This window comes from Cuculus canorus, chromosome 1 (genome assembly GCF_017976375.1).
Source record: "Cuculus canorus isolate bCucCan1 chromosome 1, bCucCan1.pri, whole genome shotgun sequence".
NCBI classification, from domain to species: Eukaryota; Metazoa; Chordata; class Aves; order Cuculiformes; family Cuculidae; genus Cuculus; species Cuculus canorus.
In genome coordinates, this window is record NC_071401.1 from 167,554,664 (window position 1) to 167,698,842 (window position 144,179).

A 144,179-nucleotide genomic window follows, 5' to 3' on the forward strand; every position below is an offset into this window, starting at 1 on the left:
CCTGAATGTGGGCTTCCCTCAAAATCAGCTGCTGCTGATGCATCTGGACTTTTATGCCAGTGCAACTTACTGGGAGCAGGGAAAGGCCTGACATAATTCAGTGAGAACAGGAAAGGTGCCAAATCGTTACACACCTCTGTACTTCTGCAATAACACAATTATCAAACAAAGGTCCTTGAGACAGACAGCCCATAGGAAGTCAAGTTTACTCTTGATCTTCTGACACCAAGACTGTCTCCCCTGGTGTGGGTGAACCATTTACGTATTAGGAAATAGAAGTGATGACAAACTGTAACTACATCACTGTTGGAACAATGCAAGTAAGCGAATGTGAAGCAGTGGACTATGACAGTGAATGAAGCTGTGCAAGTGAAGATGTGTGTGTGGTATTGGAACTAGAAATGTAGAAGCAGACAAAAGCTGCTGTTGTTCTGCATGTGGACGAACGGAGATAAGATGATGTTTCATGCACAGTATGATACTTACCTGAAAACTACTTCATTATTTTCAGCTGAGCAAGGAAAAATTAACTGTAGACTTCACTGCAAATGAGGCAATAAGCAGGAGCACTCAGCAAAAGATCAACTGGAATAAGGAAAGTATTTTGAATACAGAAAGGGATGTCCTTTAATGCAGGACTGAGGTTTGCTCTGTGGAAAAAGGTACAGCAAGATAAGCAATGGAGCATGAAGTTTGTAAAGAGAATTTTAAGACTCACAGGAAAGACAGTAGTGTTTTCTATGATTAAAGATTTGGTTTGAAGATCAATGTCAATATTATAATAAATTAATACATATTTTGATTTTTCAGTAATAGATGTAGATTTACATTTCCAGTAAAATAGAATTTTACATCGGCTGCAAATACAGGATAGTGCAGGCTTAACATGCTTTTGGCATTGTTATATTTATGCACCAGTTGTTTGTTACATTGATTTTTGTAGGTCCACTGTACACATTTTTTCTCATTCTGTTAACAGAAATAAAAAGCATGCATATCTTCATAACTTGTAAATAAAAGTGATTATATTTTGCTATCAACATGTGCTAAAAGTTTTGGTCATGTAAAGTTCAGGTGAGATTTTTTCATTCATACAGTTCCCATCTTGCTGACTGTTTTCAATTAGCTATATAAATTGCACAGTCAAGATGAAAAAATCAGGTAGAGACTAAGGCCCAGGAAATGGAGGTATGGCTTCTCCTGCAGCAAAAGGTGGGGAAGTTTAGGGGTGTTTTTGTTTGGTAGCTCTCAGAAGTTAGTAAATGTCATATAAACATAGTTTGGCTAATTTCCAAGGAACACGCAAAATAATGTGTAAACTCACCTACAACATTTAAGTTAAAAATAAGTTATGAATATGCTTCATATCTAATAGTGTCAAGGCATGTTGATATTTCCTCTTTACAGAAACAGAGTTCCTATTTAAACCACCTCACTTTATTTTCTTCAAAATTAATTTTCTGTCTTATTCCTTAGTTATTAATTTTTCATTAATAGGAAATGTGATCAAAACCTTTCCTCATCTAGTTTTCTTTCAGTTGTGATGCATGAACAGAAATATCCCTTTTATTTTATTCAAAGCCACCATTCATATTTCTGAGGTTGGAGATGGCCAAGGAGTCTGATACTCTGTAGTGAAAAATCTGAAAACAAAGCTCACTAAATACATCACTTTGCAGTGGGTGGGATCATTGAGTTACAATGCCACTACTTTCTGTCAGCAGTGATGCTCTTTCTACCTTTTGTCTCCTGTAAAACTATCATCCTTATAACTTCTGTGCACTTCTGTATAAATTGAAACTCCTCCCAATGTTTGATTTTAATCCACTTCTCCCCAAAAGACTCAAATTACTAAGACCAAAGAGATAGTATCTAAACCAACTGCTTCCTTTTAGTCTTAAACCTGTGTGAACATCTGGCACACCGGTGTGTACCCTAAGAACTAGGAGATTTAGTAGTATTTATAAGTAGGATATCTAAGCCATAGGAACATACAGCCCCAGAAAAAGTGCTTGTGAATGTTTTCACGTTGCCCTATAAAATGAGTAGGGTGTTTTCGCACTGATCTCTCATAATTTAAATTAAATATTATTCTGAAGTTTAAATGAAGGCTATTTCATTTGAATTTACTACCTGCAGCAGAGGGTAAAGAAATTTCCATTAAGGGAAAAGGCCATTCAAACGGCACCACACACCAAGCCACTTAATTATAAAGAGGCAGCTTATGCATGACATTTTCCATATCTTTAAATAGTGCATATATAGCTTGTTAGCCTATACACAGTGAATAAACAAAAATACAATGATGGCTAAAATCTCCAGTAATAATTAGTTACATATTTTGTGAAGTCCTGCAGCATTTTGAAAATATTAGTTAAGGTTGACTCATATTAAATGAGTTCCACTAAAAACAATTCAGTTCCAGATTCTGAAGGCTGTAGGTGCTTATTATTCTTTCATCTGAAAAATTCCATCCCTCCAAATTGAAATTTTATTTGTTCACTGTACTTACATGTTAAATGGAAAGTGTTAGAGCGCATACTATAAGCATTACAAAATTCGTGGTGATTCAAATCTTTCTTTTCCTTTCTCCTAAAAAGGAAATAGCAGCTTTGGAAATTTACAAAAATGGTAATAGTGGTACAACGTATTAGCAGACCGCAACAGATAATTTAGTTGAGCATGGGTCTTTGTTTCTGTCGTTCTGAAAAATTGCTCACTGTTTCCCTTCAAATTTGACTGTGTCTGTGTACTAGTACTATTAGCCTCCTGTCTTCTTTCAGATCACTGCTGCTTAAGGTCTGCAGGGTTGTTGCATTATGTACCCTGATGTACAACACAAACTGTTAAATTTTGCCCTGTTACTGCTGTACTGAGTTAAACAAACTGCCTGTGTTTACATATGCTCCAGACAACATATAAAAATGATCTAAGACATGAAAAGTTTGGGACTTTTCTAGTTTGATGCAAAAATCTGTCAACTTTTGCCCAGGTCAGTTTCAGGATCTGGCAGGTTAATGACAGGTGCTTAGTGCTTTCCCATCTGTGAGAGGAGGGCTGCGTCTTAGGGTAGCAGACAACATAATTCAGGCTACCATTTGAGTAAGGCTTATTTACCACTGTTTTTGTCCTTACAGCTGGTAATAAATACTTGCAGGCAGCACACAGAAGTAGAAAACTGTTTCCCACGCTGGTAGGAAGGAGAGCCTGCTCAGTTAGCACAGACCCAGGGCTTCCCTGCTCAGTTGAATAGTCTTCTTCCATTTCTCCTTGAAACACAAACACCGGGAGATTTTAGGTTCATGAACTCAACAGGTTTGCCCATTGGTAGAGGAACAATAGCTTCCAGCTTGTGGTGTGTATGGTCAGGTATTTTACTATTCTATGTGGAAAGCAGCTGTCCAGTGTGCAGCCACACAAGCTTGGAACGTGGTGTCCGGACACATAGCACACAGTTGATGCGAATCTAGACTGGAGCATACCCTCTTGGTAATAAATTGCCTTTGCCAATAAGATGGGGCAGTTTGAGAGCCACTTAATGTGCAGGGTTTTTTTTAAGTACCACTCATTGTCATTTTAAAAATGACACATAAAGGCTTGCTAGATAATATCAATTACATCATCACTTATCTGTTAGTACCTATTCTGGCACTATTTGTCACTTAATTCATTACCAACTGAATGCTGCATCAGATAATCATATTATTTTTCCTGCAACTGGCGACAGCTTAATAATCTTGAAGTATGGGGTAACTTCTACTTACTTGTAGCCCATGAAGACTAAGGATGTACTGATGTTCTGGTACTCCTAGGCTCATGAAAATGGACTGTAAATGAGCTAAAGATCTCCTATATGGCTTGCTAAGATAATTAGGAATATTTTTTTATGACAACCTAACTTAAAACTATCACTAAGAAATATTTGGATTTTTCCCACCAGAAAGAACACAATAGTCTTTATATGAAAAAACTATATCAGTCTGATGAAAGTACATCAAATCACTCCTCTCCAAATGCAGAGAAACAATGTTTACTAATTTTTTTTATATATTTAATTTCTATCCACTTTGTTGTGCCTATTTAGTTGTGGTTCTGTAAAATTACTAGAATTTATTTTCATCATCATAAACTTTGGCTGCTTCCAACTCTCTTTAGCCATGCTGTCTGGGGATCTGTTACGGATATCTTCAGTGCAACTCATTTTTCCCTCATTACTAATAAGTAGAGAGACACTATAATATATACTTCATATTTCCTCATCTTCGTGTCTCATTCTTTTTTTCCTACTTCTAAACATGTTTCACTTTTTTACTTTTTTCACGTTTCATTTTTTAATTTTTTTAAATTGGCCTTTTTAGTTTTAAAATCAGCGGAGAAAAGGTATTTGAGGACAATCTCTTAAATTCTTTTTAAATATAGGTATTCTTATTTTTCTTCTAATTTTTTCCTCCCAGACAAATTTGCTCATCCTTTTCCTGTTTTCCTGAGCTCCTCTGAAATATTGGCTGGTTATATGCTTTTGACCATATTAAATGGTCAGCACCAGCAACCACCAGATTCCAATCCAGTGATTAACTTGTTCTTATTCATCATGAGGAGATCCAGAGTGGATTTACCTCATGTTTTGTGCAATACCTTTTGTATTAGAATTATGTAGTGTTGAGAAACTCTACCAATGCTTTATTATGGAATACAAAATACCGCTCACAACATCTCACAAAATAAAATTTATTATAGAAAAGCTATTTATTTCATAAGTTACTCTATCTTATATGTCATTAACACCACTTCTCTGTGAGACGCAGACCACGTTTCTTAAAAGGTCTCAGATGCTCCATTTCACTCTTTAGTATTGAGAGACAGCAAACAGAGCTGTCTACGAGTGCTAGGATTCCAAGCACTCCTCATGATCAATGGGGATCTGGTAAATAGACTTATGGAGTTTAGTGAGAGATTCATCTTTCTAACACAGACACTATAACAGTTTTCAGTTACCTGACAGTAACCTATAACGGTTTTCAGTTACCTAAACGTAGGCATCTAGTATCGTTCAAGATGTTCTGAAGTATCCAGTTCACCTGTATAAGTTATGAAAAAGGACTTAAAGACTTGTTTCCTTTTCAAGTGGCAGTTGATGACAAAGCAGGGTACTCCACAGTGCCTAAATAACAAAGAACCGTCACTTAGGCAATAGCTTATTGTCAAGGGGCTTCAGCCAGCTGGTGATGAAAAGAGACCTACTGCTCTCTGACATGCTCTGGACTGTCTAGCACATCCAAGTGAAGCTGGTTGCTACAACTCATGATCTTGAGAAGACCTATCCTGTCCTGAGGTAGTGGCAGGAGGCCAGACACATCAAAACAATCTAGAATGACATTAGATCACTTATGTTTCGGTACCTTTTACTGGTTTTGGCTAGTTGAGGGACTACATTTTGCGTTTGTGCTGAAAACAGTGTTAATAATACAAGGAAGTCCTAGTTACTGCTAAGCAGTACTTACACAGAGTCAAGGTCTTTTCTGCTTCTCCAACAAAAGGTTAGGAGGGGACACAGCTGGGACAGCTGACCCCAGCTGACCGAAAGGATATCCCATACTATATGATGTCTTGCTCAGCAATATAAATCTGGAGGAAGAAGAAAAGGAGGAACATTCGGAGTGATGGTGTTTATCTTCCCAAGTAAAGGATATGTGTGATGGCACCATGCTTTTGTGGAGATGGCTGAACACCTGTCTGCTGATAGGAAGTAGTAAATATATTCCTGATTTTGCTTCACTTGTGTACATGGCTTTTGCTTTATCTATTAAACTGTCTTTATCTCAACCCTCAAGTTTTCTCACTTTTACTCTTCTGATTCTCTCTTACCTCTCTACTGCAGGAGAGTGAGTGAGTGGCTGTGTGGTGTTTGTTGCTGTGTGGGCTTTAACCACAACAGTGATTTTTGTCACCCAACATCGGGCTCAGAGGGTTCGAGATAACAACAAATTTGATTGGAACTTTCTAGATGAAATTTACAACTATTATTGCTGTTTAGTTGTTAATTAGCAGGGACTGGCTTGTCTTACTGGTTATTAGTCTGGTTTTTATTAGTGGCTGCTTTGTGCCTTCACTGCTTACTGTGCTGCTATCATCTTACCCTTTTGCATCTACGAACATTTTGGTAAAGGCTATGCCGTGTGCCTGGGCTGGCATATGGCCAAGGTGTTACTGTTGTTTCTGTGCTGCTGTACTGGACAGGGTGAAGCTCCAGTGTGAACTTGAGTCAAAGGGATTGTGAGCTGTGGATGAGTCCATATAGGAGCAGGACACCCTGTGGCATTTATGGCCATGAATATATCCACACCTGAGCAAGTACAGCTTGAAGTTTCTGTTCACAGTGGTGTCTATGCCACAGCAGGTATACCTCTGAAAGGATTGTGACCCAAGGATAAGTCCATGCAGGACAAGGCACATATCAAAGCACCTGTGGCTGTGGGTAAGTCCATACTGCAGCAGGTACACCTTGAAATACTTAGTGGTTGCTCATGTGGTTATGCTGGAGCACCTCAATGCATGCGGCCACGGATGAGCCCATGACACAGCAAGAAAACCCCTGAAGGGACCGTAGCCATGGGTAAGGCCATGTTGGAGCAGGTATATCCCTGAAAGCATCATGGTCCATGGATAAGTCTATGCTGAAACAGATGCTCCTCAAAGCACCTATAGTTGTGGATAAGTCTATGCTGCAAGAGGTACACGCCCGAAGAAACTGCAGCTCATAGATAAGGCTGCACTTGAAACAGCTACATCTCTAAGGCACAGCAGTCTGTGGATAAGTCCAAGCCAGAGCAGGGACAAGAGAAATTCATTGTTATGTTAGACCCTATGGTCTGGTCCAAAGGGACTAGGAGTGGAGATCATAATGGGAATACCTCTAAATTGTTGTAAGGCAGGTTCTGGAGGAGACCTGTCCTGAAGTAGTGACAGGAGGCCAGGCATATCTTAGCAATCTGGAATGACATTAGACACTTATGTTTTGGTACCTGAATCATGCCCTTGGAGCTCCAGTCCAGGAGAAAGCCAACCTCCTAAGTGAGGTAAAATCCTCACTTTGTGTAAACTGTCTGAATGGTATTTTTTCTAACAATTTTCTCTGCAGACTTCTCTCAGTTGAGTATTCAGCACCAATGTCTGCAAATAAATGTCACAGAAATAGAGCCAAGCAAAATGAGATGTACAAGTCTGGAGACAGTCATAATCTAGTCCCCCACAGGTATTTTCCATGTTCTCAACGTCTCTAAAAAACATAATAAAAAAGCCAAAATAGGGAATTTTTGAAAGGTCAAATTAAGTTTTAGAAGACAATCCTCTGCTTCCATTAGATCATCACCTGACTAGTGACACAGTTTTCCTTTGTTTAGTCAACAAAACTTTGAATAGATTTCATATATCGTTGCATAAGTTACATCCATTGGAAATGACAGAAACAATTTAAGATATTTTGCATCAAAAGCTTTCATGAGTTTATTTTGAATTGACACAAAAGTACTTAAGGTCAAATTTGCTCTCCATCCAGCCCAAGAAGGGACAAGCTGAACCATTTCCCTCATCCTGTGTGATCAGGATCCTGTGTGATCCTGTGTGAACACTTTCCAAGTATTCTTGTTCACCTCCTACAGATTTTATACCTCTGTCTACTCAGACTGACTTTTTTCTTTACTTCTTTTTATTTCTTGAACTTTAGTGTACATATAACAATCATACTTGGATGTTTATGTATCTGTATATTTATACATGTGTATGTCTGTGTGTTAAATAGCAAACTGGACCAAAACCTGGAATTGATATCTATCCCTTTAGTTTCCCTGTATTCTCTTTCATGTTTTCTTAGTAGTTACATGACTTTTGCTTATGTAGATACATTATACTATAAAATAGAATAAATAGCATTTTCAAAGATGCTGCATATTTTTGCGGTAGCAGTATGTAGCTGATCTAGAGGGAATTTCTTCCCTTCACTCTTCAAATGCTGGGTTGCAATTTCTTTTGGTTCTTAAGTATGGAAAATAAAACATTGCAATCAAATGTTTTAACTCCTCCAAACTCCCATTCAGATCAAAACTTCATGCTATTAACTGTTCAGAAAAATAAAAAGGCAGACAAACTTCACCGTGGGGGACTGAAGAAAGCATTATAACTGACTGAGAAGAAAAAATAGAAAAGCTTTGAGATAGGAAGCAGTTAACAATATTGTCAATATTTGGGTAGATCAATGCAAGATATTAACATTACCACTCTAAAAATTATTCTATATGAGCAAACAGATGACTTACCTCTCCTTTAGGCTCTTCCTATGATAATAAATCATGTAGTGCCCTTCACAATGGCAAGTATATTTTTGTAGTATTAATTTATTAGAATAGGCTTTTCTATTCTTCTAGCCTGAACTCTACAATTCCTAGCTATAGTTTGGTACTTACCACTCTTAAGAGAGAGTTTAAATGAAGCCATCATGTTTTGTAGAGTAAGATCGCCTTACAGCAGAAATGGGTCTAAGTCATGCTAGTTAGTCCAGAGTTGGAAAATGGCATGATTTCATCCAATATAGATGCAGCTTTAGATTCTGGAATATAACTTGGGCCATTAATAAGAGAACAGACAATCGAGTCCTAAGGTCTTTTAACATTAGCTGAATCACAATTTCATTTCTTTCAAGTTATGTTTTCATTATTTTCACTATTTTCTCAAGATTTATGTGTGTTTCCATATGTGTATATGTGTGTGCGCATATGCCACTCTTGTTTTACAGTGACATTTTGAAGAAGATACCAGTATTATTTCTAATTTTCAAGAGTAACAAATATGTTCCAGAAATGAGATCTGACTCCAAGCCTTAGCAGAGTAATAATTTTTAAATTGAAAAGCTGGTTTTGCATAGAACTGCTGACACAAACTTAGCTACAGCTGTACCAGTGGATAACACTATAATTTAGGCAGTGTTCCTATCCCATAGATAACTTCAATAAGAGTACTTTGTGTGAGAAAAAAGTATAAGCAGCGTAATGACATTGGAAAGACTGAAATCTGTAAAAGAGTTTTGGTGACGCTTTCCTGCTTTTTGCCTGTCCTACTGAGGTTTACTCTTTCCTCTTTCTGAAGCTTAGTAAGAGAGTTTTTGGAAGCATGCAAATGTTGATGAATGAGCCAGACTGGTTCTGAGTACACGCATGTACCTCCCTGCTTATGTCCCCTGCACCCAGACCTTTCAGAGATTTGTGTAGTGTAGGATTTGTGACTTTTCTAGGAAACCCACACAAGGGTCATTCTTTCAGGCAAGTGGGGAATAGATATGGAAGTGATAGCCCGTGACATTTTGACTTAACACATGGTAATGGGAAGAAGATGTTTGCTTTACCAATAAGGATGATATCCTTCTCCTGAAAGCCACCACTAATGACTTATTAAATACTGATGTCAAAACATTTTCAGAAGCATGTCTTCCAAGGTTTTGGAAAACAAGATTTGGGTTCCTAATTCACTCAATTGATGTTGAATATTCTGCTCCACACTTGTGTGCTTCTGAGCCTAGTAAAGGTCATGTTGTCTATGTCTGAACAGACTGTTAAGCTTGAAGCCAAGTGTGCCCTTAAGGAAGAACTTATTTCCCACATTTCAAGCCTGTCAACAAGGCTGTTGGTGCGACTGGGGACTTCTGCAAGCTCTGTATGTGACAACATGCTTTGCGTCCAGACCTTAAGCACACCAGCAGCCTTTCTTCATAGGAGAGGTGTCCCAAACCTCTGACCATTCTTGTGGCCCTTCTCTGGATCTGATCTCTTAGGTCTATGTTTTTCTTATGCTGGAGACCCCAGATTTGGATGCACTGCTCTAGGTAGAGGTCTCACAAGAGAGCTGAATAGAAGAAGAGAATCGCATCCCTCAGCCTGCTGGCCATGCTTCTTTCTATGCAGCTTAGGATACAACTGGCTTTCTGGGCTACAAGTACAAATCGCTGGCTCATATCCAGTTTTTCCTTCACCAGTATCCCCAAGTCCTTCTCTGCTGGGCTGCTCTCAACAGGAGCACAGCACAAGCACATTCCTCCCATCTAAAATGTAGAGAACACAACAATCTTGTGGGTCAGAATTCTGACAAGGAAGTTCAAAGGCTATATTACCGTTTCACAGTACTTTCATCCTTTGACAGCAGTAAGGAGCCTATCTACTTCACTTTTCCCATAACAATCCAATTATCTGTATCTTTTGAACAGAAACTCTCGCAATCTTCTCTAACTCTCTGTAACCTACACAAGCCGTGGCTCCTAATATATATAAATCATGATTGGTGTGTCCTTAAAGAACTTAGTGCTGGAAATGAGCAGTAAGGGATAGAAGAGAACAAATATACCCAAAAGGTTAGACTGTTTGATTTTGGTGATGGCATGATGAAATTCAAAATTGCCTGAGGTTTAGGATTTCTCACTCACTCTGTTAGCCAACATTTCAAAGACAACGCTTTGTTTCAAGACTTTATTGCAACAATTCTACTTTCTCCTTCCACATGAGAATGATGTGTATGGACAAACCTCTGAAGGATTATTCTTAGAAGTTAAAAAGCCTTTTGAAGCATTTCAGTTGTCTAGAGTTTCTAATAGAGCTGATAAGTATTTAGAATAAGTCTTTCAGGTCAGGATTATTTTTGCATTTTGAAATTCCTTTTTTTCCCCCTGCAATTTGGAATTTGATTTATTCTCTATAATCTTTTTATTCCTGCAAAGATTCAATACTTTGAAATTCAAAGATGAAAGAAATAATCAGTAGAATAATACATGATTGGCTTAAATTGTTCTGAATTTTCCTGTTGAAAGGGCTTTCTAACACGCCCTTACTAGCAGACACATGGTCCCCATTTTTCTTGGCTTTATATTGGGATTTAAACACGTTCAAAAAATTGCTATGAGGAGAAGCACTAGCCTAATTCATCTCAATTAAAGTCTTCATCTGGAAGCAATAATGTAATTTCTCCAAACCTGAAGTTTGCAAAAATAGTAGCAAAAGCCTTAAGGTGTTTTCATTCAAATAAAATATGCAGTTTAATATATTAGTTGAAAATTAATAAAAGGTGTAAGTAAGCTTTATCACAAACTATATATTTCAGTTCTATTGAGGCAATAACATAAAGAGCCTAGGGGGGAGAACTCTGAAAATTTGCTTATTTTCATGTTACATATGAAAATAGAAAGTTTTGTAAATGTAACCGTTTACACAGGATAAATAAGTATATATTCTGCTGTCCATTCTGGCAAATGTTATTAGCAACAAAAACTATCAATTAATATTTGTGCATATAAGCAAAATATGATGCCATTTATCCCCAGGAATCATCACTTGCATGTATTTGTCTTCTTTCTATTTGAGTGTGAGCCAAAGAGAGTAACTGTGATGATGCTTTGGATGAAACATTTCTGGATGGAGGTAGTTTAGATTGTTTTTTATTTATTTGTTCAAAAACTGCTTTTCGTATTTAGACAGTGGATGCCATCTTTTGTTTAATTTCCCTTCAAAATTTCCATCTGTAGCTTTCAGTTTCTTTGACTGAAAACGCTGGAGCTATTCATGTGATAATATTTGCAGATGCAAAGCGTACAATGTTTGTTACCTTCCAAAAAACTTACTCACTGTTGCTTGCTGCAGCCATACGTGTGGATTCAGAAACATGAAAATTGCTGTTTCTTATCACGCTGCAGATCCTCTGATTTTTTATTAGTTCCCTTTATTTCATTTTTAATATTCTATTACAATCTAAAACATGTGTGCATATATATTTATAATTAAAATAGTACCCTTCTTTTCATAGTTTTCTCCATTCTTTCTCCCACAGATGGAAGTTAATTTTAGTCCTAGTTTAAGCAGGCAGTAACAGAGCATTAACATTCTTCTGGTCTGATGACTTAAGACACCCACATAGAGCTAATCTCCCGAGCTTTCAAGCAGCATAATGTATACACTGGGTAAGAGAACAGCCTGACAAAGCAGTTTTGAAGAAACCATTGCTTTGTATCTCAGAAAAGAAAAGGAAGTATGTTTAACAGGCAAGGTAGACAGCCTTCTGTAGTACCTGCATCCAGATTGAACCTCAGGCACTTGTGGTACATTAACCGACCCAAACTTCCAGAGCAGGAAGCAGGGCAGGAAAAGAGTGTACATGTTGAGTTTAATTTAAGCACTATAACAAGTTTTGTGACTTTTCAGGAGACACACATATACTTTGTTCTATTGCAGCTGGAGCTGCTGGAGCACTTCTAGGGTCATGTTTTATGCTAAACCATTTTGAAGTCGATGCACTTAATATTGAACATCTCACAGCTCATGTTTCCTCTTCCGTATTGTGCAAACTTGTCACTATCATGATCCTTAATTCGTTTTTCTCTGTATTGAATAAACTACCTCCATCTAAATTAGCTTAATCCAATTAAAGCCCTTTGGTGGTTTAGAACTTGGAATGGGAAAGCACCAACCACCTAGCAATAGCTTGGCAATAACCACGGAAAATAACACCACTTCTTTTGAAACAATTTAAAGAGATGTAGGCCAGTTCTTGTAGCAAAACTAACTTTAGAGCCATGCATACTCACAGAGAGCAGGAACAAAAACACATCCATGCGCAAAGCAAGAATATTTGACTGTGGACATTCAAAAAGACTACTGATTTCAGCTATGCGCTCTGACTTAAAAAAGTAAAGGGGAAACAGCAGAGTAAATATGTTAATTTGTGTAACCTCTTGTCATAAAGCCTCATCTTTCCTCCTGGTTTTCACAGTGAAGAGTGACTTTGTCATTGTCCCTCACTGACACTAGATGGCACTTCAGAGTAGTGGTGGGATCACAAAGTCTTTTGTAATCTTTTCTAGTTATTTTGCATATGACACTATAGAGGCATAAAAATAATGTTAGCATCAAACAAAAGACATTTCTTAGCTTTTTGTGAATTTGTATATATTACTCTGAAGTAGACAATATTGTGTCTAAAAGAAGTAACAGACATAAGCAGAAAATTATAACAAAATATTTCACTGCTAGATAAAAAAAAACAGGTTATGGGCCAAAGACCGATCTTCAGAGGACTTGAGAAGCAGTCTGAGAAGGGATTTAAAAAAAAAAAATAGAAAACTATAGACTTGGAAATCAGAGAAACACATTGTTGCCAGAGATTTCCAAGATGATCCTTTCCAGGAAAGAAAATTAGATATGATGCCATTTATACACCACCGATCAAGTATACGATGACTGTCTCTAATCTGGTACCCTTTAAGAGTAAATAGCCAGCTCCCTTCTGACCTTAAATGGGAAGCATATACGAAGTAGTGTTTTGTAGTCAAGTTTTTAAAAGTAATATTCTTCAGCAATATATGAATTTGCTAAGGAAAAAAAGATGAGTATTTACTTTTGGAAAGCCTAAGTCTGAGGGATATAACATTAATTAAAAAAAAAGGAAGGATTTTAAAAGGATAGATTTAGATTAGATATTAGGAAGAAAGTTTTTACTCTGAGGGTGATGAGCCACAGGAAGAAGTTGCCCAGAGAACTTATGAGTGCCCCATCCCTGAAGGTGTTCAAGATCAGGCTGGAGGAGGTTATGAGCAGTCTGATGTAGTGGGAGGTATCCCTGCCCATGGCAGTGAGGTTGGAACTAGATTATCTTTAAGGTCCCTTCCATCCCAAACCATTCTATGATTTGGTGATTCTATGATACTGCAAAATCAAAAAGTAAGTTTACATTATTGCCATCAAACTGCAGTGAAAATTTAAGCATTATTTCTTCGAAACAGCATTTTAATTTCCAACCTATTTTGTCAATTCAGCAGAGGTTAAATAGTTAACACTCCAATAAGATTCATTAGTAGGGGGAAATTGGTACATATAGATGTCAAAAAATAGCAGAAAATATAATTCTGAAAACTCTCTAAATAAGAGAAAGAGTAGGTCAAACAGTTATTCAGGCATACTCCTAACTAACAATGAATCATAGGCATTATTAATTTCAGACAGCAGAAAATACATTGTTATCTCTAATTTTATTGTTCTGTCTTCTTTATGAGAAAAAGATAGATTTTTAAAAATATTATTAGAAAATTGGTTGTAAAGGCAAAGGCAAGCAGGTGCTATTAGTTTGGTTTGGATTTTTTTATAATTTTATATTCAGTGGAAAAAATTAGACTTTGTGTGTCAGTTAAAGTCTTCCATCATTCCTGCAACAGAAGATTTGTCATAACACCTTTTTATTCTGGAATCTCTTGTTCCCACCAGCTGGAATTTTCAGATTATTGGGATATGATTTGTTTCACACTCCCTAGGAGAGTCTATTCTCCCCCACAAGAGACGGTCACACCCTTGCCTGCAGTGACCCCTCTGTGCCACAGGGATGAAGGAAGGGATAAGATGTCTTAGGCAGCACCAGGAAACAAGGTTTTATTCCTTTATGAGTTTGAGCCTTTTAGACCTCCTATTCCTTTCCATGCAATAGTTTATAGTTTGTTTGGGATCCTTCCTTCCTTCCTTCCTTCCTTCCTTCCTTCCTTCCTTCCTTCCTTCCTTCCTTCCTTCCTTCCTTCCTTCTAAATGGGAGCAATATCTGTTCTATATTTACATGAAAAGCAGTTTTAAAAGTACAGGGCTTCATGCAGCTTTGAAGTCTTTGCAGCTCCTATGTGTGGACAAGATTCCATCAGTCAGACATCGTAGGTATGGCTGCACAATTTTTGCTATATCATGATTTGCTTATTCTGCTTTATTGCACAGGACTCGGAAAGAGTCCTCTTATCTTCGCAGCCCTTGATTTTTAGCTGGGAATGTATTTTATGAGGAATAGCTTGTGCTTTAGTACAGAGGGCGGCAAGACTGCTATGGGACATGCAACAGATGTCACAGAGGAGGAGCAGGCTCAGCTGTTTTCTTCTGGAATTAAAGTTGTTGCTAGTTTAAAAGAAAAGCCTTAGTATGGAGCAATTTTAAAGCCATGGAGAGAGAAACTGGAAGTTTGCGTATACGCTTATACAAAGTTTTATGCAAAAAGCAAATGTTGTTATTTATTGTATAAATCTCTTCTGCAAGTTGTATCGGTACCTGCTAATTTGAACCATGTACAAGCAAACGCTGTGGTGTTGTTCAAGCTAAGACAATGCCTTAGTTCTCTATTGAAATGCCAATGCTTAGCTTTCTACATGAAGTCTCTCTCTGAACGAGTGCAGAAACTCAACCAAGAACCAAAAGGTAAAAATCTAACTGCTCATTTTCTGGAGGGTTTTCCCTCCAGTGACTGAAGGGTATTATGTACTGTTAGTTTAATCTAAAAATAATGCTCAGAAAATGTGAAATCCAGAAGAAAAAAACAGATGAAAATGGGAGTAATAGCTGGCTGCTATATAAAGAAGATAACTAATGAGTGGAAACACACTTTTTCTGTGTAATAACTTTAGTGATTCCTAATAATTTTCAGTTATTTACAACCTGAATAAATGGCAACTATAAAGAGAACACATTCATTTCACAGAAAAAATACTTATGAGTGTTAGGCATGAAAAAATTTCTTGAGACAAGTGAATTTCACACAACTTACTCTTATTGTAGCTACTACCACCTCAAAGATGTTCAGTTTTCAATACTGAATTTTCATAATTAAAGTTCTGACACACTGAGTTATTCTATCAAAACAGAAAATAAAGACAAACACCTTGGAGTTTGCCTGTATTACATTATTCTTTAATATAAATGACATAAAAGTTTTACAAATTAGAGAGATTGACCTTGGAGTGTTAAGAGGCTGCAGAAGATTCTTTTAAGGTGAATTTTTAATTGAATATATGTTTAGCTTTGTAGATTGGCAGTAGAAATGTGCAGCCTACTGTTGATGTGCTTGCTACCCACTGGTATGGGTTGAAGAATCCCAATCTGCAGAGGGCTTCAAATCACTCTAAGGTGATACTTCCATGAATGATGTCCCAGCAATGTCCAGCTAGGCCTTGCAGTTATTTCACATCACATTTTGCTATTCTTATGACTTTGCTTATAATCTAAATTCCAGAAATTTAGAGCCTGCATATCCCTACTTGACAAATTAAATACATTATTTAAAAAACAAACCAGTAAAGGATGCTGGCAAATGTACAATGCAGAACAAGTAAACTGTGAACTGCTATTATTGTTGGTTTAGATATACATATGGATTGATACCAATGACTAAGCCCTAATGCCATACTCTGCAAAGCAGTCTCACGGAAGTCATCAAAACTGCTCTTGTGGCTAAGGTGAGAGTGATTTGCCCCAGAGAAATTTAGTCATTGAGCTCCAGGCATAGGTTACATGTTTTGTACTGCAGACTACTCATTAGTTTGTTCAATAGGATTATGTTAGTCTAATCCTGAATAGCGTTACTATAGAAGAATGGCAAACTTAAAAGACCTATTTGTACAATATGAATTTATTTTTCCCAAAATAATGACATTAGCAACAACTTTATTTCCCTCTGCTAAACAGATACATTCAGAATTAGCTTAGTGTTATTAATGGATATTTTTAAACCTCCAGGGCTTGAAATAAATGTAAGGGACCTTCCCAAGTCTCAACGTGATTTGAGAGTTCTTTTTCCCTCTAGTATTCTTTTTTTTTTTAATGTGGCTAAAATAACCTCAATCATTTTTTTTTAATCTTTTTTTTTTTTTTTTTTTTATATCTTAGCTTGACAAATATTTACTCCGAATCTCATATACAGTGGATCTGGAAACCTGTAGCATTCAGCAAACTGAAAAATACCACGGAAAGCATGCTGGAAAAGAAGGTTGAAATAAGTCAGTTTAAAGAACAGCTGGCAATTCTTTTTGATGGTATACTTGATCTTGTACATCTGTAATGATTTATTTACTCTACATTAATGGATCATCTCCATTTAAAAATGAAATGTCTGGTATTTGGCATTAATTGTTAGCAACAATTTTTTGAACAGGCCTATTACAACAGGTACTTTAGCTGAAACACAACCAAACCCCATCTTTAGACATCTATTTATAATTTCCAATCTGTACTGCAGAGCGTTCATGGATACATCGGAAAGCAGAGGGCTGGATTTCCCAGTACTGCACAGGGTTGCTGAAGAGACTCACACCAGAATAACTAGCCTTTTTGGTGTTGTAGCCACGAGGGCAAAAATCGTTGATACCAACTGATGCAATTTTGTTGTTATGAAGATAGACCACCTGAAAGGCATAGAATTAGAGAAGTAAGAAATAGAGTTACTGTGGCAAACAAGATAAATTATTTTATGTCAGATACTTGGTATATATTGCGCAATGTTATACAGAGTAACAATATATCCATTTTTCAAAAAAATACCTCGATCCTTTTTACCTTTTGAAACAGTATACCGAATTAGAAATAATTTTTACAGAAAGAGCAGAAACAGTGCAAGGCAATCTAATAAAATTATTATCATTTAATCATAGTGTAACCAAAAAAGGAGTCGAAGATGTGGACGTGTTAATACAGTGCATGTTCTATATATAAATATAAAATTTGGTACTAACTGGTTTCTCTTGAGCTCCATTGCTTTGACTCTCATGAGTGCAACTGTACATGACTTGGAGCCAAAGTAAACACTAATGATGATTTAAAATAGCTAATGAATATCACTTTGCTCCAGAGTCACCACCTCTGATGAAATTTCCCAAGCTACATGGCAGTGGTGATTTATATTTGGGTGTCTTCATTCTTTCGCGTAAAATCTTAGTCTGAACAAGGAGAGATTTTAATTGATCCCAAGAAGCCATATTTCTAGCTATCAAGCCACATAGTTCTCATCAATACAGCTGATGTGAGATGCATGTTGTGTATCTTTGCCCTCCTGAAGACAGCTTTGCGAGATACCAAAGGGAAGGTTCTTAGGAAAGTCTGCAAAATGTCACTGAGTAGAAGTGAAAAAAAACCAGAAGAAATCTTCTTTGAAAGCATATGTTGAGTAAAGAGGAAATTGAAGTACACAAATAATTCCACATTTGTTGCATCCCCTCAGTCACACATATACATGAAATCATAACTCCATATCTAGACACCTTCCTAGCCACACTCACTTAAACACCAGGAATAAGAGTTTTTGTGCTGTTTGCATATTTTCCATGCCTATTCAAGAGTTTATGAAATGTGCATCATTACCTTTTGCACAAATACTGTTCACGTTTCTGTTCAAGATTGAACAACCACACCAATACCACTCAGAATCTTACTTCCGAGGCAGTATGAAAAACTTTACCTGGATGTATTTGTGTTCACCCAGCCCACCAGGTACTCTGACAAGTTCATTGTTGTTCAAGTGGAGCTCTCTCAGATGAGGTACGTTGTTAAGAGAGCCATTCTCAACTGAAGAAATACTGTTGAAGCTGAGACCCAATCTGAAAAAAAAGCAAAACACCAACCCCAAAATATGTTAAAATTGCTCACATAACTGTCTTCTTTCTGTTGATTATTTCTATACATTATTATCGTAAAATAGACCAGGCCAATTTTCAGAATTATACGTGAGGTACAGTCACCAGGAAGAACTAGTTTAGATAAACATATTTAAATAAATTTGACATCTGATATGAATTATAATAATTATCATAACATTCAACTTGTGCCCATGGTACTGCATACTTTCACAAGCTATATGACTAATCCCACTGTAAATACATGCTCTGCACCTCCATAGATACCGGTATTTCTTTAAAAGCTGTATAAGAGTTTCTTGTACGACTTTATGAACAATAGTAATATTTTGTCAAACTTATCCTTTTAAGGTACTTACATAGAGAGATGTTACAGACTGGAAACAGGAGTCACATATAATAATCTGTTTAGCAGGACACAGAGGTGAGACATACACATTCCTTCTCTTTTCCAGTCCAGAACTTTCACCACCGACTCATCTTTCCTGCTTTAACATCCACATTCTGGGTTTACTAGCACAATTTATGCCTGATTTGGAAAATGTAGTCCTATCTGTATATTTCTGTGTTAATATTATTTCAGTTTGCAATTACCAAACTACAGAATTTTTGTCAAGAGACTCTCATAATTACAGTACCCTATTTTGCAGCAAGGAATTCAGTAGTAAATCTGCAATATTCATCAACATCAGGAGTGTTGTCCTTTGAGAAAAAAATATTTATATAAAGGCTAAGCTTATGTCACTTAGTTTGCTTTATTTTTTTGCTTTATTTTTTTCTTTCAGCAATTTCTTCTTTATTTTTGAGTGAAAGATGTTCTGAGATTTATTAAAAACTGAATCAATTACAGACTTCAATCCAGGTAATCAGAATCCTTGTCATAAAATAATTTGCTATGGATGAGTAATTTTAAAGAAAGTCTGATTCACAGTAATCTACCTGTAATTCTTTGTGACTTGTGCTGGCTTCAAAAGGCATAACCTGGACCTAGTATAAAATCACAGATCTAAAAATTCTTGTTTGATCTTTGTGGCCTAGATGTTTCCAGAAATAATGATGTCCAAGAATGGAAGAACAATTTATAATTTTCCTTTTAAAAATAAAGATCTTGTTAACTAGTATTATATATAACAAGAATAGTTATAATCATACTAATTTAAATATTGCTACGTTGTCAAACAATTAAATGACAAAAGAGAGCTTAATGAGATGTCCCACTGTCATCAACAGAGATTTGTCTCACTCAGACACAGGTTTACAGTGTCCTGTATCTTTGCCAGAATTTATTCGGGAAGAATTTTCATTTAAAAGCTATTAGAACAAAATTCCTTTTAAGTAGAGTATATTTAGATTCAGTGAGGCTTGGGGGATTTGATCCTACAGAGCGACTTGTTCTGAACCTCTGCAGAGTAGACTAAGGACTTTAGTAATGGATGCTTATAGCGAATGTCTTTAAAAGCATTGGGAAAAAAACCTCCACAACATTTTGACAGAAAGCTATAAATTCTTGGTTGATGTATATCTAAATATAGGCTCCTACATAAACAGGACTAGAAGTGAATGTGTCACACTTAGGTAGACAAGGATGAATAAAGCAGGTCTGACACACATATTGATCTTTTAAGGCAAAAGTAACCTCTTTACACATCGTAAGGATAGAAAAGATCCAACTCAAGATTAGCTCATGAAGGGAAACTCTTCTAGGGAAAAAGTAAAATCAGAGGAGTTTGTTGAAAAGTGACTCTAACTCCCATAAGCAGTGAAATTACATGCAATTACATCTCATCTAAAGGTTTTACAAACAAATTCCCTGGCCTGTGTTTACAAATGAAATAAGACAATATTAGTATGCAAAATACAAGGCTATTAAGAGTGTTGGAAAGGATACTATCTTCATCTCTTTTCTTTTTCCCATGGGAACAAAAAGAGAAGAATTTAAAAAATCACCCTTGCCTATTATATTGACATAACATTTCCTTTTTTTATTAGTGAACAGGTAACAAATTTTAGCTGAAATAATCACAGTTTTCTAAATCATTGAAGGGCATCATTAAAAAACATATCTAACACTTAAGAAATTCTCAAATATTTTTCACCTTTTACCTCCAATATCCCTACCTGCCCATTCCCACTTTTTTGTTATATGTATTTGAACAAACCTCATGCTGCTCAACATCATTGTTATTCAGGTCTTCATGCAACTTCCACTGTATGGAAGTAGACTTTTCAGTAAACTTTAATAGGCTCTAGACTTCAGTAACCTCAGCTGTGCAACATATATACCTCCTGTGGACCACATTCCTGCACAAACCCAGCAAAATCTTTGTAGATTTTTCAGTAGTAAGGCTTTTATTTTTTTTCCACTGCCGCGCTATATGAAGACTTTCAGAAGACTTAAGAGCAATTTTACAAGGAAAAGAAATGAAAAGGACAAATACTGACAGTCTGCTAGAACACAAGAATTCAAAAAAGAATGAGCAGTAGATATACACTGAGCTTGTTTACAGTTCGAAGCACCTTAACACAGTCAGAAAAATGCCCCGTTTCTCAGTCTAACTGTGCTTTAGGGCAACTATTGGACTGTTGGGAAGAGAGTGATCCGACCCTATACTGGTGTTCCTGAAGTCTTAGTTTGTAAGTAAAAACTTTTTTCTTTTTTGTAGCTTCTTTCTGTGGCATGCTGCCCCTTTAATTTATCCCATATGCTGTCCTGGAGCTTTCCTGTAGCTTCCTCCTTTCTTCATCTGTCTGCTCCATTATATTCAATGCCCTCTTTTTTTTGCCACATCTGTGTTCTGTCTTACTTTTCAACTTTGCAAAAGAGGACTTCTTTCTATACTTAGGTTGCCTGCTTAAGTGCAGCCCAGAGATCAGTTTAAAAGCTGGTGCCTGCTTTGAGTAGTTCCACATTTCCACACCACGATCAACGTAGTATCTTGTTGCTCTGTACAGTTCAGCCACAATGGAAGCAGACCAAAGTTAGATATTTTTAGTAGTCCATCTGCACTTGCTGCATAAAACTTTACGTCTTAAGAAGGACTTCCAACAATATTGTCCATGTAATGTTGCCTGTATTGTTTTCCAAGTGCAAATGTTAAAAAGCAGAAAAAATGGGTCATCTGCAGGAGAACTGACTCACCCACACCTCCCTCTTCCAGTAAAGTAAATTACTCTCTACCTGAATAGTCATGATCTTATTTTGATGATATTGAAAGCATTCTTTCCCATCTCTCTGGGGGATGTTACATTTTATACTAAGCCTCTATCATTAACAATTATTGCTTCATAGTTCCCTAAGCCTTAATTATGGGATTTATATTTTTTCATTAAAATCCAGGAGACATTTTTCAGCAAGGATGAATCTGTGATCAAATATGAACCTTAAACACAAATTGAAATAACATATATTATAAGCTCTAGAAGGCTGTTCTAAGACTTATCACTTGGAATTACCAGATTTGAATTACATATTAAGTTACTACATAATTCATTGTACTAAACTGCTGTCTAAGATACTCTAAACAGTGGTAGATTTAATTATTGTTATTCAGTAATCTTCCTTTGATTTCTGTTTTCTGTCTGCATTATGACAAGCAGAGTGTTTGTGGTGGTTACAATTTCAACTAATATTTTATGTGAAAAAAAAGAAGTTAAGTCTTACTTTGCCAAGTTGGTAAGTCCAGACAGAGATTCAGCATCAAGTTTGCTGATTTTGTTACCATCAAGGTGAAGTTCAGTGAGGGATGGGGGGAGGCCTGAAAGAGAGGACACCGTGAAATTATCTTTGATTAAACAAATATCTTTTTTCAAAGGATTAATGTTACACCGAGAATCTTTTACAGTAACAAAAATACTTTTACTAGACATGACCAAAAACAATTCATGGAATGAAACAATGAACTTCCAGACACAAAGAAACCAAAAAAAACTAGGAGCAACTTATTTGACATTAAATATGTCCAAGCTCCTAAGATCATCATAGAAGAGTTAATTCATAAAAAACAGCAAATTGAATTCTTCCCAGATATGAATTCTAGCCTTTGTGATTATGTAAATGGGATACATGTCATGGTGTGAGAAATTAGACCCTTCATTTTAACCAGACCATCTACATACGTGAATCAACAAACATTTGACACCTAGCTATTTATGAAATAACAGCAGCAGAAAATAAGTTTATAAATATAAGGTAAAATAATTTTAATGCTATTTTAGGTATGGCACATACTAGTTTGGAAATTCTGCTTATCAGAAAAAAGAAACCCAAAACCTGGAACCAAATATTTTAACTATCTGAGGTCCTTCAAAGGGACATCCAAAACAGGAAATCTAAGAAGAAAGAAATAACAACTAATATTAACTTTCAAAAACCTTTCAGCTATTTCAAAACAATCTGCTGGCTGAAGTCTGAATAAATTGAATATAATTTCCTCTGCATTTAAATCATTCTGGTTTGGTTTGTTTTTAATAGATTGTATTAAAGTTGATCTTATTTTGTAGCAATTTGCAATGAAGTACTTTAAAAATAGCAAATATTTCCATTTTGTATAAGAATATTTTTGGCTTCAAACACACACTTGTGAAGAGCTGATTTTACACTTGTAGAACTTCTGTTAGTTCTACATGAGTTTACGTCTGTATAATGTCAATCAGGCTCACAAGCCAAACTTGGAGGAAGAAAACATTCTTCCTATTTATGCTATGTGACAAGAAAACCAAAATGACATAAAATGACTTGGTTTTGATGGTGCAGCTCTTACAGAGCTTCTCATAAAAGAAAAAGAAGATCTTCCAAAAAAGAAAAGTCAACAGACCAAATAAATGAAATAGTCAAGTACTGGATGCTTTAAGGACTGACTCAAAAGGCTTCCATAATCAATTTTTTCCTAGCTGTCTAGAATCCACCATATTATGCCTGTGGAGATCTCTGAAATCTTCATTGAATTTCTTACCTTTGGGGATGCTAGTAATGTTGGTGTCTGCAATACGGATGTAGGAAAGCCTCTTCATCCCTTGAAAAGCTCCATTTTCAATTCCTGAACTCTTGATTGGATTGGTGCCTAGCTCTGTCAAGAAAACATGGTCATGAGCTATGCTGCAGTGTAGATATCTATATTGTTCAGGTGAAAGTTACTTTTGGAGGTAGAATCTATTGGAACATTTCCTCGAGAGAGAGACCTCATGTGGAGTATTGTGTCCAGTTCTGGAATCCTCAACATAAGAAGGATTTGGAACTGTTGAAACGGGTCCAGAGGAGGGCTACAAAGAAGATCAGAGGGCTGGAGCACCTTTCCTACAAGGACAGGCTGAGAGAGTTTGGGTTGTTCAGCCTGGAGAAGAAAAGATTCCAAGGAGACCTTACAGCAACCTTCCAGTACTTGAAGGGGCTACAGGAAAGCTGGGCAGGGGCTGTTCACAAAGCCTGGAAGTGATAGGATGAGGGGAATGAGTATAAACTGGAGAGGGGCAGATTTAGACCAGACATCAGGAAGAATTTCTTTACAATGAAGGTGGTGAGGTAGTGGCACAGGTTGCCCCAGGAAGCTGTGGATACCCCATCATTGGAAGTGTTCAAGGCCAGGTTGGATGGGGCCTTGGGCAGCCTGATCCAGTGGAAGGTGTTCCTGCCCATGGCAGGGGAGTTGGAACTGGATGATCTTTAAGGTCCCTTCCAACACAAACTATGCTATGATTCTATGATTCTATGATTCTATGATTCTATGATTCTATGATTCTATGATTTCTTGACTTTCTACATAAAATAAACAATTGAAGAAAAAATAACATATTGAAAAAACAGAATTGATTTATTTTTAATAAATTCTCATGCTCATACCTAAGACAATCACTTGATTCAATCCATTAAAGACAGCTTTCCTCAGTTTGGAGATATCATTCTCATGAGCCCGTATCTCCTGAAGAGACTTTGGCATGTTTTCTGGGAGTTCCTTCAGGTTATTCTTGGACAGGTAAAGTCTTTCCAGTTTCTTCAGAGGAGCAAAAGCTAACGGGCTAATTTTGCTGATTTTATTGTTGACAAGGATCAATGCCTGTGGAATAATAATGAAGGAGATCTCAGGTGACCACTAGAGAAATTATCTTAGGAATGAAACATTAAAAAAATATTATTCTTTTTCCAGCGCCTTTTGATGTCTTTTAATGGTCAGTCTAGTGAGTAGAAGAAAATGCAGTGCAATAAAAAACCAAATAGATTAAGAACTTCTGAGAGCACTGAACAACATACAAGACCTACATTACAAATGCAAGCGTTATTTCATTGCTGTGGTATATGCAGATTCTATTAACCTCCATAATTTATATCCAAGAATCAGTAAAACTCTTCCACTTGAAGCTGTGAAAAAAAGTAATTCACAATAAACTCTTGTTATCAGTTCTATTTGATTTTTTTTTCTGGTTTTGTTTATTCAGATGGTTTTTATACCTTACCCATCATTACAGAACCATCCTGACCAGTGTTCCCTGAACAGAAAATTCTATGACTCAATACAAGTGAAGGCACAGCCTAGTTTAATAAAAATATTTATATCATCGCCTCTTCATTGTTAGTCTTACAGACTGTACTAATATCTAGATTTATGCTGGATAATGATTTCTTTATTGTTTTGTTTTATTATTTTTGTAAGAATAACTTGGCATAGAAGAGGAGAAATCTGAAGTGTCATACTCTAAGTCTTACAGCTAGGGATCATGGACCGTATTCATTCTGCCTACTATATAGGTTCCTAATCTAATTCTCACAATTGTGATGTATAGATTTAAAGTACCTCTAGCCAAATTATCTCTCTATACTCTCAGGAAAGATCTCCATGAAAACTCTGTTACATGTACTAGGTGGCTTCCAAATTCCTCTGAAATGTTACATTATCGCTAACTCTCTTTTTGATTAACCAATTGTAACATAAAAAGGGAGAAGAAAGTCTCAGTGCTATCAGAACAGTAATGTGGCTAAAGGAAAATATTTCAGATACGATATATATGAGAATGAATCTTAGCATTCTATGCGTTTGCCATGTATTTATCAGGCTTACAATGCTCCATATTTGTGCAGTGAATTTGGTAGAATGGCTTGTTTAAATAGAGATATCAATGTATATTTATATTTATATTTATATTTATATTTATATTTATATTTATATTTATATTTACTACTAAAGAATAGCTATAGAATATCTTTGTTCACTAAATGTATTATTCTTTTCAGAAAGAGAAGAAAATAGTTGCTCCTAAACCACAATTTTTTATATTGTATATACGATAGTTAACATTCAGTGTATTGTAATACACTTAGTCTATTTCTTGAAGGAAAATTGAGCGTACAGCTCTTTCCACAATCAGCTCAGTATTAAAACAGTGCCAAGAATTATATCAGCATCTGTTACAGGACCTCTTTATCATGCAAACTAAAAGAGAGGTGAGAAAATAGTTTAAAATTAAACTGGATATGTGTTTTTCCCCTAATGGACTTGCAGATCATCCTGAGTAAAGCAAGCAATGTGTTCTCTACATGGTTTCACTGAGTATACATAAACCTGAGCATATCTGGTTTTAATTTTGTATGCTAGCTAGCAATAACATATTTGCAAGAGAACGTAGAAAAGGTCACTCACAGTTCAGCAGAATACTTCCTTAACAATAAACTTCTCCCAAAACAAATATATTGGTTAAAGGAAGTCATGGCCCCAACTCTCGTCTGAGCCTGAGCTGTAAAGAACTACCACGAGAATACATGGAGTACACATGGGAGTATGGTTTCCTGAGAGTTAACATTGCCAGAACTGTGATAGAGATGCATATTCTGTCCATACTGTGATACAACTGCCCACACAATATTAGGACAGGGAAACAATCCAGTTATTATGAGAGGCACAGTCTGAATTATGGAGATGAGTCTCTGTCATTGTTTTTATCACAATAACTAAACGACTGAATGTGCTACTGCAAATTGCTTTTGAAAAAAAAAAAAATTTACCATGGATTTCTTCTCCATTAATACCTACGTCAACATTCAATAAATTTAGACTCATCAGCACTTGACATTTTTATCCTCTTTCCTGCTTTGGGCTAGTCGGTCATTTATTTCAGCTAAAAATCTGCCTTATCTTCTTGTCCTTTTTACTTGATCTGTTTTAACTTTGTTTCCTTTTAGATAAAAAAAGGGTTTGGTCTATGATTATCACAGCTGATGATCAGATCTGAAATATTTTTAGCTGGAAATAGATAAATATACATTCAGCTAGTCCCTGCAATATGAATATTCTCTGAGTAGCTGATGTTAAGAGGGTTGTTACAGCTCTTCAGAGCAGAAGTGTTATTCCTGACCAAAATCAGAATTTATCTAAGTATCTAGGATTAATCTGTTCTCCTTTTTCAATGCTTTCTCATGGATATGATCATGTTATTTTGTGGGAAACAGAGAAGTGTTGTTTTACACAAATGTTCAGAAAGTGTCTCACTTAGAAATGATGGTACCTATCAAAGTTAAATTTAAAAATATTGATTGATGTAAAGCGGGAAGGTATAACAAGCCTGTAGTTTTCAACTTTTTTGTATCAGAGTATCATTTCCCACTCACACTTTGCTGTGCAAATCTCTGCTCCTGTTATTTTAAATCTGCCTTATTTCTCCATACTTGTGTAGCTGTAAAGAAGACAAAATAAACCCACACATCAGAATTTGCAAGAGAAGTTTTACTGTCTCCCAGAGCACCAGCAAATGATGAGGATAACACACCAGCATAGCACCTGGCAAGCCATACCCCTGGGTTCCTTTCCTACTTCACAATAACTCTATTATATGCAAGACTTAAAGAATGACGTTATTAGCCTTGGAGCACTGCTGTTTACTTTCCTCAGAACGTGCCCCGTATGGTTTGCATGTAACAAAAATTAAAACAAAACAAAATAAAATGAAAACTCAGAGGAATTTAGAGGTCAGTGAAAACAGGAACTTAGAGGAGAAAAACCTAGGGAAAACATCTGCAGGCAGTGTTATTGAGGAAGGGATGTTAGTCAGAAACATGCCACATGGACCAGCTATCCTGAATAAAGCCCAGATGGCATGATGGGGCACTGTATTCACCTTGTCAAAAGAGGTATAAAATTTTTGTTCAGACCAAGAAGTGCATTCAGGGAAAATTCAGGACAAATCTGAAAGTGCTGAAAGTACTGGAGCCCTTGGCCACGGATAGCACTTGAGATGTTGCTGGTATGAAATGATTTGGCAAACTGAAGAAATGTGACGGCCTAGAACAGAGCCACAGGAACTGATACTTTTATTCAAAAATCTGTCGTCTTCTACACTTCCTTGGGGTTTTTTTGAGAAAAAGATATTTCTTTTAAAATAAATGTAACAGCCCCCCCCCAAAAGAAATCACTCCTGAAGCTTATCATCAATTCCCAATACAAAAGGCTGAGCATACACCTGCATAACTTTCAGCATGACTTGATATGGGTGCTAAGATATTTAGCCATAGGTACAAAAGGAGGAAAGAAAGAAAGAAAGAAAGAAAGAAAGAAAGAAAGAAAGAAAGAAAGAACGAAAGAAAGAAAGAAAGAAAGAGGCACAAATATATCAAGTGTTGAAGTTATCACTTAGTCAGCTTAAAGAGTTCACCATAATTCCCTAAGGATAAGTGAAAAATTAGGTTCTATCCTGATTTTCCTGAAATAAAACCTTTTTCTCTTGTCATATATAATATGTAATATCGCACTGTAAGCATCGACTGTGCTACAATATGACACTGTGGTAATGCCTATGGACCACCTTATCATCAACAGGATTTTAAGCAATGCTCTAAGAAAAAATATCCAACCTTTGCTCCAAAGTTGACTTACTTTTTACTGAAAAAACCCTCTGATATTACTGTAGTAAGAAAAATAGAAAAAAAAAATCACTGTATGACAGGAATAGACGCTGGCTAAGTTGAAGTCAGTGGGAGTCTGGCCATTTAGCTCCTTCTACCTTGGTTTGTACTTCAAATATTTATTCCCAAAACAAAAAGAAGAATTCACAATTCAGGAAACTTTTGGAACACTTGTTGGAACGCTTTTGTCAAAATACACCCTGAAAAACTGTAGAGGGAGTGTGTGGCAATCATGTAGGATTGAGCATAGGATTGCTCTTGAGGTTGCCAGATCTTACAATTTTTGCCCTTTTGGGGACTGAGGAACAAGGGATTTATTTCTTTTTGTTGGTGTAATTTCACTGTCTGAGAATCTCAGGGGATTGTTTGGAGGGGTTTTCGTCCTTACTTCTGTTCTTCTTAGTCAAGAGTAGGTTGTGGTAAAAGGCTTGCCAAAATCAGAGGTGAATTGTAAAATGATCAGCAAATTGTTATCAGACCTAATACATGGTGATACATCTGTTTTGCCAGCTGGGAATGGTACTCTTACCTAACATCAGCTCTTTAATGATGCATATGTCCTTCAGGGTTTAAACTGAAAAGTCAATCTGCTGCCCTGATGGAATTTCTTTCATTTCCTGGGTTATGTATTACATTATTACCTGTTTTTTATTACAGTTCTGTTAGGAACAGTAATGCCTCAAAAATTGTAAGCTCAAGAGTCCGTCTCTAGTTTTCTGCCAAATTACTAGGCATGTAGGTATGCTTAGAATAAAGAAAAAAAACAAACAACACCAAAAATGTATAAGAGAACTTGACTTTCTTCTCTAATTGTGTTATACCAGGAGACATAATTCTACAAAATAAGTATTTATATATTAATTAATTAAAAAAATCAAAAATATTGGTAAACTTGAAGGAACCAAGAGCCCCTGAATCCAAGGAGGTCTCTGAATAGAATTCCAGATGTTGTCTCCTGAAGGGCTCCTGATCCACAGTTAAGGCAGGAAAAGGATAAAGGTATAAAAAAAATGATTGTGCAATTATTCTTTATTTATTGTTACTTACAGTGTTTGGTAGGTTTTGGTAGTAACCCTACCAAACCTAACATCAAGTAGATATCGCTAAGAAAGGCAAGGAAAAAGGGATGACATAAGTACAAGAAGGAAGAGATGAATGAACTGTGAGGGAAGGAGATGGTAAGGCATTGAAAAAACAGCCTGTCAGTATAAAGGAAAAACGACTATGGAAAGCAGTTTGATCATATCCACAGCACCTTGTTGAATAATCTCACAAAGCCAAAGAGCCTGCTGCATATCTAGTTTGCATACACTTTGAGCTTTCACTGATGAGTATTGTGTAATATGTTTTGCACAGATGACCAGGGAGAAGGTGGCTCTACATTTTATTGCGCCAACAAAATAGAATCCAAATATTCTGGAGTTCTAAAGAAACTTTCAACCCTGCCCTTGTCTACTGAGGCAAGCATTTTGGTCATTAATTTTATCATATTTACTTGTTTATTGTATTGTATTCTATAAATTTTCCTTTTTTTCATTAGCTAAGTATGCCAACTCTCTCTAGAATTCTAAGGACATCAAAGTATTTTCTTCTGTTGTTTTCCTCACATGAAAAGATTTACCCTCTGCATACTAAAAATGTTTTCTGTGTTGTGGATGCTCTTTGCTTGTTCCAGTGGAAAATCTCATTATGTGTTAAGCACAATGCAAAGAACAGTCTGAGGATGTGACAGCTCTCTAAGGGAGGGCTGCATTTCAGAAAAATTAAGTATTTGTTTTTTCCTCAGACTGTTTTTGAGAAACCTACAGCTGCACCAAATGGAAAGAAAAAATGGTATCTCTCAGTCCTGGTTAGAATGTTTTTCATTGATGATAGCGGGAATGTTGTCAGCGCTAGAAACTGGACACTCATATCTGTTTTTTTACAGTATGCCGGTTGTTACTGATTCATCATTCCATGATGTGCAGAGCATTATGTACTTAACCTCTCTTTTAATTATGCCTGTCAAAAGGGCATAATTGAGGAACTGAAGCCATAATGAGCCATCAGAAGATGTGTTCTTTGCTTAATATTTTCTGATCAGTTAGGATCTTTCCTGTAACCTTGGGAGATGTTTTTACAATTCTTCGGTTTATCTGGGCTCTTCTCCTTCCACAAGAAAGGACATAAAAACGGAAAAAGGAGTGCATGACAATTTCTGGTGCGATACATTATTTTTTTTCATTTGATATTACAACAAAGAGTGTTTCATTGATTTGCCCATACATTTAGTATTCATAAAAACTTACATGTGGATATGGTCGTAATCTTAAGTCCGAGCTTAAATCCTTTATCTGTTTCACACAAGTCTTCTCTTTCAATATAAATACAACTGGTTTTAGCACTGTTGTACACACAATCATGGCTTGCATAGCTCTGCCAGCTTAAATGAAGTAATGTTCCATTTGATTTCTGGCCAATAGTGCATTTGATTTCTTTTGCTGCACTAGCACTGTGCCATTGAAAAATTCACATTGGAAAAGCATGAAGTCACTAATCTGTTGTTTGTGATGTTCTTATAGTGATCTAATAGACAGTAGTTTCTTTTACCTCTTTTTCCAAGTGCCAGGAATTATGCTGGTTTGCTTTGGCTTTGCCACACAGCATGCTGCTCCATGTGCTGTTATTGCAGACTCCTCCTTCACTCTGCATGAGGGCTTACTCGTGTAGTATTTTGAATTCTTTATTGTGTCCATGGGGTCAAAGTACTGTATTCTATCCAGAAGAATCAGTCTGCCAGGAAAATTCTGACAGTTTCATAGATTTTTTTTTTTACCTGGCTTTGCCAATTGCACATCGTTGATGGTTTTGCCATAGGTCTAAATCATAAGCAAGTCTTTTACATAGTATCAGACAGTTTTCTGAAACTGCAAAATTCAGTCCTTGGCCCTAGAAAAAGTTTATCTTCAAATTTTCCTTATTCTCCTAAGTTCTCTAGTGAAAAAACCAAAAATCTTACTTTTCATTTTGAAATTGTGTGAAGTCTCGCTGAGTTTTAATTGGACAACATTTATAGTTTAGCCACTTTTTCCTGGATAAATTTAAAACTATAAAAATATCAAGTCCACCAAAACTGTTGACTCTGGTGTCTTCTGGCAGGCATCTATTATTTGGAGATAAATATTCCCTTAGTTGCATACTTTTCTAATGGCTTGCTGTATTTCCACAGCTGGAAATTTTAACTGCTCTTTTACCCTCTCAGGAAAATTTTCTGATACAAAGAATGGTTTTATACATACAAATTTCTATTTAATTTACATGTCTGTGTGTTGTGCACTCAGAGTATAAGCAGTTAATTTTTTGCTGAAAAAGAAGCCATGGGCAAATTATGGGTAGATCCTTTATTTTCCTCTTACTTCATCTTTTTTTTTAGTACAAATGGAACTTTAGGTTCAACGCAACTTGTTAATGAAAATCTGTTTTAAAACTATTCCAACTATGACTGGTCATGTCTATAGGAAACAGGAAAAAAAAATAAGGGAATATTCAAAAGGAGTAAACTGAATTGAACTGAATGTTCAGTATTTTTCCAAGATCTATGAAAATTGAGATTTAAGGAGTTACTCTTTTAATCACTTTCTGCAAAAGTTTAACTGCAGTTGCTGATAATTTTAGATTTTAGAGTCATAATACCAATAGTTTATGTAAATCTTCCTGGTTTAGTAGCGTATAAGAAATTTTAGTAAAATCGAAGAAGTCTAGAAAGTTTTGTACATCGCACAGTCAAGTGTAACAGTGCAACATACTATATTTATCAGAGAATATGATTAAAAACATAAACATTATATATATGCACACACACATATCTCCTTAAAACACAAGTGACAATGGAGCTCCATCAACAACATACTTTTTGAGTTATATTTATCTAAAAACAATATTCCCTTTTCACTCTGACTCTGAAGAATATTTAATTGCAAGGTGGGAAATGGGAATAATTCCCTGATATAGTGTGATATTGCACAAGAAGAAGAAAGATGTCTGCTGAAAGCGGAGTTGGTGCCCAGTTATATAAATGTAATGCATGATCAAATTATTATTTTGAGAGAAAATGAGAGGATAATTATTTGTTCTTGAGTAAGTCATGGAAAACAGTATTGTCTTGGAGGTCATTTGTTAAAACGCGTTCCTGTCACCATTTTCTGTACGATTTCCACTGGTTCATAAGCAATTTTGCAAGTCAGATAAATAATTTGTTATGTGAAGAGTTATCTATTTAATTCACAATTAAAAAATAATCCATAAAGAACCTCAATGAGATTATATAGTTCCCAACAGCTTAATTCACAGTAGGTTGCATAACAGAGACTTGAGTTGAGTGCCAAGTAGGCACAATTCACTGGGGGCAGTGCATTTCTTCTATAATACCTTGCTCTGACTCATTTCATGCAATGTCATGAAGAAGGATTTTGAAAATATTAATTTCATTAACAAGATATTTTTCTTTTTTAGCACCTTGTCTATGATCTTCACTGAAATCACAGGACTTCACAAGGTGGAAGAAAACAAAGCAAGTGGGCAGGAATTAGGATGTTGAATCTGTTTAGTAGCCAAACAGAAGGATTTAAAAAATTCTGTGGTACAAGTTACCTAATTCTAAAACAAAATTTGATGACATTTGGAGTAGAAACACCTACTTCTTTTTGTTGTCTGTTGAGGTTATCTATGTCACTAACTCAAGTATATACACCTTTGCTAAAGTTAGGTGACAGCAACCTCAAGATGATTTACCCATGCAGCAACGTGCACTACGGACAGACTGGCATTGTGCCTATTCCTAGAAATTTTAAAAAAATTTTCTTTTTAATGTTGCATTGCAAGAAACATTTAAGGGGTAATTTGGATGTAATTGAGGCGATAAATGTTTATAGGATTTTTTTTTTCCAAGCATGAGTGGCTGAATGAAAATTCTTGCTTGAAACACTGCCTATTCGGGTGCTGTCGGTGGCATCATGAACAGATAATATAAAAGAGTGGACTTCCTGGTTGCGAATGAAAACTACAGAATAGAAGGAGGCTGAGAAGAACTAGGAAAGCAAAGCCAAGTAGTTAATATTGTTTATAAACAAAAGTATCAAATAATACACAGAACAAACTGAGTTGATGAAAAGCTAGACGAATCATCTTTTCAGAAATATGCCTCAGTTGGGGTTTTACTTTCAAAGGCAGAGAAGTATTAGCCTTTTTCTGATTTGGAAAGAAAACTATTTCAACCAGATTGAGACAAGACCATGATGTATGAATTTTAAGAAGCTGATTAAAAAGTATAGACATGAAGGAGAAGGACCTCAGACAGACACAAAAAAATTAGAGAAAGAGGAAGGCAGTTGTCTGATGGAAACTTGGAAAAAGTGAACTAGGAAAAAAAAAGGCAGTCACAGAAACCAGGGAAGGAAAATATTTCAGAAAGGAGGAAAACAGACAGAAGTGTTGGAAAAGACCAGCAGCGAAAAGGGCAGTTTTGCTAGGAGGAGGCTATTGAAAAAACACAATTTAATTGAAGTGCTGGAAGCAGAAGACTGATTTGAAAATGTTCTCAAAGTAGAAATAGTACAGAATAGCTGCTGAAAAACATGATATATACAGATCCCTGTGAACTCAGAGATGGGAGGGGAAGGAATACATTGCTGGGTGAGTAAGGTGGCAGGACTGAGATAGACCTGCTTTTTAAAGAGGAATAACCAAGTCAGTGTACCAAAGAGACTGAAAACATAAATAAATAGGTGATAGAAATTATGATGGAGATTAGGAGACTGAATCGACGAGAGATAAGTATGAAGAGCTGAAAAGAGATGAAAAACTTCTGTGGCAGAAGAGAATTTGCAGTAGAGGAATGGGAAAGGAAATAAATAGGCTAGGATGGTGGAAGAAGAACACAGAGTATTTCATCGGTTTTCCTTAAAAACCCGTGTACCAGGACAAAACTATATTTTTTCCCCATTTTTTTTTTCTGGCAAATGCTGGTTTAGTTATACACTTACATGAAGATTCTTCAAGTTTTTGAAATCTCCTTCTTTAATTTCTGTGATTTTGTTGTTCTGTAAGTCCAGCAGAGTTGTGTCAGGAGGAAGGTCTTTTGGCACTTTTTCCAGACCTAGTGACAGTGAAAAGAATGAACAATTGAATTTGAAAGAAACTTTTAATAGGGGTCAGTACTTTTCTCAGCAGCATTTGCCTTTCAGTAAACAGCATTTCTAGAACTCATTTCCTGAAGAAGCTTATGAAGATTTATCTGAAAATATTCTTGTCTCCAGCCAGTCAAAGGGAGCTTTATTTTGCCATATGAAATCAAAATTTATTTATTTACATTTTCATTATACCTTTTTCTGAGAATGTATCTGAGTTAAAACTTGAAATAAAGGATTGAATTTGGGAAAATTACTTCTAGCACATTTAATTCTACTGAATTATGTGAATAAAAATGGCCTTCAGAAAGAGGTAAGGTATTTATTAATTCCACTGCGTGTTAGCTTTTGTGGACAGACAACATTTCCTGCTATTTAAAAGGTAGTAGACTTTTTTGAAAGAAGCAGGATAGTTAATTGTAATCCTTTCCAGAAAAAATACTATTTGTTTGACAGTAACTGAATAACTTACAGTAAAGTCCACCTTAAAAAAAATCAACAATCCACCTCCCCCCTTTCTTCAATCCGAAACTATGTCCAAGCTTTCTGGAGAACAAATCTCTTGGTTTCACTACAACTGCCAAAAGAACATCAGACAGTTTAAATTAGAGACTCTCTTTGGGACTATTTTCTGAATAGCTGATATGTAAGTCCAATGAAGTCATGGAAATGAAATTATTTAGTGTTAAATAACACTTACTTTACCCAGCTTTCCTTTCATGCTGTGACTTGGAATAAAGCAAATCTTTTATAGTCATTCCGATTTACCACAAAACTAAAATGTTCTTTCCTAACCAGTCCTAGTTTTTTTTTTTAAAACAGAATGTGAAATGCTAAATGAATGGTTGGTAAGAAAACCTTATAGACACCAATAAAGTCTTTATATGGGCATCTAAAAGCAGTGCACTTCTCTGGGTAGAACAGTCTTTTTACTAGTAAAGTTTTTAACAAATACGTCTGAAGCGATAGTTGAACTTTCCTGGGAAAGGTCTCTTTGCAAGTATTGCCAGTGTCTTCCCAGTATGACGGTGAACTGCATGATATTGTTCTGACATGAAAGACATATCTATATATATTATCTTCTTAAACTTTAAGTATCTTTTTAAACCTTATTTTAATCTCAAGCATGACATTGTAAACACAATGAGTTATGTTTGCCCAGAGATACTCTATCCTTTGCCCATAAAGACTGTGGAGTGTCTGTCCTTGGAGTTATTGAAAAGTTGACTGGACACAGCTGTAAGCAACCTGGTATAGCTGAGCTTGCTTTAGCAGGGGACTCATCCAGGCAAACTCAAGAGGTGACCGCCAAACTCAACAATTCTACAATTCTGTGATGTTTATTGTTCATAAACAATATGAGTATACACTAAGAATGTAGGTTTCTGTGCAAAAACCAAAGTTAAACAAAACTTCTCTTTCAATCCATTTCAGAATATACATGCATAGTAAAAGAAAATGGTTGGGTCTTATTTGGAAAGATTGTGGCAAATCATGAAAAGTAGTATTTGTTTGGTACTATATTTAAACCTCTTAACCTACATTAAAAGCACTCTTCCATAGTATCTACTATAAAACTTTACCATAAACTTTAGAGAAGTCACAGTGATATGTACTGGAGCTTTTTAGTACAATTAGTGACACACTAAGAATTCATTATAGATTTAGCTATAATCTTAAATATGTCTGCATGCAGATCAGGCCTCCAATTTGTCTTTAGGTTCTGAATCTTCTGAAGTGTTTAGCCTCTCACAGATCCTACTGGTGTCTGCTACTGCTCTTTGATGCTTAGCAAATTCTGTGTACAACACTGTTTTTTTAGTTATCTATTTAAGGGTGCAAGAAGCCCGAACATTTGAGAAGTGTTTATGTCTTTTGATTTTACTTTTGAATTTATAATATTAATCTGCATAGAACGTATTCTGTTGTCCTACCATTAAAAACTTTGGTTTCTGAATTAAAAAAAAAACATCCTAGGAACAATTTCTGATTTGTTTTCCCACCCATAAGGTCTCTAACTTTTGCTAAAAAATATTGAAATAGTTTGATCTGATATTTTAATAAAACTGAGCATGATATAGATTAAACTGGCTGAATTTTAATCACACAAGCACCCAAAAGTTTTTAAAAATACTATCATCCATGCTGGGATGAATTAGTAAAAACTTCTATCATACATAATATGACAAGAGCCAAAGCTCATTTTACCTTATTCATGTCAGTGCTTGAATATGTGACAGAGATTAAGATTCTTCATGTTACTATAATAACCTTTCTTCATTCAGGCGTGGACTTCATTTTACTGAAGGCAGTTGCAAAACTCTCATTACTTTCATAAGTTTAGGACTAGAGGCCCAAATGTATAAAAATGTGATACCATATAATTTGTATGTTGGTTGTCTTTGGACAGTTTCTGTCCTCAGTGGACAGGAATGATGTCAGCAACTAAAAATTCCTTCCCCAAAAGCGCTACTTTGTCAAGATCATGATTATTTTTATAAGAAGTTTTTACAGTCTAGCAACATTTATAACATTTTTTCACAGACAAATAAAAAAAAGATTCAATTATTTGTATTCAAAATAATATTACTATGCTCCGGTTGTCACTACATTCATCTTAGCAGACTGGTACCTGTAAATAAGTGATTACAGTAGAAACTAGGGCACATGAGGGCTATACAGCTGTCCTTGATGTGATGTTCTTGGAACACACTTTGTAAAAAACTTGGATTGCCACTGAAGGGATAATTTGCCAGAGACTAAACTTCAAACTAAATTTCCAACTGTACATCTCAGTCTTCACATGTCAGTTTTAAAGGCTCAAGTGTTATCACTAAATAAGGTAGAACTAATATTTTCTCAGAGGGATAAAGTCAAACTTTGAATGTTTCATATTATAAAGATAAGACAAATTTAATGATCAGGTATCCATTTGTGAAAAGTGATTTATAAAAGTTTCCAGTCTTGTACTAGAAACTAGAAGAATGTACAATACAATAATTAGTTTTGCTGGAAAATATAACTGCCATTCCTTAAAGTGTAAAACTTGTTTTATTACTTCTCTCATGTATATTATTATGTGCTTCCTGAAGCTGTTTTTAAAAATGTTTCAGAAACAAACTATAGAAATTATATATTTTTTTTTTCCTAGACAGTCCAAGTTTTGAAGAACAAAGCACAGAAGAGTAGAAGATGCATCCCAGGTCCTGGAGAGATATTGCATTGTCATTAAGCAGTTTAGTATATCCTCTGGATGAAAGCAACATCAACTGGAGCTCTCCAGTGGAGGAAGAGTTCATAAAGAGATCTGGACACTGCCTTGTATAATCAGCAACTAAACAATTCAGGAATAAACTATGTGTGAGGTGTGGACTGGATCCAAGTATTTCACCACTTGTCCCATCTACATTTGCTTCAAGAACTGTACTTAAGCTTGCAGGTCCAGGTCGCTGTAAAGGCAGATGTATGACTGGATAGATACGTGTAGGATGAGCATTGGTGTAGCTCAAACTGAAGATTGCATGCCTGGAGAGCAAAGCTTCAAACTTTTCTGGTCAGGACAGGTCAACAGACAGCTGGTTCAGATGAATAAGGAGCCTGCACTAGCAGCATGACAGAATTTAAACAGAATTGAGGAAATTGTAATCCCACTAGAAACAGAAATGTTTCTTGGCTCCTGGGATAGAATAACCATTTCCCAGGAGGATTTTTTGATTCCTCTGTCTTGGAGATCAAGAAGTTTAGAGGACAACTGTGGTTTGTCCTTATTATCCTTTTCTGAGAAACTCAAGTGATGCCCATATACTTCTGAAGCCGCACTGTACGGTAAGACTGCACATCCACTCACAAATACCTTCCAGTGAAATCTATGTAATACCAACTGAAAGAGGAACTGGTATAGAAAAATGTCAATTGAGTCACCTGTCAATCACTTTAAGAACAATTTACATAAGTATTTCAGCTCTTGGCTTTTATACTTTAAGGTTTGCTTTTTAAAAAGCCCTATGAAAATCTCTGCTAGCAGTCTGACTTTTTGTGTGAATAACCAATGCTACATAGTTTGGTATTCAGTTCCCCGGAAACTTTTCAGGCCTCTAGTTTCTAATATTAAATTATAATTGAATAAGGATTCAGTTCTTCTGCCTTTCCCACTGTATGTTAAATTGGATGTACTTACGTCTTTATTTATTTATTAGGTAGCAATAAAATGGTCAGTTATTACTTAAGTTGGTGAACAGATTTATTTATTTTTTTTATATTCTACTTATCTATATAGTTCTGCCATTCCAAGATCCTGAAATTAATAGCCTAAAGGTCCTGGAAATATAAGAGATTTAATAAACCTATTCATGTGTCCTTAGTCATAAAGACTTCTTCAATTTGCACTAAAATGTTTCTTTGGGAGAAATCATTCCTTACAAAGCCATCAGTTCCTGCAGCACAGGAATGATGTGTAGTTTTCTCTGCAGATTTCTATAAGAAGAAATTTTCTTCTGTTCTGTGTTATCAAACTATAGCACTCAACTTCCCACCAGTGCACATGTATGTGTGTAAAAATGCGTGCATATGAAAACATAGAAAGAACAGAACACATTGTAGAACCACAAAATGTGGGGGGTGGGGGAAGTGCGTAAGTAAGCTTAAAATATTTCCTTTTGTTAGTCAGGATCAGCTGAACGTTTATTATCTCTGGCACAAGTTTTCCTTACTTTTTCTTACACTAACCACTACACCACAAATTTCTGAAATAACAAACAGAATCGAAATCTATTCATCAAAATCCAGCAGAGTTGGATCATCAATGAATTTCTTTCATGCAGACAACAAGAGTTTACACTCACTTTTAGAAGCACTGAAAGGCTCACCTAGAAAATGTTTGGTGGGGAGAGGTTTACTGAACCAGCAATGCCTCCTGAGTGGAAGGATGTGGAAGGTGGTAACTGCAGAAATCAGGCTTCTTTCTGTGGGATTGTGTCCATGTGGGGCGTAGATTTTTCTCATGATTTTTTAAGTGAATTACAGTATCTGGCTGTGTGGCTGTGATTGCCTCACCTCCTGGAGAGGACTGAAGACTGATGGGTCTGGAGACTCTATGAGATCAGAATTTAGGCAGAGAAGAGCCAAAGCTGGTATAATTCAATCCTTATCCAGTCCCCGAGAGGGCAGCATTCAGTGTTTAACCATCCGCTGTGTAGCCTTGCACCAGCCTAACTAGCACATGTTGACATTTAGCCAGCCAAACAGGTGTAGGAGATGTAGCAAACATTTGGGAGCAATGCGAAGCCTAAGGGATGTTAAGAGGGTTTGGTATACAAAACAGGCTTTCTTTTGCAGCTCAGGGAATAACCTGCTCAGCTACAGGAGCTGTGATCAAGCGGACATGGAACTGTTTAACCCACAAAAGGAGAAGGGTGGCTTTTGAACCGTCTTTGTTATGAAGGACTTTAAGTCTGCCACTCCAATTGCTCAGAAGCGAGAGCTATAAGTTACTCCGCAGCTTGGCACAGAGCCTTGTTTCTGTTGAAGCCATACGACTTTGCAGAAAAGGAATGTAAGATTTATGAGGCCAGCAAGGGAGACTAAGCAAATGGGTGTCTGAGTCTGTAGCCCAGACATGAGGACACTTCCCTGAGAATGGCATCTCTGCAACACTGAGACCACGTAGTCAAAATAATGAATATGTGAACAGTGCCAATTATAAACTTTAACAACGCAACAGAGTGTGTAGGGGTTTTTTTGCTTGGTGTTTTTTTTTTTGTGTATTTGTTCGGGTTTTTTCTCCTCCACCTAACAATTTTACAACAAGCAGGGATGAGGCTTTTTCCTCTGAGTAAACCCTCCCCCATTCGGAAAGAAGGGGGCCAAGAGGCAGTGAGACATCTGAATGCTGTAGCTCAGATACACGTGTTATTACATTGCAACACTCATTATTATTATCACAGGGGCCATAAAATGGGGCTCTTTTCAGGACTGCTTCAGTTTCCACAAACAGCTACTGCCAGCTGAGGAATTTGGGCTGAGCAACATGTAATTCCCAACCATGATCATCAGTGGCTGCACTCCTGGTGGAAGCAGCCCCACCAGCAGCTGCCTGTGCTGCTGTGTTCTCTTCTCTGCGTGCTCTCCCCTGCTCAAAACCAAGATCTGCTGCACCCCACTGACAGGCAGCAACCCTCACGGGGGTGAATGCCCTTAGTAATGCCCTGAGTGAAGTGTGGGATGCATGAGGCGAATGGCAAGCTTACAGGGTCGGGATACTTAGTGATGGAAAATAACAGAACTCAAGAACTGTTTTTTGGAGGGAGCATAACCCAACTTTGAATGTTTTGATTTAGAAAAGTTCACTGACACTTTCTCAGGCTATGTATTTCAGGCTACTTCAGTATTTATTGGAAACCTCTTCTTTATTGTGTGGGATTTGCAATTAAGAGTAATTTTATTATTTGCATCCTACCATTATTAAAATAGGAAACAATTGTTTTTATAGAGAACTGTCTACAGTCTCCTTCCCTCTCTCACACTTTCAAAGTAAAAGTTTGTTCTCCACCTTCCCCTCATTTGCTACAGAATCAACAGTAATAATTAAAAAAAAAACCCGAAGAATTAGAGAATAATTTCTCTCAAGTGATTTTCCTGAAATATAAAAAAACAGTGCCCATTGTAATACATGACACTAAAAATACATATTTTCAAAGGTTATTCACAATTATTTTTCAGACTTGTTTTCTGTTCTACAATCTATAACTGTCATCTTGCATTAAGATCCATTTCAGACTTATTTTTATCACAGATTATTATTTTTGTGTACTTCTCACCCTTCCCATAGGAAAAAAAACAGGAAACTGAACTCCAGCCCCTTACTCAGGTGGCCTCTCACAAACCAAACCTACTGACATGTTACTACACTGGGTTTTTTTCCCAAACATTTACAACGTTTTTTCCTAGAACAGAATAAGGAACATAGAAAACCAGAAACAAATTCACAAATGATGATCAGATGCATAATTCTCCACTACGAAGATACTAAGAATTATTAAGGTCCTAGCAAAAGTTTAAAAAATAGTGCATTTCTGTAACTGCTCGTTTCAGTTTCCACCCACTCTGTAGTGAATGCATATTTCAAAGTATAACGGATATTGCAGGCTACAGATGTTATGAATTATTTTTCAATGCTAGTCACATTTTTGGTAGGGATAGATTCAGCCTCCTACTCCAAAAGTTAATACCTAAGAGTAATGATATCTTCTTGAAACTAAAAAATCAAGCAACTTCCATTCCTGCATTCTTTCTAATTGATTTTTAATTTCAAAGGTCTGGAAAGTACATGCCTTCTCAAGAAGCATCAAAGTATTTTAGAAAGGCAGAAAAATATTCTAAAATAATCAGGAGATTAAGATTCAAGAATTAAGACATTAAGTAAAAAAAAAAAAAAAAACAACAAAAAACCTAAAAATCTGTTTTCTGAACTCCTAGAATTGCCAGCTTTACATTTCCCACTGTCATGAACACCCTATCAGAGTACAGCAACTGTCTTGTGTGATCCATGCAATCTGCCAGTACTATGTGCATAATGGTTTTAGTCAAAGTGAATGCAATGCACATGTACTATCTATGAATGCTCACCAATTAAGGTGAAATATTTATTTCTTATGAGTATATACAGTAATCAGAAGAGAGCATTTCAATGACTCAGAAAAGTGAGCATTATCTAATATACTACATTTTTAATTATCCTTTGGAGAAATATAATTTGATGTTTGTCTGGCTCTCAGTTTAAGCATCAGGCAGCATATACCAATTTAAGGATACCTCCCTCAATTTTACTTTGGGATTTACCAGAATTAGCCCTGACATCATGGAGTAGCCATTAAGAGTCATTTTGGGGGAATCTTCTCTGGTTTAAATAAACATACCCCTTCCTGTTCTGACCACATAGTCATCGTACACCCCTAGTTTTATTATGACCTGAGAGCAGAGATATGTTCCTGGTTATTTAGAGTACGTTAAACATAACACGGCCATCTTTCATAAATATTGCAGGATTGTTTTCCACCTATTTTCATGCAAGCAAACAATGGATGGAGACACTCTGACTGTGTCTGAACATAATGACTAACGTTTAAATAAAAGTTGAGAATTTCCTGACTGAAGCTGGAAATCTGCACACCTGTTAGTTCCCTCTTTGTACTAGATGATGTTGTATATATGCTTGAAAGTCTTAGATATTCTAGCATTGTTACTTGCTTATTTTATTAGTCATTTAGTGATACAACTTCCCAGGCCAGCTATTACTGTATCAGTCATAGCGTCCAGTCCACAGGATATAAACTCTCTGCCATAGGGTAACAGAAGAGAAAACAAACTAAAAAAAAAGGGTCTCCTAACCCTGAAAAGAGGAAGATTTCCATTCAACTATTATTTTAAGTTCTTCCTGTATCTGAAACTTTCTGTACGTCTCATTTTATAATATATTTTGTTTTACTTTCCCTTAAAAAAGAAAGATATTCCTTTCCATTTTCATACTATTGCTTCTTTACTTGAAAGTGTTTCTATTGTTTTTGTCTTCCTGGTGTTCTTCATTGGCTTTCTCTTCTTTCATTTTTACTCTAGTATCCACTCAGTATTTAGTATCTGCCTTTTTTTGTTTTCTGGGCTGACGCTACTATACAAACTTTATTAGCAATATTCACCTTTCCTTTCCTATTATCACTTCCCAGTGGTAAGAATTAGTACAGTTGTCCCAACTGAGTGAAAATCAAAGTTGAAGACCTAATTGAACTTGTGTAAAGAAATGGCATCAGAGCTGAATGAAAACATAGCTTTTTAGTCTTCTTTGGCTAACTCACTTGTATCTTTGTTCCTACACCTCTTAGGAAATGATATTTGGCAAAGGGTTTGGTCATTGCACCACTGTACACTCTTGTCTTCCATGTCACCCTAAAATATGAATACATTGAGATTCAGTTAAGCTTCTGAGGCCCACACTGGAGCAGCAGAAGAGAAAACTTGTAGTCCAGCATAGAAAATGAGGTTGTCCTAGGCTTTCACATTTTAGATGATACAGGTAGTGCAGACAGAAACTGATTCTGGGATGACCTATTGCACATTGCCATTGTACCAATGTATTACAGAACCAAGCTGTAGCCTCATTTACACTTGCACATGTTTTAAATACGTTAGCATTTCTATAAATAATCTCTGTATTTGTATTTTTTTGCCATTAAATCCCTAAAATTTCCAAGAAATTTGGTGGATAGAAAAGATTTCTTGTTTTCACCAGTTTATTGGTTGGTTTTTTTTTTTAAATGTATTTATTACATTTCTTTTCTTATGGAAATTAAAACTGTAGGCATCATCTTCTAAGCAGATTTTGTAGCAACTCAAAGTACTCCAAATAGATCCCAGGAAACAAACACAAAGCTGGTACAGGATGGTCTCCTGGAGGTTCACTTATAAGCAGGCATGCAGAAAGCACACAAATTCTTTAATTACTGCTTTTCATCTTTTTCATTTCCTATTAATTGTCTAAAAAGTCTGCAGTAGAATTGTCTCTATAGCAAATGTAACCCTGCTAGCAACAGGGTCATTTGTACAGAGCTGTTCGAGTCCCATAAGTTGAAAGCTACAACTCAGTCTGCGCCTCCTCCTCTCCCCACCCCCACACCCGTGAAGGCATGGTCATTGATCTTAAGGTCCCTTGTGTCTGTGTTAATTGTTTCCATCCCTTTGCTTGTAGAGAAACAAATAAGCAAGTTCTATTCCATCTACCTACTTGGCCTTCCTAGTGAACACAGTAGGACAATAGCGCTTGGTGTGAAATAAGCCCTTAAATATAACACAACTGATGAGACACAGAATTCCAGCATTTTCCAGCATTGTTTGTCAGGTCAGGCATGTAAAGAAGGAGAAATAAGTTGTTGTGGTTTTTTTTTTTTTTTTAATTGCAATCCATTTTGGAGTATATGTTCTTAGATTTGAAATTTAGGAAAAGATAAAAGTATATTCAGAAAAAATACTCTTTTTTTTTTTTTTCTGTAACATGACAGATCCATGACATGAGTAAAACAAAACACAAACCAGTGAGTCCGAAGTTAAAAAAATGGTGACACTCTAAAATCAGGGTTAGAGAGACATGTTTAGAAAATCTGTTTAAAACTGGAATATTTTCTAAATACAGTGGTAAACTGATCTCTGCAAGAAGAGTATTCTGGGGCAGCTGGGGACTAGTATTGACAGTTCCTTGCTGTTATCATTGGTGGTTTCACATAAGACACAAATTCCTAGGTCTCCTCCTTGTTGGCAGTGGACTCTCAATGGCCATTGGGAAGGAACCTTTGGACTTTTTAGCTCTTCTTAAGATTTGACAGGGAATCTTTCACATTTGAAAGCACAGTCTTTACATTGCATAAACACAGATCGTTTTTGAACAGGTTTGTGTCTTACCAAGTAATGCACCATATAAAGGTATTAAGAACATACTAAACATACTATAGATGTCCATAAAACTAGAAAATGTCAGAAGTAAATATTTAGTATGTTTTTAAGCACTGCAGTTGCCTGCTATGACCTATAATAATTTACTCACAGCTTACGAGCCATCTATTAGCAATTTATTAGTGCACTGGGAAATTTTAGAAATGAATGCTTGTCACACTGATACCTGAAAGGAGTTACTTTTTGTATCACTTGAACTTGGCAGTTAGGATTTCCCTTCCTGCCACTAGGCTTTCTTAAATGACATTTCCTAGTCTGAAAAAAAAGGAAAAAAACCACACAGAGTGAGTAAGCAGCTAAAAGAAGACATAATGCATTTAGAGTGGACTAATTTTCACCTAGAATCATGTTTATCAACTGGAACTGGAACATCAGCAGTTCAGGCTGTGATGCAAAAAGGCCTCTCTGTTGCTACTACATTGGCAAAAGTTAATGACTTTTTGTTAATATAAAGCAGTCTACATCCGGGCCAATATAACCCTTTCCTTAACAACTTTTCAAGGGTGTTTTCTCATTTTTGGGTCCTTGACAATATTTTTTTCAGGATGTACTTGAGTACAGGGCTTTAATTCATGCTTTAACTTCTAAGACATCCAAAAAAATTATATCTAACCAGAATATATACAAAAAATTCAATAATCCAGGGTAAATGTATTGCAAATTAATACCGGTAACCCAAATTTATTTTTTCCATGCTTGGATGTTATCACAAAACAATTACTCTGAAAGTAAGCTATATAGCCCCAAGTGTTCATTGAGGCTCTGTGCTGGCATTTTAATTGTCCAAGAGTGATGTATCTCTTCTGCCACTGATGTGCACCTTAGAGAGGATGAACTGCCCCATGGAGTGACTGCCTAACTCTCCTTGTGGCTGTGAAAGAAGCCTAGTTGACTTTTCAACAGCTAATATCACTTGAAATCACTCCTATATTACAGATAATACCTGTAATACTTCCTATCGACACTCCTTCACGGTCTCCAGAATGTCAGAGTACTACAGTTCACCCAGTTAGCACGTGGAAAGCCCAATGCCTTGGTTTTGATGGTAGCGTAAGTTATGTTTGGCTCAAGAATATTGTTCAGAAAGGCATTTATTCTTCAGTTTCAAGGCCCTGGTATTGTGACACAGAGGCTGCTCTCTGTATAAGTGACTACATACTTTCATGGTTCCATTTTTATCAATAACATTTTTGCTAAATGGTTCAGTTCATGGAATCAAGGCATTTCATGAGTCTCAGCTTCTATTAAACGTAAAAGGAATAAGTCTCTTATTATTGTTAGAAGAAAAAAAATCATAAAACATGGAATAACATGTCCTAAAAGCTTAACAATTACAATGTAAGTTAACAAAAACTTTTATTTAAAAATTGTAATTGTTAATATCTGTTCATTTAAGGATCCATGTTTTCTCTTGTTATATCTTTAGAAACCTGTAGGACTTTAAGCTAAACATTCAGCTTTAAAAATGAGGGGTTTGAAAGGTTGGTAAACATCCAAATAATGGCAAAGATTCTAAAGCTATATACACAATAGTAAGTAATCCTATCTGTTTTCTTAAACTCATAAAATGAACAAGACTGATGACCAGTGAGGTACATATTATTTTTCTTTTAAAAGTTTTATGTTGACAACAGAGGTTCAAATCAAGGTATATCTCAAAGAAGATAATTTCCTTTATAAGAGATGAGGTTTTGAAGTGGAATCATGACCAGAAAATGGGTGTTCAGATGTTTCTGGAAGATTTCATACAAGGAGATAAATCATCTTTTGACAACAAATAAATTAGCTGTTGTCACATTACTATGGTTCAGGTACTGAAGAACCATCAGTTAACAATGTAGATAATGTATGTGTTCAGATAAACTGTCCCATGTAATCAGACCACTGGAATGCTTTACATATTTGTGAGCATTTCACCCACTGATCTCAACGTGCTTTTCAAACACACACACACCCCAACACCCTTGCTGAGCTCTAATATAGAATCATAGAATCACCAGACTGGTAAAGATCTCTTGGATCACCGAGTCCAACCATAAAACTGTCTTTACAGTTGGAGAAATCCTGCATTTCTGAACTGTGAGTAAAACTCCAGTTTAAGCTCTAATACTGCTTGAACTTTGATTACTAACATCCATCTCCCACACCTTTTGGAGACCGTAAAACCCCCACGGATGCACATGTCAAGAGGGTTGGATGGAAAGTCTTATGTACTGTGAATTCTCCATGGAAGGCAATCTCATCACATCCTGCAGAACGCAGGCACTGTTCACATTTTAAGGGTCTGCCAGACTTACCTGAAGCTGAAATAAAACTCTGAACACCACTCCTGAATGCACCTGTGGAGCATTCTGCAATCTGCTGCTGAATAATCACACATGCATCCTCCTGCCTACCAGGGCACTCTGGGAGGAACCCTTTCTTGAGACTCCCGCTGAGAGAATGAGACTTTAAATGGAACAATTAATCTTTGCTTGGGCATTAACGAGGCATGTTTGCCTAGCCAACTGACTGCACATCTTCCCCGTATTTATTATTTTCAAACATGAAGAGCTGCCTTTAGCCAGCTATATTGGCTACTCCCCACCTGTAGAGTGTGCTAATAAGTGAGATGCTTATGATTCCTATGGAAAGTCTGCCTATAGCATAGTAATGACTTATACTGAGGTATAATTAAAAAGAGAACCTGTGGCTTCTTTTTAGCAACAGAAAGCAGATTCAGAAAAGATAATGCATTTATAAAGACACTGAGGTGGTCTTGATGAGATCCTTGAGCCTGTTGCACAAAGGTAATACATCTCATAAAAGGTAGGCAAATGGGGTTCTGCTCTCAATCTGTCAGTAACTGCAGCTCAGAGAGAATTCTTCTTTAGGGTGTGAGAAGGCAGCATTCTCCTTCCTGCTAACTCAGCTCTTGGCTTGGATGCAAAATAAATTAATTCGGAGGAATGAGCTTAGGAAGATGTGACTGAACCTTAAAAGTATAAGAATGCAAAAGTTCAGCTGACAAGAGTGTAATTGGAACAGTGGGAATTTTTTTCACTGTTTTTAATAAATTTGAATAGTTTTTTTGTTTTAACTATTCCCATCCAGTGCTTGAGACTAGGGACAAACCTCATCTCTGGACCTTAGATGTGATAGTTTTCTCGTTGTTTATTCATATAACACTGTGGCAGACAGTTGCCTTTTTCCTTATGAAGTAAGAGTTTAAAACCAGTAAATGTCCCTTTGGGCACAAAAAGAATCGTGCTGAGGAGGACCTCTGCATTAATAGCTCACATTAGGATCCTCCAACCACCTCGATCTGACATGCCTCTGCACCCAGAGGCCTGTGGCTGTAAAGAGCCTCCCTTCCACGCCAGAGAGTGAGTGGTAGAAAGGACCCTGATCCAGATTTCAACCTTCTTTTGTGGGGCTTAATTTAGTAAGCTCTTAATATATCCCTAGGAGGAGTCTTGTTATTGCCTGTAGTTTTCCTTCAATTAGCGTCCAAGACTAGATGACTAAATTTGATAATTTTGAGGAGGGGGAAGTAGCTAATTTAGTTGGGTTGGAAACACCCGAAGCTGAAGGGAGAGGCAGGCCAGGAACAGTGGTTTGCAGGGAGGTAGAACTGTCATTGCTCATTTCATGGCTCTCATGTGCACATTGCCTTCCTGATTGCGGCGTCTCAAGGACCTTTCATCCCACAACCCAGGAGCGTGTTTGGTCATCCTGGCAGGATCTCCTCAGTTTGCAACAAAATCGAGCTTTGGGGCTAACTCCTGGTGTTTGTCATATCATTAGGTAAATGTGATCATGTGTGAGTCTGAGTCTGAGTCATGCAGAAATAGATTCAAAGCTAGAGAAAAGCAGAGTGGAGACTGGATTTGCCTGCGAGCAGGCAGCACAAACAGCCATCCCGTCCTTGCTCGCAGGCACGGCCATTGGACCTGCGCCTTGGTGAGCCTCCTACCTTGGCCATGGCCCATCAGGGGCTGTTGTAGCCACATGTGACATGGATGGATGAAAATCAATGCCAAGGCTGGGGAACTCTGAATTATTATTTCTTCCTTGAGCTCTGCCAGGGAAATGATACTTATTTTTCAGGGCTGCATATTTTAAGCCCAGGGAGATATCTCTTCCTTTGTGCCCCAGGGCTGGATGTTTTCAGCCCAGATGTCTCAAAAGTACAATCTTTTTCATTGCAGTATCTGCAGCACATGGGTTTAAATCAAGCTCAAAATATATATCTTTCTTATCACACTTCTCAAAATTATCTGGGAAACACAGACCTGGAGCCTTAATTGCCATATTTCTGAGCCTCCTTTTTATTATGGGACTCAACCCGGAATCATCTGTAGGCAGTGAATTGTAGTGCATCCCTTTTGAAACTGTGCATGTAAAGGAGAATACAGGAGCAAGTACAGCAACAAAGGGTCTCTGTGCGAATATCTCTACCTTTTTACCAAGTGAAAGCTCTTTGCATTCTGCAGAATTGAAGCTGACTGGGGACAAGTTCCCAAAATAACTTAAATTCCATAGCATTAGCCAGTGTAACATCAATAAAACTTAAAACCTTCATGGTATGTGGGGCAACCTCCTCCCCACTCCCCACCCCATGTTTGCTACTATCTGGTACTTAAATGGTAAAAAAGAAACTATCTTTCAACAGGGACAGTACTGTGAAAGCTTTATGAATGCATGGCTAGGTTAGTTCGTGCTCATTTTTTGTAACTTGGCTTGCATTGTTCTCTGGGTCTTTGCCAAACATATCTATTGCATAATTATGTGGCTTGCTTTAATAAATTCACAGACGTTTCTAGGGATGTAACTAATGTTCCCCCCTCCTTTCTGTAGTTATACAACACCCACCATAACGAGACCCAAGTCCTAATAGGTGGGTGTGTGCCATGATTTACAGTATCAAAGCTAATGCTATAACATAGGAAAATAGAAACACTTAGCTATACATTTAAGCAGCAGAAAGAAGACTTTTTTTTTAAAAAAATAAAATCTTTAAAATCATAAGAGGAGTTATTTTTCTGTCCACTGAATAAATTGCCTAATTTCCTTGTAAGCAAATCCAACTTTATTTGGTTTTCTGCAGTGCACACTGACTTAGACTGAATAACGCTGGCTTAAACCAAGAGCAGCCTCACTGAAGTCAACTTCATTACTTGAGATTCTGCATGGGAAAGTCAAATACAGTGATGGCAGGCATGGATTCACACCCTGCTGTTCTCACTGTGCAGACAAGCTCTTGTACGTCAGGGAGTAAGGGAAGTTTGTGAGAAAGGTTCTCACAGTTTCAGCTTGAACAGTGTCTATTTACTAAGGAGCTCCAACATGTGTTCACTGTTTTGGAGTGTTTCCAAGCTCTTTCCTCCAAAGATGTGGTTCCATCATATCTTATTCAGGCCTGGTTATTCCATTCTCATGTATTCCAATGGAAATGGGATGATTTCTATGTTGAGGTACTAGACAATATGATTAAGGATGTTGGAGCATGGACTACGCAATTTAGAATTTTTTAAAATGTTTCCATCCCCACATCCCTGAATTTGTTTAATATGCATTTAAAGGAACGTCCTGGAAAAGTTATTTTCTTTGCAACACAAATCTGTGGTCTTTCAAAGAACAGAAACTACATACACAAAATTTACATTAAAAAAAATCAATTCTTCTTGGTCACAACAAAGGTCTGTCATGTCAGGGCTTTATGGCCTACTTCATGTGCTACATTCTAGTTAACAGTAATTGCAGCACATTTCTTTAGCAAAAAAGCAGTTATGGAGTGGCTGTGCATCACAGCCTCACAATCTCACCGGCAAACCAGTCGCTAGAATGTAAGTACATACCCTATGAAGATACTAATGGGCTTACCTAGGTCAGAGCACTGCACCACACGAAGATGGCACTGGCAGCGGAAGGGGCACACTGGTCCAAATCCAGATATGACAGGGTCGTCCGTTGGAGGCATATCAGCTGACCCTTCATCCTCCAGCATAAAGTCAAAGAGGCCCTGCTGGTGGAATGGCTTGGCCAAGCATACCGGCAGCAGTAGGACGAAGAGAAGAGCCAGCTTCATGGCTTAGTTCATTGACTCTGGGCAGAACCTAAGAATCAAAGAAGGAGTTTTACAACAAAAAGTAGCAGTTTCCCATAGCTGCACAGTTCCTGCTGAAGGAGGTCCAGCATATCCACCAATTGCATAACTGTTCCTTTGAATAAATGAAAACTGAATTGTGAAAATAGGGCAGTTATGTGATAGGAGTCTGGTAACCGCTTGTCAATAGGTTTCTTTTTTTTTTTAAAGAACAGTTTAAAAGCAACTATAAACACATCTGTTTGCATATTTAGAGTAATATTTATTAGGAACAGGCAGCACTGTCAACTTTGTTATGCAAAACAGTCAACACAATAAGCCACATTTTCCATGTGTCTGCTTTCTGCCAACGTAACAGTCTATTTGATTTCATTAGCATTCGTTTCATAGCAATGAGTTTGTCCCCTGGGGACGAACCTGAGGTTCCTAAGCTCACTGTAATGCAGTATTTCATGTCTTGTGAAATATTTTTCTTAAAGTGCCAGTTTGCTGTGTGTTTTTAAAGTGCCAGTTTGCTGTGTGTTTTAAATTACAGCCTAGTAAAACCGACTGAGAAAGGGTAGGGTCTAGTGACAGGATGGAGAGGGCAAGATCTTTAGTTGTTTAAAGGAGCTATACTTCTTTCCCAGTTTAAACAGCACAATAAAATGGAATACAGTGTTGTGTTATATTGGATAGTCTTGGCTTTCTTTCCATATTTTTGGCCAGGGGATTTTATGATATAAATAATGCACCCTGAAAATCCACTGCTTTGCACTGCATAAGCATCTGAATTGATGCTTGTAGCTTTGTCAGCATATTTTCTAAAGAGACTTCAGGGTCTCATTCTGCAGACTTTAATGCTCAGAAGCAACTTTACGCATACATTGCCATAGATATTAACAAGTAAAACTGGTTGAGTACATGCTCTCGAGACCTAGGCCCAAATGCACTTCAACACACTATACATAGTGCTACCTATGTACCTGTGCACTAATGAGAAATCAAAAAACAGCTCTTTGCAGGTTTTGTATCAAGGCTGCATAGATCACCTAATTTTCTTAAAGTGATTTTATTTTACTATTTATTTTGCATAATGAATCCTATCTTTTACAAACTTCCACGAGTCTTCAAATAACCCCATAAAAAAAAAACAAAAAAAAAAATTAGAAACCTGGCTTCAAGTTGCCAAATGGCAGAAAAATAAATTTTTCATTTATTTAGGAGACTTTTCTTAAAATGGGTGGCTTAGTCCTGAATACAGATGTTTCTCTTTGCAATTAAAGCAAAAATGTCCACTGCTTCTTCAAGTCAATAACTTCTGAAATGCCTTGTCTGGGCAGCAGTTGGGAATAATTTTTTTTCTAGTAGAAGTTATGTAAGAATTAGGTGTATGGTGTAGCATTTCTAAGGTCCTTATCAACAAATATTTTCTGTTCCTGAAGCAGACGTATTAGCTACTGCCTGTAGTGAGGGGTTTCGCAAACCCCAGTGTCAAACAGAGGGTCAGAGCATCTTAGCATGTCCTGTTGGCACCGCTCAGTGCTGTGTAAACTTGTGCCATGTAGCAGGGGCAGGATATCCTCCTGCGCTTCCTCCTGCCCTGGCACCCCACTGACATCAGGGCTGTGTCTTTTCCCCAGCAACACCCCTACGATGCATGCAGGGTACACACAGGAAAGTAAGGATGTCACAGCAAGGTGGGTGTTAATACATGGTGGTGAATTATTACCATGGTTTAATCGAAAACATGATTTTTGAAATAATCATTATGATGTACAACTGACAGTAAAATAATGCATTTTATTAATAGTCTGAAGCAGGAAGACAGATTTGCTAGAACAACATCATTCATCATAATAAGCTGCCTTATGTAAATGGTCAATAAAACATTAGCCATGTAAAGATTATTTCTCAGAAAGTACATTAACATCAATAAACATTGGAAATACCGCTCATAAACTCTAGCATGGCAGTTAATACTTTCTAATGAGGTACCCCAGCTCTTTTTTACATATTTGTATATGTTTAAAATATTTTTATATATTTAAAACTGCTTCTACCCTGCCCCCCCACCAACCCAGCCTCCCCTCAGTCACTGTTGAAGCACCGTCCATCCCAAGAATTCACAATCAGGAACTTATCTTGGAGTTAAATTACTATCCCCATCAGAAAAAAAAAAACCAAAAAACCCAAAACAATTCAAAGGCACTTTGGAAGTGTCTTTAAACTTCTTATTCACATTAGTATTGATGACTTCATTTATCTCAGTTAAACCCCATAGAAGGCCTTTTCCTTTGGTCCCTGTTTTGTCAAAACTGTACTAAAATCAGTAAGAGTTGGGTATGAAGGAAACTGATAGGACAACAAAGGATATCAAGGATTGACTCTGAAGACATAAAGTAGCAGACACAAACAACATATTAATCTGTAAATAGAAATAGATATGTATATGCATGTCTTTATTCATATATATGTTCATACTGCAGGCACACATATCTGTTCCTATTGTTTGCACATGTAAACAAGCATAAGAAGTTAGAAAAAAGAATATACAAAACTGTACTAGTAAGAAATGTTTACATTTTGCTTACAAAAAAAGAGAGAGAAGGGAAAAAAGCCTGGACTCTTAAAGGTCTCTGACACAATACTTATGTCTGCAGGACATAACTGTTTAAATTGGCTTTAATTATGTGTTTACAATGAGGAAGACTTTTCCACAAACAGAGGAAACTATACCGTACACTTGGCCACATTTCAGTTTAAAATACCACTGGAAATATGCTTCATCAGTTCACGTCACCACTATATTGGTGGTCTTCTTGTCAGTTTACCTTAATATTAAGTTTAAAATACTTATTCCTCTATTCTCAGAAATCTTTCAAAATGCCACAAAAGACAAAGTAAACAGTATGTGCAGTTTCAAAAGAAATCTCCCGTATTATACATTTTACCCATTGTATGTAGTAAAGTCTAGATTGCAAGCATAGAAGCTGGAAGTTTTAAAGAGAATAAAACTCTGTTAAAAAGAGTTTCAACTACAGTAATTTTCTTTTCTACTATTCCATTCATAGGAACCTTCTTTAAATATGAGTCCCTCGTTTGTACACTGCATTGTAGCACTTTCTAACATTACAAAGGCATACACAGAGCCCTCTTAACTAACAACTACGTATTTTTTTCTCTGAAATTGAAACTATATTCATTCATGTTTCAAATATATATGAAGAAATCCGAGTAAGAAAGAAATCACCGAGAGAAGTTTAAAACAGAAATGTAAGAACTCACGTATTTTTTACACTCACTACATCACCGATTATAAGCACTGGATTGCAAACAGAGACTATATGCTGCAAAAGTTTACAGTAAGAAAAAAGAAAGGACTATAGCAGTGCTTAAACAAATCAAAACAAGAGACAGACCAGTTAAATAAACAGTAGGAAATGTGCACAGTCCTTGAGAATGCATTCTCATGTTCCCCAGAAACAAAAGTGCTGGATACAAAACTTAACTTTGCTAAACATTTAGTAGGATTTTTTCCTTCCTTCTCTTAAAATTCAACTAGTTCTTGCCGTAGACTTGCCTGAAATTTTATTAGTACAGCATAGTTCAGGAGAATTACTGAAAACCGTACCTTTAATCCAGGGATTTGCAACAGGAGCTCTCAAAGCTGAGATGTAATTAAACTAAATATTCAACCCAGGCAAAAGGCTTTGCAGGTGTGGAAAGGAGGAGGGGGTAAGTTCAGCTCAGTGACTGTCACTTGGTGGAAAACCCTCCTGCTTCTATTCCATAGCACAGTTAAAAAATAAGGTTTCTCTCAATGAACACAATCCAGGCTGACACCCACATTAGATCATATGGTAATGATATGTCTCCTGTATTGTAGCCAGAAACTTTATCAGCTCCTTTGCTTTCTTTTCCTTCTTTTTCTTTCTCATTTGCTTTATTTCTTTTATGTCTGTTTTGAATCCCAAACTACTTAAACAGTATAAAACAGATACTTAGCTGTAATTTATCTCACTTATTTTAGTTATATCCCTAATTCACATATTTAGGAAAGTTTTCTTGGTTTTAACTGTGTTTTTTCTTCTGACTCATTACTGAGAAAAATGTTTGGCTGTTCCTCTTGTTTATACTATTTTTAATTCAAGGAAATGATATAAAATTAATCTTGGATTTAGTCAAGGTGGAGATTAATATCGGAAAAAAAAGGGGTAGCTTTAGGTAAAGCTATTTAAACAGATATCAACCTGCCTTTGCTTATGTTATAATCATTGTCAAACCAAGTAGTATATAGTGTAATATACTATTATGCTGTCTAATAACAGAGTTTTTATGTATTTCTTCAAACTATAGCATGTTTTTGATACATATGAAAACCATATTTTCATTAGTAGAACAATTCTAACATTTGTGGTTAAAACTGCTTTATATAAACTTCAGGGTTTTTTACTGCTTTCTCACCAGGATAGCAAAGGGGAAATTAGCTCTGACTGGAGTTTTGGGATGGGTTTTTGTGTTGTTGGTTTTTTAGGAGGTAGTTTTTTGGGTTTTTTTTTAAGAGACAGTGGAGCTTTTATAAAAGAAGAAAGGAAAAATGTATCTGACTCATTGCTCAGTTATATATTATTTCAGTAATTTCTGTTTTGATGCAAATATCAATGGAGGCTAAAATGCAGTTTTTCTATTCCTATGCAATTTTAGAAGTCTAGCAAACTGCAAGGAGAGCAAACACAATAATTACTATTTATTTAGTAATCCAAACAAAATTGTAAACATGTGTATCTTCCCTGTGCTGTTAGCTGCCCTGTCTAAATACTGGAGGTTCGTGTCTCTGTTTTGACTTGTATCCTTTTATTTCTGCCCCGAGGCTAAGACCAGGTGCAAATCTGAAATTAAAGCCTGCAAAATGCGAAATGCTGTTTAAAAGAAGTATGAATTTCTAGAAACACAATTAACTCTTGAAACTTTAGGTATTCTCTTTTAATTTTTATTAAGACCCATTAAAACAGGTTTTATAATTGTTCTTCTCTGGTGGAAGAAAACATGGTAGACTAATTGACTGCTGGTTTTGGCCAGTGTAGCACAAAGATGTAATCAGTCATCTTACAGTACAACTTCTCTATATCGATCACTCTAAAAGTTATAGATCACTTATTCACCCCTAGTCTTTGAGCTAACTTCTTTCTCCCACCCCTCCACTGGATTCAAGACTGCTAATGACTTTCATTGTGACATTTTTCTACATATGATTAGTGCTGTTCGAAGCTTTCAAGCTCACAACAACCCCTTATCTTTGTCCAGAACTGTCGCCATGAGGCTTGCTGAAATCTTGGCTGCATCTTAGTAATGTCAGTTATTTGAACCTTGGTCACCAGCTGCATCTGGTGTTTAAAAACATTTCAAAGCAAGATGTTGATGAGGAAGAGGTCAGGGTAAACTTGTTGTCAGTTTGCTTCACAAAACCCATTCATATCCTTTCCCAGAAAAATCATAATGCATTTGTTCTGATAGCTGTTATGGGGTTGAAAGGTGTTATAAATTACTAGCCTGATCACCTCTTTGGAGGAGGGGATAGACAGCCACCTATCCTTCCTTTTTGTTCTAGGCATTTTGTCAGACAAAAGTACAAAGATCGAGGTGGGAATGAGTGGAGGACAGTGCATGCAGGGTGGGCTGGGGACTCCAAGCTGGCCTAGCAGATGAATTGCTGCACAGAGAGAAAGAATTTTCCTCTTTTTTTCTTTAAAGAAGTCCACTCCAAGAAGATCAGAGGGGAAAAGATGTTACCAACATTAGGAATTATGAAAACACTTACGTTGCCTGTCGATACCCAGAGGTAAACTGGGTATGTGTTAGGCACCCAAGACCTCCTGAAATAAAAAGTAGAGTAAGTGGAGGACTGAGCCTCCGAATGGAAGGGCATTTGCCATGTTGAATATTGGTGCAGTACCATATAAATTGTTTTATTTGTGTGCTTCTATGGGGATTTCAGATCCTTTCTGATACAAGTATTCCTTCAACCCCGTGTTTTGCACCCTGCTATCAATATGTCACTCAGAAGATAAACTTTGAAAAAAAAAAAACCACAATAAAAATATTAATTCAGTACTGTTATTTCAAGGCCTATGGCTACATACAGGGCCAAATATTGGTAAGCCCTCCAGCCTAGTCCGACCTGTCCTGACTACAGCTTACTAAATATAAAAAAATCATGTTTAGAACAATCTTGGTTTCTATATGATTTTATTACTCCAATTTAACAAACTTATATGGTTACATGCTGCTTCAAATCCTGATTCCCAGAAAGTTACAGACAACTGCATGTTAATGTTATTTATATAACTTTCTTTTTATTAAATTTTAATGGATAGCATCTGCTTCATTTACTCACAGCTTATTTTGTGGACCTTTGAAAGGGCAGTGGTGGAAGAGAAGACAGGAAGCCTGCCTGCCTGCTGTTGACTTCTCTGTGTGGGTCCAGTAGAAGTCTCTGCAGGAAGGAGATGAGCAGCTGCCCTTTAAGAAGAAAATATACCATAGGGGAAGAGCTCCTGGAGCACCACGCTGGGCAAGAGGCATGTCCAGCAGACACTCAGTGCTGCCAGCATAGGTTGCAGGCTCCTCAGAAAAATGGGGTACTGATATAATCCATCCCTGTGGGCGGGAAGAAAGACATTTTTTTAGGGAGTTTGGGGAAAAAAAAGGGTAGCACTTATTGCAATCCAGAATATTACGGGAATAAAACTAAAGTAGGAGGACAGGATCTCTCCTGCAGGAACATGGTGGTCCAGAGGATCAGGTTCTTCTTCATTCTAAGTTTATGCTACAAAAAAAAAAAAAAAAAAGGCTTTTTTTCCTTGGGCTGCCTTCTAATAGATTCCAACTTTGATGATCAAAGACTGGTTAGCATTGTTGTGGTTGTTGTGGTAAGGAAAATGGGCACACAAATTTGCCTCAAAGTCCTCATGAACCAGCTAGGTAAGTGCCAACCCCCATCCAAAAGTGATGAAACCAGATACCCTGTTTGGCTGTGTCTCAGGGTCCCCCTTTCCACTTCCTCTATCTTTATATTTTGCTCCTGGGCTTTATTAGCTCTCTAGCATCCTCCAAATTTCTAATACAATACCAACCGCCTCTCCTCTCCCTCCTACACTATGCATAATAATTTCATCCAATCACCTATTGGAAACTGTTCTTTACTATAGCAAAGGAGTTCCTCTTCTAAAAATGCAAGCAAATATTGATCTAAGCTTAGTAAACATTGATCCAGGTAAATATTGACTCAAGAACAGCCTGGCAAGGTAGCTAAAGAGGCAGAAATGTAATTTCTGGATATTCTGATTATCAAAGCTTCCTTCAGGGTTCTGTGACCTCAGAAATGATATTCCTAAACTTCTTGATATTTCTAGAGGTCAAAAGGACAAATGTACCAGGTTCTGGACACATGCTACCAGTAGCATTATTTTTCTGTGGCTGTGAAAGCATAAATTATATAACTGCTTGAACAAAATGCAACCAAACTTCAAAAGAGAGATCCCTGTCTTTGAAGGAATGGTCTCTTCCATCACTGTCTGTCCTCCCTTCTCTCCATTTCCCACTCCGCAAGAGCATGCACTTGTGTATCTCTCACAGTCATCTCCCTGCTGTCTTCTGAAGCGAGTCTGTGGGATCTACAGGTCACCCTAGAAAAAAAGTTCAATTTGCTCACAGCTGAAAAATCCAAAAAGTCATTATGTCCTTTACTTTGGTCTCTTCTTTGGAAAAGCCAGTCCATTCCTGTACTTGACACTGGCATTTCTATTCTCTCCTAAATCAAATTGTTTTGCCCATGTGTACCCAGCAGCTGCTGAGCCAAAGCACATATCAATATAACCTTACTACTTACTAATGTTTCAGAACTTAAGCTTAACTTAAGCTTCTGAGCTTAACTTCCACACCTGAAGAGGAAATGTGTCCTAAGCGTTCCTCACATTGTTGCAGCGTAGATGCACATTTTCAGATAGCTGCTAACTCTTGCTCTCAAAAATGCAGCAAATAGGTGAAAATAGACTTTGTATAAGTCCTCCCAACTCCTAACTGTCTTAGAAACAAAGACTGAGTGAAAAGTAAAAGTGATCATTGACCAAAGACCCCAGAACCTCATTTTGTCTTTACTTCTTCACGTTTAATTAATGATGAAGAAAACATATGCTGAAACATTTGCTGTCATACACACCAACATACATTTGTATTAGTACTCAGGTGCTCCATTTGCTGTATTTCAGTATTTCCTGGCTTCTGTGCAATTATCAACATTCTTCTGCCCTCCAGAAAGTCTCTTACATGAAGAAAAGAGTGTGCTGGCAGATGACCCTCACCAAATGTACAAGAAGGCTACAACTCCCTGCGGAAGAGAACTTCTTAGGAAAAGTGTGTCAACCTGGGAATACGGGCCATGAAAGGTGGAGTGAAGACTGGAGAGGAGAGAGGATTAGTTTAGGTAAGAAGAGAGAAAATTTCAGTGAGCAGCTATTTCATCAGATTTTGGCCTTTCTTTACATTTTGCAGTATCTTGAGTTGGAGTCCAACTCTTTTCAAGGTTCAGATGAAAAATCCAAACCTTAGTTCTCATTTTGATGGCCGTTAGATCATGCTCTGGACAAGCCTCATCATCCCAGATGGATTACTCAATGCCCTAGAAAACGATGACAGTAATTCATGGAAATGTTGGAACTACACTTCTTGCATGTCCTCAGTTAGTCAGGGGTTATGAACCAGCATTCAAAATGAGACACATCCTGTGCAGCTCTGAACAGCCTATTCCCAGATTATGAAAACCATGTGAATAGCCAGGTCATGCTTGATTTGCAATTTAGTCATCACAGAAAGTAAACTTTTTCGGGGGGGCTATTGGCAGAATTACTGAGGAAAGTTCTTGAAAAAAGAGTGGAATAGAAAAAAAAGGACCTTTACAGTAGAGTTTGTGTCTATTTCTCTGTATTAATATACTCATTTTTGTATGTTGGCAGTCTGCTAAGGAAACAATTTTTAGCTTCAGCTGAACACATGAAACATTGACATTGAAGATATAAGCAAAGACATCAAAAAGCTTACCAGCTTTGTTTGGATTGTCTGACCTCACTGTAGAGGGGAATTGTTGAGAATCTTAAGGTGGATGGTGGTGAATTACATCAAAATAAACCCTGTCTAAACAGGGTGTGCCCTGTGGGGTTCAAACGAAAATGATATGCTTTTCATAAGTCTTGAACTTTTTTAATAACTTACTGCATTTGAAACAACATAAAAACACAATAAAGAAAAATAAATATGTGGCACCAGAGTCCAAACAGTGTAGACAATATATAGCATTCAGAATGGAGACGTTATCATGAGAAGACTGTACATTGTACTCAAATTTTATGTGATTTGAAGACACGGAAAAGGATACAAGCCTCTTCAAGAAGGTCAGAATGGAATTCCATACAAAAGATCAATAGGGAGCTTTACAATTCATTTCCACACTATCATGGTTCGGAATATGAAAAAAAAAAGAAAAAGTCCTTAATATTTTAAAAATCTTTTTCTATTGATATAGAATCAGATTTCTTCCTCTTCCAAAATCACCTGGAATTAGGGTCATCAGCCATGAAATACTTCCAGGTTACAGTGCTGTTCAGGGAACAGTCTTCAAAACATTCGTTACGCTTCCGTAAGCATATGACTAGTCATTCACTTTAACTTCACATAAACCAAATATGGGCTTTTTAAAGCATCTTCTACTGTTATTCTTCTAAATAAGGTTTTCAAAGAATTGTTCTGACAAAGTAATTCCACTAATGTTCCTCACCAATAATTTTGCATAGTCAACCTGGATAAAATATAGTGAGGTTTTGTAAACTAAACAGAATTTAATTTTGCATGTAGAGATTTTTAATGTTCTAGCAATCCAACCACTATTGAATTGCAGTGGGATGTTTACTCTACTGGTAATCAATCAGAAAAAAATGAAGACTATCCTTTTTCCACATTATTTATTGTGTTATTTCCTTCTTTACAACATGTTTTTCAATTCCATATAGGGTTCCTGGAGCAACCTTCTGTTCCAAAATGATCAGTTAGATTTTCAATTTAGAGGATAGCACACATGCCCATTGTGTTTCAGCTGAGTAAAATTTAACCTATATTTTGATTATTAATATTCTTTGTTTGCATTTATTTGTTGCAATTTTAGGGTTTGGGGGGGTGGGTTATATCTGTGTATGTAATATATAAATTCATGAGCATCCTGGGGCACACACCCAGGAGACATAAGTCATATCGCCTTATTGAAATTGCAACATCTTGTGAATTATCCCTTTTTAAAATTTAGCTGCTGAATTTCTTGACTCATTCTCATCTGTCACAATATACCAGGAACACAAACCCTTAGAGAGGTAAGCCAAGGCTTTAAAATGTGACTATTTCTCTTTCAAAATATCTCTAATAGATGTGATTTTATAAAAGGCTTCCAAAGAGAAGTTTTTGAAAATTGGGTATTGCATAACATACTGGAAGATGGACAGAGAAAACAATGAGGCATCCACACCATTTAATCACTTTTGAAAATCTCAGTATACTGAACTAGTTTTAACCTACCAGCTAAATTTAAGGATGGAGTGATTTCGCATGACATGAAAAAAATTAAACACTATGTTTCAAAATTAATGTATGAGCTTTTTATAAAAAGATGGAAAGCTTGTCTCTGAAGAAGCCACACATGCTTGGAAGCAAAAATGTATTCGGAGACTGTTCTTCATTTATAAAACCAAAACTATTGCAAATTGGTCTTGAGACTTGGATAGGTTGGAACAGTCACCTTGTGCCTCCTCCAAATTGTTTGAATCAGCTCTGCAAGAGGAATTACCTATCTTTCAGTCACAATTAGAAAATTCATCTCTCTGAGGTGGAGTTCACACTGTATGTAACCCATTCGCTGCCTTCACTGCCATTTTTATGTCAAGTTAATTTAAGAAACATTTGGCAAAATGACCAATGGAATTAAGTCACAAAAATAAAGAATTACTTTTCAAATCATAGGATAGAAGATAGAAAAACAGATTTTGAAAATATACCCAAGAAAATTCTAATAACTTACAGGGCCTCGCAGAAACCTTAACTTTTGTGGCTTTACTGTGGTTTTTCGTTCTTTTTTTTTTCACCTATTCAACTTTGGCTATAATTCAGACTTTATTTTACCCTAAAGGACATCTTCTGTCTAGTCTGAAATGCCTATCTAATAATCTATTTTCCAATTGCACAATCAAGATGAAAAAGTATATGGTTTACAAAAACTCCGTTTTGCAACGTCACTTCTCCTTCCAGGTCCCAAAGACGTTGCATCCTCCCGGCTCCAGAAGGATAAACACTTGGATTATGGATTACAGGAGGTGTGGAGAGGCAAGGTAGAGTTAGTCAGGTTTAAGATTACTATAATACATTTTTATTCTGGCCTTGAAGCACCAAACTTGAAGTCACCTGAAGTCATCAGGATCTCTTATACTCTTTGTTATAAGCATTAACAGGGTATGCAGGAGAAAGTATTACTGGTCTGAGAGACAAAACAGCTTGACCATCTTGATGAGTTCAAGTATCCAACTATAATGACAGCAAAACATATCACCTGGGGGGGTAACTCTGTATTTTATCTCTTGCCACTACTTTACATAGCCTCATTTTTCAGTATGTTCTAATTCCTCTCCACTAACTTTACTGACGAGTCATTTTACATGAATTTAGTATAGAGTTATAGAGCTTCCACCACCTATGGAAATTCCCCCTCCTTTCCTGTAAATCTCTATCAGATTTTGTGTTCATTTAGACAATTTGGTACTATTTTCCAAACTAAACAGCTTCTTTGTATAGTTTCTTTTTCAAATAATGAATTGATAATTTATTAAGTTTTGCTTCAGATTAAAGGAGCACAAAACGGATGGCACTAAAAAAGTAGATAATGTTTGAAATGTAACTGCCAAATACACTGCAGGCAGCAAAATTGTTTTTGTAGTTTTTAGAAGTATTCTCTGAATCCTGAAACCAAGTTCAGCCTGTCTGAGATTATTTTTTATGGCTTCCCTTATAAAATTACACCTCAGGATATTTTATTTTTTAAAACATGAAATGATAATATGACCCTCTGTTTATAATAAAAGATCAGTGGCTGTAGAAAACGAAAATTTACATTCTTGTATTTCAGGTCTGAAGTTTTTAAAAAGAATGTTAGATATCTTTCATCAAGGAAAAACAGAGTCAAATTACTTCTTATAACAAAATTGGTCCAATATTAATGTAGACTGCATTTAGTTTCCTTACCAGTTTGAGAATTGCTCGGCCTGTTCTGGAAAATTTGTGAATTTTGCCTTTTGCATGTTCCCATTTTTCAGCAAAAAAAAAAAAAAGTTTAAGCCTAAGTATTTTCATCTTGTCCAGTTAAAAAATAATGTGTATCTAGAAATTTGTGAGTTTGTACTCTAAAGGAGAACAAATTGCACTTTGAAGCTTAGGAGAGATAAACCTTCAGCTGGCTGCTAAGTGAGACTATAAAAAATATTATGATGACCCTATGATTCCTATGACTATAAACTCTTGAGTCAGGGCAGCTGGCAATTATACAGCTAATTAGTACAAAATGTGACCTTACTGAGTATGACATTTCTAGACATCAGGAGCACTTTGGCCTCTATTTTCCTGATTACTGTTTGTTTGTATAAAGCTGATGAACAGAAGCAAACTGATGCGACATAATGCAATGGTATCTGCCAATCTCTGGCCTACAGTGTGCCCTTTGTTCAGAATTCCCAGGCTTATTTTAAGTGTAAAAGCTTGATTTTGGTTTAGATCTACTGCTTACTGGATTTTTGATTTCTGTGTTAGTTTTATGGAATTCCAAGAGGTAGTTCAAGACCAATCAACTCATGATTACATAAGGCACAGAAAACTGTGCACCTGCTTCTTAACTGCCAGTGTCTTTGATTGGAGAACAGTGTAGTCAATATAGGCAGCGACTGGATACAAGGATATTCTCTATTACCTTGATGGCTTTATAACTACGTGTATTTTCATTTAGAAGCTTAAGAATTAAATTATTTTATCAGAATATCCTTTTGCTAGTCTTTATAATCTAGTTCTTTGAAGAGAAAAAGGACCCAAAGTCATCAGATAGGATGATAGTGTGTAAGAAAAAGTCTAAAAGTATTTAAGAGGAAACAAAAATGTTTTGGCATATTATTTTTACAACAGCCAATACAATCAAACGAAAATGGAAAATCATATCACCTCTATAGAGCTCTGTTCTACATCCTGTTCCATGTAAAAAATCTGTTGAAAGAATCTCATTCATCATTTGGTTCTCTTGGGATTTTAGTCATTTCTATACAAATATATTTATTTCTATTATTCCTATTTAACTTAACAGGGTTTATCAAGGGTTCTGGGTGTGTAAAAACTGTACTGTAGACACATGTGTGACAAACACTATTTTGCTGCTTATACGCTTTTGGGCTGATAACCCTGCAGCACTTTATAGTACAGTACACGTTTTCTCAGTAGTGGTATTCCACTGCAAGCTTGTGAAAAAGTGCAGCATGAAAATCACACCAATAATAGCAATGCAGGAGGGACAACAAAGGAAACCATTTATTCAGTCTTTGTACTGTGAGGCTGCATCAACTAAAGCACCTTTCAGAGATGCTGATTCTACCTCCACGGCTCTTCCTGTTCCCTCTGCCTGGGCAAATCCAGGAGGGCTCCACTCCCCAGAGCTGGATCCTGTTACTCCGCTCTACTGATGGTTATTAAAGCTTTGCCTACACCAAACATGAGTCTCTGCTGCAAATTAAGCCAATTACCCTTCATTCCACTTCTTGTGGGACAATTCATCAGTTGTCTTCATCATAATCTTTTGCATACTCGAAGAGCATCAGAATTTTCTTCCTGACTTCTTCAAGCAACTGCTGATCCTCTAACCACTTCTCTTGTTACTTCTATTTTCCCAGTGCTCTCATGATTAATTTATTTTCCCACAGATCCTTTTAATTAAATCTCAAAATGGGGTACCTAACACTATATATGAGTTTCACCAGAGCCTGGAAGAGTGGAGCAATCATTCTCTGTGTCTTTGCTGCTAAACTAGAAAGTCTTGTGCTTTTATCTTTGTGGAGATACTTATTGACAAATATTATATATACTATTATATAGTATATATAATATATATATAATATTATATATATTATTTTATATATATATTATATATATATACTATTTTATATATATATATATATGTATAAAAAAACTATACTATTGACTTAGTCTAGTTATCTTGTCCTTGAAAGTGATTGAATCTCTTCCTATTTTCAGCCTTAACAAATTGAACAGAAAACCTGATTTTGGATTAACAGCCCTCCTTTTGAACGGATCTTTGTCACTGTTTCATGTTCCCTTAACATCTTGTACCTTTGTTTCCCCTTTTGTGGAAGAATGACAACACTGACTTTCTGTGAAAAGTATTCTTGAGCTTGCCAAAGTTTTCTGCATGTTAGTGGCATTATAATTGCATTTTAAAGAATCGTGAGGTGGATTATTTGAACATCTGTCCTTCCTTCACAGTCTTAAACTACCTGACTTACAGTAACGAAACAAGATCAACATCCAACTGATAATGCTCCTACTTCAGAATCCAACAAAATACTTCACAAATCAAAAAAAACAGCTTCTCTAAAAAAGAAAATGGTGAATACTTATTCCCAAGTGAGAAGAAAGAGTTGATATATCATCTTAAGCAGTGTAAAAGGTTAAAGCAGTGTAAAAAGTGACTGTCTTGAAATCCTGGATTTTCTGTAGACTCCAGGATTGTCTGAATCAACAAACATGAGTTCAGGCAGTGCAAAGCTGATTTCTAAGTACCCTCTTCAGGGTTGATGGTCAATATCAATGCCAAAACTCTGAAAATTATTCTAAAACTAGGGGTAGTGACATATTTCAGTTGCTTTTGCTAATTTTGTGTTCAGATGCATGTACATATCCATTATCGCAAGCAGAACCCAGCAAAAGTAGCTCTGACCAGTTTGGAGCCAAGCTCGGTTGTGCCTTGGAGGCAGAGTAAGAGATAAGCAACAAAAATATACACATAATCTGGATATTATTTCTAAACACTGTTCTGCATTTAATAGAGAATGAATGAAACTGTACATCTACTACAAATATCTGGAATAGCAGATCTTTCTGAGACTGTACAAAAAGATGTCATACACTAAAATTATTGTTTTCTTTGAAGAATCACAAATTTGTGTTTATTCAGTTTTTTTTCTAGTGTAAATATTGCCAATTAAAATTTAATATAAGGCTTTGTTCAACCTTCTGTAACTGGTTTACATCAGTCATTTAAATTGCACTGATTTAATACTTTTTTACCCTTGCAGAGATCATTAGTAAATATTTCATGGAAAATACATATTGGTTCAGAGAAGCCTTGTGGTTTGTTTAATTCGGTCCAAACAAAAGATTCCAATCATTTAATGTGTCTGAAGTTAGAAATTATGGAGTAAATTTTCTACGCTGTTGAGCTTAGGCTTTTTTCTACATTGGTAAAATAAAAATGTGGATGCAAATTTTAGAGCAACTCCTTTCATAGTTATCGAACCAGGAGCATATTAATGCTGGGACACACAACTATGTGTTTTGTAGACTTGACGGAATAGCCAGGCAACTTTAAAATTGCAGTTCAACAGGACTGTAGAGTCACATAGAGACAGCAGAGTTTTTTCTGGCACCGAAGAGTTGGTTTGCAGCCTAGGTATTTTCTTGTGAAAGCCATTCCTTGAGGGTGGATACGGAAAAGGCAATGCAGTTATATTCATTACATTTTGTATCAAACGCCACTAAATGTAAGACATTCCGGTATGCAAACGTGTGTATTATTTGAATACCTGATAAATGTAAGCTCTAACAGATACCGCTGTAGTGAGGTGGTATCTGGGAATGAGTATCTCTTGTGAAAAGAGAGATAAGACCAAATGTGTATAAAGAGACGTATTAAATAGTTTAAAGGGGAAAATAAAAAACATAAGACAGAAAAAAGAGCAAGAGAGTGCTAGCTGGTGAAGGAGTAAAAATCAAGCTACACATAATGCTCGCCAGACTGAATCACTTAAAGTTTTCCTCCCTTAGCACATATATTTTTCTGACATCTTTTCCCATTATTCACCAACGAGACAAGAAATATGTAATCTTGAGCATTTCCACAGGGTTATACTTCCTTCTACTTTCTCGATGAGAAATTTCTCCAGTCACTTCTAGAAAAAGGAACATGTATTGCTATAAGGCAAATTTTATGTTGAAAGTTTCTTGATTTAAAAAGTGGGCTTTTTAAAAATTTCTGAATGACAGGTAGAGTGGATTTCATGCTACAATAGTATCATTAAGCACTAAACTCCCTTCAAGCTCATGTGTCGCATGGAGACCGCTAAAAGCTACCTGGCTTCTCACTGACTACTTCCAGACAGGGCTTTACCTGAATATTTCAGCTGGTATAGTTCTACTACCATGGTATGGTTTTAGGGTTATGCAGAATAAGGTAAGGGCAGAAGAGTAAAGGCAGTCACAGGCATGTTGAAAAGCTTGTGTAACTTATCTAGTATGGGCTCAGAGGGAAGTACAAGGCTCGATGGCATTCATAAATAAGCAGACAAATTTGTTTCCTAGATATGCACTATGTGGTTTGTTGGGTTTTTTTGTAAGGTTTGTTAATCAAATATTTATTTCCTTTATTTAGCAAATTTTTATTCACTTAATTTAAAAAATAATGCTGCTCTTTGGAGCAAGTTATTCAACAAATAAGGTTTTTCCTTCATATTCTTTCAGCCTTGCACATAATTTAAAAGATTTTTTTTTTTTTTCACAAGAAGCAGGAAGTTCTAAATGCTTATTTAAAATAGGGCAATGAACGCTTCCCAGTATGATGTGAAACTAAAATAAATGCCATTCTCAGTCACATATTGTTCAGATAGACACAGTATAAATAGATTACATGAAAGGTCATGAGAAAACTGCCTGTATTAATATGCAGAGATATGAAAATAGTTTGAACAGTATTACTAAAATGCATTTGCTCAACAATATTTTTGTTATTGTCCAGATACACCTCTTTTGACTTATGGTAGAACACTGGAAAATAAGATGTTTTTTTTCTGACAAATAGTCTAGAAGGAAAATTCTGTGTGATATTCTGAATAAGAAATATTGTAATGAACAAAATTTTTTACTAGTGTCCTTTATCAACAGCCATAATGTAGAAAAGACTTAGAAAAACATTTTCCTCCAAACCTAAACTTTTTTACAAAATTCCGATCTTTGTATTTTGAAGATTCTACTGACAAACTTGTTTGAGTGGGTGCCTAAAGTTAAAGGACTTAGCAAGCTCTTTCATCTTACTGCATGCAAGGGAATTATTTCTCTTCTCAGTTTCAGGGGATGTTGGATATGACGATAACTAACTAGGTTAATTTTGTGCATCGACTCAATTGTGTTTGCTCAGTGGGAGATGTGGCAATTCAGCACTTCTAAAATGAGATACCTGGACTCAAGTATATGTTCTGGGAATTGTAATAGAAAATCTAAGCTACTGTGAAATCATGTATGAATAAAACATTATGGGAAGAGTAATCAGATATTTCATGTACTGAAAAAGAAAAGTGTTGCCTCGCATATACTTTATTAAACATTTATATTTTACTTCTGCAGAACACATTTGGAAGGACCACTAATTTCATTAATATGGACTTTATCCAGACTGTGTTTTTTTCCACTGCTGGTAAGAATCCATTTACCATTTCCCGGCTCCAGTATCTAATACTTTATCTTTCCTTGCACTGGGATGGGTCTGACCTTCTTTATGTAGGGAATATTTGAGAAACAGAATGTAATATATTTCCGTGTGTTGGTTGCTGCTTAGTATTATTTTATTATCATACATACAGAGTATCAAAGTAGGCAGAGTACGAGGCACTGCTAGTGAATTAACATTCAATGTATTAACCAGACAGAATGTATGGGCTTCTTGACAGAATTCTCCTTGCTAATAATATAGCTTTTGAATGTACTAGGAGTACTTCTGTTAATAAATATCAAATAGAACAGGTTTATAAGCCAAAAAACGTATTTTTGCCGTCTGAAAAACTGAAACAATAGAAAGCTTGAGGTTGTAAATCTTGTCTTGATTGGAAGTGTTTCTTATCAGTTATCTATATAGTTACAAGGAAATAAGACTGCTCTGTCATTTCAGGTACCTGGAAGCTACGGTATAAACTTTAATATTAAAATTATATGTATTTACGTGACATTTGAAAAACTGATTTTTATGCTTCATCCATGAGATCTTTTTGAAATGTACCATTAGTCTGCATTTAGAAGCACTCATGGAAGTACAGGGATGTTGATGAAAGCAGCAACTATCAGAAACAAAAATCACTGAAGTCAAGTAACGTTCTTGGCAAATTACTTGTCTTTCAAACATGGATTATTTCTGCCTTTGAATTGTTCACTGTCAGTAAAGTTAAAAATATATTGACATACGATTTAATTTATGCTGAGTAAAAGGCTGAGAAATTAGTGGAGGTAGCATTCAGATATTCATTTGAATTAACTTCCACATACATATAAATTCAGTAAAAACAAAAACAGAAAACAAAAGGAAAATAATTAACAACGTGTTTGAATATTTTAAAATATGTTGTCCTTATATACCCCTCAAAAGTAGTGATAACTCAAAACCCAATCCAGTTTAAAGACTTTTTACTTACAGTAGGTATGCAAAATTTCCAGCTCACATATGTTCATTAACAGATTTCTATAGATAGGTGCTGATTCTTTTCTTAGGAACAACTTTATGTTTTCTAAATATTCTTATAGATGTTTGAGATTTTTGATACGATTCATGGAGAAAAACAATGTCTAGGATCCTACAGATAAATTCTATCTTGCATTATTCTGTGTTAAATTTATACCTTATAGGATAGTCATAAATAACAGTCAACCCAATAACTGTAAATATTAGTAACATATTAATATAACATATTAATAATAATAAACACATTAATAATATTGATAATATTAGCTAACATGGTCTTGACGTGCACATTTGTATTTCTTTATATGCCTTGTAGAATTGTGAATGTAGTACGGAACTGAAATGGTTAAAAATGAATAATTTTCTTCTCCGATAAAAGACATAGCTAAAATGTAAAGCACCTATTATGAGATATGTTGTCTGAACTCTCAACTGAGTTCTGTTTCACTCATTACTAAATAGACCTGCTGTAACAAACTCTTGAAGTCTGCTTCTAAAGTGCAATAGTCAACAGTAAACAATGGGAAGAGCACAAGAAGTTAAGGGGCCTGTAACAGCTTCATGAATCTATTCTATTCCAGGCATCAAAACATGTCCAACAACTCCCAATTATGAAAAAAAAAATAGGAAAAAATCTTTATATTTGACTCTCTGATGTTATTTTCTAAACAAACAGGCATCCGCACTTACAAACCATCCATGCCTTTTATAATAATAATAATAATATAATAATAATAATTTTATAGTAATAATTCCTGTCCTATAGGTAAGGACTGCAGTTTCTTCTTTAATGAAGAAACATGCAGCTGAGAGAGATGCAAAGACACACGTTCCCACTTGAAGCTGGAGGACAGGGTAAGCTGTAGCCATATCCTACCCAAGACACCCTCACTCAGCCCTGGTCACTCAATGATGGGGATCCTGCAGCTCTCCACACAGCCACATCCAGCAGCAGTGAGGTTTCTTTTCCCAGCAGCTGGAAAAGATTTTTTACCCCCAGTCTAATCCGAAGCTTTTGTGTTGCAGCAAATTCCATCACTTCCTCTTCTACCACTACTGAACAGGAGACAAGATGATCCATTTGGTAATCTCAGTAGTTTGTAGGCCTTGATCTGTGCAGCTTTTTCTTTTCTAGCCCTTAGTTCTGTCCGTGTTTCCTCACATATCATGTTTTCCTGCCCTCTGATCTTCCTCAGCATGTTATTCTGGCTTTTTTCATGGGTCCACACCTTTACTAAAATGCAGAACTAGACTCCAGATAATGCAGTCCCAATGCTGACTATATCTCTAGATTATAAAAATTATTTTATACTGCTTACAATATGTATTTCAGGCTCTTTTTTTTTATTTTTTTCCACTTTTTCTTCTGTAGAGTGACATAGCTGATTTATACAGAGACTTTCTGCAGTACCGAACCATTTGCATTCTATCTTGTGTTTCTCCTGTTTTTAGTCTTATGCAAACTATTGGCGTCTGATAATTAGGGTGTTCTGATGATTTCCTAACAGATGAGTAGACTACTGAATGGATGGTTTTGTCTTTATTTTGCCTAAGAGTTAGTGAATTCTTCTTCCGGCTACTGTGAGCCCATCACTGGGAATGGTGCTCTGAGTAAAGAATCAAATTTACATCCAGGTCTTCAACATGTAAATATTCCAGCTGTGTAGTACTGGTACAGATATGAACCATCAATGTATATGCTACTGTTAAATACACTTTATTTTTGACAAAATTTACCAGTCACAATTCTTTTTCCCATTTCTTTCAACATCTTCATAAAACGATGAAAGCCAGGAGTTTCCAAAAAAAAATAAAAATTGATTTCCTGGCTGTGAATGAAGCAGTCTGGTCCAAGGCTGAACTGGGGGCTGCTCCTAGGAGCAGTGGGGATGCCCTGTGCCAGGACATTCCTTCTGCAGCACATGACGGGGTGCATTCACCTGTGGGGGAAGCGAGGCAGTCTGCCTGGCATTGCCTGAACGGAGAATGAATCTGCAGATGGTGGAGAAGACGAAGCTGCATTTGTGAAGGTGGGCAGTCACTTGTGGCACCAGGCACAAGGATCTGAGCCACCATCCCACACTCTTCGGGGTCCCTTCACAGGGCAGTAAAGTGCAAGGTAATTATAGGAAGGATTAGAGCCTAATTCATGCTTTCTGGGCAATTAGGCACAGGTAAAATGGACTTTCTTGTGTTCACTTTTATCAGGTGTCAACTGGTTTTTTACAACTATTTCAGAATGATAGCCTGCTTCCATAAGCCATCTGAAAGACTAAAATCCAAAGAATGTGAAAAGACAGATAGAAGGCTGCAAATCATTCATATTTTCATGAAATATATGCCTAGACAAATCCTTCTGATAAATCTTACAGTTAGTAAAATGCATGTCTTAACACCTTTAAAAACAGAACGGTGAATATGCTGTCTCTATAAACCTCTTTTGGAAAAAAATTGCTGATAATCCTACTGAATCTTCATGAACGTAAGGAAAGTGCTGGGTTTACTAATCAATGTCTCGATTTACTAATTAAAATTACACTAAAATTCTGTATGCTCCCTGAAAATTAATTAGAGGACAGAGAGCTGAGAAGCTGAAAAGAAAACAAAAAACTAGGGAACTGTTAACAGAAGGCAAATGAAGCACTGTTTTACTTCTCTCTGTTATTGAGAGTAACAAAATGAGATTAGTACTATGACAGTTGCTGAAATATTTACCAGAATAGCACAATTTATGCATTAAAAAGTATAAATATAAATATAACTGCAGTCAGGAAATTGTACCAGAAAAAAACCCTGAATTTAAATTGAAGCCAGAAGTATGGAGATGTTCCATTGTCCTCTTTTCCAGTGGGGGGTTACTTTGCACATGCGGGTATCAGCAGGGGACCTTGGCCTTTCCATGGTGTAAGGGTCTGCCCCATTTTGTCATTTTTAGGCCTTCTGCCATAGGAAGTGAGCTATTTCATCAGTTATGCCAAACGCTTTTGATACTGACTAGTTATTCAGAGTTGTCTCTCACTAATCTCAAAATTTTACTATTTAACCTTTGCCAATGTATACACGAACAACTTGTCACGGTTTTGTGTTGCTATGGAAAATGGGATAATTTCATTTCTCAACTATAGCAAAAGAGAAATAAGAAATTAAAAATTGAAAATCTAACAAAATCAGAAGAAGACTGAAAGTTCCCTTGTCTTCTTAAAGTTGGGTGCACTCCAAATGAATGTTGCCCATTTAAGGTCATTTTTTTTCCCTATGTCAGGTAAGGAGAAGCGTTAATAGTAGTTAATAAATAGTTCTCGGGTTTGTGCTGTGTTCCAAATTAGAGGTTCAATTACTTCCATATCAGGACAGGAGTCAAGGTAATAGCACTACTACCCGAGCTTGAGATACTGACTTTGCTGTTCAAAAGGAGACTGAAGTTGCATTCCTGTGGGGGGAAAAAAAAAAGGTTATGAAACTACCTTTTGCCACAGCAAAAGTGCTTCTTCCAGAGTAAGGCAAATGGCATTTTTGAGTCTTCAAGGGGAGAGGAATGCCAGCAACAGTGACAACAACTATATAAACCTCTTACCAGCCATTCCAGAAAAGTCAACTTCAGTTTCCTTTGCAGCTATCTCAGGCTTCACCTCTAATTGCACGACATTTTCTTTCAGAAAAACAATGTAGTATTTTGTTTAAAAAGCATGTGAACTGAGGACAAATTGGCAGCCTAATTATGAATGTTCTGCCTGTCTGTTTATTGGTTTAAAATATTTCCTGATGAAGTATGAAGACATTTCGTGCCTCAACAGTATGAGTACAATATTCATTGTTTTGAATTACTTAGATGTTGGAGTATTGTCTGAGCAGCTGTAATTTGAAGAGCATATGGGAAAACACTCTCTGAGGAGTAACATGATATCTTTAGATGAAAAGGTTGTTTCACATGAGACTTTCAGCTGATTCCTGCATATTAGTAGCCAGATCTCAAGCCAGTCAGTAGACATAAAGGCAGAAAATCCAGTAAAGGTAGCAGCATAACCACAAGTTCTTTGTAAACCTGGTATGGTCCAAAATCAAATGGAAAATGCACTGATCTCACTGCTTATACAGCATTTCAACTCAAAAATATCATCTAAACGATTCTGTAGTTCCCATTCTGCACTATCATCAAAGACAGCTGGATTTGCAGGATTTTTTATAACAAAGAAAAAGAAGGAGATGTCTGCTGCTGGTTTTAGGAACTCCCTCATCTACTGTTTGTTTATATACAGCTGCTGAGCAGCAAGTTCTTGGAAAGAAGGAGGTTTTTGATGGAAAACAATTGAAAAATAAAGGTGAGGCTAACATATCAAAAGAATAAGGAAAAAACTTGGTATAAAGGCAGAAACTGATAACTGAGGAAGTCCTATTTACTTGGAGTCAAACTAGCAAAATTTGTTCTTCTCATGCCTGAATTTGGACTCACTATATTAAAGCCCTTGATCTAAGTAAGAAGGGATATTGGTGACAGAATGGAGAAAATCACTAACATAGAACAGATTGTTGACACTTAAGGCAGTCCAGAAACCTGTGGCTGAGACATGAGGAGAAGAACAAGAAGGCAGAAGATGAAGCAGCTGTGGTGTGGAAGAATGTCACTCCCCAAAATACACGAAGAAATGGGCAAAGTTGTTAGTGAAGAACTGTGTCCTCGAAAGGCACCAGAAGCCCTCTGTTACATTACACTAAACCTCACAGTCTCATACACCAAAATTATTCTAAATATGGACAGTTTTAGATAGTCAAAGACAAGAATATCCAAGGTGCTAAGCTTTTATTGCTACCAGCTGGCTTCACAAGACTTGTGGATGATACATGGTTAAGTGAGAAAGAATATCAAATTAAGCAAAAGCATCCACAAATAATAAAGCATTAGTAATCCCCTCCAGAAATGTCATCTTCACATTTCTTGCCTTATTTCTCCCAGACCATAAGAGGAACCATACCTATTGCCCTCTTTCACACATAGCAGTATGAAAACAATTACCAGATGTGTGCTTGAAAAACATTTGTCATGAGGAGAATGTTGCATCTCAGTGTCCGAGATCTTTGTTCTGTCTTGAAAATCCAATTAAAATGTTTCCAAACAATGGTGCTGGGGAATGTACAGAAACTGGGGGGGGTGAAAAAGGAAGAAAAAGATTTGTAAACAGGTAGACAATCACATGGTCATTATTAAGTTAGATAATGTATTTTTAATTAATTAAAATCTTTTTATACTATCAATTACCATTTCCTCTCCTGCCAGTTACAAGTGCTGTTCTTGTAAAATGGATTGAAGGAGTGGGGTATTAGTTTCCTCAACAGTATTCAGTCTTCTTGCATTTACCAGCTTCTTTGATTACCTTTGTAATATATTCTACCAAATCAGTTCTATGAAATCACTAGTTTAGGCTACAGATGCCAATGTTTGAAATAAATTGTCAATCTAGTTGCATTGCGGTTCTATCAGGAAAGTAACTTTGAATTTTTTTTCCAAGTATCCAATGATTAACTTTTCTGTAAGGATTAAGTGAAGAAAATATGAGGACATTATTATCCCTGGTAGGATGAGGGGTAACAGTTTTAAGCTGAAAGAGGTATTTGGAAGACATTTAATCAATTCAGATTAGGTATTTGGAAGACATTTTACTGTGAGGGTGGTGAGACACTGGAAGAGGTTGCCTGGAGAAGTCATGGATGCACCATTCCAGAAGGTGTTCAAGACTAGGCTGGATGAAGCTTTGAGCAACCTAATCTAGTTGAAGATGTCCCTGCCCATGGCAGTGAGATTGGAACCGAATGATCTTTAAGGTCCTTTCCAACTCAAACCATTCTATGATTCATCTTACTGTAATTAATAAAAGACTAGATTTTTGATTTTTTTTTGTTAAGTGCATTTTGTCAAAGAGTTTTTCTAGTCGTAAAGATAGTAACCACACATATCTGCACAGATTTGGGAAAGCTGCTTGATGGCAGATAGTATACTAGCCCATCTATAAACTGCATAATTTCTGCAGTATTCTTCCATCGTAAACTGGTTGTTCCATCTGTGTTATTTCTGAACAGCATTGTTACCATAGTTTCTTTTTTGTCCCCTTGTGTAGCTGTGTGACTACATAGCTACAGGTATCAAAGCACACTGTTTACACTTTTGAATGAAATTTAAATAATTACGTTTTCAAATGTACTTCAAACTATCTTTGGAAGCAGTAGAGGACATAACAAAAGCCTTCTCAATGCTTTCAAAACTATATGTAGAACTAAATTTTTTGTAAAGAATAGCTGACATAGGAATTCCAACAAATAAGTTTGCAAAACAATCCCTCTTATTAAACTGATATATTTAAGCTACTTAGTTCAGATAGAAGAAATTACTAAATTAATATTTAAATATATAGAATTCTAACCGTTTTGCATCCAGGAGCTGACTGCATACCTTTAACAGAGAGATGCAGAAGACCGACCCCAGGTCCTAAGAACGTGACCGACCTCAGTGATACTTGCACTTACTGAGATCTCAAATCCCTCCTAGCTTCCCCGATCCACTAAAAATGGTTTACTGAACAGCAAGAGCAGCTCCAGCTCAGTTTTTCTGAATAGGCAAAGCTATAAACAATGTTCTGGAAATCAGGATGGGCAATCTTAAATCCTGTCAAAAAGAAAAGCATAAACTCAAGTCTTCCACTTCATGGTTTCTAAAAAAACCCAATCAAACTCAACCTACAACATCAAGGCCAAAATTCTTGTTGGACTTAACAATATGTCTCAGATTTGCTCAGAGAATACCTACTGAGCTGGATTTTCCAGAGACTTTGGAAGACTTTTTTCTAAGTGGTAGTTGAGTTTTGGTATGAGACAAATTTTCAGAAGCCGTTTCAGCCAAGGATGTCTCTGCAGAGATAAAGCACATTCTGAGACAGCCAAGCAGCTTCTGTATGTTGCTTGGTGGACTTTTTATCTCTATAATCAGATAGGGTGCTGACCACGACAGGAAAACCAGCATGAATGTCCCCTGCCTCCATTTCTCTGCACCCTCAAAACCACTGTCGTAAACAGACTGAAGAATGAAACCAGTTTCTATTTTTGGTAGTTTCAGTGAGCTATTTGACAGCTTAACAGGTGACCAATTGTAAGTCTTCAATGGAAGAGAGAGCACAGGAGAGGAATTAATGATAAAAGGCAATACACAAAGGATGAAACTATCTTATGCTGGTTTTGCAGCTGTAAGCACCATCTCATGAATTTATAGTCTTGTTCCCTTAGTAAACTTTGCCCTTAATGTGATCCATTTCTGTTCAAATTTCTTGAAGTGCAGACCTCATGTGCCCTATGAAGATTTTTGAGACAGAGCAAATCTCTTCAGTGCTCTCTGCATACTTTCACTGATAATTAAAAGAAGATAACCCTTTTTTTCCCAAAGCAAAACCAAGAATGTGTTCTAGAGCTGCTAGTATTCCAATTTAATCAAAAAAAACATACATGTCACTCAGTTTAGCCCATGTTCTTTGCATTAATGCACAATGTGTCATTCAAACCTTGAATTTTCTTTTCAGAAGTCTCAGAAGTCTCAGAAGTTGCCATATCCACATGTATGAAAACCAAATTTCTCAGACACAGCAGCAGCATAGTTTTCCATAGTTTTCTTGTCAGTTGTTAGGTGTTTGAAACAATTCACACTCTGAAAGTGGACATGTTTCTACAGGAAATACTATTTTAAGTAAGGATATGGGAGATTTGAGACATACTATGTTTATTTCTGAGGCGATGTTTGGTGTATATAACTAAAAGTAATTATATCAGTTATAGCACATTTAGGTTTAACAGGCTGGAAGCCAAAGAATTTGGCTACAAATACTACATAGGGACAATCTGAGTACAGTTTGGCTTTTGGAAGAAAGTAACATGTTAAAGTTGAGTGCTATAGTTTGGGATTTCCAGAAGATGTGAGACTCTAAAAAGAAAAAAGATACGTGGGATAATTAAGGAACTTGAATTTCGTTATTTAAGATACTAGCAATATTTTAATGTAAAGCAATAGTGATAAGTGAATAAAGCAACTTTTGTGTAGTGCCCACACAAAGAAATATACAAAGCATGGTACTTGCAAGCACTGCATCACCAAAGCCACGCTAAGCATTCAACTCATAAGCATCTCATAGTCCAGAAGTAGAATACTTATACCATGTTCCTTCTGTATATTAGCCCAGGTCTGGGTAAAGACCATAAAATGCCAGAATTCTTTGAAAGTCCCCACTTCTTAGAAAACTGCAGGTTTGAACCTATGGTAGGACACTGCTGCAGGCACCCACAACAGAGCAGAGTTAAGGCTTCTCTATTCCTCAAATGCATAAATGCACCTCTCTTCAAAACATGCTCCACCTATGCTGAGTTATGGGTCTGGTCTTTATCTGGAAAACAAAAATGTGTTATTTGCTGGGGTCTGGTAGAACTCTCAGAACAGTCCGTTTTCTCCATTTCATTTCCTCATTTTAATCTCAAATACACTAATGTTTTGAATCAATGACAGTATCAAATAAACCAAGCGCTATAACTGTGTGCTATTTCAGCGGTGTAGCACTTCACTTTTCTCATGTAACTTGGCAACAGAGGCGCTGTGTGAGAGAGATCTCAGCCAGTGAGCTCTATAAATCCCAATAGCATTGCCTGGATCCATGGTTAATACAGCCTTTCCTTGAAAATTGAGATGATCACTAGAATGTTCTGTAGGAGTGAGTCACCACCAAAACAAGGTTTCCACGGTTAAAAAATATTTAGAGTTAATTTGTGTATATTCAAATATAGTACTTATTACCAGTAAGAGATTCTGAGCTAAATGGTAACTTTCAATACTAACTCCCCAAACCTGCAACAAGAAATTTATTAACAGAAGGGAAACAGAGGAAAGTGAACTTCCACATTAAAAATGTGGTTGGAAAATTATCTTTTTTATTATTTCATCACACCCAAATGCACTAGCCATACAATAAGACACCCAAGGGGACTCTGGAACTGAAAAAAAAGACTGATTTTTTGTGCATTGATTCATTGTTTACTTATGTATTAGCAACAGAGAATGACTATATATCAGCTTCAACCTAGAAGGCATCCGTCGAAGAATCACAGCTGCAGCTTGCTGCAAAAAAACATCTACTCTAAACAGACAAGATAGATAGATTCCTGAACGGGGTTGACAAACACAAAACATGACCCCTGTAGTGGCAGCAGACCTTAGGCTGTTGGTTGTGTCAGGGAGAGGGGTGATACTTTGAAAGAAAACACTAGGTAGAAGGAAAGATAAGGAGAAAGGGGACATTGAAAGGAACAGGGGAAGAAACAGAGTAAGAAAAGTCCATGCATGGCAATTACATGTCTATATCTCCCCTGGGTAGATAGTTCTCCAAATGCTCAAAGAATCCTCCTTAGGCAACATCTGGTGTTGCCCTTGTAGATGAAGTTTCTGACTGGATCTTCCCTCTGAATTTCACCCTGGAGGATGAGTAGGAAAGCAAAAATCTGTCTTGCATGGTTCTGGGATCAGAATGATACTCGAGAGAATAAGAGTTACAGCTGGGCCTCATCGTATCCCTTCGCCTCCAGGACAGTTGTCCATGCCATATGGTAGAAATGTGGTTTCTACCTCACACAAAGTCTCTATCTAACCACACAGTTACTGAAAGGCCTGTTTATTCCACTTTTGTAGCATATTCCCTCCATTGCATTTTTCTGTTCCCACCCATCATTTATTCATAACAGATGACATTGTTGCTGGACAAATATATGTTGAAGGTGTATTCACCCTGTGTAAAAACTCTGAAGCGTATGCAAAGTCCACTGACAGACTCTTCGTATTTATGAGCCTGGATCTATAAAGAGCCCTCCTCCTCTGTCTTTTATTGTTCCGTTTTGTTTTCCTTCCAGATAACAAAGCCTACATAGATGTAACTCAAATATTTACGGCCCCAAGATCTCAAATGCAATCCATGCCTTTTCATTTACGTTATGGAAAGCAAGGCTGTGATTAGAAATGAAATAACTCTATCTAATAAATCTCCTTCCAGGGACTGAGTAATCTCATTAGAAGTGGGAAATGACGGTTTATTCGTCAACATATGGAGTATTTTAGAAGTGCTGGAATAGCCAAACTAATGTGGAGAGGCAGGGAAAGTCATCTTGAAGAAAGGAAGGAACCTCTGGTGATGTTTTACATATGTAGCAACTTGTGTGGGAAAGAATAATAATCTATCTCATGTCTACCCTGGAATATAGCTCAAGATAATAGTAAAAAATATTTGGGATGTAAGTCCTGCATAAATGTTTCCTATTAATATGATAGGTTAATTTGAATATTCTTAATAGAGATGAGAACATATGTTAGATGTGGTAGAAATGAGGTATAAGTGTTATTTCCTTCCTGTTTTGGAAAAGTCAACAGACCTCTTTTCTGGCATTGAAGACCTCAAGGTGAAGTGTCAGTCTGGTGTTACATGAAATGCAAGATTTACTTCCAAAAACGTGGGATCACTTTTGAGCTAATTGTGGTTTTGCCGTTTAATTCAATTTGGGAGAGAAGGAAAGCTCTGCAATTTTCCAGAGAGATAATCAATCTTTCTTCAGAGTTCATTTCTTCCTTTCATGATTCAATACAATGCCTATAATGACAGCTGTTTCCACACAGAGGGAAGCTGCAATATCACTCCAAAAGAACTCGTAACTGTTGACACTCAGCAAGGTTTTAAGAACCTTGATTGCCAAACTAGAAAGTTTAATTATCACATTTTTTCTCTTTTCATCTGTGAAATCTGTGTGCAATTTTTTAATTCACACAATGAAATCTGAACAAAAAATCAGGCCCTAGCTGTCTTTTGAGCATTTTTTTTTATGACTGGCTGGGGGTGGTAGCGTTTGCTTTTGGGGTTCAGATATGATATTCATTCATCAGCTGTGCATGAACTGAAATGTTTAATTTTTCAGATGGAAAATAAAGGGCTATGAACATGTCTCTTGGAGCTAAATTAAATGCCAGCTTTATACCTGTTAGCTTACATCTTTCATACACTAATTACAAAGAGGTTCTGGAGTGCTGCCAGTGAATATGTTTATAAGCTGTGAATATGTGAATTGTTCTTCATTCTGGCCAAACAGAAGAAGCTATTGAGCTCCTACCCAGAAGATGACAACTGGCACCCTGAAAGCCATTGCTCCAGATGCAAGCGATGTCTCAGCAAAGGTTGAGTAACATGGGTGGAGCTGTCTCCACAAACCGATGAGGGCACAGAACTGGGCATTTTTTTGGTTGAAACTGCCTGCTTTGTCAGAAGCAGATTGAAATTAAAGTCTGGAAACAGAAAGAGAAACAAGTGTGGCCCTGAGAAGTTGCTGAAAGAAAAAGACTGAAGACTTAGAAAAACTGAGTGAGGAAATAGTCTCCTCTTCTTTTCCAAGCAAAAAGGGCTTAGTATTCATTCCAAATAGACTAGATTGTGTTAACAAATTTTGATTCTTTATTGGGATGGGGATCAGGGGTGGGGAGCGAATGAACCCAAAACAATGTAAACATCTGGGTATCAGATAACTGCCCAGATTTCATGGGACAGTAATCTTTTTCACAAAAAGTAGTGGAGAAATGAAAAAAATGCTATCTAAATTTGTACATAACATTTCTTACACAGGTAATATAAGGAAATAAGTAGAATGCCAAAAGCTGAATAAAATTGAGAGAACAACCATCAGAGAAGTTCCAATGAGCGCCCACTCGAATTCAAGAAAAGTGAACAAACAGAAAGTCTTGCCAGGAGAGAAAGGAAATTGTTGTCCGTATTTTCACACAACCACAGAAAAGCTGATGTTGGTAGGGATCTCTGGACATTATCTATTCCACCTCTACCAAGAGCAAGCTGTTCAGGGCTGTGTCCAGTCAGGTTTTGAATGACTCCAATGATGAAGATACCTCACTGAGCACCTTTCAAACAGACTGAATGAAGCAGACAGTAAAAAAAATGTACCTGGGACTCAGGGCTAGGAATAATAATTAAAGATGTAAGAAAAATACTTGGACATATCCACAAAATGAGTTCAAAAGAAAGGAAAAAAAAAAGGAGAAAAATTAATTTGCTGATTTTACAATATAAGGATATGACTGAGGCCATAGAGAACAGACTTTGCCTTTCACAAAATCAAACTCATTTTATGAAGTTTCAAGGTAAATATGAAATCTTGGTTCCTCTGCAGCAAACATCAAAATTCTCAATCACTTCCAGCATGGAAAGATATCACCCTAATGTATGAGAAAATATGCAAAAAGAGGTAAAAATAATGTAGCAGTGGTAAGGCAAGTGCCAAAGGAAAATAATCACCAGAGAAAGGAATTAATGCACTAAAAAAATTTCGGCCAATTGAGATCAAATTAAGAATGCATCAAGGCAATATTTTAATAGCTTCCTGTTAGGCAAATAACTAGGTACACAAGGAAGTAGACGAGAAGATGTCACCACCATGGCAGTTCTGAAACTTGAAAATAAGAAGTTACAGATGAAGCAGAAAAAAGAATGACTTCAGGTACAGAAGTAAACTCTCTTAAGTTGCATCTCACGATGTAGACTAGCTGACTTAGTTAATGCTGCAGCAAAGTTTCTTAGAGCACCCTGATGAGTTTGTTTTGTCCACATCATCTTCTAGCACAGATTAGGAGAAGGCAGAATTCAAGCACAGGGGAGAGAGACATGGAGAACTGTGGCAAAGCCTGGATAGCTTGATTAAGCCATGGTAAGACAGGTGTGGAAGAGAAAAGGCTCATTAACACCATTGCATAAAGAAGTTCTTATTAGACACAACCTCTGAGACACCTGAATACCTGATAATGAGTTGTCTAGCAGGCTTTTACGAAGGTCACTGTGGTATGACAATTTAAGATATTAAAATACTGAAGGGTTCAGCGGTGCTCAGTTGAACTAATGGTGAAGCGCCTGGACTATCTGAAAGCCATTTTAATGAACGTATTACTGCTGAGACTCAAACTCTATTTCTAAACATTACCTTGGCAGGAAATCGATAGATATTGAAGGGGAGAGGAAATCCAACGCTGGATCCATATTTAAATGATTAAAATCTCACAGTTTTGCATGTGAGCATTGAACTAGGACTCACATTGCCTGTTAGTAGAATAGAAGGTTAAATGTCCAGATCTTAAATGATATACTGCTGTTTTTTCACAATGTAAATACAGCCGAATTTGGAATGACCAAGCAAAAAACAAATACATTCATAAATGCCTCGTAGAAACTGAACACTTCATTGTGATGTGCTACTGATAAAATTTAAATGTAAAGAGAATGTATCATTCCCCTTCTCAGGATATGACCATAAAATGGTTGATATGATACAACAGCAAGCAAATTGCAGTGGAAACTCAGGATTCACAGACATAATTTTTTTAAAATAAATACTGGCTCAAACTCTCTTTTGCATTCATGCCATCCTTTCACTCTTCCTCTCTACTGGGAGTGACAATGAGTGCAAAACTCAGCTATAAGAAGTCTTGAGCACAAATTCAATAAGGGGGAATATTTTATATAATTTATTTTTATTTGCTTTTTGGGGGTTATATAAGAAACCCTAAACAGTCTTTGGCAGTGTAAAGAAATAATAAAATACCCTACTCCTTCATAAATCTGAAGCACTGGGTCCTCTTTTACACCTACAGAAGTTTCACAAGTTTGCAGTTAGCCAAAGGTGGTTTGTGACAACAGAGTAGGGCTGAGACCTAGACTCAAGCCATCTATACACAGAGAACAACAAAAACTAAAACAAAAACAAAAACACAATTCATATGCTATATGAACAACTTTCATTGGTGAAAAAATCTCCAAAAAAAGGAGAGGTCCTCTTCCACAATCTCTTAAACATTTTCCATTTACAACAGGGTAGAAAGCAAAATTTGTTCAGAATTTTAGAAGGTGTTTTATTTAGTGATTGATTAAGAGAATAGTGCACCAGCATAGAGTGCAGAAGGACATGCTTGCAATAACAAATACAAACTCTCTTGTTAATGAAATAGAAGAAATGCTATGAAAAGGTCTCAGAAGTCCTGGTGGTTAGCACTTAAATGCTTGAGCCAGTCTAGGCAATAAATAAATAAATATTGCTACTCTTTGCCAAGCTGACTGGTAAAAAGCTCTCACAATGTTTCCTGTACTTTATGTCTATGACTTGGTCACAGACCACAAGTAAAATTTTTCTATGAGCATTTTGGAATTTCCACTTCTGTACAAAATTGGGAAATGCAGAGCCACCATCAGCACAGGAAAAAAGAAGGAGTTTCAATAAATGCCTACCAAACCTTTTCACCAAAAAATTGTGTGGATCATCTTTGTCTTCATAACAGTATGTGTCACCTATAGCACTCCATAATTTATAATGAGAACAACACAGTCACAGTACCATCCACAGCAGGGCAAACTGGAGTACTTCTACCTGGACAGGATCTAGAATCTTCGTGAAAAGAAAACATTGGGGGTTGTTCCACAGAGGCCCCACAGGATCTCAGAAAGCAAAGAAATCGTGGAATGATCAAAGTGAGAGCAGAGGGTGGCATGTGAGAAGGATGAGACAGTGCCAATGGCACAGCCGGAATAGAGAAGAGTTTTGTTTCCTCTGGCATCAGAAGTACTGGTGGGAGCTTTGGCCACACTTCTTGGACAGCCAGGACAGGGAGAGAGAGATCCTTCTTTTCTTGGAGAGCTTGCTTTTCCTCATCTGACTGGCTATGCCAAGCTCCTACAGTATGTGGTGGTGGGAGGGGAAGCTCTGATTTATGTGGGCTGTGCGAGACTGCAGGGCAGCAGCACCCTACTGCTTGGCACATCCATAGTGGTCTTTACCAACAGCACATACCATGGGCAGCTGGACTGCTGGAACCCCCTCTGATGACTGTCTTGACTGCTTTGGGTATTATGGTCTCCAAACCCTCCATCCTTTCACTTCTCCATCTCTGCTTAGTACCAGGTAGAGTGACATCTTTAGAAACACCATTCTTGCAACACTGGCAGATTTCAGGGGTTGTCTTGCTGAAGTATTCTTAGGGCAACATCATAGAAGCAGGTGGCTGAAATGTGCGTCCTTCAGCCCATCCCCATGTTCCAGGGCAACTTCAAGTCTGTTTAGTCCATACAGACATCTGTGCAGTTGAAAGAACATATATTAGATGATTAAATGGATTATGTAGTTTCACTAAGTAACTATATCAGTGTTCAGTTAATATGTGATCTAAATCTGTCCTGCTGTCAGATAAGCCAGTATCTACACATCCTATTCCCTGTGATCCACGAATCCGATCAATCACTGTCTTCTGCGTAGCTGTCTTGACATACCTGTTATCATTTGCCTGTTCAACTTCTCATTTCCAGACTAAACAAATCTAGCTCTCTCAGCTTTTCCATATAAATTTTATTTTCCAAATGCCTGTTTAATAGGAAACCACAGGTCAGCTTACAGGCTTAACTCTGAAACCCAGAACTAAGCTTTTATTATCTGTATACTACAAATAACAAGGTAATATCAAGCATTGTAAGATAATTGTCAGGAAATTTCAGAAAGGGATTTCATAGCTTGATAACACCTGAAAAGAACTTGTGTGTAAAGGATTTTAGTGCTCTGGATAGTCTCAGACTGTTAGGTGGTGAACATACAAGACAACTCCAGAAAAAACATGTTTACTATGTTGGAAAATAATCTCTCTTCCCAGACTCCTGTCTCTCTCTAAAGCTCTCCAGGCAATTTCAGTTGCGCAAATTAAAGGAAACTTATATCTGAAAGCAGAAAATTGAAAAGCTGCAGTATATCATAGGTCTCTCCTGATGCTTTCTTTCTGATACTTCACTTGCAGGGATTCAGTATCTTCCCCCCATCAGGATGTAGGCAGGGACTTAAAGGGAAATAGTGAGTGGAAGCAAGTCCACCAACAGCACAGAAAATGAACTCCCTCCTTGCACATGTCTCTCCGGGTGCTTCTCCACAATAGATATGAGGCATGGGAGGTGATGAAGTTGCAGTACATAGCCCAAAGGTGACCAAAAGAGATTTTATGGCCTTGGGACAGCTAATGAGGGATTCTGGGACCCAGGTGATTTTTTCATTCCTCCTTCCAGTTACTGGCATTGGCACTAGAAGGATCAGAGAGGCCCAGTCTAATAATCTATGGCTCTGTGGCCAATGTCACAGTAATAACTTTGGGTTTTTTTGACAATGAGATGACCTAAATGGCACCAGGTTTACAGATATCAGACGGGAGCCACCTTTCTCAAAGGCAGAGGAGGGTCTTTGTTCAGGAGCTTTCAGGGCTCATTGACAGGGCTTTAAACTAGATGTGATGGGGGAGGGGGATAATATCAGGCTTGCCTATGACAGGCTGCAGGAGGACACACAATGGGTAGAGGGATGGGGTGCTGGCATGGGACCTCCATCCATTGATCCAGGGCATGCTGGGGATCACACGGCACAGTTGAAGCCTTGCAGAGATGAGTAAGGGTCTCCTGACGTAGAAGGTAACAGGAAGGATATTTCCACAGAACACCTTAAGGCAAATAAAGGGTGTTCTACTAAGGAGGTGATGCAGCCAACAGCCCAGCTGAAATGCCTCTATACAAATGCACACAGCTTGGGCAACAAACACGAGGAGCTGGAAGCTACCGTGCTACTAGAAAGCTACGATCTGGTTGCCATTACTGAAACTTCGTGGGATAAATCTAATGACTGGAGTGTGGTTATTAATGGCTACAGGCTGTTCAGAAGGGACAGATGAGGAAGGAGGGGTGGAGGTGTTGCCTCTATATCAGAAAATGGACAGAGTGAGAAGAAGACTCTTCAAAGATGAGCCATGAAGGATTGTGGGTCAGAATAAAAGACCAACACAGCAAAAGGAACCTTGTGGCTAGAATTTTGCTTTCCTGAAATTTAGGGTCCTGACTATACTCCTCATCTGTCCCATATACCTCAGGACCTTGAGCTCCACCAGTATGTGATCACTGCAGCCCAGGCTGCCTCAGATCTTGATGTCACCAATGAGCTCACTTGTATTAGTGATCATCAGGTCCAGTATTATTATAGAATCATAAAATCATAGAATAGTTTGGGTTGGAAGGGACCTTCAAGATCATCTAGTTCCAACTCCCCTGCCATGGGCAGGGACATCCCACTAGATCAGGCTGCCCAAGGCCCCATCCAACCTGGCCTTGAACACCTCCAGGGATGGGGCATCCATAGCTTCCCAGGGCAACCTATTCCGGTGTCTCACCACTCTCATGGTGAAGAAATTCTTCCTGATGTCTAATCTAAACCTGCCTCTCTCCAGTTTATACCCATTCCCCCTCATCCTATAACCACGAGCCATTGTGAATAGCCCCTCTCCAGCTTTCCTTTAGGCCCCTTTCAGGTACTGGAAGGTCTCTATAAGATCTCCTCTGAGCCTTCTCTTCTCCAGGCTGAACAAGCTCAACTCCCTCAGCCTGTCCTCATAGGGAAGTGCTCCAGCCCTCTGATCATCTTTGTAGCCCTCCTCTGGACCTGTTCCAACAGCTCCATACCCTTCTTATGTTGAGGATTACAGCACTGGACATAGTATTCCAGATGAGGTCCCACAAGAGAGGAATAGAGGGGCAGAATCACCTCTCTTGCCCTGCTGGCCACGCTTCTTTTGATGCAGCCCAGGATACGGTTGGCCATCTGGGCTGTAAGCGCGCATTGCTGGCCCATGTTGACCTTCTCATCAATCAGCATCCCCTAGTCCTTCTCTGTAGGGCTGCTCTCAAGCACATCATCCCCCTTCATGTACTGAAAATGGGGATTGCCCTGACCCAGGTGCAGGAAATTGTGTTGTTTAATATCTTCATCAATGATATAGACAATGAGATGGGATGCCATCCAGAGGGACCTGGACAAGCTGGAGAAGTGGGCCTATGTGACTCTGATGAGTTTCAACAAGGCTAAGTGCAAGGTCCTACCCCTGGGTTGAAGCAATCCCCAATTTCAATACAGGTTGAGGGATGACATGATTGAGAGTAGCCCTGCAGAGAAGGACTTGGGGGTGCTGATTGATGATAAGCTTGACATAAGCCTGCAATGCACAGTATCCGTCCAGATGGCCAACGGTATCCTGGGGTGCATCAAAAGAAGCGTGGTCAGCAGGTTGAGGGAGGTGGTTTTGGCCCTCTACTCCACTCTTGTGAGACTCCAACTGGAATATTGTGTCCAGTTCTGGAATCTTCAATATAAGAAGGATATGGAAGTGTTGGAATGGGTCCAGAGGAGGTCTACAAAGATGATCAGAGGGCTGGAGCACCTCTGCTGTGAAGACAGATTGAGAGAGTTGGGGCTGTTCATCCTGAAGAAGAGAAGACTCCAGGGAGACCTTATAATGGCCTTCCAATGCCTGAAGGGAGTGTACAAGAAAGCTGGAGAGGGACTTTTTACAAAGGCATGTAGCCATAAGTGAGGAATTGCTATAAATTGGAGAGGGGAAGATTTAGACCAGACATGAGGAATTTCTTCATGATGAGGGTGGTGAGGCACTGGAACAGGTTGTCCAGGGAAGTTGTGGATGCCCCATCCCTGGAAGTGTTCAAGGCCAGGCTGGATAGGGCCTTGGGCAGCCTGATCTAGTGGGATGTCCCTGCCTATGGCAGGGGAGGTAGAACTAGATGATCTTCCAACTCAAACCATTCTATGATTCTATGTTTCTATGATTCTATGTTACAGCAAGTGTCTTGTGCAGTATTTGCAAGGGTCGCTTCATAGCTCATGGCACCATTGCTCCTTTTTCTTCACAGGGGATGGCAGTCATCACTGATGCTGCTACTGATGTCAGCAATTAGCTACACTTAGAGCTTTTACTGCCTCATAGTCCCCAGCAAGATGTGTCATTTTTTCCATTTGAGCTCTCTTTTATTTGATGGTTTTTTTCACATTGCTCTAGTCTAGAATTCATGCATGTATATCTGTATTGGCTTGTGGGGAGCCCCGTGGGGAGCTCCATGTGTCATCCTCGTGCTGCAGATGACAGCAAGATGAGCATTGAGCACAGTTGCTCACTTATGAAACAGATAGAAAGTCAGCTACTTAGGGACATACGTGAGAATTTTGAATATATATGGCAGCCTGGCTGGAGTTTCTGACCAAATGCAATCACATGTCATTTTTTCATCTGATAGAAAATCTGTAAGATCTGCCCACACATTTCCAGAAAATTTACATTCTCCATGAAAAATAGATGTAGCAGGGAAAGTACAAATATATAGATTGTCTCCTTCTTCATCTTTCCTTTCCTCCCCACAAGTTACTAGAAATTTGCCTTTTTTTCAGTTCTTACCTTTCCTTCATCTCTCCCTCTCTCCCTCTCTTGCTCAGTCCTTCCTTTCTGAGCAATCAACTGTGGAAGCCAGATAAACATAACAAGGCCTTGTCTCTTTCATGGAGAATATTGGAAATAACAGCAATTTTGAGGTTTTCCTGGTTTATAGAGCTGTCATTTGAGCAGGTCACCTCTAGGACACCACTGAAATTAAACCCTGCACCTTTTTCAGTCCATTTTCTTCTCTACTTGGTCTATCTGATCCATATACCTCCAATGCCTTTCCCCACTCATGGTATGCCAGCCAGGCCACCAGCAGACTTCAGGTTGTCCATGCCTTACATTTAAATGACTTCCTTTTCTACAAATTAAATCCATATGATCTTTGTCTCTTTGCTTCTTCCCTATCCCATATGTCTGTCTAAAGTGGAGACAGGATGGGGGCCTTGTTGACCCCTGACCAGACTCTGTGACCCAGAACACATCTGTGAAGCAAAAGCAAAGCAATCTCTGGTCCCAGCCATGTCTCTCATCCCCCTACCTCCCTTGCCTACTTCCTTCCTCTTACTGCTGCCCTGAGCTCCCAGCCCCCCCTTTGCCCTCTAACTGCTCCCTCACTTCTTATTTAATTTATTCTGTACAGTCTCTCCTTCTTCCCCAAAGCCGCTGCTTGATATTTCTCCATCACTTCTCATCTAGCATGTACACATTGCACTTTCTTTTCGAAATCATCTTTGGGTTAGCTCGTAGATGCTGATTACATTTCTTCCATACACAGACACCCATCTCTAGCAGAGCTGCATTTTAGCGAAATGTCTGCAGAAGTTTCTCAGATTTCTGCCAAGAGCAAGGTTCAGATTTACATTGCTTGTGTGCAACACGAAATCATCAAACAAAGTATGTTCCCTTGAGCAATTAAGTTTATACAATCCGTAGCTCATGGGCAGATACTCGTTGCTGTATTCTGCCTGCCAGTGGTAACTCTAATTCATCTGATGCCTGACAGCTAAGCATACCTTTCTGCAAAGACTAATCTCTTTCCCTTTTTTCTTTCTTTCTTTTTTTTTTTTTTCCTAAAAAAAACTCCCAAACCATCTTTCTTAGCCCTGTTTACTTTGGAAGCAGCAAGTTTGCATTGAATGCCTGAGAGTACCTGGGACAGGAGCAAAGGCAGGATATGTGACTATCCATACGGAGTTACATAGCTGTCCACATGTGCAAACAGCAATGAATTTTAGCTAAGAAACAACATTTTATTCAGAAAGTTGTTTTTTAAGAACCTCTTTCTCATTGAACTTAAGGTGTAGACCACAAATCCAATCCTGTATCATGAGCATGCATGTGCAGTCCTAGGCAAGATCAGCAAGAGTTTATGGTCCTACATGAAAAAACCACTTGAAAACATAAGGAGTCTCCACCTTAGCTAAAACAAAACTGGCAATGTACTATAATAAAGCATTTGAGGGCTCTGGCAGTCACAAAGCAGAAACATAAATGCAGTCCTGCTTTTCTAACATAAGCACTTTAAAAACAGTTCTACTGTAATAAGAGCTGTTAGCAGAGAGTGTCTTTGATTGGGAACTCTTAAACCACATCAGACTACTCTATTGTCTCATAACAACTACCTTCAGAAAACTCACAACATGGCCTTTTTACGCCAAGAACAATGCTCAAGATGACCAGCCTCTATCACTGCCTTCTCTTTGTGATCTCAGACTAAGAAGGGCTTTAACAGAGGCCTTTCTCCTCTTAATGACACACAGATGACTTTTCTGGCTTTCTTACAGTTCCTCCCAGAAGAACTTTATGAAGTGTTTAGGGTTCAATTATTGCTGAATCAGTCTATCTTCATTCAACAGGAAAAGAGAAAGGTACTTCCATTATCATCTTGCACCTAGGTTAATTAAAAGCAGCTCTTCAGCTGATTTTGGCCTGTTTGCCATTCATATTTTGACACATATTTGCAGTGATTGCTTATTAAAACACACGACTATAGCTGGTAAAGGCAGTTCTGCATAGAAGTGTTCAAAAATACATGCTTACACTTATGTGCACGTGTGTGTACACACAAATATATCCTGGAGCCTCATTCCCTCACACCCCGGAACTCACCAAAGCACTCGCATCAAGGACAAAGTATGGAGACATCTTTCCACAGTAGATGTGATCTAATTTCTGGTAGAGATCACAAAAACTTTGCTGCAAAGAAGCAGGCCATGATATTTTGATTTTGCAGTTGTGGCATGTCAGTTACTTTCAGAAAGTCGTCTCCAGTATTGATCTCAAATGAAACAGACTGGGCTAGAATACTCTCAAATACTTACTATTAAATGGCAAATAAGAAAAATAAAATAAAGAAAGAAAAGAAAAAGGTATTTACTACATATCTTTTGCGGGGTTATGCTCTGATTTTGTCACCAATATCAAGCTGCCACAGTGCTGTGTTAGCTTTTTTGAGATGTCCAGTATGGGAACAAAACCCTTCGTTTATATAGTTCCTCCATTGCTTTCTATCTGGTTTTACATTCTCTTTGATTACAATTAGATATTTGAAAAAAACCTGATGAAACTATAATCACAGCTGCAGCACACATGAATGAAAGATTCCTGCATTTAAATTACTCACATAACACTGATTTTGGTTTGGTTTTATTTTTAATATGAAAACAACAAACATTCCACAGCCAATTATACATACCTTAAATTAAGTTCAGAGTAGAGAAAGACCCTGATCACCAATGCTATTTAACTCCATTCAAGCAGCCAACTCACAAAACTACAGACGCAGATAAAGAAAGGCTACAGATATTCCACAAAAAACGTTGAAAACAAATGCTTGGTCAGCCCACTGGTCCAGCTTCAGTAGTTCATGTCCTAGAGTTAAAGGCTGCTGTTTGTTCTTAATCCAGAGTGTTTGTTTTACAAAGGGAAGAGTGGTAAAGGTTATGCAACATGCAGACCCTCCCCTCCATGATACTGCTACTGATTTTGGCCCAAAGAGGGTTGATCAGCCCCTATTTGAAACTGGGGAAGTCTATTACCATCCAAGCTCATATGGTGGAAGGTATGCCGAGGATCAAGGGAGTGGTTTGAAGAATGAAACAGAGAAAGATAAATAGTACAGCACTTGGTTTCTGCCTTTAGTTGAGGCTCGACTTGAAGATTGTTAACCAAAAAAACCTCTTTGATCTAGGATCTTTTATTACTGCAAAGAATGAATGCAAGGAACAAAACATTCACCTTAATTATATTCTCTCTCTTCCTCTCCCCCGCCCCAGGAAAGTGAACAATTCAGAGCCTGATGTAGGTTTTGGAAATGTAACTGTGAACTATGTTCCAAAGTTCCTTTTCATCTGCATTTCTAGCAAACAGCCACAAAAGCTAACGATTGTTAAAAAAAGAACTCGGTTTGAGCTCACACTAAAATGACAGAATGATTCTCTAGAAAGCTCTGAGGCAAACTAAACTGTGCCAAGTATAATTTCATATCCTAGCTGATTGTCCTCTTTCTCCAGAGCAGTCATTCATTTGCTCTATCACATGTTCCATATTGCAAGAACGTTGTAAAGACCATTTGTCAGAAGATTTCTGGCCCATGACTGTCAAGGACTATGTGGGTTTCTCTGAAAATTTCCAGACTTTTTGTCCTCCCTGTTCGCAAAGATCTATCCCCTATTTCTATTTTTAAAGAGGAACCTGGCTGTTATTCTTGTAATAGCAGAGATTGTCACTATGTCATCCATACTTCCTTTTTCATTAGAGCAAGTGAAAATCAGTTTACTTAGATAAGGTTAATTGTGATCATTTAATGAAAAGAGCTTACGCAGAACTAGCAGGAACATATCCTTTGCCAAGGGTGACTATAAACAGCTAGTAAATCTAAATAGGAACCACCTGATTTTCCAGGGGCTTAAGTAACACAAACTTGCATTCAAGGCTTTGACTGGAATATGGCTGAGGCTGATACTCTACCCCACCCACTACATAAGTAGTATGATTTATTAGTCATTTTTTCCAGTATAGTTTCAACTGCAGAACAGAATTTATCATTTTCTAGTTTTAGAAATTCCAAGGAATTCTATCTGGAGCCTTTAGCCTCTGTGAGACAGAAGACAGCTTGCTCTGAAAACAGAGTAACAGAAGATGCACGATGCTTCCACTAGGACCACGGAGTCATTACGAATTACATTGCATAGAGGGGAAAAAAACTCCCAGATTTTAAAGTAATGCTGGACAGACTTTCTTCCAGTGTCAGGAATGAGCTGGATGGAGTTGGACTTAATGATCTCAAAGATCTTTTCCAACCAAACAATTATATAATTAAAAATTCAGAGGATGTGATTTTTCAGTTTGAATATTCTAAATAAGCCACAATTGTTATCCAAAGTCATGACCTTCACAACCTTGTGTCCAAAGATTGCTCCTTATTTATCCCCCTGCTGACTTTTTTCCTATGACAGGTGTCCAGATGCCAGGCTTCAACAAACACTAATATTTTCAGGATAAAAAATGCTGTCCTGAAGACTCTCATAAACTGTGTCTCTTGAAGGATGATCCTTGGTATCATGTAATCTCATATTCAGATGTAAATGAAATAGCAAACTGGCAAAGGAACTGGAGCCTTTTAGTTTCTTAGGTGTAACAGTGGAATGCATGACATGTAGTTTTACTATGTTTACTTTAGTGTTTGGATCAGCTGCTGCCATTGTAGAAGCACAGGTAGCAGAACAGCTTCATCTCAAAATAGATAACAAGGTGACAGACAACACTGGAGGGCAGTCAGCCAGGAACATCTTTTATTTTGGCAATGACTGAAAGGAGGAAGGGTTGACAATGTATTTGCTTCTGATTCACTCCATTTTGGTCCAGACACTGGTGAACTGTGCTACTCAAATGAAAAGAAATTTTGTTCTTGGTCTGGTTCTGACAGCCACAGACTCCCTCTGTAAATGCCAACAGTAACTGTGATGTAACCAATAATATCTGAATCTTCATTCTTTCTGTGTTGTTTATATAGTGGACTTCTGAATAAATTCAATTTAAAAGAAAGCCCCATGGATTGATCTTGGCAGTTAATCACAGGCTGCGAGCAAGAAGGGAGCTTCTACTTCACATTTCTTTAGATTAGTTGCTGAGTCTTATTTCCTAACAACCGTTCAGCTACTATTATTGGTGTTATGAAGCAGATCTCTCTGAAGAAAATTGCTTTGTACAAAACTGGGGGAAAACATACTTCTTTCCCTCACCCTGATTTTGAGAGACTTACTGTACATAAGAGAAAGCCTAAAGTCTCTCCAGAGTTGTAAAGAATATATATTTTCCTCCACCTGCAATATAATATACAATGATATTAACACATGGGATTCTTTCTGGAAGTCATTTTCATGAAGGACTGAACAAAGACAAATGAAATATAAAGAATGCAGAGCAAGTTTTATTCGGTCAGATTTGAGCTTAGGCTTGAAAGTTTTTGTGCTTTTCCAAATAGAGTTTGATGGCATCACTAGTATGTAGCATAACAGGAGACAGAGACCAGCTGTGCTTTGAGAGTTAATCTCATAAACTTCTTCCAGAGAAGGTCACATTCAGAACCCTGAGGGCCTTCAATCTGTTCAGGCTTGACAGGTATGTCAAGGAGGAATTGATTTTAAACCATCCAATTTTAACAAGCAGTTGGGCCCCAGCACTGTGAATCCCCTGTGCACATGGCAAAACAGTAGTACACAGAGCACGGTTAGAAGAAGGGTCAGTCTCTTGGAAACTTTGCATCTCCAGGAGCCCATATGTAATAACCAGAGATGCACAAAATTTATTTGACACAGTAACTCCTATGACCTTTCAGACAAAAAGGTGAATTTCCTCTCACAAAAGTCATAACTGCTTGCAGTGCAAGTACTGTGTACAGCATGTAGGACTCCATTCTGATTTATGATTCACTGCTGTTTTCAAGCAAAAAGCCCCTAAAACTGTCAGGCAGAAGTTCACTTATCCTTCAAATACTTGTCTTAAAAAAAAAAAAAAAAACAAAAATAAAAAGGAGGGAATAGAAGAGAAGTTAGTTAGAACTTTAGAACTTGGACACTATATTATAAAGACCATCTGTCAATCTGAAACTCGAGTTAATTTTGTTCAATATAGACATATATAGAAATCCAAGGAGGTGTAACCTAGCCCCCTTTTTGGCTTACTTTTAGATTCCTTAGAATTTTAACAATGGTCACTTAGTAATGGAGGTAAAATATCCAGAAAGATTCAGTAAAATTCATTTTTTCTAACTCTTTGAGGTGCTTCTTATTAACAGTTAAATCACCTCATCTGAGCCAGAGGAAAACTACTAGTAGCAAGACTTCTGTCTGAATCAACAGGAAACACTATTTCATAAGGTTTGAGAAAAATGTGAGCTCCATCATAGACCATGGAACATGATCAGGCATCTGTCACAGCAAAAATGTCCTCTGTTCTCAATGAGATTTCATACCCTGTATGTCAGACAGTGGCCTTTTGGTGTTGAGCGGTATTCAAAAGTCTGTAGTGGGTATGTGCACTCCAACTTTTCAAGACAACAGTAGACGTTCGTTTTGCAGACTAGGATTGCTAGAAATTCAGATTAGGAAAATTAATCCTAACGCAAGGGATATTCAGTTGGCACCTTGGTTCAGGTAATGTAGCTATTTAAAAAGAGAGTAACCTCATTTTCTTCATTCTTGAATAGCATTGAAGATGTTTGAGATTTAGCACTGTCTACAAATTAAATGTGGATATCTAGGTCTGAGTTACTAAAAATTGAAGATGGTAGCATTGCAGTATTTAAGATTTATTGACTCTGCAGATAATCTCAGTGGAGTTTACATTTTTGAAGGTAATAGTGAGGTATAATCAGTGAGTGCAAAATTCACGCTGTGCGAAGAACTAACATCAACAGTTATTCTGTTTGGCTTAAGCTTTTGTTGTGGGTCAATTTTTAAATTACAGTTCCCACCTGATATCACTCCAAGCTTATAGCCACAAAGATCTTAATTCTTCCACAGAACTTCCAGGAGATCTCATATCTACTACTTTACAGAATTGGTCTCCATACGCAAAGCCACCTTAGAAAGATGAAACAGCAGATTCCTCTGTCTATGAGAGATAGTTGAAAAAAAAAAGCCTGAGGTATCACAATGAACCCAGAGGACTGATTCCCCTTTCCTGCCTGTTTTGTCTCCAGAACAGAACTAGAAACCTTATATGAGGATTTTTTATTAATCATACAGACTTTTCATGCATCCATTACCATGTGGCTATGCAGTTTCTTTCCACGGACTGTGGAAGAGGCTTAGACAGCTACCTGAGCTTGGATAGCCAAGATGCATAAATCAAATCCCTAAAAGTACTGGAACCCCTTTAAAATCTGTCCTTTGTACAATATTGCCATCCAACCCAGCACTGCAGTGTTAAACTATGAAGAATAATTGCTCTTAATATAAATACCTAGCAGTCAGGTACCCCTCCCACCCACACTCTGTTTCTACCACATGCTGTATACACTCAGTGATGAGAATCACCCCTTAACTGATTTATAAAAGGAAGATAGCAATTACAGAACTCATCTGTCCAGGTTCTCTAGTTTTTACAGGATAACTAGAATAAGAACATTATCTGAATGAGTAATTTTGCTTACTTGTAGTGTAAGGCTGCTACTTCAGAAACATTCTTCTGAGGTCAGTTTACATTTGGGTGCCAAAATAATGTAAAAGTTTGTGGCACATCTCTTCTTGGTTAAATTTTCCAGAATGTGAGTATGCTGTATTTAAGCCCTGTTTCAAAGTTGTGGGTTTGGGGAGTCATAATGAAGACAGATTCATCTATCTAACTCTCTTCCAGAATCCAGAGACCTGCCTAAGTATTGCGCTTGCCAGGCGATGTTCTGCTTTGTCTTCAGACATTTCAAATATATACTAAACCATCTTATACTTTATAGCTATTGTAATCTTTCATCGTTGTCTTTAATGGCAACACAGCATATTGACTATTCCTCCCTTTCCATGAAATGGTCATGTCAAAAATGTTGCCAGTTCAGCTGATCGTCTTACTTCTTGTATTTTGAAATTTGCAAGCTTGGAAATACAGCTGAGTGGAACTGGGTTTCTTGACATTTCATAATGGTCCTAAGATTTCATAAATTTTCTCCTTATGCCAAAGACAAATCATAGAAATCATTGTGTTCCAAAATGGTCACTTTCTGGAGAGCTGAGGCAGTCACCTCTCATTTGATATATCCAAGATGAAGTATCACTTGAGACTAGCCCTCAAACTAGCACAAAGCTCTTCCATAGCAATGTGTTCCCCAGCCACTGGGACCTGGGTGTGTGGGAGCTCTTTCTGCTTCTCTTTCACACTTGATCAGCACTTCTATCATGAATTCAAAAAAGGATTTCCCAATAAATTTTGTTTAAATAGCACATTCCTGTGGAAAGACTCGGTGTCAGCAAACAGATATTTTCTGACCAGAAAAAATATTAAAACAACTGGTTTGTTAAAGAGGTTTTCTAACAGCTTTACTAGGGCAAGGCAACCTAATGCTACTTTTCAGATTATCTGGGTATGCTACTAGAATTTTTCACTTGATATATCAGCTCGCACTCTAATGGGGCACCCTATGCCCTCCTTACAAATTCACTTTTGGTATCTCTAAAATTGGATTTGAAAGGAACATCTTTGTTTGCAAGAATTGCCAGCTTTATTAATCTAAATATGTGCTACTTGGTTTCAGGAAAGCACCAGTTCTGTGCATTTGACATACAAGTTCTTTGATGCACTATCTAAGAATTGCATTAAGGTAATTTTTAGATATGTTGCTGAAGAAAAAAAAAAGCCATAAATTATCACTCAAGTTCACTGAGAGCACAGAAGGTAAGCATGAACTTTGCACCTACATCTTTCGATGTTTTTTTCCTTATTGCAGCCTGTTATGTTTTTAACCACAAAAATTTTCAATTCTGGGGGGGGTTTAAGCAGATTTTAAACAAAAGCCTTTGGGTACATTTTGTCTATGACAGAGACCACAGAACATTGCACAATGTTTATGAAACCTAAACAGGAAAGTTTGAGGCAGATGTCATTGAGTCCTCTGTGTTAATTCTCTTGTTCAGTCAGACATCTTTTCATCCTTCTTCTATATTAACTCCTCATATATGTAATCCTACCTGTATCTAATCCAACAGTGGACATGACGTGGAGTCTAAGGAGTAGCGGCTAAACTTAAGTAACCCTCTATATCTAGCCAGATCCAAGTATGTCTGGCAGTGTATTACCAACTCTCCCATCCCAGCTCCTATCAGCTTGTCTGAGATAGTAGAGAGTTACTGCTTAGGGATACACAGAAATACTTCTGTAACATAATTCATTACCTATTTTTTGCTATAGAAATTCCAACAATGTGACTGTCTTTGGTCTATACTTAGTCTGCTCATACATACTGAGTCTGACCTGTGAGAAGACCAGATTCCTAAATCTCAAACCCTACAAGTTATTTTTTCTCCTTCTGATCTTCTTTATTGTCCGTAGTACACACCTACTATTTTCTTTACCTAGACACTTGTCTGGCATTCTGATAAGTACAGAGTAGCATTTAAGGAATTAAGGAATAATGAATGTTTTCATACTGTCCGGGTGTCAGAAACATCACAATAACTGTAAGAATCTTGCACTGGGCAGATGAAAGAGACTTTAGTGACAGAGTATACATTGTGATTTGTTTACAGAGTGCCAGAAAATACTTATTATAAAGTATGTGATCATAAGGCTTGGGAAATGCACGTGTGATACCTAATCAGAATTTCCTAGATACTTGAGCCGTTTTTCTCCAGTCTAAAGAACAGAGGTGCTTTAGAAACCAGAGATATACAGTGCAGTCAGAGGGTTCATAGTTTATAATGCATAATTTGGTTTCTTAGGATCAAAAAGTAGAGAAAAGTATCAGGAGAAAATAAGATTACTAACTTTAAAGAAGTAGTTAGGGAAAACAGAGGTAAATAACTCTTAATTGCCACTGCATTAAGAAGTCTGGTGTTTGTCCAGATGCTTTGTGCTGGCTATTCCTTATTTACTACTGTCAAGCTGTTCTCAAAGCACTTTTCTGCTAGGACTTATTTTTTGTCTTACAAGTTAAAACAGGGATATATGGTGTCCATTCGCTGTTGAGCTGGACTGAGATCAGATGGACCAACACCAGTTGCCAGGCACTTAAAAGCAATAGCAGTGAAGTGCTGGGAGAAAGGTGCTATTCACTTTTAGCTTTGAAAACATGTATTTGGAGGTAATACTTTTAGCACCTGGAATTCTCATATGAGCCTCGTAGGAAGGTCCTGAAGTCCAAGATGGTCAAACTCCATGCAGAGGCTGCATAATAGTAGAGTAGTATTGTACTTTAATGTCTCAGCCTGTGCTCTTCTCATTCAACAGGTTTTCAAATTTTAAGGACAGAAAAAAATAAAACAATTTTGTTCTTTTTTTTTTATTGTTATCTATTACATTTCTCCAAGATGTTAGCATCCCTTTCCTAAAATATTTTTCATATCTGTTTTCCCTCTTCATGATGTATGTCGGGAGTCCTTGCCAACTGCTTTACATAGTCCACATGAAGATTCAAGGAAAGAAAATCTGTGGGCATGGGGTCCCCTTTCATCATCTTTAGGGTTTTCCCTGTCTCTTGCCAAGATCCTGCCTGTATTTATTTCAACAATGAAAACTTAAAGTATCCCATTAGGGACAAAATTCTCACATTCCTGCTCTTCCACCATGAAGTTAAAAGGAAGAAAAAAATTATAGCCCTAAACAAAATAAACAACAACTGCAACCCCAAAAATCAGGTTTCTTCCACCATCCCCAGAGTACCTGATGGACAAAAAGAGCAAAAGCTGCCTTAGCAAGGCTGGTGAAGAGGAAAAAATGGAGTCCAAGTGTGGTGAGCTGGGCTGGGTTAATTTTAATGCAGCACTTCGCAGAGTGAGCACCATCTAAAGGAACAACACGAATAAGATAAAAAGGACGAGCCAGGGAATATGCTTCTGCCATCTTATACAAGCCAACAGTCCAGCATTAGCCAAAGGATTCCCCACAGTGTGCTGCTGTGGGTACTCTGCAGCTCTGGGGAGAGCCCCTGCCCCTTCACCCCCCACTACCCACTGCAGTCTGTTTTTAATGCAGCTGTGGTACCCTGAAAAACAGTTTGCAAAAAGTACTGGACTGGTCTGCGCGTGGGCTGGGATGTGACAACGCACAAGCACACAGAGCTCAGCTTTGTGGTTGTAGGCACTGCAGCCAGCCACCATCATCGAGCATGCTGCAAGCACAGGAGTTGGCCACAGAAATCCCCATTGCTGAACAGACAGAACTGAGAAACTCAGAAACCCCATCACTTCTGAACTCGTCAGCAGGTTTATATAACAAGGAACCACCAGCTCTTTCACTTCAAGTACTGGCTGAATTTACGTGGCATAGTAGAAATCTGGCTTTGATGGAGAAAAATGTGAAGGAATGTGTTCCCTGAGGAGTAATGCACTACACAGACAATGTGAGTAAGAAGAAGGCTGTGCTGTTAAATGATACACATTTCCATCCAGAACATTTTTATTACTCTTGGAACTAAATTAAAGTTTCCACTCTCATTTGCTGAAGATTAATCCAGGTTTCTATGAGATGCACCCAGATACAGATATAATCTCTCTAATGAACTGCTCTGCCCATTCATTTCTTTAGCTTTCCTGCTTTCTCCTGCATTGATGATACTACAGATATATAGAAAAGAATGAAAAAGAAAAAAAAAATGCGGAATCAAATAAACCCTCTGACTAAAAGATAAAAGTCCTAGTAGTATCTGTTATAAATTCAATACTGGCTAATGTTTAAACACTGTGTGAAATGTAAATAACTAAAAAGCATATGATTGTATTACAGAAATATTTTATATCCCTACTTTTCAATATTTCTTCAGTTTCTTAATTAAGAAGCATCTTTTGTCTTTTAAAATATTATCCTTTAGGACTTAAAACTTGTAAATTAACTATTGCTACAACTCCATTTCCTAGCGTAACAGCTGATACTATGGAGCTTGTTTTGTGATTGCATTGCCTACATCTCAGAAAATCCAGTGTTCAGTCCTTTCAACATTTCTAGGAATATATAACTTTTTTTTCTGAATTTGTTCATTTTTTTCATCATTATTCTTTGGCACCTTGTTGATTTCATGCTTATTCCCTTAAAACAGTATGTCCCAAGCAACTGAATCGTCACTTATAAAAACATGCTTAAAACCAACCTACAAACTCCATAAATTTGTTCTCTTCCTCAAATGCTTATTAAGATTCCTCAGGCTTCAATACACCTGAAAATTCTCTCTCAGACTTCCTGATACTGAGAATGAAATGTTTTGGTTCAATGTCTTCAATAACTTTCTTAAACCCTCTTTATTTTCATCAGATATTTTATGTCTCATGACAGACATTCCATTTCACTAACTTCATCTGATGGGATTTCCAATTTCAGGAATATTATTGCTTTGCCTCACTGAACATTTTTGATGCTCTCATTATCTGTTCTGGATTTGGTATGCTCTTTTTGTGTTATAATACTGAGCAAGCAAGCAGTATTTATTTTCTCCTTGTCAAACAGATCTCAGGACTGAACCCGTAGAGTCACTACAGAGTTTAGCACCTCTGCTGGTAAGTTTACCTCAGCACAAGAGAAAGGGGGAATAAATTTCAAGAAAATTCTGACTAGTTCTAAAAGAATTTAGATTCTGGACCTTTGTGAAGTCACCTGTCTATATGCTATTTGCCCAAAGTACCGCAAGCAATCTCACAAAAAAGCAACTGGTGCATTTCGTATTTACTGCCTAAAGTGAAATAAATAAATAACACATGAATCACATGAGGGAAATTATAGTTCCTAGAACAATATTAGATCCCTGCTTCTGGTTAGCTTTTGCAACCCACGACATCATGCTAAACCTGTTGCCATTAAAGATGTTAACCAAGTTTAGGCAGGCACAGGGCTGGTCAGACCACTGAGTGTCTGTGGCTCTGACATTCCTACTGGTCAATGGCATCTTTGCCAATAGGTGCACAAGACAGAGAATCGGATCCTGTCAAACCAGAAGTGTCTAACTTAAGCACTGCTGCTGCTGCTATAAACTTATGTGTAAAGAAACAGTTCAAACTTGGCTTCCTGTAAACCAAGTGGAGAAAATAGAGGACCACTGCCTCAGCTGGGCACCTATATAAAATGGCTTAAGTGCAAGCTTAAAATTTTATCTGGTATGGATGAGAATAGTGCTGATGGCTACACGGATTTCCAGCTACAATCTGAGTATCGGGACTGAGAAGGGAAGATCATGTGGGCTCTATTCCTCACCAAATTCTCGTGATCACTCCTACAGTTGAGCAGAAGAGTCTCTTGATGCTCTTGAAAAGCCTCTTTGCTATTTCCAGATTATTTTTTTTCCACATATTTTCTCTTTTCTCCCTGCTGCTTTATTGTTAGCTTCCACAGAAGGGAATACAAGACCTTCAGCATCACAAATACCTTCTCCAAATCCCTACTGTTCCCCACTCCTTCTGCACATATTTTGCATCTCAACTTGTAGTTTCAGCAACTACAGAAAATGTTCCAAGACAACACTGGCTTTACAGGCTGCATCTGTTAAAATGGGCCATCGCCTGCTCTACAGTCCTATAGCCAACTGGTATGCCAGCTGTAAAATATGCTGTACTCATCCGTACTGCTAAGGTGATGCAGCTAAATCCTCTCTGGTCCCAATATCCCAATATCATAGATTCATGCAGACTGCTTACTGAGAACAGTATTTGGCCATAGGCTCTCACTTTATTGGAGAGTGCTGGTGAGCTCAGGCCAAAACTGTGCCCTAAAGACTGCCAAGTGAGCAGTAGGAATGAGCAACTCTGGAACAGAGTTAGCCAGGAGCCTGGCTCTATTTAGTTTTCTAGTATAGATATAGCCAGAGCACCTACTAATGCCAGTAATACACACTAATCCAACTTTTGCTGCCAGATACACCCCTAAGTTCCTTGACTTGATACATGTATACTCTCTTCATTGTGACATTTTACAGAGGTGGATGATCAAAACATTTCTTCCAGAGTGTTGACATTAGAGTTGACTACTGTTTAATTGGATCAGCTCTTTTAGAGAAAAAAATTAGGAAAGCAAAAGATGGACCCTTTACTCAATAGGAAGATAAAATGGCCCTCCTATACTTGTATTGTAGAAAAAAAGTGGACAAAATGTGGTTATTGTGAAACTTGCCATCATTTTGAAATGCATGGCAGATTGTATTATGATAAATAATTTCTGTTCCTACTGCATCATAATTTCCCTGTCTTTAGTTGACAGACTACATTAAAAAAGGCAATCCATTTGTCAAGATTACCAATTCTGCCTCATCCGCACTCTTTTTCCCATTTGGATTTCTTCTCTTTCTGGAATCTGATCAACGCCTAACACAGAAGTTTCCCCGGATTTTCAAATAATAGACCTTAGGGTTTAATCAGGAATGAAAGTAGAAGCAGGTGGGAAGAATCTTGGTAATTTTGTTTACAAGCAGATATTTCCAGAAACCTCGTCTGAACTCAATGGAAACATAGCTTTAATTTTCCTCCTATAAAGGGTGGATTAAGTGAGGTTGCTGGAAAAAGCTCACTTCAAATATTTGACTGCATGTTCTTGCAGCCTATTAAAAGTCTGTTAAGGTTATGACAGCAACACAAATTTGTGTGACAGTTTTTGCATTTGAATCTACATCAGGAAAAAAAGGAGCTGAAGTCAACACTGAGTCATCTTCAAACAGTACTTCGCACTATGTAACAGTATCAAGGCCCGGAGAAGGTCACCCTGCTTGCCATCAGAAGTGTCATAATGAAAAAATAGTAAAACGGTTAACATGAAAACAACAGAATTCAGATAGCGGTGTCCCATTAAAAACTTAATGCATGCAGAGCTTTTTCATAGGCATGGTATAAAAGCACAGACATTGGTATAAAAACAATTCAGAAAACAACGTAAGAGTTTCTATCAGTTTTTAAAGTGATAATTCCTTTTTTTGTCATTTGTCTTTACTGTTTCCACCATAAACATATGCTAGAGATAAATTCACTTTGACCTCAGTAGGGAACAGGTTTTCACAGTTTAAAGTAATGGATGATTAGGACTTACTGGAAAGGTGACTGTGGCTGAATCAGAGCAAAAAAAAATGGCTTTGTACTTAGAAAATACAGAGGGCTCATCAAAAGAGTTAAGGATAACATTTGGCTAGTTAGGAGACTTATAGATGCTTGACAGTGGGCTTTTGAAATTATCCAGCTGTTCTTTATGCATCCACTTAAAACAGAAAAATAAACAAGATTTAAGAAAATAAGTAAAAAAATAAAGATCACTGACCACATTGTCTGCATACATAATGATTTTAAATAGTCTAAAGTATTTTCTTGCATTGGTATATTTTGCTACACTATGTCTTCTCTACAAAATCATTCTCCTAGGGCTACTTACAGAATGTCACAAAAATAACTGAAATATGTTCCAAACAGTTCTAACACTATTATGTTATGATTATTTAAGTATCACTGGCTAGTTGCTAGTGTTGCAAGTCATTTCTGTGTAGGTCAGTGGGATTATTTGTTGAATAAGACCTCATAAAGTGATTAAAGGGTGTTTTGAGCTAACAACAAAAATGAGCTGACAACATCAGTAGTCTCAAATTAGAGAAGATGAAAAAAAAACCTCCCTTTTATAGTGTTGCATATATATTTTCTTCCTAGCTATTACAAAAGCCTTTATCCTTACAGACCACAATATTTTGCTTTATTGGTGGTTTCCATTTGCCCAAAGAATTGTCAGAGGAATAGGTAATGAAGATGTAATTTATCACTTCACTAGACCAACTGGGATTAAAGATTCCCTTTGCGGTTTTCCAACACATGAAAAAGAAGTAACTATGAAAACTAACTGTCAACTTTTCATTATTTTTATAGTTGCTTTTTCTTGTTTCCGTTTCTCAAACGTGCAACTATGCAGGTGACGAAAATAAAACTGCTTTGGTACCTTCATATTCAAAACCAAATTCAGTGTTTTCCTGTTTTCAAAGTAATTGAAAAGTTAGAGGAATATACCGAAGGTGAGTCTTTTAAATGTTTGTTGCCATGGCTACTGTGGTTTCTGTCACTGTTAATGATTGTTAGTCAATCAGTGAGGTGGGTCTACATAATTTTCTTGAAATAAGACCTCAGGGCTATCAGAAGAACTTTTAAACTCAGGAGATAGATTTTTTTTTTTTTGTATGTAAAAAGCAACATTTTCTGAAAAAAGATCGGAAGAGAGTTAACAGAAACAGAACATAAATCTGTTCTCTTTCTCCATTCACTCTTTCCCTGTGAGGAAAGCCTTTTTCTTCAGACATCAGCACAGCAACTCAGGGACCAGTAGGGTTACAATAAAATCTACAAAGTTACTTTGAGTTCTTAGGAAACAGATAATCAAAAGACTAAGGATCTTCCGATCCCTCTTTGTGTGCCTGCTTCCAAAACTGCTGCAATTGAATCCTAGAATCATAGAATTACTAGGTTGGAAAAGACCTTTCGGGATCTTCAAGCCCAGCCATACCTGTCCACTACTAAACCACATTCCTAAGCTCTTCATCCACCCATCTTTTAAATACCTCCAGGGATGGTGAACCACGCCCCTCCCTGAGCAGCCTGTTCCAGTGCCTGAAAACCCTTTTGGTGAAGGAATTTTTCCTAACGTCCAATCTGAACCTCCCCTGGCACAATTTAAGGCCATTCCCTCTCACCCTCTCACCTTCTCACTTGGGAGAAGAGGCCAGCTCCCTCCTCTCTACACTCTCCTTTCAGGTTGTTGTAGAGAGCAATAAGGTGTCCCCTCAGCCTCCTCAAGGCTAAACAACAGCTTCCTCAGCCACTCCTTGTAAGACTTGTCCTCCAGCCTTTTCACCCTTCAAATCCATTTTGCCTGAATTTTTTTCTGGCTATATATACAGTTTCTTGCTAATTTTTCCGTGTTGACTTCCCATTTTGTCCTAGACCTTTAATTCAAGTAATGAAATACTCAAGAAAAAAAACACTGAAATAGCTGCACGGCAGCTTAGAGTTCCTTTTTATGGGACAGATCATGCAGCTAATAATCCAATCCTATGTGCAAGGGAACTCTGTAATAAGACGGCTATCCACAGGTAGCCTATGAGTTATGAGAAAGTAGATGGAAGGACAGAGGTGCGAAAGGAAAAATAAAACTAATGCTTCCCTCTTAATAAGTACCTAATGCTGTACTCGGGCAAAATAACCCTAGAGAAGCCTACATCTCTTGTAAAAAATGCTGAAAGCTGGGAACATCACACTTGCTGCAGAAGAGCTGAAATGTAGCTTGCTCCTTAATTTCTTCTTTTTACCCCTGCACTGGGTAGAAGAGTACTGAGCACCAAAAAAGGAGCCGTGACAGAATGCACAGCAGTGCCTCTGCACCTGAACGAGAAAAATGAACGCAATTACTCGGGCAATGTTGTCTGAACAGCTTGTCTCCTTCTTTCATTGGTTGCCTAATTGCTCCCTCTCCCCTGAAGCACTAAGGAATGAGAGTGAATGGAAGACATTTATGAATATACCGGCTTATATTGGAATAAGATAAAGTAAGATGAGTCTTTCTGGAAATACAAACTTCAAGCTTGTAAGACTGCTGTGTATATAATTGCTGACATTCTTGCTATGTCAGGGACAAATTCATGGAATAATGTATATTCTTTTTGAGTGAAGGACTTGCCTAAGATCCTGTCTAAAGCTTATGGAAACGTTGAAATATTCTCTTTTCAAAATTGCATTTAAAACTTGCTTTTTACAATGAAAAAAAATTAATTCAGTGAACCTTGGACGGTTGAAATACTACTGTTGTCTGATTAACTCACTGGAAAATATTGAAGAGCATATAGAGCTTTACATAATCACTTTGGGTTTTAATCTTGTCTATGCTTAAGCCTCTTCTAGACACATTCAACAAGGTACTTTCTCCCCACATTGCCCGCTTCCCATTAGGATGAAAAATTTATGCTCACAGTCTCAGAGTATAAATTATCCTAAAGCTTCACACTATCTGCCTTTTATTTTTTTAACTTCCTCACCCCTAATGCATGCATCAAGCCTTTTCGGAAAGGAAAAGAGATATTTTTTTTCATAAGTATAGATACAGGTTCATAGGAGATGAGGGGTGCTCCTGCTCTGCTGTTGGATACACTCCAACACTCTCCATGCACATTTTGGCTTGGAGAGCTGAAGTCTTCTTTAGTCTTTAGTTATGGTATTGGACTTATGTGTCTCTATCTTTTTGGAGTAGATTTACCTTATAGGAGCAACTACACACTAACTGCATTATACAACTAATGATTAGGTATATAAAGCCATAGGTCAAGACCTTACTCTGCCCGATTTGACACGTCCATTTTACTACATAGCTGGAGAATATTATAATGCTCTCCACTGCACAACCACGGGCAATTTTAGGATAACTCTCTCTCTCTGATTAATCTTGCTTTCACTAGAAAAGCCATTCAATTAAAATATGTAACACTATATTCTTTTTTTTCCAGGTATATATCAACTTCTTGGAAGACTCTTTTAGTAATTTTACTAATGAAATACTTATAATAATAATACATAAAGATGAAGATAAAATAAAGTAATATCCCACATACAGTTAAGATAAGAGATTTTCATTTGCTGTTAATCATAAGAAAGTGAAGCTTTATTTTTACCAGAAGCTTTTACTGAAGCAGCAATTCTTTTTATTGTCAACCAAGATGGGAGTGTCTGGAATGTTAGTTTTTATTTTTAAAATAAGTCATCATTTTCACCATCAGCATTCAGACAGGAATCACACTGATCACAATACTAGTGGTTGAAAGGTCTAAGCATTTTTGTGGTTTCTTGAATAAATATCAGTAATTCAATTTTGGTGTTCTCAAATTTGTGGAATGTGATATTTGGAAGGGTATAAGAACTGAAAATCATTCTACTTCAAGAAACAAATGTTTTCAATCTTATAATACTGGATGGAAGAAGGGCTTTTTGATTTGTTTTGTTTTTTCCCACAGGGGAACAAGAACAAATAAAGTCTCTACAATGCTTAACAGCAACAGATAAAAAGGAACTCACTGATTAAAAGATCTTTTTGCTTTTAGATATGTTGATCATACTTAGCTCATCAATACTCTGTTCTGTCCAAGGGTAGCATTCAGTTATGATATTGTGAAATGTTTTCTGTAACTGATTCAAATGAAACAGACTTACAAAACTCCTAATTTTATTTTATTTTTTCAGGAAGGGGATGTGGTAGTTTTGCAGGCTAATAGTCTTGATTATCTGTTTCTGCTCAGTGTCTCCAGTTCATACTGCAAAAATCCAGTCCCAGGAACTAAGCCAATACTACAGCATTTATTTTCTCTCTGAAATCTCTACAGACAAAGAAAAGGTTCTTTCAAAATGTTGAAAAAAAAAAAGAAAAAAACACCCCAAAATTTAAAAAGAAATAAGAAGACCCCAGTTGCCCAGAATTGTTCTTACAGTTTATGCTGTGAAACGTTCTGTATCTTCTGTTACTCAGCTGGCACCACAAAAACTCACTTCTGCTGCTCTACCTTTTGCCAAATGGGACAATTTCGTGAGGAAGCCACATTTGAAGAAAACAACATCTGGGAACACTACATACAGTAACTGCGCTAGTCAGAGGCAGAGTTTTTTCCCTTGGATGGTAATTTTCACGTAAGTGCCAGGAATGCCTGTAGCTGGAAAACTGTCATACTGCCACAAACTAGGGTGACTAACATCCTCTTTGGTACTGTTTAAAGGATCCAGGGCCCTTGAGACCCTATAAACACTGAAAACTACTATTTCAGGAATACTGTCCATAGCATTTGACTCTTTAATTACTATTAGAAGGGTTGCTTATGAGGTTGCAGTTTGGCCTGAAACTGCCTAAAACTGGCGGTCCAACAGAAAATGAAAGAAGACTGGAAGAATCTGCTCTGGTCATTGACTTTGAAGCCTTAGTATCACTGGTTACTTGCCATGCAGTCGCCTCCGTAAGTGTCTCCAGCTACATTTAAAGAGCAATAGGGCATCACAGCCACTCCCATACCTTCAGAGCATTCATCCTTGTAACTATACACATGGTATATTTTCATGCCCTGTTTTTGCAACTTTTTTTTGGTGCCAAGAAACAAAGTGCTGAAGCAAGGGAAGACAGAAAAAATAACAAGCAGACAGACTAATACATGCACACACACAAGCAAATAAAAGAAATAAATGGGGAAAAGAGAGAAGGTGAAAACAAAACAAACATGAAAGTGATTACAGGGAGAACATTCATTTTCACTGAATGAAACCAAGAGCTGCAGGACAGAATTTTATAAATAGTAGCAGTTAAATGCTCAGTGGGGTTTGCGCCACTGACATCTGTTGACTGGCACAATGTCCTGAGCCTAGAGATGGTGGGAGAGATCCAAGTGGGTGATACAACCCTCCCACCACTGATGTGGTACTGGACACCCCTCCTGACTGATGAGATATCCGAATTAGAGAGACAAACAGGACACCGAAGCTGTCAGTACAGTGGTACCAAGAGTCAAGCTCTCATCTCAGCCACAAGCAAGCAGTCAACATCCTCCTTCCCTTCCCTATCTCCACAGGAAGATCAAGGGTGAAATAGCTGCTAAGAGAAGAATAGTAAGCTTTTAAATTGCATCTAACATCATTTCTTTCATCTCTAGCTACAGCTTTGCTGTGTAAATATCATGCTGAGAAGATTTAAACAGACAAAAATGTTGACCTGACTTTTTTTTTTCTTCCCAAAAGATGTGAATTCCTTGTGAGAGGAGGGGTCCCCTACACAGTGACTCAAGCCAATGGCTTTTTATTTCAGTACAAGAATTGACAATAAAATAAGTGGTTGCCCATTGCCCTGCCAGCTAGGGGCTACTGGAAAACAAGCAAGTTAAAGGAAAACAAACTCAGAAAGCAATAAAGAGAGTTATTAAAAGAAATTTGAACATTCAGCTGATGTGTTGATTTTATATAGAAATAATTCAAAACTAAATGAAACAAAAGCCTCTTGGTGTGTGGTAGAGATGAAAGATTTCTGGCAGGACTTGTCTGCAGGAAACAGAGAAGTAACCCACCTAGATGCATGGATTGCTGTAATTATGATCTTAAGTAGAATTTATAACCATTAATTCCCTCCCAGGTTTTGGGAGGAAATATTTTAATTTGACAAAAGGTATATTTGGCAGTTGGTCAATCAGTAACAGTGAGAATCCGTAACAGTGAGATGTGTGAGAGAGGCAATTACAGGTGGAGAAAGACTTGATGGGAGAAGTCAAGGGGTAGAATAGGGCTTTGTAGTTTTTGGTTGTAAAACAAATTGAATTCCAGTAAAAAGAGGCAATTGTGTGGATGGGTGCTATCTGGAATTGATTTATTGATCACTGGAGGAAATACTGGGGGGAGGGAAGGATAGTTTTATAAATTTATCTCAGAATAATTTCAAGACTTACTACACGTATCATTATAATTACTCTCATCCATCTTAGTTTTGTAATTGGTTCTCCTTCCTCATCTTTCATAACAAATAATGAGAACCAGGATAAGTAAGGGTGACTGAAGTAAAAACTTGACCTAAGAGCAGGCCTGGTATGTACCTAAGCACATTAATGTGATTATGGAATTAATCCTGAGGCAAAGATTAGATTACAGATGCGTGGAGAGGAAGAAAGGGAGAAGAATCCATTCATACATAGAAATTGTGGTGGATGGGGGAGTCCTGTTTTCAAATATGATTTTCAAAGTCAGCACACAAATTCAAATTACAATCATTTACAGGCTCATTTCTAATCAGATAACAAGGTCCTCCCAGCCCCTTCAGCCCCCCCAGACGAACAACCAGAATTTGCAGAATTTCACAGATATTACACAGGTTCAGGTTCCTTCCAACTCCCTCAAGCACTCAAGCAAACAAATAAAATATGCAGAATTTCACAGACAGGTTATACAAAATTACATGTTCTCCCTTCCTCCAAAAGCTGCTTTATTTGCACGAGGCAACTGTACTGGGCACGAGATCTGTGCATGCTACCAGTGAAGTATGAACCTGGGTTTTCTGTTGTTTTGCACCACTGTGAGAACAGTGTGAGGGAGAACAACAGCCCATACTACACCGCTCCTGGGACAAAGCCTGAATCTCCTCCTGTGACTGGTTGCACAGTGGCGCTCTGGTAGAAAATTATGTGTTAGAGGTAGCCATTGCTATTAATATTGTAGCAGAAGCGGTAAGCATGAAGTGCTTTATTTTACTTCTGTTTAAATTTCAGGATTCAGAACTACATGGCTCTGATGAGTAAATGTTATCCACGGCTATTGTAGTCTTTAAAAAGAGGCTTCTTTTCTGCTTTTATTTCAACAAAAAAATCCTCTGAAAGCAATACTCATCTAGCAGCCCAGTTATGCATGTGTGTACGTGTATGAGTGTGCATGGAACAAAAGGGTGGAGAGGAGCTCTGGGCTGTAGTTATTATTTGGAGTATATCTGTTTTGTACTTACTAACCTTCTGCTGCTTCCAAGAACAGCTCAGTAAATCATGCTGCTTCTACTGAAAATGCATATACACCACCATACATTTTCAGCAGGGATCCAGATGTGAGCAATTAGGCCATGCTGTACTATTATGCTGCTTCCCATATATGAGACATGGCTAAGTAAGAATAAACCAGCTCCTCCTTCTCAAAAATGTGCACACGAGTCCTTCCCAGACAGGCAGTGGTTAGCTGTTGCGGCAGCACCAGTGAGCACTTTCCAAACTTCTGATCTAAATACACGCCTAGACACATGTACTGACTGCACGTTGAGACAAGGTCCTACCACCCAGCAGCCTTCATTTCCCTCTTGCCCAGCCAGTGTGAAGAGCTCTGGTTCCAAGGCTGATGAGCAGCTATGTCATACAGCACCCCTTCTTCCACTGCCTCACAGCCACCCATTTGGACAACCAGGAAAAAAGCGCACTCTAAAGGACAATGTACCCTTGAGAATAGAGACAGCTGCTTGGACTGAATCCACCAAGAAGCGTATCCAGAGTTGCTCTCAGTCCCTCTTGGATGTGAGGTTTGCCAGGTGCCTTGGAGAAAGCCATCATTTCCACTTGCTGTTAGTTCCATGATGAAATCCCAGGAAAATAAAAGAACAGCTAGGGAAAGCCAGTCTTCTGGAGAAAAAGGTTTAGCCCTTCAGTAATGTCTAAACAAATGGCAACAAGCCACTCAAGTTGAGCTTTGTTTCCTCGAGAGAATCCAGGCTGCTCTGAATCTGGTAAACAAAACCAGCCACTGGGGAAGGCAGACATATTTTTCTTTTCTCTTGAGAAACTTCGGATGTTATTCTGTGTTGCGTGGTGGAGAAAAAGTTTCTTGCAACTTCATCCCTGCTGAAAATGCTTGAAGTGAATGTCCCCTCATCAGTGAGATGCTGAGAGAAAGTCTCTAAGAAAGCAATCTGATTGCTCTCAGAAAAGACACTATAGGTGGATATGCATTATAGATAGACATCACAGACAGACTTCAAGACATTAATGATAACACTCCAGCCCACTTCCAAAGCTGCAACACTAGATTAGCTACTAGTTGCTCACTATGATATCTAAAATATTGTTCTAGAATGGAAGCATTTGACAAGTCCACTGGACTAAGCTAATCTGACTCTAGAAGCTGGCTATGGTGAAGATAAACAAGTCATCCTATCTTTCTGTCCTAGCCCTATCTTTGCAACATGCAGACACATATTGACCTACGAAAGGAGCAAAGTTGGCTCTAAAAAAAAGAGGGTAAAAGAGGAGAGAGAAAGAGAGAGAGAGAATAATTTACAAGGAAGTTTGACATTTTCCAACTCTCATTAAGCTTTGAAAAAAACCTTTGGAAATCACTGAGAAGAGGGAGCCATCACAGGCTGGGCAGTGCAGCTCACGACTGCTGAAAGTTTAGGGGGTGAGGGGAGAACAGCAATCATTTAAATGGATGCAATGTCTTCAATATTTTGGAAAAAATACATTTATTTCTTAAATAATATCATATATACAAGGGGCATATTCTGCCTCTTCAAATAAAAGAAAAAACATTGGCCCCTTCCCAATGTGTTTACATCACTTATTTACAGAGTCTGAAATACACTGCCAATGTAAACATTGCTGGAGTTCAGACATCTTATACCATTGTTATGCTTTTTTTCTAGGTCTTCATATAAGTGGCTGCAGGAATACATTTCACTGTTTGGCTTTTGAAGATTTTGGGCACCTCTGACAGCTGCAGAACAGAGGTTTGGCTCTGCCTGCTGGTTAATCTGCCACCTGTCAGAAAGCTCTTTCCTTTTGGTCCAGATTCCTGGTCCACTCAACCAAGCAGCAATATTGAGTGCAGCAGAGAAAATATGCATTTCAGTTCCCCCACAGGAATGTCTGGGGCTGCTTCTCAGGAAAATTCCTGCTCTAACCATGCAGGCAGCTGAGGAAGTAGGGAACTTGCTCCTGACAGCAAGCACACCCTCAAGATACATTCGTCTGCAGATTTGGGTGTATTTGTTTATTACTTTTATCAGTATGTGAAAACAGCAAAGCCTTCTCGGTAATGGTGGATTTCATTTTGTTGTGGTTTGAGCTAAATTAGAGTCAGTTTTCTGAACTAAACTAGAGTCAGTTTTCTGACTCTTAACTAGGTCTCATCTAAGTAACTTCATTTTCTTAAAGGTAACGGCATGTTTTTCAGACAGTTTCTCTCCAGAAGTGATAACATGGGACATTGGTATGCACAAAGGCCAATGATTATACTTATAGTAACAAAGGCCATCCTTGAGCTGGCAAAAAAAAGGTTACAGGGAGGGGTGGACAGGACAAGTGACCTCAAAGTGACCAACAGAGTATTCCATTCCATATACATCATACTTGGTATAAACATGGGAGACCGTGAGGGTCTCATCCTCTTCTGTGATGGCCGACATCCAGTGAGGACCTTATTTGTCTGATTGTTCCTAATTCCCGATCCACACATTCCTGAATCCAGTTCCTCCTGAGTCCAACTCCCTCCTAGCTATGGACCCACTCCCTCATGTCTGATCTACAGTATTTGTGGTGACGTATAGTCATCGGGGGGTGGGGTAGGGGTACAATCTCATGTATTCTTGTATATCTTATTACTTCTTTGTATTATTATCATTGTTGCTGCTGTTATTGTTATTATTTCATTAAAGCTGTAGTTTTAGTTTCCAACCCTTTCCTTTACCCTTTTCCTGGGGGAGGGAGGAAGGCAACTGCAAGTCAAATGCTCAGTTTTAGCTGTCTAAATCAGCCAGGTCGGGGGGAAACCATGACAGTGGCCTTTAACTCTCTAAACTCCTGTCAGCCTGTCTCAGCATGACAATTCACCAGGCCACACAGCACCTCTGGCAACATTTTTTCTTAGACTCACAGAATCATGGAATCATAGAATCATAGGATATTTAGTGTTGGAAGGGACCTTCAAGATCATCTAGTTCCAACCTCCCTGCCATGGGCAGGGACATCCCACTAGATCAGGCTGCCCAAGGCCCCATCCAACCTGACCTCGAACACCTCCAGGGACAGGGCATCCACAGCTTCCCGGGGAAACCTGTTCCAGTGTCTCACCACTCTCATGGTGAAGAAATTCTTCCTAATGTCCAGTCCAATCTAAATCTGCCCCTCTCCAGTTTATACTCATTGCTTCTCGTCCTATCACCACAAGCTGTTGTGAAAAGCCCCTCTCCAACTTTCCTTTAGGCCCCTTTCAGGTACTGGAAGGTCTCTATAAGATCTCCTCTGAGCCTTCTCTTCTCCAGGATGAACAAGCTCAACTCTCTCAGCCTGTCCTCATAGGGAAGGTGCTCCAGACCTCTGATCATCTTTGTAGCCCTCCTCTGGACCTGTTCCAACAGCTCCATAACCTTCTTACGTTGAGGATTCCAGCACTGGACACAGTATTCCAGATGAGGTCTCACAAGAGAGGAATAGAGGGGCAGAATCACTTCCCTTGACCTGCTGGCCACACTTCTTTTGCTGCAGCCCAGGACACGGTTGGCCTTCTGGGCTCTGAGTGCACATTGGCTGCCCATGTTGACCTTCTCATTGAACAGCACCCCCTAGTCCTTCTCTGCAGGGCTGCTCTCAAGCACGTCATCTCCCATCCTGTACTGAAAACTTGGATTGCCCCAACCCAGGTGCAGGAAATTGTATTGTTTAATATCTTCATCAATTATATAGACAATGGAATGGGACGTCATCCAGAGGGACCTGGACAAGCTGGAGAAGTGGGCCTGTGTGAATCTCATGAGGTTCAACAAGGTCAATTGCAAGGTCCAACAAGGGCTTCTCTCAATCACGTCTTCGCCCATCATGTACTGAAAACAGAGATTGCCCCAACCCAGGTGCAGGACCTTACACTTGGCCTTGTTGAACCTCATGAGCTTCTCAGAGGCCCACTTCTCCAGTCTGTCCAGGTCCCTCTGGATAACATCCTGTCCTTCCGGTGTGGCAACTACGCCACTCAGCTTGGTATTATCCACAAACTTGCTAAGGGTGCACTAAATCCCACTGTCAATATCATTGATAAAGATATTGAACAGCACTTGTCCCAGCACGGAACCCTGAGGGACACCACTTGTCACAGATCTCCATCTGGACTTTGAGCCATTGACCACTACTCTCTGAATACGATCATCCTACCAGTTTCTTATCCACCTTACCATCCACCCATCAAATCCATATCTCTCCAATTTAGAGAGAAGGATGTTGTGGAGGACTGTGTCAAAGGCTTTACAGAATTCCAGATAGATCACATCCATCAGTTTACCCGTGTCCACTGCTGCGGTTACCCCATCACAGAAAGCCACTAAGTTGGTCATGCAGGATTTGCCCCTGGTGAAGCCATGCTGGCTGCCATTAATCACGTCCATGTCCTTCATATGCTTTAGCATAGCTTCTAGGAGGATCTGTTCATTATCTTCCCAGGCACAGAGGTGAGGTTGACAGGTCAGTAGTTCTCAGGGTCATCTTTTCTACCCTTTTTAAAAATGGGCACAATGTTACCCTTCTTCCAATCACCAGGGACTTCTTCTTGTGCTCTTTCTTGTGTTTTCTTCTTTCGGCCTCATGTCTTCTGTTCCAGATAAAGACGAGACTGTTGTCTGGGGAAGGCATAAGAAAATCACATCTACTTAATTTTCTTTTCTTGAGAAAGTGCAGCTTACTGATGCTGGGCTTAGAAGGAAAGAACTGTAGGTAGTCTCTCACTTTGGCTACCACGAAAAAAGTGTTTGCATGTCTGTAGACATGACTTTTCAAATCTCCCCATGCCAAGACCATGGCCAAAAGTAGTATGATATATTTTCTCCAACTATTTCATTGGACTTTGGATCAGACAGATGGACAAGACGACGGTGTACATGGAGCACCTACAGCATAAGATAGCAATGTTTATCCCTACGTATTCTGATCTTTGAACTCTCCCCATATCTATCAGGTGACCAGTAAAGAGATCCCCCCCTTCCTGACTGCTGCACAACACAACTTTTCAAAAGTCCTGTTCTCCAGCAGCTACTTCCTGGACTGGTTCTTTTGTCTTTGGCTCTCTAATGTCCCTGCTGAATAATTTTTTAACCTCCCAGCTACCCAGAGTCTTACCTTGTGGTGATCCCTGAGATGGGTTCATTGAATCATAGAATCATAAAATCATAGAATGAGTTGGGTTGGAAGGGACCTTAAAGATCATGTAGTTCCACCCCCTCCTGCCATGGGCAGAGGCACCTCCCACTAGATCAGGCTGCCCAAGGCCCCATCCAAACTGGCCTTGAACTCTTCTGGGGAGGGTGCATCCACAATTTACCTGGGCAAACCGTTCCAGTGTCTCACCACCCTCATTGTGAAGAATTTCTTCCTAATGTCTAGTCTAAATCTTTCCCCCTTCAATTTAAAGCCATTAGTTAACTAGATTTTCATCATATTCACTCAATTCCAGGCAGCCAGTTCTTCCCCCGAACCAGATACTCTTTGAGACAGAGGAATATTTGAACCCAAACTTCGGGAGTTAGCCCTGCCAAAAATTCTTCTTAAGATAAACATGACCGCCCCTCAGCTTCTGCTAACAGCTGTCACAAGAGAACAGAGTTCCTCATGTAGGGTGAGAGGACAAGCTTGTATTTCAAGTCTCCTGGCAGTATGATGAGAAAACGGGTTTGATGTGTTCTAGAAGATTTGTAAAACTTTATGTTCTATTACAAAGCCTTTTTTTCTTTTTTTTAAAGTTTTGATTTCATCTGCAAACAAATGAATAAAGTGGCAGTTTACAAGCTCTCCAAAGCTGAACACATGGAACATTTCAAAGGAAGAGTATATAAAAAAAGCATCACATTTATCTCATGAAGTTATAACGTGGGCAGTAATTTATCAGGAACCTTCCTCTGTCATTTCATGCATAATTCTTTCCAGTCTCTGCTACGTGGTATATTAACAATCCCTTTCTATCCAAAGCAGTGGTAAGACATGCTTCAAAAAAGCGCACTTTTGTAAGACTTTGTGTGACCTTTCCATTCTGTAGGTCTTCCCAGAATAGGATGATGAATACAGTCTAGCTTGTTTGAGCATTATAAGTGGTCGACAGTGTTTCTGTGGCATGTGGTGACTGAAAAGCCTGCTATAAAATACAAAGAAGATTGTTGATAGAAGTTACGGTGCTGGTGAAACTGGATAGCTGTATTGTAGCCCTGAAAAAGTCTTCCGCAAAGCTAAAGCAGGGAGAAAAACCCACACATTAAATCCAGTTTAAAGCTTTCTGAGACTGGCTTGACAGGCCTACCTGCAAAAGTAACTGTATAGTATAGATACCAATACTTCTAATTTTTGACTTCATGCCTGGACTGCCAACCTGGACATCAGGGAGCTGGGGAAGATGCCTGATATGTGGCAACAGGGAGGATTGCCACAGGTCCAGGACACGGTGACCACTTCCCAGTGTTCATCACCAAGCAGCCTCTGAGCCAGAGACTGGGCTGCTCCTGGCCACCAGCCCCCCACCTGCCTACACTCCTGCACATTCATTGAAATATATGCTGCAACAGGCTGGGAAAATTTGGCAGTCCTGGGGGCACCATAGATGTGTGGCCCTGGGTTTTAAGCAAGTGTTTTCTACTCTTTTGATCAATATCCATGTTCTCTCTTCCCCCTCTGCATTTCATTTTGAGATCTGGTTTTGTTTAACCCCGAAACGCAATGGGAAAAATCTGGGTTAAAGAAAACCCGAACAACAAAGAACCCTTTTCTCACTCTGTCTTCAGACACTTCTGCAGCAGGAAACCCGAGTGTGTTTTTTCCGTTCAAAGCCACAAACTGGCCTGAGTTTCCTAAAACCTGGTGTAGTGCACATGAAATGTTCAGCATGTCTGTGAACTGCTCTGCGGCTCGAGAAATCCAGAACTGGCCTGCCTCTTTTCCCCTGGGAGTCCCCCAGATTTGCTGCCAGAACTGCTGGTGCCTTTACGAGCCCCAACACCGCCGCTCCGTGGCTGGAGTCATCCTGCAAGCTGCTGCCTTGAAAACTAAAACTGGTGGGTTTATGGAAAGGGTTGGACTCCCCCTGCCATCCTGTAATTTCAAGTCTGAGCAGGAGATAAGACTACATGGGCTGCACCTTCCCCTCCAAAACAGACTTTGCCTACTCCACCCTGCATCTATGCCTTAATCCAGACTGGGCAGGAGTCATGTAACCTCTCTATGGCATTTTATCAGCTTTCATTTTGTTCTTTGAAAAGCAAAGATCTGCTTATTTGTGCAAGTATTTTCTCTTCCAGGCAGACTCAGGGCATCTGTGTGTGGGGCAGTGGAAGAAGCAACGATGCAGCAGAGCAAAAGTGCCAATAGCACACCTTTGCACCCCCTCACATTCCTTGCAGGGCTAAACTATAAATTACAGTACTTGCACTGTTCCCTAGAACACCCTGCGCCCAGCCCCCTTCCAGCCCGTGAGAGACCATGACCCAATCCCTACTCCAAGGCTGCAAGAGGGGTGGACAAGAGCCATTTTCCCCACGCATCTCTGTCTAGGATGCCACTTTCCCTTTGTCAACTCAAGTGTGAATCGCCAAGGGCCACCACCAGCCTCACAGTTCCTTCACCCTTCCTGGGCGGCAGAAACAAAGCACTCAGTCACTTGTTTGGGATTTAATTTCTCCACTGAAACTTGAAATACTTTGGCATGAACAGTGTAACCAGATGTGTCTGGGCTCTGAGAGCCTTGTATATCCCAGCACATCCCTTTTTAATGTAGTGACAGGATTAATACCAGAGGAAACATGTAAGGTACTGGTCTTGCTCACCTAGGTGGAACATTGCTTGCTCCTTGGTGCCAAAGTGAGGATGTGCTTCATGACTTCTCTGCTCTCTGTAGAAGGCTTTTTATTATCACATTTACTCTTTTCTAAGCCTTCTACCTTTTTTTTTTTTTCCCCTGAGAAGCTGATGGCTCCTTTATCAGAACCAGTCAGCACAAACTGCTGGATGATACAAACCAGACGGCCTGTATCCGTTGCAGACTGAGACAAAAGATGGAAGCAAAAGATAACAATGAAGCACAGCTGGCTGATAAGCATGTTTAAATTTTGCAGAGATTAGCTGTGAGAACAGGAAGGAGTTCTTTCTCTCCCTTCTATTTGTTTAGCTTTCTTTAATTGTTTATTTTTAGGATGAAAACCATGCCCATTCAGACTTATCAAGCAAGCTAAAGCAAGGCAGAGGGAGAAATTTGTCTCATTAGAACCATGAAAACCCTATTGCAGCCAAAAGTAAACAGGACTTTCCATTTCCCAGAGCCACGTAAGCTGGCAAAGGACTGCTTGGCTCCTGGCCGTCCTCACTGGTGTTGGCTGGGAACTGAGGCCAGTGCAAGCGGGGAGCTCAGCCCATGGGTCCGTCTGGCTCCCCTGGCTCCACGACAGGGAAAGGGAGGGAGCAGCAAGACTGCACAAGCGCCACCTCACTTATGGATGGGATACAGCAGCGCCGGCAGGATTCATAACTCCTCTTGCATGGCAAAATGCTCCTCCTATTTATCTGGGTCGTTGCAGTGTGCACTGTACAGGTTATTTAGCAGTGAGCTTCTCCTGAAGCCTGCGAGTGAGTCTCTGTTCCTGGTTTCCACAGATGTAAAAAACAAGCTCTGGAAAAGATGTGTTTTTGTAAGGGGGACAAGCAAACAAAGCACATTTGAAGGAAACGCAGTCTGAGAGACTGATGCTGCTGCCGCAGGATGACATAGATGTTTTCCTGATGTGCTCCAAACAGGGAGACTCAGGCTGCCACCAACCGCCATTCCAAAATGACGAGTTTCATAGTTCTTCCTTTATATGCCCTGTGATGAAGACCAGTCTCTAAATCTGAACTAGTCTCTGATCACTTCTCAGACTGGATCAATTCTCAGACTTCAGCCACTTCCATGGATCCCTGCTAGTGTGAAAGCTGAGGGATCAGATCAGTAGTAGACAACATCTCACTTCTCATTCTTTGCTGACTGACAGCAAGATAGGAGGTCCTGTGTAACATGCTTTTACAGAATAAAGAGGAAATTCTATCCAAGCTCCCCGTTCACACCTGGTAATGGTATGAATAAAGAGGCAGTGGGGTCAGCTGTACTCTTAGTGCCTTAGGCCAGCCCGGGGGTGCAAAGCTATGGTGGAACTGGGTGCCAGGCAGCCAGAGTTGTGCAAATGAATGTCATCACCCCTTGCTGCAACTGCAAGAGCTCAAGCCCTTGTAACACTTCGTTTTATAAGACTTTGGTTCAGGCCTTTAGGACTACCTCTTCACTGGTCATGAGAGGCTGAGAGAACACCAGACCAGTAGGGTAATTCCATGGTACTCCCCTCCTACCTCACCTTTAAAATAGTACCAGCATGAAATGGAGAACACACTGGAGTCATTGAAGTCAGGCATCTCATCTTCAGTGAAGAGGGAAGGGAAGAAAAGTTTTGCTCTACTTTTCAGAATATATTAAAAGACTGTTAGAATAACATGTGGACAAAGAAAGTACAACTGATAGAAACAATGTGCTTCTTGTGTTTTAAACCATGTGGTTTGTTCACATGAGCCCTCTTTTTGGATAGCTACACAAATTTGTTTGCAAGACTCACAGTACAAATGTACAGAAACCAGCTGTACTCATAAAGCTTGTTAGTTATATTAAAGCCTGATAATCCCCATGACTCAGCTGAACACTGAACTGTCACTTCCTCCCTTGTAGCCCCTGTTGTTGCCACTATGAGAATTTTAGTTTCATATACATTTAAGAAAAAAATATTTTTTTGTGAAAAAAATATTTTTTTTTCTAACAAAAACCTCTAGAAGTTGAGTAATATCTCTGAAAAGCCTGTACTTGGCTCCAGAAGCCCCTTGAACACAATGATGTGAACTTTTGTTAATCCTAGCAGTACTACAGCCTCCAGAGGGCTGTGCTGCTCAGGCTCTGCACGGAGAGGCGGAGTGGGATTGCGTGGGGTGCCTAGGGGCTGGTGGGAACTAACGCCAGCACATCCACCAACTGCACACAACTGCCTGGACCCTGCAAGAACTGCAAAAACATAGCCTGCTGTTTCTCTGACTTAGATTGCAGGAGAAGGATGAGAATGATGATTTATATCAGTAAGTACTGTGTATGAGGGCACCTGTTAAGACGGAAGCCTCCTAGGTAATTAGAATTGGAAGTAAAACATGGTGTTTGCCCTGAAAAGCTTCCTATCTAATTATACATATTGCTCCAAAATTATTACAAAGCATTTTATTGCTGTCTGGGTTCATTCATATAAATGACAAACATTTTAATAAGTACTATCCAAGATTCAAAATGACACAAGGAGTTGCAGATGCTTTATAGATGTCTGGTTTCTGTAAGGCGCTGTTTTTATGACAGCTTATGTAGGATGGAGATGTTAATGTACCTTATAAGTCATTTGAAGGCTCGTATATTCCCAGTATATGTTTTCCCATTTCTACATTTAAAAATGTCAAACAAGCGAGATCAAGTTCACACACTAGTGGCACTTGTGTGCTTCACTGCACTTACCATCTCTTAGAACTCAGAAAATATTAATTCACTTGTATGAAAGGAGGATGGGTTGGAAGGAGCAGACTTGAGATGCTAAAAGGTATAGGATAGGTACTGATGCAGGAAAGCAAAGCTTAAACCAAGAAAAGTAGCAGTGAGTTGGATTCCATATGGCTTTTGTGAGATGGGCTTATTACCTTTGTACAATGTGTGTTTCCATATAGGAGAAACAGTAACAGAAGCATTCATACTCAGCCCAGCATGTTTTAAATAAAAAAAATGTATTGCTAAGATAATGGGGTACAATGCCTAATAATTGCATTATTTTCATTGTTTTAAATAGGTCATATCTTCTCTGACTCTCAATCGAATTTTCCTCTATAGTGAGGGCCAAGCATGTGACTCTTTGTAGCTGTAAAAAAGAAAGGAGCAGCAGACCCTTGGGGTATAGAGATATTGCAGCAGCCACGCAACACATTTCTGCATTCAGAAAAGCCTTAAAGCTGGGTCAGGCAACAGCTACTAAGCAGGGACATATGATTCGGTTTTTTCATGTTAGAAGAAAATGTGGAACTGATAAGAAACACCTGTGGAAATGGAAAGCCTTCTCAGAAACTAGGGTTTGTTTAGATGATGAAGAGATAAAATCTGAAGGCATGCGTTGCAAGGCAAGATAATCTTGAACAGAATGTCCATTTTAAAAGAAAAAAAAAAAGAAGAAGTAGTACATTTCAGGTAATCAGCTTTCTGTGCAAAGAAAGGTCCTAGAGGATCATAAGGCAACATTGGTGCAGTGTGTAAAACTGCACAAGCTGCATGGATATCGTTCATTAATTTGTCTTCATGCAAGCAAGATTCCATTTACATTTTATTTGCATCTTGTAAATATTTTCTTAGAACCCCAGCAGGACTCTGGAAAGCATAAAAGCACACATTACCAGCTGAACATATGTAACCAAGGTTTTTCCTCGCTTGCAGCTCAGCCTATTCCATGTGCTCTCATTTAAACCCCTGTAATACACTTACCACACAGGAATTCTGTGTAGCTACATTTAACTTTTTTGAGGGAAGATTTGTCAGATCATTTTTTCTACTCAGTGCATACATAGTTTCATGCCTTTGTCCCGCTTAATGTGAAATAACCTTTTTTAAAGGAAGTCGATCTCAATATTTCTTTTTTCTAATCTCAAATGAATGTAGTAATTAAATTATAAATACTGGGAAAAATGCAGCAGAGTGTGGAGTTAGTGGAAATATTGCCATGATTCTCTGCCTCAGTGTTGTGGCATTAAATCAGTCAAAAGACAGAGGCAGACTGCCAGTGTATGTGGTGCCCAGAGGAGGAGGCAGTTCCAGTAATAATTTTAGAGACTGTAAAGTGACTCTAAAATGGAAATCTCAGCAGCAGTTTTAGGAGGGCTCAGCTGAACAAGATACACAAGTGCATGCCCAGTTTTAAACACACAAGTAGTCCCGAAATCATTGAGACCACCCACAGGTTTACAATCCCTTCAAGACCGAGCTCTTAATTGCTCAGTAACTGCTGCAGAAAGACATCAGGTTTCCTTCATATTATTTAATATTTCAAAGGGCTTTGCCAACATAAAACACCAGAGGAGCACAAATCAAACGAAATTAATGAAGTGAAGAATCAAAGCAGCCTTGTTAGGAGGGCTGCTTTTTGCTAAAATATTCTCCTGTTTCAACCCACATTGAGTTGCTCTTCCTGTTGAGGTCTTTGCTCTACAGCACTCCTGTTAGGCAGGACCACCAAATTACAACTGGTTCTTCCTTTGAATGATGAGCAATTGGCAAGTTTGGGAGATTTGGACATAATTTTTGTATTTTTTTTTTTGGATGCAATGTCCTAATCAACACATCATTAGCCAAAAAAAGTTATATCTGTAGCAAATCTTTTTAAGACCTACTTGGGATGCCAAGCTTCTTTGCAAGGACATTTCCGCAGCTTCTCAAACTCTGTTATGCTAGTGGCAAGTGATCCTTTTGCAGTGTATGCGGCAGGGAAGTGTTAATATCTCTGCTTTACAGATGGACGACTGATCTACTAGGGGTCAGAAACCTCAGCTGCAGAAAATCCGGAAAGCTGAGCTGAGTTTATTGGAGCTGAGCTGATTTATACCAGCTGAACATATGGCCCCAGAAGATTAAGTAGTTTGTGTAAGAAATCTGTGGCATATCTGGGACACTCCAGGGACTGAGTCATAAGATCATCCTTCCTGCTCGCAACACTCGCAAATGCATCTCTACTATGCAGCAGCCTCTGCAAACTTTTTCTCTAAACTCTTGGCAAAGCAATAATGAAATTGCTTGAATGACTGAGCCCGAGGAAGCTACAGTTAGCATACACTGTTGACAAAACTGCTTTCCCTGGTTTCTTTGTGCATGACATTATGTTGTACAGGTAAGCCAAAACTATATAAAATATTGGATGATTGTGTTCGCAACCATATTCTAAACAGAGACACAGCAGAAGGAATATGCAGTCCAACATGAGGGAAGAGTCTGACAAAACCTTACAAAACGGGATCTGTGCTTCCTTTCTAGCTCAGTCCTGTGCCATGTTGTATGTCAGAAGCTCAGGGCCAACACACCACTGCAGCGCTTTTTTAACACCAGAGTTTTTATGTAAACCCAGCACTAGCATATGCATATTTTCTTAGTTATCTTTTGCCCAGGCAAGAAGGAATTTTTTGAAATACAAAAGCTCTGAATAAAGTCACATATATACTTTAATAGGCTATTAAAGCACAATCATTTTATAACTGGGTCAGTTGTTGTAGCCACAACCATATTTATTTAACTATTGCTTCAAGAGAAAAAAAACCCAAAAAAAACCCAAAAAAACAAAAACAAAAGGAAAAGGAAAAAAAATCAAACAAAAGAATCATTTAAATTATAAACCAGTCTAAATCTCATTCAAACAGGTTTAAAAAAAACATACATCAGGATGAGTCCTGCACATTTTGTGGGGGGAAAAAATGGTGAATCTGTTCACATTGCAGGCTTTGGTTGATGTGTGGCTTACTGTGACGTTCTTTGCATGGCTTCAGAATCATACAATGTTAAACTGGTTACAACATTAATGTTACAATGATAATTCAGGTAATAATAATGGTGGGAAACATAATGGTACCAATCAGTCAGAAGTAACAGAAAAAATATAATGAAAACACATTTAGAACTTGATTTGTATTGCAAATCACACGACACAGTTATTGACAAATAAATGACACTGCACAGCATTCCCAGTTCCCAACAGGAAAAGCACACAGAAAGTATTGAAAAGAAAGAACACACAATTAGAATTGAGCTAGAAATAATGGTATTAAAAAAAAAAAAAAAAAAGAAAGAGAGAGAGAAAGAAAAATGGAACTATGTTCTTGAACAAAGGAGAAGAACAAACACATATCCCACAACACTAATCTGCAAAATGAGTGAAAAACATGATCAAACTATTCCGGAAGACAAAACTCCTTCATCAGTTTTCGCAAAAATGTGATAGATAACGTGATATTTGTAGAAGATTCATAACATCTTATACTGTGAGCTATGTTATCCCAAACTCCAGAGTATTTATTTTAGCAAGATTTATTTTTAAATCACAATTTCAAGTATTTGTTAAACTACCTACTGAAAAGGAGTAAACATTAAGTGGCCCTCTAATAAGGGCTGGGAGGTAAAGGAGTAAAGTTTGCTTAGCAACCATTTCCAGCCTGTTATTCAACATGAAGAAACATCTGTAAGCAGTTTCTCAAGCCCTCTGTGTAACCCAGTACTACCACCTGCTGTTTGGTAAGGAAGATTCAGTTTCCCTTGTCTTGCACATTAAATCTCCAACACCATGCACACAAAGAGAAATCACCCATTTCAAACATTCAGAGACGAGGAGGAGAACAAACAAATTAAATAAAATAAAATGAAAGGAAGCAGAATTTCCCACCCTCAACAGTGTATGGTAGAGGCAGCTCTAACCATTTTAATCACAAGGTGATCCTTCCTCAAAAACAGGGTGAAGAAGCTGAGCTGCTCACGCCACCCATAACAGCACATTGCTTCTGCTGTCTTGGCTTGGGGTTCCCACAAAATCTTTATAGACTTTGGCAGTCATACAATTTGCCTGAAGTGTGGTACCCATCTTCCTCCAAATCCTGCAGCTTGCTAGCAAAACAGCTTATGTTTACTGTGTTTTGGCTGTTCTGCCTATGGGGGCTGCTGAAATTTCCTTGCACAATGCTTTCATTGGGAAGGTCAAATGAACACTGGCCTCCCAGGTTTATAAACAAGGAACGTGGTAAGGTCCAACGCTTTTACTTCAGGAAACCTGGTGAGGAAGCCTCTCATCCCTTCCTGTGAATGGGATGGAGAGGAGAATCTCTGCCTTTTCTTTTTCATTAGTAATGGACCAAAAAGAAAGAAAATCGTAGTTGAGCAGACTCTAAGAAAGCCAAGGTAAGATATTCAATACCATTCTGCTACCTATATCCAAAGATGCAGTTAAAAGCTGTTGCAGCTGCACCCGAGAATTCATCCTGCCTCTGGACTGCAAGAGAAACTGAATTACAAGTGATGGGAAAAACTGTGGGGAGCCATGCTCCATACAGAATGTTAAGTCACACCCCAAAAGCTACCTCTCTTTTCCACCAGCTTTCTCTTTAGACAGGTAAATCTCCAGCCAGTCATTTAGGTCTCCCTGAATGTCTAATTCTTTGCAGGACTGATGCTCTGTCCTGTATCTTGCACAGACATGCAGAGAGCATGTTTAAAAGGGCCTGTCACTGATTAATGGCAAGCAGTGTAATTCTTAACAGATAGTAGAACATCTCCCTGCTTCTAATCAGTAATGTCAAAGAACTGTGATGCTAAGCATGTGTGTTTCTGTGTTACAAGGCAGGCGAAACTCCATGGTCTGACCGTGGTGTCTGCAATTCTCGCTCAACCCAAAGAGGAGAGTGGTTGGAGTTTAGGTGGGGGGAGGTGCTGTTTGGTTTTTTTTAATTGGGGCTTCTGCTGCTGTTGTTGTTGCTTCCACTCCCCAAAAGGAGAATCTTTCATTCTTTAAGGTTGCTATTCATGCACTGTGTGTTTCTATCAGCTCCTAAGTCAAGATGATTAGGTTTTTTAGGTATTTTCATACCCAGAGCACACCTGGAAGTTTAGAAATAAGGTCATTAACAGGTTGATGCAGGTTACATTTTTGTCCTCTCCTGGTCTGCAGCCCTAGAGCTTTTGCATGAAGCACAGTGCAGCCTGACTAGCTCTACGCATCCAGATCTTCAAAAAGTTCCAGTTTGCAGCTTCTGCCCTCCTTAATTTTCTCCTTTGCTTAAAATATTACAAGAGATGAAGACAATTTTAAAACTAGAGCTGTCTATGGGGCTTGGGGTCGGTGTTTTTTTCCTGAAATAGAAGAAATACATCCTCTGTACTAACAGAGCTGCAGGTACCTCTGTTGACATTTGGACCAGTTAGGTGGCACTAGAGCTGGCAGAGTGGGCACAGAGGAGCCCACCTGTCCTACCACTGTAGCGAACAGCCTGACGATAGGACATCTCAATGAGACTGAGAAGTAAATATTGGACACATGGGTTGGAAGTCTCCTTCCAGCTCTTTTCTCTTCCTATCCATGCAGCAGAGATGCACTGGGAATGTAGTTTGCAGCAACAGCCATTGGAGTGAATTAGCATATGGGGGAGAAAAGAAAGACTTATATCCACCTCATAACTGAGATGTGGATCAAAGGACTGTTTCCCTCAAACAGTGTTTCATCGACATCTGAGCCCATGCTCACCTTCGCTAACTCCAGGAACTTCTGAAAGATGATCAAGTTTTAAGTACTAACCTCTTCAGAAAGAGCTAAAGGCAATTATGTTTTAAATTTACATGCCCATGTTCAGTGCCCCTGCTCAAGTATTTTGCTCTGTGCCTTGAGGCTCGAGATCACATCACAGTAGTGATGTATTTCCACTCCAAATGACTACAGGATCAGAGGGAACACAAGTACATTAAAATCGTTATGTGTGTAAAAGCAATATGAAACTAATACCTAAAAATAGATCTCAATTTTTGTAAGAACTAAATATATGCAGGAAAGGCCTGGAATGTTTCCTACTATAAATACCCACTGATATTTGTAGTGGAACGTCTGCAATGTTGTTTAGAAAATATGTAGCAATAAAAAAATCTTATGAATCTCTGCAATGATATACGATAGCACTGAATTTATCAGTGACTTTTAATCTGAGTATGCTGGGAATTGCCTTTTGACATGTTTAGGATTTAAAAAAAAAAAAAAACAAACCAAAAAAAACAGGCAAAGTGTCAGTTGCATATTCTGGACTGTAAACATGATGGAGTTCTTACTTCACTGAGTGATTAAAAGGTAAAGACGCTTTCACTTCAGTTACCTCAAGGAGCACAGAGGTTTTCAAAAACACTACAGCTAAATAATTTAAAATAAATCTGGTGTTCTCTTATTCTTCTTCTTATGATTATTTTTATTTAAATTGTTTATTATTGCATCAGCAGAGATCAGAAGCTAATATCTACCCATTCTTTCCATCTAAAGGAAATTCCACTCCATGTCTCTATGTGCACTGCCTCCCGTTTCAGCATATTTTTAATAAAAATAGACTTCCTGATAGCCTTAAGGCATTTAAGTGCACACAGATCAACATTATTGAGGTTTATCCGGTTATTCACTAATCATGCAAGAAGAAGATGGTTCTCAATATTATGACTGCCAGAGGAAGAGCCCCTTGGCATAGACTGAATATGAGCATTAAAGAGAGAACGAGACTGCAATGTGATAGGAAGTTGGTGATGAATTTCTGATAACTTGTTATGACTTAAATCTAGGGGAAAGAAAACTTGCAGGCCCTTAAATGTTCTATGCTATGTGGAATAATTTATTATTTTAGAGATCACTCTGAGTGAGATTTTCTGGTTTCAGAAAAGTCTCTTGCCTCACTAACAACATTAGGGTTTGTTTTTTGTCGAGTCTGAGCTTTTTCAGAGCTGAGGGGAAATGCTGAGGTACTCTAGTGAGTAAATCCTCTGCCAAGTACATGTTTTCCAGCTTAATCATGTTACCAAAAGCTTCCTTTTTAATGCCCTTTTCAGCAATTTGTTTGTGACTGAGATCAAGCTTTCCTAGCTCTGACAGCTGACTGAAGACATCAGTAGAAATTACTGATGTTTTACTGCCTGCTAAATAGAATTCTTTAAGGGTGAGGGGGAGAAATGTGGGAACAAACGCTCCTCAGTTGACTGAAGTTCATCTTCCTCATGTGCAAAGCTATTAGGGAGTAAAATGTTGCTTTGAGGAAGGGTTGGTGGGTTGCTGCTGTGGAGGCTCAGTGCTGCCAGGCTCCAGCACTGAGCTCAAGCCCACTCTGTGATGCTGCAGGTGCTGCCACTGCCTAGTGCTAGATCTTCAAGGGCAGCAGGCTGGGATGATGGGATGCTCCTGTCACCCACATGAAGACATACGAGCCTTTGCAAGCCTTCACAGGCTTCTTTTATAGCTCTATCACTGAGCCACTTCTTCTTCAAGATTGAGAATTTTGATGATAAATTTTCCTTCAGGAGACCCAGCTGGATGAAATCTATCCTGTTATTCATAAGTAGCAAATGTCTGGGACTAAAGGGGAATCCTTCAGGTGTATCTGATAAGATTTTGCCTGAGAACTAAGCCACTGTGAAAACAAGATGAGAAAAGGGAAACCACCATTGTTGCCAGTAAAAGAAGAGTTTCAAAACTACTTGTGATCCATTGTCATTTACTTCTCCATATCTGCTGTATGAACAAAAATTTGTTACTATTTACAGTTAAAGTACTAGTCATTCATCCTCAATATCTTTTATCAACTACATTCTCTAGGATTACATAATTTTTTTTTATTTTGAGCTGATTTTCTCCTTCTCTTTTTTGAGTGTATACGATGTACGTTCTGACACCAGTATCCCTCTCTAATGCTCTCTTTGAGCACCTGCTTTCTACATTTTCACAACAGTTTTTCAAGAAAGGGAAAACTAGCAATTCATGCTTTGTACTCTGATGTATGATTCGTTCATTTGGTAATCACATGCATGGGATATGTAACCACAAAAGAATTTTATATTAATATGTCTCTATTTATATCCTATGGTATGACCACTACTTGCCTATGACTTTCCACCATACATCTTCAGCATGGATAGTTACATACCTTATGATAATTACTTTTAAACAGCTTATTCTCAGAATATACTAGATGGCTTCATCTGGAAGGCTCAGTTGCCAGACCAAGCACACTCCATAGCACGAGTCATCCTCAGAAAATGCTGTTTAATGCAAATGTCTCATTTTCCAGATCCCTATGACATGATCGTTTTTCTTTATATTCTGCTTTTCACTCCCTTTGCTAGCTTACTGCTTGTTTCTGAGCTCTTTCTCTTTGCTTTTGCAGTTTTAATAGTTCTTGGACCATAAGACCTTTTCTTTTCTAGGGTTTGTGTTTTGTTTAGTTTTTTCTAACTCTCCACTTTTATTCCCTTTGGTATATTTGGAATATTAATGATCGTTCTCCTACCATTTTTTTCTGGATTAATAGTCTGCCTCTTTGGCAGAAGAAAACATGCACCCTTGCTTGATTTCTGGCTTACGCTTCTGCCAGCTGGAAGACACCTTTGACTGACCACGGAGATGCCAGGAAAGAAGGTTCACATGGCTGTACTTGGTAGTAATTCTTCAATGCAATGGACTCTACTTGATCTCTGCAGGGGACGCCAGAGAGGTGCATGTGGGTGTAGCGACAAACAGAAGATCACTCAGCAATGCACAGGCTGTACCCATGCACTCTTTTGCAGTGGTGATTCCATTTGCCCATTTCAAGACTGAATTAGCACTTTCATGTTTCAAAGGCAAAACTGCATTCTTAAACCTCTTGTTAAATTTATGAACCAATTGGAACGATGTTACTGCAATTTTTCCTGTTTTCAGGAATTTTCCTGTTCCTCCTACATTTGTCTCTGTTAAGGAAAATATATACATACTTCTGCGAAAAAAAGAAAGGAGTAGGAATACATAAAACCATAAACTCTATTAACATAAAAATCTGTGGATTAATTTTTTAAATTATATAAATTAAGAAAACTTTCCTTGATGCCTCTGCTTCTCTTCTGTTTTATACCAGCCCTGTGAACCTGGATCCTCTGTTAACAGTGAATGTAATTTCTTCTTCTGTTATAAATCATTGTGCATTTTAAAGCTATTAAATGCATTTATTGTATTTCAACATGGGTTAGAATAACATCTCTCTTTAAACTGGAAATTGTATTTAACCCTCAATTTAACAAATTATCAATTCATTTCAATATCTTTAGATATACAGAACATAAGATTTTCTGTGTTGGGGAGCACACAACTGTGTGAGCCAACCAGAGAAGGTGTCCCACTAGTCCTGCTGTCTGTGAGCAGAGAAGGCCTTGTGGGAGATGTGATGGTTGGAGGACGCCTGGGGCATAGTGATCATAAGGTGATAGAATGCTCAGTTCTAGGAGAAGTAAGGAGAGGGGGACAGTAGAACCGCCACCCTGTACTTCTGGAGGCCAGACTTTAGACTGTTCAGAAGGGTGTGTGATAAAGTTCCAGTTCCAGGCAGTCTTTAAGGGCAAAGAAGTCCAAAAGGGCTGGATGCTCTTCCAGAAGGAAATCAGAAAAAAAGAGGAAAGTATATGAATTTTGGAATAAGGAGCAGGCATCTCGCGACAACTACAAGGATGAAGTGAGATCGTGGAAAGAGAAAAGCAGAAGGGCTAGAGCCCAACTAGAACTTAGATTGGCCAATTCAATGAAAGATAGCAAAAAATCTTTCTACAAATATATCAACAACAAAAGGAGGATCAAGGAGAATCTCCATCCTTTACTGCAGGGGGGACAAAGGATGAGGATAACGCTGAGGTACTTAATGCCTTCTTTGTCTCAATCTTTAACAGTAAGGCAAGAGGTTTCTGGGTACTCAGCCTCATGAGCCAGAAGACAAGGGAGGAAGAGCAGAATAAAGCTGCTCGGACAATTAGACATTCAAAAGTCTAAAGTGCCATATGGGATCCACCCAAGGGTATTAAGAGAGATGTCCTTGCCAAAGCCTTTCACATCATCTACCAGCAGTCCTGGCTGACTGGGGAAGTTCCACTTGACTGGAGGCTGGCAGATGTTACACCCATTTACAAGAAGGAGGGAGGGAGGATGCAGGAAACTACAGGCCTGTCAGTCTGACCTCAGTGCTAGGGAAGATCATGGAACAGGTCCTCTTAAGTGCCATCACACAGCATATGCAAGATAACCGGGTGACCAGGCCCAGTCAACATGGGTTATGAAAGGCAGGTCCTGCCAAACTAACCTGATCTCCTTCTATGACAAGATGACCTGCTTAATGGATGAGAGAAAGGCCATGGATGTAGTGTACTTGGAATTCAGTAAAGCCTCGACACCGTTTCTCACAGAAACTGGCTTGGACAGGCATACCCTCTGCTAGGTAAAACAATGGCTCGATGGCTGGGCCCAAAGGGATGTGGTAAATTGAGTTATATCCAGTTGGAGACCAGTCACAAGTGGTGTTCCTCAGTGCTGGGTCCAGTTCTGTTCAATATCTTTATCAATGGCAGAGATGAAGAAATTGAATGTACTCTTAGCAAGTTTGTAGATGACACCAAACTGGGAGGAATTGTCGATCTGCTTGAGGGTAGGGAGGCTCAGCAAAGGGACCTGAACAGGCTGAATTGATGGACTTAGACCAACAGGATGAGGTATAACAAGGCCAAGTGCAGTGTCCTGCATCTGGGACACAACAATCCTTTGCAGCACTACAGACTAGGGGAAGAGTGGCCAGAACACTGCCTAGCAGAGAAGGACCTGGGGGTGTTGTTTGACAGCCAACTGAACATGAGCCAGCAGTGTGCCCAGGTGGCCAAGAAGGCCAATGGCATCTTGGCTTGTATCAGAAACAATGTGGCCAGGAGGAACAGGGAAGTGATTTTGCCCCTGTACTCAGCACTGGTGAGGCCGCACCTTGAATACTGTGTTCAGTTTTGGGCCCCTCCTTACAAGACATTGAAGTCCTGAAACCTGCCCAGAGAAGGGCAATAAAGCTGGTGAAGGGGTTGGAGAACAAGTCTTTTGAGGAGTGGCTGAGGGAACTGGGGCCCAGTTTAGCCCAGAGAGGAAGAGGCTGAGGTGAGAACTTACCACTGTCTACAATTACCTCAAAGGAGGTTGTAGAAGTGGGTGTTGGTCTGTTCACCCAATTGATAGGTGATAGGACGAGAGGGAATGGCTTTAAGCTGCACTGAGGGAGGTTAAGGTTTGACATTAGGAAAAACTTCTCCACTGAAAGGATTATCAAGCACTGGAACAGGCTGCCCAGGTAGGTGGGTGAGTTACCATCCCTGGGGGTATTTAAAATACAGGTAGATGAAGTACTCAGGGATATGATTTAGTCGTGGATGGGTACCGTTGGGCTTGATGATCTCAGGAGTCTTTTCCAACTTAGCAATTCTATGATTCCAGGGGAGGTGCAGAATTGGTACAGCCTTGTCAGGTCAAAAGTGTTTATCCACATCTGTCAGAACTGTGTTTTTTAAATACTCATTTTTTGTCTGTCTGCTCGAGGAAAGTAGAAAATAATGAAATATTCTTGACATCTTATTTTTAAATCAATAGAAATATAATTACAAAATCAATTTCTGAAATTGTTACATTATTTCCTATCTTTTTGCCTGTCTATTCATTTACCCTTCATTCACCAACAAAGAGTCCACCAGGCTATCCTTGCAGTTAGCACTCTGAGTGTCTTATAACAGTTACTCTGTTTTAACTCCCTGTCCCCTTGTTACTTCTGAAAGTACTCCCATCCCAAGTGTTTAGATAGAAAATACAAGCTGAGAGGGAAAGAGGTGACAGAGCTATAAAAATTGCTGACATCTTCGCAGGTCGAGAAAAAGCATCTGCTTTTGCTGAAATGGATAGTCAAAAAAAGAGAAAGAGTTAAAATATCAGCATTTGAAAATGAAATGAAAATAAATCTTGCAACATTCCTTTAGCTTTTCTCTGATTTATACCCTGCAAGCATAATCTCCCTCAGGTTTTCATTTGAACATGAAACTCAGAACTTAGTATTTTAGTACAGTAAGAACTTAGTATCTAGTTCTCTATCAAATTTGACTGAACTTGGCCAATGGGGTTAGAAGGTATGGGGCTGGGAAGCACACAGAGAGTACAATTGGGTAAAGCTTAGTTTGTTTTTTGAAACATGGTGAAAGTAGGATGAAACCAACTTTAAAATACTGTACTATTGTTAGTTTCTGTAGTAGATCATTATTTTAGCAGAAGTTTTCATTCTTTAATACTTGGTTGAATTTTCCAAGGGAATACCTCATGAATAAGATTAATCTAAAAGTTACGATGTCTACAGTACATCACATATTTTGAATCTGTCTGTCATTATTGGAGAAATAAAAATCCTTTAAGTGATTCATTTATCTTTATATACACACACACACACACACACACATATCTAATACAGATTAAGACATGCTATTTCCAACCAAACAATATGAATTGCAAAACTTTCATTTTTCCCATTACAATGTTGTTTTGCAAACTCTTTCCCCCAACTGCAGTGAAGGTATAGTTAGGCTTTCTCAAACCCTGTAATGTTAGTAAATTCTGTTACTTCCAAGGAAACAAAGGTTATGAAAAGAACAGACTGAAAAAAATTCTAATTAATAGAAATGTATATCTTTATCTATCCTCTTGGAGCAAGACCTCTACAAACGCACACAGACACCACTGCAGACGCAGAAGTACCAGCAGGCTTTGGTACAGGAGACAGAGTCAGAAGAGTTCTTGCCAAAGCCAAACAAGAAGTCACAGTTAGTTCCTTTACACCTAAACTAGAGATATAACCATAACATTTGCCATTTGTACAGCTTAATGTACTTACAAACTATTCTGGGGTTGCTGATCGGAAGATCTGTCCTAGAATTACACTTTCTGAACCATCTTTGCACAGATTGTCACTGAATTTAAAAAAGGAAAGAACAATATTTTGCCAATTACACATCTACATTAAAAAAGACATTTTACAGACTGACTGTAATAATTTGAAAGTAACTATATAACTGCCTAAACAGTTTTGATTTCAGACAGGTAAAATGAAAATCCAGTAGTTATTTTCATTCTGAATGCTTGAAATACAAAAGAGTGCCTCAAGGCTTTGCATTACAATTATTCCACTGAGTATTATTTTCATAATCATTTCCACTCCAACTATGTGCTGACATTTACATATTATGTTATAGGTTTCAACATGTTCCCAGCTCTGATGGTGTTTTGCACTGTAGGCTAAATTCTTCTGTTATTACTGGATTTATTTTTCTAAAGTGTCCGCCTGAACTGTCCACATGGAAGACACTCTGGTCCGATGATATGCTTTGTTGGGTTTAAAACTGGCTCAATTAATAATGGTCAGTGATCAGAAGCACCTCTCAGTTACATTACATTGTTTAACATGACAGCATAATTCTTCTGTCTTCTTTAAGAAGTCACCTGTCGTTAGAATGACATAATTCATGATATAAAAAGTCTAGAGGAAATAAATGCATATTTTTATAATATTATATATTAAGTAAACATACATAATCCCATAGAAGTCTTCTCTATTACCTAAAACCGTAGCATGATACTAATGTCTAGAGAAATCCCAGATGCGAAAAAGAAAATGGAAATGATCACCCTATTAAAGAACAGGCTATACCTGTGTGATGGAATGGTAGCATGTTCACACAGGGCTCTGTGAAATGTCATTGACCAATGCAGCATGGGATGCTCACACAGTATTTATTCTTCATTATTCCTCAGAGGGATTTCTGCCAAGCTACAGACTCTCATGTCACTATGTCCATAGAAATATATATCGAGGTGGAACAGGACCAAATTTGGAAGCCTCTACAAGGTCTTGCATTGTTAGGATACATCACAAGTCTGACTCCCACTCCAATAGTGCTTGAGGAGTTTAAACTTAAGTATTCATAGAATCAGAGATTCATAGAATGGTAGAGTCATAGAATCACAGAATGTTTTGGGTTCACGACCATGGCTCATGACCATGTTCTCTAATAGCAATTTCCTTTATTACATCTTAGTCTGCCTTTACACTGGTAGAGTAGAAGTCCCCAAGAGGGAATATGGTCATGAGGCTAACAGTCATAGAAATGCCCAGCACCATGCTGTATAAGCCTTTCAGAGCAGGTAAGGCACTCTTCCACAACCAGACTACCTGAAAAAACAGCTCCTAGCCCCTGCTATTACCAGGGCTGGGAATCATTTGAGACCGTTTGAGATGGACATGGCAAAAATTGTGCCCGGCACTGCTCTAACAAGCTATAATAATAGTCTAAAGTCTAATTTCTGCTAAGAATTAAGAAAAGAAATAAAAGTAATTAGGCTGAAGGTACAAAAAAAAATCATCTAGGAAAGGTGAGGAAGTTGGGGTGATTAATGCTTTGAGAGCTTTTTCTCAGCTCAGCAGGGGCTTTTCTATAGGCTTTAAAAGGAGGAAGAAGGTCAAGGAGAAGGACAGAGACCAGTGACCACAAACTACCACAACTTTACCGTGACAAAGATTCAGTGTCAGGGAGCTTTAGTAGAGTGTCTTCCATAAAGCACATGAGAAAATTCAGTGGAATTTACATGGATTGAACCATACTGCTGAAAAGGGACTCACAGAAGAAGGTATTTCTAACCCTGATTCCTTTCATCTGGAGCACTGTGTTTCCAGGGAGACAAGCAGGGTGTTAGACACAGGTTTTGCAGCTGATTTTTCCTGAAACTTGATTTTTGGCTCAGATCAAAATGCAACTGAATGAATAAGAGATTAGTCAACACGTGTAGCTTGGCATTGTCATTTCAAGAGCATTCCTTCTAAAAGCAACCCTTCAGAAATGTATTTCTTTGGATAGGTGCTAGGGCAGCTCATATACTCAAATTTTAGGTCAAATATTTGAGGCTTGCTAACTGAATGAAAAGTTGGAAGACCAGTCTGAGCTAAAACTCCTTACTTGTTCAGTTTTCTTTGTGTCAGTCACCCACTACCTCCAAACTCTGAATATTTTAGGTTTGCCTTTATCAAATGCACAGCAACATCAGCACACCCAGAAGGGGGCAGAAGTACCCACTGTGCCTTGGCAGTCACTTGTGATACCTAACACATATTCAGCTGCTGACAGTGCTGGTGATACCTCAGCCTCTTCTTCAGGTCACCAAAGAAGTGTGAGAAGCCATGAATAGTAACAAATGATGCTGCCTCATCTCACGACCAAGGCACTCAAAGCATATCTGCTTGCCAAGCTAAAAGTGTCTCCTGTATCCATCATACAAATTCCTGTTGTCTTACCATCTGACAATGCAGTCAAGGTACAAGGGTTTGTGGTGCTGCTTCTCCAGTGAAAGCAAGACAAAGATGGACCCAGGAGCCAAAGTCCTACTCCAAAGCAGAGGAATAGTGAGTAAAACTAATTTTACAGCCCATTTGTTGGCTAGGGGAATTATCTTTATTTTCTCAGACTTGATCTTGTGCAGTAATAAAGGCACAGTGAAAAGCAAAGCTTTCTGTTCAGAAGTGGTTGTAGAGTTTCCAACTTGCCTGCCAGTGAGGTAGTACTACAGTGTAATTGGGGAATGCTCTAAGATTTTCTGAACTGTGAAAAAATTTCAAGTTTCCAAAAAGGACATGCCTTTCCCATTACCTGGGCAAACTTTCACACACAGCTATATTCCCTCTTTAGGTTATACCCCCGTTTGAAAAAGCATAAAGATACCTCAAACTCTTTTTCCCCTGAGCTAAGGGGCAATGCTTTTCCCACGTTTCTCTTTAAGAGCCTTTCCACAGTCACTGTAACAAGTTCCACTTTCATCAATGTTTTTTTTAACCCTTCCAAGCTGTTTCCCCAGGAAACAGAATGGTCACAAACACCACAGCTTCCATCTCTTCCTCATATTGGTACATACGTGTCTTCCTGATGTACTGGTTTTGGACTCCCTGCTGCCAGCCGATGCTCATCTTATTTGAACCCGTCTCCTCCTCTTAGAAATCCTCCCTCCTTTTATTTTTTTTTCAGTGCTGTTGACAACTGCACTCTTTCCTTCCCCTCAGATTCTCACATTTTCTGTAGCCCTCGATCCTGCCTCCCAGAGCCATACAAGTTCTGGCAAAATATTGCTGATACTTTGGGGGTTTTGATTTGCTATGCCGTGATCTGGGTCTTATAACATTACAAAAACATGACTCTTCACTGAAGTCTTAGGATAATAAATTGCTTACGTTTTGACAATTCTAGCTCCACATGTTGTAACTCTGTCCAGTCTAATTCTGACTATACTGATGCCAACACCCTCCAATCAGCTTGAGTTCAAACTTCAATCTTAGCCTGCTAAACAGGGTAAGTTACCCTCCCCATTGACTTTGTGGTCAATTCAGTTTTTCATGTTACTCCATGGAATAAGTTTAAATTTCTCAAACTTGAACGTCAGCATATTGCAGACCAGCTGCAGAGCACATAACCTATTCAGTCAGTTCCCATGCTAGCTCCAAAACTTCTCTTGGATTCCTATCACAGCACATTTTTTACTTCATTTTCCAAGATGTGCTACAGGCTTACAGTAACATCATGTGCTACCATTTATAATAGCTAAAATGTACAGACTTGTCCTTGGCTTTCAGAAGGAACCTCTCTGGCAGATGCAAGACTTTTGCTTTTGCACTTTGTGAATAGTCTCAGATTGCACAAAAAGGATTTAAGACAAAGGCTGGGATACAAATCTAAGTCTGCCAGCCTAGAGGATCCAAAACCCTAGAGCAGTCTCCTAGTTGAAGTCATCAGCACTTAGAGCATCCTCCCCCACTGATCAGTTCTCAGAATAAATTTTAGGCCTCTGCTAGCTCACTTTCCACTCAGCACTGATCATCCTTGTGAGTCACTCAGGAAAATGAAAATAAATATAGCCCATGGCAACCCCTCCTGTACAATTCTGTGTCTGCTTTCTTAATTGTAAAGTGTGTGTTAAACAGCTTTCTTGCCACACCCATCTTTTCCAGCTCTGCCTGCTTCATCACTGCACCTATTCCCTCCCATTAAACCAAAGTTTGCACCTAACTGATAAATCTCATAAAAGATTTTCTGGGATTTAGCAACTCCTCAAGAGCCACCTAAGGAGAAATGTACTGATGACAGAAATATAGAGGTATCTAGTGCAACTATATAGGGATGTTTGAGTGGAAGACCACCTGTATATACCACTTTGGGTTATTCACTCTCCCCTTTTTTGAACCAGAGAGTTGTTTAATCATGCACATCTGTGCAAACATAGCATGTAAAGAACCCCTGTACTGTGTCAGTTCACTTTCTGCTCCTCGTGGTTTTGGCTGGAATGAAGTGATGATGGACAGTCAGCCTCAGAGAGAAGACATTTATCAGATAGTATTGCATGGAAAGTGTATGCTGTCCATGGACTTTCAACCAGCCAGCTGGACACATACCTGATTTTGTTTTCAGTTCTAAATCTGAAATAGTTTCAGAGGTCACATCAGTGTCTACCATTCTTTTTTTCACAGCTGTGAAGAAGTCACTGACACAGTAGAGGAAAATTAATATTAAGGATGACTCAACAATAATATGAAAAATTACAGAAATATAACTAAAAACTTAATATTATTTTAACTGTTTCCCTTCTGAGGCCTGTGCATGCTTATACTCTACGGTGTGATGTGGAGTGCAGGGGAGAAGAAGGATGGTAACGTGAATGAGTTAGTCTACCACTGGGTACCAACAAAAAGCATTTTTCCCATATGGAAAGAAAAGTTCCTGAGAATTAGGTTTGTGGTCTGGGCAGCTGACTGGTGAAAGAAATGGTGTGCAAGTATATTCTCATAGCTGTCTGCACTGGTATTTGTAAGGGAAGACTGGCCTCAGGAAGGTCAATTTGTTTCCTGGGGACTGGAAATACTGTTTCTTTCTTTTACAAAAAAAGGCTGTAATATGGAGGTAAAGGAAGATTTCTGGGGTGTTTGTGCAGGAAAATATTATCCCTAGGACCTCTGCAGTACTGTGACAGGCGAGTCATTAACTACAGGTCTCCAAACCACAACTGAAAGCATTGGTCTGCTGAGTTGACAAAAATGAGTACTTCTGTGCCTCCAGTCAAAAGATAGAGACACCGACACAGGTTCAAACAGCTAGTCATTGAAATTCTTCGTGTGACCCATTTTCACTCTTGAAGCTTGCAATGCTTTATCTCCATCCAATTAATCACCTTCATTTCACGAGATGTGATGTCCCTCCATTGCACTCAGTCTCCACTGCCCAGCTGTCAAATTTTAAGTAAGCATCTTCAGTTTTCTCCTATCTGATACTCATTCTTGGGAAGAGATTCCAGTAATAATATACACACATACATTATTTCCTTTTTCCTTCCTCCTAAAAGCCTTCTACTTCTGTTTCAAAGCCAGATGAAACATTAGTATTGCTTAGCTTGCTGTGTGCTGAGGAACTACACATCTCATTCACTACTACACAGTTGAAGTCTCCTTATTTCTCTCCTATAGATCTGTTTATATCTTTTCCTTAACTAAAAATGCTTTACTGTTTGGTATATGCCATGCCTAACATTGCTCAGTCCTATTCCAGGAACAAGCTTTCATGCAATACAGAAACATAAATAACTACAAAGAAATGTGTGAGTGTGCACAAATGAGAGTGGGGGAGCACATTCACCCACATTTACTTAGTACAGAGCAGTAAAATATATCAATAGGGCAAAAGATAGTAATTTAAATTTAGTTTAGTTTTGGTTTTGTTTCTGAGACAAAGAGTTCAGATTTGTTTCATTTACCCAGTGTCTGTCAATGTCTTGTCAACAACAACAGAACAGAGGATGAAAGATTTTATTTTTCCTCATTTAGGTGTAACAAAGTTGCTCTCCAACCAGTAAGAATCCAGAAATCTAACTCAGCTTCTTCTCGAGGAGGCAGCTCATTAAGCTTTTTGACAGAAGAAAGCTGTCTGTTAAATGTTGCTCAGCAGCATGCCAGAGCTTCAAAGAGATAGTACTTCCCTTCTCAGAGGGGCCTTATTCTTAAAGTATGCACTCATAAAAATGAGGATTTCACACAATGAACTCCTTAAAGAGTTAGTTGGAGATAAAAATGTAAATAAATTCTATCTACAAGACTTTACTGTCAGTTAGATCAGTATACTCTCCATTGAGAACTTGTATCTAAAGCTTCTTTATCAGGCAAACAATGACCATATATATCTTTGTGCTCATGCTAGAAAGCAATAATCTTACAATGGGCCTTCTTCCATCTATCAAGTTCAAAGGAAAGGAAAAAAAAAAAACAGAGCTACTTAAATTAGAAAAATTTGTGCTTCAAGCAGAGAAGATTTTCATCTATGATAAAAAAGGGTTGTATTGGCCATAACACAACTTATTTTGTCATCAGACCTCAGCTCAGCTGACATGTTAAATCATCTGTCTTGTATCTATCAGACCCAAGCCTTAGTCTAAACTTCAGGAAACTTAGTTTGGGATATAGACTTTGCAGTTTCACCTTTTACGATCATTTAGTTTTCAGGTTTTATCTTTAGTTTCTATTACGTGTAACAAGTAGATCTGATTTCACCAAAGTCCCTGCACAAAACTATTAAGTGATTAAGGACTTCTAAGCTAATTCATTTTGCCTTCCATTTCAGCCTTGTGCTTGATCCCTTGTACTCTCACTGAACTTTTTTTTCACTTACTTTATTCTCATCTTCTTTTTACCACAGGAAAATATTTATGAATCTCTTACAGAGCTATATTTGCTTGTTTGGTGTAATCTTTGTATTGACATCCTAATGCTTCCCTCTAGGTACTTAATGCAGGTACAGATCCTTAAGAACAAAAAGCTATCCTAACTCATTCCTCCCTTTCTTCTGTCTTTTTCCCATCTGTCAGCCAACCAGTACAAATGGCACCTTGAGAAGTCTACCAAAGCATTCAATTTTTTTTTGTTTACTCTTTGCCAAATGCCAAGACATAACATTGGATTATGGCTACCATAGCGAGGCTGCCTAAGTCATTTCTCACCCAAGAAAAGAGGAGATTTTGAAGCAGGCCTGTCTGAATTTTCTCAATGGATAAAAATAGATCGTGTCTGTGAACTACTTGCACAGCCATAGGTTTGCCAAAATTCTTTCTTTCTTTGGCCATACCTGTTCTGAAAGCTTAAAAAAATACTAAAGGTATCAAAATCCGTGACTGAAAACACAATTGCACGTCCTAGACTGGAGTGGCTGAAACAGCTTTGACAACGGGAACTGACATATAAATCCACTGATGGTGTTGTGGTCACTAAGTCATTTGACTTTCAGGAGCACCATCCAATATTTAATCAAGGTCAGTCAGAGAAATTTGTGGAATCTATAGAGATGTAGATTAAAATTCCATCTCACTAAGGAATGCCATGAGATACGGTGAAACCAGAAGAAAAGTTATTGGAATTATGCCTTTATTTTAGATCAGACTTTTTATTCTCTTTCTTAACAATGTCTTCTGAGAACTGTAGTTGGATTTGTACAGGCATACATAGTTTTTGATTCCTTTGAAGTTCAGGTCAAAACTTTCAACAGCTTTCCATCACTGTGTTTTTAACCTTATATTGCCTTTTCTGACCAAAACATGAACTTAAATACTGGATGTTGCAGAACTCGATTCATCTTTCCCATTTGTAAGAGACAGTAGTATAACAGTGCCAAACGAAAGGTCTTAAAAGGTGTATCTCCAGAAGGCACTGTAAAAGCTTTAAGCTTTACTTTGTCAAAGACAAGCTCAGCTTGCCAAATCCACCAGCTGCACATCATGAAGAAAGTATTGTTCTTCTAGTTTTCTTGAACCCATACCTTCCAAGGTAGGAAGGCTTTATTGATCCTTACTTACTCTTTCAGTCTGTTTATCTGTTTAGCATTCAGCTGATGAGGTTGCGTGTACTATATTTCATTAAAACTATAAGACGCACAACACTTTTCTGGACCAAAGAGGCACCACATACCTCCCTTTAGGGCATTCTACCAAATCACTCCTTTACATTGTACCTATTTTGAAGACTGGTAAATTCAGGACTGTTGGAGACACGGAAGACTAGATGCTACATTATGCATAACTCCTTGAATGTGATCAACACCAATTCTTACTTGTAAAAGACCCAACCTTTAGGAGGCTGTTTTAATGAACCACATAAATGTAGGTTAAAGAATACAAAACTCCTGCCAATATTAAAAGAGCCAATTTTTCTCAATATCCTGACAAATTGGTTGCCCTAGCTCCAACTATATAGAAGCCCCATCTCTGAAGGTGTCCAAGGGCAGGTTGGATGAGGCTTTGAGGAATCTGATCTAGTGAAAGATGTCCTTGCCCATAGATGGTCTTCAAGGCCCCTTCCAACCAAAATATTTTATGATTCTATGATTCTTGTATATCTTAATACCAATAGTTCAACCTGTTCAGATGTGGAATCTGGGTGGTTGAACAATAACCTGAATCTTTAGGAGAGAAATTGCAGAAAATAGGCCAAATAAATGTAAGAAATGACAGTGATTGTGATTTCTTTGGTCTAGTAAATACATTC

The 144,179-nt window shown here is 38.1% G+C and overlaps 1 protein-coding gene and 1 long non-coding RNA gene across 2 annotated transcripts; one reads left to right on the forward strand and one right to left on the reverse strand.

Annotated features, from left to right (window-relative positions):
• Positions 1–14,034: 14,034 nt before the first annotated feature.
• DCN (decorin) lies at positions 14,035–54,848 on the reverse strand. Its single transcript, XM_009559926.2, has 8 exons — positions 54,694–54,848; positions 50,858–51,090; positions 34,355–34,467; positions 24,288–24,501; positions 23,404–23,517; positions 22,113–22,206; positions 18,277–18,415; positions 14,035–17,227 (listed from the first exon to the last, which is right to left on the reverse strand). The coding sequence occupies exons 2-8, from the start codon at positions 51,060–51,062 to the stop codon at positions 17,033–17,035; spliced, it is 1,074 nt and encodes a 357-aa protein (XP_009558221.1). The 5' UTR covers positions 51,063–51,090; positions 54,694–54,848; the 3' UTR covers positions 14,035–17,032.
• Positions 54,849–54,856: 8 nt separating this feature from the next.
• Positions 54,857–71,289, forward strand: LOC128853268 (uncharacterized). The gene is made up of 4 exons (XR_008451692.1): positions 54,857–54,922; positions 59,376–59,544; positions 68,817–68,886; positions 70,948–71,289. It is a non-coding gene; the product is annotated as an uncharacterized LOC128853268 (long non-coding RNA).
• The last annotated feature ends 72,890 nt before the right edge of the window (positions 71,290–144,179 follow it).

Bases quoted from the DNA above. Each gene is read 5' to 3' on its own strand.
- DCN (XM_009559926.2), bottom strand. From the start codon at position 51,062: ATGAAGCTGGCTCTTCTCTTCGTCCTACTGCTGCCGGTATGCTTGGCC. The intron at 22,207-23,403 runs GTAAGAAATTCA...CCTCTCTTTCAG, and splicing joins CATTACTAGCATCCCCAAAG to GCCTCCCCCCATCCCTCACT. The intron at 17,228-18,276 runs GTAAAGTTTTTC...TATGCCTTTCAG, and splicing joins GTGAACACAAATACATCCAG to GTGGTCTATCTTCATAACAA.